Raw genomic sequence first — 144,179 nt, 5'->3', positions numbered from 1 at the left:
CTTCTGTACCAACTTAATAATTACAGTTAGCATGCAATGAGTCTGTTGCTCTAGTGTCCTTTGTTGCTGACTACAACTTTCCCTTTACTAATTCATGCCACCCGAGCCCTAACTAATATTTATTTGGTTCTTGACAAATAGAAAGGCATATAGGATATAAAATATAGGATAGCATATAGGCATACAGAATAGGTATTGACATTGCTTATTTACATCACAAACTAAATATAATACCCATTTTTATACACAGTATTAAATACTTTTAGATATCATTGGTTAATAGCTATTCTATAATTTCAAAAATTTAGTGCTGGGTTTCTAATAATAGCTATCAAAAGTTTATCTTTTTATGCATGCACTTGCATAAAATAGTTGCTCATAAAACAGTAATGAAGAACCAGTACTACAACAATTCATTCAGCTCAAATTTTTCCTGAAATAACAGGTTACCAGGTTTTTTAGTCACAGCTGTGATCCGCATGCTTTTTAGAATAACTGCTGTCTTAGCAGCTGCTCATGCAAGAAACCTTTTGCAAAATATTATTGTCAAGTTCAAAATCGTTTAGTGATAGATGCTCTTTGGTAATAAAAAAAGAAAGAAACAAATAAATGAACAAAAAAACAAAGAAAACATACCCTCTAAGTCTGTTGCTACCAGATTCCTTTGTCAACTCAACATTGTTGGACTGCAAGGCTTTCCCTAAGAGCAACTCAAAGCTGCTGTGATTGTATATTGTAAGTGTTCTATTGACAGATAAGATATAGTATTCTAGAGCTGTAATCAGCTGACTCTGTCAAAGAGCAGAATTCACCCATTGCAACGCAAGCTGACCTCTGACCCCAGTGTCCCACACCTGCATCACATACAAAAATTGGCATACAAACTTGTGTGTAGGCAATTTTTAAAATGTTTCGCACAATTTGTGTTTCACTGGATTTGTTAGCGCAACTTGTATATGTTTAACTTCTCTGACATTACTCAAAACAATAAGATAGTTTTTGCAATAATTTTTTGTATGTCTAATGTAAATAGAAGCGTATTAGTAAAAATCAAAGAGTAACCTTCGGAGCCAAAATATAGTTAGTAGATGTACTAACACAAATAGTAAGTTTGTGGCAAATAACATAAACATAGACATACAGTACAAAAGTATTAATACCCTCCATCATTTTGTGTCATTGATAAGGTATTTGCTTTTTTACTGTCACCATGCCTCCCAGCCCATACATATCAAATTATTCTTCAAAATATATATTTTTTTCGAAGCATTTATTTAAAACAGAAGCCATTACAGCAGTCTCTGGGAGCATGTAAAACTGACCAAGTTTGATTATAGAAAATTATCAGTTATTTGGATATATAATATGGACTGTACATAATTGAATGGTGTACTGTGATGACCCTTGCTAGGCTTTGACACAATAAATCATTTATTTGTGTAAAAACTTTGTGATTGAAGCCTGAAAATCTCTGGAGGTTGCGTAGTGCTAAGAAAGTAGACATCTCAAACTAAATTATCGGTATGCAAATAACACACCAGGATCGGTTATGACGCTTTGAAGATAGCATTGTGTATGGGCTTTACTGTTTCTTACACTATTAGAGAGCTAATTGAGAGTCGGAAGTAACATGAGACTAAATTTTTTGTTTCTTGCTGACTTTGACAGATATCAGGTCTCATCTGCCTTTGCTACCTTCCACAGCATTTTGAAAAAAAGGCAAGCTGTTTTATTCCTGTTGCCATAATCTATAAAACAGTTTAGTATCACCATATATGAATGTGAAAGATTGCTAAAATGTGCAGTAAACCAAATTTGAAAGTATTTATTATTGCTTTTGTTACGCTGCTTGAATATATTGTGAGATAGTATTTGCTTTTGATACTATTGTTCTGCTTCCAAGCTGTGCATTCAGTACATGTACCTGTTTCTATTTGAAATTTTTTCATTATTTGTATATAATTGAGTAAAAAACATACAGATGGAATACTGAGATATAAGACTTTGAATGAACACCATGTATGAGATTGCTAAAGCAAATGTTTATTGAGTAAAAGCAGTAAAAATACATTCATGTCATGTAAGGAGGATGAACAGACATCATATGTAATGAGTTCTTGTCAGGTAAAGAAATTTAGTCATTGGTTATGCTCAATAGTCTTGGCATGAAATCATACTAAAAATAAATGTATGCCATGATAGTGAGTAAAAAAGATTTGGTAAAGTAGTAATAAATATAACAAGTGTATAGTGAAATTAAAGGTGACTTTTACTTAGATGTTTGTGGATGTAATAGTGAGCAGCATTCTACTGTAAAAGGTGTTTACACGAACTGATGTGTTTGGTACCTGCTGCCGCTGTCAACAGCATACACTTTTTAGCATTTAATCAGAATATTTTCGAGATACATGATAATAATTGTTTGTTAGTGGCTGTTGCTAAAATGGAAGACATATCTTATCTTTTGTCAGAAAAAATCAAATCACCATTGTATTAGTTTTATCTTATCTAATAAAACAAAATTGAGCAAAAAGTTAACCCATATCTTTGTTAGTCAATAAAAACAGGCTCAACCATTGTTAACAGATTAGTCACTTTATAGATAGCATTCTAATAACTCATCAGCATACGTAAATATGTAAACACGACTGCCCGCGTACAACCAGCTCTTGAAAAACCAGTTCTTAAATTAAATTTACTCAGCAAGTGCAATGACAGCTATGGTTACAGTATTGATTAAAATATAAATTTGTTCAACTAGTCGGTGGAAGTAACAAAACACGTTTGAAATTCATTCTAAAAAATGACACTTATTTTTTTTCCTTTTTTATTGCTTAGCTTTCATAGTTTAGACACAATTATTTGACATAGGATTAACTGGGTTGTCAGGAAGGGCCTCTAATCTTGCATAGTCATGTGATCCATTGTCAAAACAATGAGTGAGAATTTGTTTCACATGATTCCACATGGTTCACATAAGTTAATAGCAGCAAGTTAAACGCAATGTGGAAGAAGCATCAAAGCAATATGGGAAGACAACTTTTGCAACTCAATTGTGAACACAAACTGAACTTCAGTGTTAAGAAGTGTCATAAAGAGTGTTGTTCAGCATTCTCATTTTTGTCTCCATATTAATCGGTGTATAAAATGCGGAGTTGTCAATCCCATCAGGTGGCCTAAAATAGTCAATTTGAAATGTTAAATGACTCTAAGGACCACTAAGCAGTACATCCATATATTAACTCTGTGAAGGGTAAAGGTCAGACCCCCACCCTGTACATAGAAACTTTCAGCAAGCTTTAATTTTATGCAGCATTTTTCAGGTGTTGTATCACTGCTTTTCTTAGTATTAATACATTTACAAAACCACTTTAGCTTTTGATGAAGGCGAGCTTTGCTCTTGTAGGAAACCTCTTCAAGCTAACTGAGAACAAAAAATGCAGCCTATAAAATGTTGCAAAAAGAACTGAAACAATGACCCAACACAAAACGTGGTGGAAAAGAACAAAAACTCATCAGAACTAACAGTAGAAACAACTGAGATTATAAAAAATAACGAAAAAAAAAACTAAGAGCAAAATAAAAAAGATTACAAAAATACAAGAAAAGGAAGAAATGAGTTACCTTCTCTCGGCTACATCATCATCGTGTTCTGTTAGCTGATTACTTGAACTGTCATCAGCGTATTCAATCATGTGGTAGAAGTTTTCAACTGGATGATCTTCTTCTTCTACAGTAGAAGTGTCATATGAGTTACAATAAAGCTTGCTAATCCATAGGCTACAATAATGATTTGATAACTTCTTCAAGCCATATATAACACTTGGCTGGAGCATTCAATGCGATCTCAATAAACGTGTCACTGCATCATCTCACCATCTGCTGATGTTCTTGGTTCAGTTCTTGACTCAACCATCTCATACATTTGGTTCACATTAGTTTGTATGGTTGGCTCTGCTAGTGTTCTACTAAAATACCAAGACTTTCTCTATAGAGAGTAAAAGATTATTTACTGAGTCTTTATTTAGGAACTCTAATATGCTAATCAATTTATGCTAAAAACAACTCAACGTTGAGAAAACTAGCAGATGTTACCATTACTACATGAACTCATTACTAAATCACTAGACACTTCCAACAGTGTTAGACTAACTCCGTCAGATTTTTTGTTGACCTCAATTTTTGAACTAAACTCTGATTTTGCAAACTAAAGATTTAAAATGCTTTTACAAGTGTATGTGGGATGAAAATATTTATCATGTAATGTGGTAAATGATAACTATTTGCTTAATGCTACATGTTCCCATAAGTTTGGAATTACCTTCTCTATGCAACGTTGAGCAATATGTGACAGACATGGTAGACCCTCCATCAAATACCGCAAATAAATCCAATAAAACTTGTTTGGCTTAGACCTGGTTATAAGGCCAGCATTTAGTTATTATAGCCATTAGAATTAGAGTATTTATGGAGAGCTCAAGCTACAGTATTTGCAGATGTATTGCGTCTTTTTTAAATTTCACCAGATCTTATTCTGCTTGGTTATTGTGTAACTCGATAAACGCAAGAAACTACCATATCTTCCTTGCAATTGTGAGGGGTATACAGATGGAATCTAAACACTTTACATTTACCTTCATTGCATACTTCCTACATGTAAGGAATCTAAAATAAAACTCTTGAAGGGTTCTATAAGCAAATTGCAAAAAAGTGTAGGCCTACAGCGGATTTATAGTATTTGAATTTGAACAGTTACTCTCCACTACAACAACAAACTGAATATAAGACAATCAACCTTCTTTTGAGACTCATTTGGCAGCGGAAGCAGTTAATTTTAAAAAGGTTGTCATAGAAACAAACTAACCATATCATAATTTGTGACTGGTCGGCTGCAGCTGCCTTATTGCCTCTTTATTAATTGTTCCTGATAAAGCGACTATTATCATAATAAATATGTGAAAACTTTATGGAAAACCGAAATAATGCTTACCTGATGCAAATGCACTACACAGAAAGGTTAAGTATTTTCTAAGATGCTAAAGAAACCTCAATGTATAGAACAAGAAAGGACTATCTTGAATTAAAAATATTAAAAGCAACAGTTTTGAACAATGTGTGTCATTCGTGGCAATGTGACAATTTGTATTTGTGACACTCTAAAATTAAAACAGTGTCCAGCATATAGTCAATTTCTTTTCTGCTAGTAATTGCTTCAACCTTGACCAACATTTACAGAAGTGCTGTACCACTCTATTACTAAGGCTACTCATACTATTAAAGAGTAAAAAGAAGTGCTCTTGATTTAATCAAGTTGACTGCAATAACCAACTCGCTGTTGACACTTTCTGATTTGAACTAAACTTCAACTATGCAGCATTTCTACTGTAAGTTATATTGATGATGGTATTGTTAGGATTTTTGCAGGGAGCAAGTTTTATTTACAATCTGTTTCATTAAAGAGCAGCGATGAAAAAATAAAAGATTGCTGACTTGTTTAAGTTGTCTTCCCTTATTTTTCCATAAAACTCTTTTGCTTTTTGTCAAGCATAAATCACATACAAAAAGCAAAAGCCAAAACTTAAAACTGTATGCACCACTATAAATTCTATTATTTTATAAGATATCATACTATATTCTCAATATAAAAATTGTATAGCATGTACAACTATGTGACTGCTGAACTGACAGTACATGCTTTTATTGTATTATTTTTACGCTAGCAACTATGTTAGACATCACACTATGTTAGAGCTCACGGCTGTTTAAATACTTTTAGTTGATTACTTAATTTTTGACGACTATTTTTGGTTTCAGAAAACAACCTCTTTACTTCAGTAAAAAGGTTGTTACTAACTTTAAAAACTAACCTTTAAAACTAACTGAAAGTAAACCATGAAAATTATGAAAAAAAGTAAGAAAGATGTTATATATGCGTGCATTTATGGCATGTTTGATCGCTTTGCAAGAATTTGGGGTTAAAGATGCCAAATTGGCTTTGGGAGGCCACAGCTTTGCCTTTAGGATGCTAGTGCTTACTCATATTGCTTCATCACATATAAACTAGGATGTATGGAGGAACCTTTTTCTATTCAATAGACTTGTGGTAAGTGATTACTCAGCAAAGAAGGTGAAACTCAAAATAACAAAAACTCAGTGAAAACAAACAAATGAGATGAAGTAAAATGAGGAGGAATAAAAATACAAAAATTAGAAAAGAGAGAAGTAGAACAGAGCAATGCAATGAGAAAAAGCAAATCTAAAAATGAGTTCTAAAGGGAGAAGGGAAATAAGATGAAAATGAATGAGTTACCTTCTCTCAGTTGCTCCATTCTCATGTTCTGGTGGTTGAACACTTGGCCTGTCATCTACATCTTCAGCAAGATAATATAAGTTTTCCCTTTGTAGGTCTTCTGCTCCTAAAGTCCATAAGTTACACAGAGGTCTTGCTAAGTCGGAGATGTTATAATAATTTGAGATCAATGAAAAACCAGATTACTCGCGTAGAACTTGACAAGCCAACGAGACTTCTACTTAGCATCACACCAACATACCACCTAAGGCTGTATGTGGGTCTCCTCTTGGCTCATTTATCTCGGACATTTGGCTTACGGTGGCTTGTCCTATTGTGTCTGATGATTTACTGCCAAAAGAAATTGTAGGCAGAAGTCTCTACTGTTGCATGAAATACTAAAGATTTACAAATTTTTCCTACAGAAAGATTAAACAGCTGTGTTAAAAACATCAATAGTTGAATAAAATTTTCTCGATTTTCAAATTCCAGAATTTGAGAGGTATCAGCAAAGTTTATTTTGAAGCAAAGTCATTTCTTAGTAAAACAAAACAACACAAACAGTTCAACTTCTTAACCTTTTCATCAGTTTTTTATGGTATTTTGTAAGCTCTAGTCAACGTCAGCACTTGATGAATATTAGTCTCTAAGAATACTTTGCAAATTCATTTGACAAAAGAATCCTTCTCAATATCTATATCTATATTTCTCCAAGTTTGTCTGTTTGTCTGTATGTGTTTAGTATGTCCAGCTACAGCTATTAAAACCTTATATTAACATGTCACATTGTGCTGATTTCGAACCCACGAAGATTGCAACCACAGGAAGGAAATCTAATTCCACAAGTCTACGAAGGCTCTCTATGATGGCTCTCTACATGGCAATTACGAAGTAATTGTCATGTACACTTTTCTTGATTGCACATGCTAAATGAGGTATTAATTGAAACTCTATTAACTCTATGAAACGCGATGGTTTTTGTGAACTTATATTTTTAGTTTTTCGTAAGGTTCTATTGCTAAATCATGGTCAAGGCCAATTCTTGACAATCGGACAATTGTATATTCTTGAGTAGGAATAGCCTGTACATTCTCTCTCCATTCAGTCAGACAAAGACAGTCAGATATCTTATTTTTACATTTTTACATTTTTAATGAGTCGAGAGGTACCAATATTGTCTTATTCAAAGTTGTGATGGATAGCTTCCGCTGGAACAGTAGTCTTTTTTATATACACACATTTGTATGCAAGAATTGTTGTTATTAATTCAACATATTCAGGATTTTTATTTTGTTTTCTTAGTTTGTATTAATTGTATCAATACCAAATCATCTTTTATTGTAATCATAGCAAAACAGACTTAATTTAGCTATCACTTGCTAATTATTTCACATTTACATATAAACGTTTTTATAGTCATTTTATTTTGCTTCTTGATTTATTTGACCTGCACAAAACATCTTCTTCAAAGAAGAAGTTTGAGAGTTACAGCTATTTGACAAGGTTTGATAACTTGTACAGTTGTTTTTTTCTCTAAATTTATTTAAACTGCACACAACAATTTCTCATGATATGAAGTTTGAAAGTTAGAATAACTTTGTTAATAATAATAACTAATAATAACTACATGTAATAATAAGTTGATAACTGTTATTATATGTTAAATAAAAATAAATATTTTGTGCAGAGACATTTATTACATAGAGCATTTACCTAGTGTTTATATATACACATTTAAATCTCGCTGTTTGTATTTTTTGTCCAGTTATTGAAATTAAAATCTAGAAATGACAAATCCACACTGCACTGGGTTTGATCTCAAGACCTCCAGATCTAGGGGTAACAAATTTAACCATTAAACCACATGGAATACAATGGATACCCTGGGCAAATAGACATTTCATTGGTTGAGATACTCACACTTGAAGCTCTAGCTAGCAATGTTGACCGTTATGCGTAACGATTGTTAAGCTGGCCCAAATCACGGGTATTGTCTCAGTAAAGATTTTAGTAGATTTAACTTTTCAGGTAAGTTATTCAAATTCATCAAGTAATTATTCTATTACCTGTGCAACGCCAAGCATTAGTTAGTTTTTGATAAATTATAAGGCATTAGGTTCTTATAGTTTACTAAGAAAGCAAAAAAATATTGCACGAACCTTTTGAGCAAAAACCGACATGCTGATTTAGAAACAACAAAGCCACCATTAGACCATATCCTCGGTAGATCACAAAGCAGCTACTATTGGCAAGCTTCACAAAGCAGGCACTAGTGGTACGCTATTTTAAGCTATACACTACTTATACTTGTCAATTGAAAACCTACAAGGTAGCTACAACTATGAAGAGCTGTATGAATTCTCTATTCAAGCTAAGCATTATCTATGGTTTGCTCTCAGTATGTACTCTCATAGTTTGTGACCTTACCGAGTTCTCAGTCTAGAACACAGAATGCAAATCAGGACCACAATTAAAATGATGAGAATAAGTCCACCAGCACCTGCTCCTGCACCAATTGCAATAATCACGTTTTTCTGTGCAGTTGAGCTTGTTGTTCCTGAAAAGTAAACATTCAATTTACAAAGCACTACCTACCCCTGAATATTTGCCCTTTAGTTTTTATATCTGTGTTACAGACAGCGAGGTGAGCAGCAAGTACTGAGTATATGATACCAGCTTGTTGCAATACTTATACTTAAAAGGAAAAAATATACCACCAATTTCACCAGAGGAGGTGAACACAGTGAAAAATACACAGGCTTGAAAGTAAAAGCATATTTGAGAAATGCATCATGATATTGTTAGCAATTTTATGAGCATTCAACGCTGCAACAAATGCCTTCGGATATTTTTGAGCACTGATATTTTTACTTGCTGCTGGGTTGTAATTGATTTAACTATCATTATTAGTAAAAATGAATATTGTTTTGCATAAGGAGGAAATAATTCTATTTACAATAAAGACACAGCCTTTTATAATAGCACAATATTGATTAAATTAAAAATAGTTTTAAAATGTTTGCTAAGTTCTCCAGCATTATTTCAAAAACTGTAACTGCAAAATTGTAAAACTGTAATACAGTTACACAGAAATTTTAAGAAGAAACAGTTTTGCATGCATCTCATTTGGTCCTCAGTAAGTTTTAGTTCTATGATAGATATAAACTTAGTTTTAGCGTGAAACAAAAGATGAACAAGATTTAATTCTGTATACTTGAAAACTGTAAAATCATCTTACACCATAAATTTTAAAAGGGATTAGTAATAAACAGATTTGCTATTGATTTTTAGGCTGTTGATGTTGACAGAGTTGAGAGAAATGTTAAGTGCAGGCTTATAACACCCATAAATAAAAACAATGCTAAGTTTTTGTAGACAATCTGTATATATTCACAAAATAAAAAATACTAAGTTGCAGAAATTACTATATAATAAAGACAGCGATTAACTTGATAGTTTTTCCAAAGATTTTTGCTAGCTATTGCAATGCCTAGATTGTTCTAGTATCGTGCAACCCACATAGATTGGTTATTAGAGCATGTTTGAACACTGTTTTTGAGTTTACCACTAGAATGAAGTAGAGTATGAGTAATGTATATGCACATTTATGCAAAGCCAGCAGGTATATGTTATACCAGTTGAAAATAATTTATCACCAGCTGTACCTGGATTAGACTGGGTAGAACTGGAAGAAGAAGAGGCTGTGGTTGCTAGCGGGTCAATTGAAGATGATGCCAGGACAGAGCTGACTATAAACAGACAACTCGTTGTTGATAAAGCAGCATAAAGAGTAAACTAAAGACAAAAATCTTATTGTGGCCTCTGCAACCAACTATGAAATGCTACCTAATAAAGTTTTAACTGTCTTTTTATTTTTGAGTTTCGAATAAAAAACTATTGTTGAATTTATTTTATGAAAATATGTACACCATGTCTGGTCTGAGCTTGTACCTCAGCAAGAATTTTACATCATCATTTTATTTTGCTACTTTTTATTTTCATTGACTGTTCCCCAAGTTATATTCTATGTACATGGATAACAGGCTATATCAAGTGTATCTTATTTTTCAGTATTTACCTTATTTAGCATTTTATGTTTTTTACTATTTTTCTTGTGTAACTGCTATACTTCATTGAATACATTAAAGAGCCCAAAAGCAAAAAATAGATTATAGCACTGACCTAATTCACCTCAAATACCCTAAAAATGCAATTGTTAACAGCAAGATTAAGTGAGGCAAAGCTGTTTTAAATTCCCCAAAGGGAAAAGTTGAGCCACTAATGTTGCTAAATAATTGAAGCAACCTAGCATTTTCATTCAATCAATCTTTCATTCATTCATTTATTTATTCATTTATTTATTTATAACATAAAAAACTAGTCTACAAAATTTGTATAACACAGCATGACACCATAGTGAAGCTATAAAAATCATTGTAAACATTTTTCAATAGAAGGACTGTTTTCTTTAACCAATTTCAATATCACCTAAAAGCTTGGTGGTTTTTATACAATTGCATTCTCACACTTAGAACCAGTAGTTACCTGATGTACCGGAAGAGAGTGATGTCATGCTATTGGGTAAGGTGGGTGTAGATGTCATGGCCATACTAGAGCTAGATTGAGCAGAGCTGGTTGAAGGTAGAGATGTAGTCATTTGGGTGCTAGTTGAAGTCTGGGTAGAGCTGACTGCAGTTGTAGTAGTCGCTGCCGCAGCAGATGAGAAGTATGTTAGAGATAACAAAACCTACTACTAATACTCATATTTTGTGTTTGAAGAAAAATATGCTATAATATGTTAATTTCTTGTTATAATTTATTATTGTTTACCATTTTTATTGTGAGATACCCTTATTTTTTAGCAAATGCATTCAGTATGCAAAGCAATCAACTGGAAATAGCACATTTGATTAGACAGCCAATACCTCAGTCTTCCCAATTTTTAAAGCCTTATAAACATATTTTGTATGCCCAGCAATATAAGCCCAACTGCTACAATTTCTACATAAAGGAAACAAGTCCTAATTTTACGGCTTCCTGAACATTCTTTCGCTACATATTTTAATTAAATTATTCCTAAAGATTTATATACTGTCTTGTGCAAAATTTCTTGCAATTGCAAAAATAAAGACATGTATATAAGTGATTTTGGCTGCTTTTTTCTTTGACCAATATAAGTTAAGTATAGGAAACTATTGCTTATCATTGCAAGCATCAGTGCAAGCCTGTACAATAATTTGCACAAATCTTTAAGATTCCTCTATAACTACTACGGCGAGTTAAAATGAAGAAGTATAAACATGCAGCATTATAGTAAATAATTCTGATGGAACAAGCACCTGGTATGTCAGTAGAAGGTGATGCTTTAACTGTGGTTGTGGAATCAACTGCTTCATTAAAGCTAGTAAAAGCAGAAGTACATAAAGGTGTCTCAGTTGGTAGGAGTGTTCCAGTAGATCCGACTGCAATTGTAAGAGTTATTGTTGATACAAAATCATGTCAAAACAAATAATGATTTTAATGGATGACCAAAATGTTTAAGAGCATTGACAGATGTTTAATGGCCATAATAAATAGCTTTAAAATTATTCTAAATAATGATTTATCGTTTTTCAAATTTATATTGAGTTCTGATCTGTTTCGAAGGTTAAAAGCTTGTATTAGCCAGAAGAATGCAAAAATCTTAAAATTTTTGTAACATTTGATGAAGATAAAATCAATTTTGTGTAAATACTAAATTGTTGCAGGTGCGAATATAATAACTATTTAAATTTGAATGCTAGAAAAAGAAGAAAAAATTAAAATTTTTCATAAACTAAAAATGCTCAGAATATTTTGGAGAAATCTTTCTATCATTAGTACCTGCTGCGATCAAGCCAACTTTTCACAAAACAAAATTCTTTTTTGTTTCTTCACTTTTCAGCTTACATCTCAGACAATGTAAAAACAATAAGGTAAAACACTACAAATTAATATTTTTTTAATGTTAATTGCTTTAAAGGTGAGATTGATTTTATCATTATTGCATCAACATAGCCACATCTGAAATATAAAAAAATTACAGGTGCTGGATATTTTTTAAATACCAAAGGAAATACCCTGTTACACATTTATCAATGCTTTTTAAAGGATTCTCTAACTTTATAATAATCGAATCAATAAAAGTATCTAAAAATTGCTAAAACTTTTAAAAACATTTACAAGTACTTACTCAATAAATATCTTAAGAAAAATCCTCCAAACTGGTCAGCTTCATTTGTCTTGAACTCTATTATTACACTGTTAGTAGAATTCACCATAATAGCTGGTGGGTTACAATCAGGATAAATATATGTTGTGTCTCCACACTCATATATGACACTTCCTGTTTTATCTATCACTCTGACTACATCTCTAGCAGCATCTGCTGTCAGGCAATCATCAGCTATACCAATGTTGAAACTGATAAACTCAAGCATAACACCATGTCCTGAAGGGATGCCGCTCAGAGTAAGTTTATAGTCAATAGAGTATGGGTATGAGTCTTCTGGAAACATCTGATGACTTGTAATGTAAGCACTTGGTCTGCCGGGGAAGTAGACCACATTGTTTGTGGAATTTAAAGATAGCATTGGATATACTGCAACCAACAAGAAAATGCTAACTTATTACTCACACTGTTGAATGATTGTCAAAAGTTTAACATGAGAGAAAAACACCAGATTAGACTCTTAAACTAAAACCTTTCAATTTACATTAAAAAAGTAAATCTAAAAGTTCAATGTAAATTGCTCACTAATCATAGAACAGAGAAACAAAATAAATTGCTTGCATATAAACAATTAATGTGTTTTACTTTATGATTTTTGAAACTAGCTAATATTTAACCTTTGTAAAGTGCTATTAAACTGATCCATGAAACTCACCTGCCAGAGTGATGTTGAATCCTTGACCTCCACCCTGTCTTAGTTGTATTGTTATGCTGACTGGTTCAGTTATCTTATAAAGAACATCAGTAGTAACTTGCACTGTACCATCAGTTTTCTTACAATTTAAATAGCTATAGGGATTTACATCTCCATCAACAGTTGTGAGGTGATAAGGAGAATAGCATTCATTAGCAGTATTCTCTACACGTAGTCCAATGGGTTGGTAGAAGTCAAAGTTAATAGTATCAACACAGTCTTCTGATGTTGAGTAAGGATCAGGATAACCTGGGCTGGTTATATGGATCTTTGAGCCAAACACAGCAAATTGGTAACTCTGCTGTGCCTCAGCACAGAACTGAAGACCGTTTGTCACTGAAATATACATGTACATGAAAATATATTTAGTCCTAACCAACTGTGTAGCTATTACTCAATCAAGAAAATATATTTAAAAAAGTACTTGCTACATACATCTTACTCTTGTGAGTAACAGAAGAAGTTGGCAGTAAACACAGATAGTTATCATGTTGTTGGTGACGGTAATGAAACTCTAGTTATCTAGTTAGTACGCATCCACGAATAGTGTCTGTTTGTACATCCTTTGCACCAAAAAGAAGAACAAATCTTTGATTATACGAAAAAGTAACTGAAATGAATATCCCATTTCAAAACTGCCTAGTTATAAGTAGCCTATAAAGACGTGCTGAGCAGAGCTAGCCTACTGCATATCATATTATGATTTCACTTAAACCCTGTGTTTATTCTTCTATTCACAAACACAAAAGGTAATCATGATCATTATACCTAGCTATAAGTAGTGCTATAGAATAGGCGCAAAAAGTCAACTCACATTCACTATGTAGTCCTTATGCTTTTATTGTTGGGTAGCTACACCATGTCTATTAGTATTTGCTACAATCATAGAGCTAACTTCTCACAGGCTTTAATGGTAAGATAACTCCAAAATGTTCCCAGTTCTAATATTGTACATATTGCAAAACATTTTAATGAACAGTTAAAATTTTTAATCAATTAAAAAGTACAAATGTGTAGGCTTTAGGTTTTTTAATTATTAAAAGCAAGTTCCAAAGCTAAATAAAGAATCAAAACTTTTAGATACTTTCTTTACAGATAAACTTGATATGTTGATGCTATTTAAAAATTTAATATATGCTGTTTAGAAGTATACAAATTCTAGATAGAAGATAGCATGCTTTCTTATTTTAGTTTTTTAGTTACTTAAATATGAAATAACTGCAATAACAACAACAATAATAATATAAAAGTAAAACACTATTTATAGATAAAATATAACTTTAATGCAAGTGAGCACTTATTGGCTTCTAATGCAGCTCATCTGATTTACACCTATACAAAGTATTTTATGTAGACTCTGCCAATAATTATATAACAGTTTTTAATTAAAATGAATGTAGATCATATACTAGGTTGACTGAGAAATTAAATTTTTATTTTCATTTGCATATTTGACTATTGACGATGATGTAACAGCTTTTTTGATGTGTCGCAACTAATTCCATTAGCAGATTTTCTGATCAAAGAAGTATTTATTTCTCATTCACAGTATTAACAATACAACAAATATTTTGTCAGTTAACTTTCTAAAAATAAAACTGGTGCTGATTTATGAGCGATAATCGAGTAGTAATTATGCTACTCTAAAAGCTATAAGTAGTTGAAGGGATTTATATTAATAAATCTCACTTTATCATTTTGGGTGTTAATGTGAGTAAATGCTGTGAAATTCTACATTTTCTGACCAATTTTTTCTCAACCTGTACACACACATGCCCCTTGCCTCCTGCCAGGTTGTCAAACATTTTTAACTGAAAAACTCTATCTGGTTCCTGAGAACCAGCCTCTCAAACACCCACCTGATTAGAAACCCAAGAATTCACCTTTTAAATGCATTAAGGACAATTGTCCTTAATTAACACGTTCCTGAGTTGTTGTCATGAATGTATTGTAGCAATTTGCCTTGAAAAACTTGTTCTGTAGACTATTTGATTAAAATTAAAGAATTTTTGAGCATCGCCGAGCTTGCTGCCAGTCTAATATATTTTTAGACCGTAGCAATAACAAACAATGCCTTGGTAAGTGATATGCTCTAATTCATAGTGTTACTGCTATTAGTATTAGCCGATATATTGACCTTCACTTCTGGTCATTTTATTTGATATTGAGTTAGAATCTTCAGTTGATCTACATATTGACCCTCTATAATGTGTTACCAGTTAAAATTAAAATAAATATTGCTTTCTATTAAATCTCCTCAACTGATGGCTTCAGTAATGAGAATGACTACGTGTTTCACAAATAGCTGCTTGTTTATTGTTGGAGGTTTAGTCTTGATTTTGTTTGATTCATTAATCGGATGAAAGCAATGACAAGTCTGAACCATAAAGAATCATAAAAAATTATATAAATAGGCAGAGATCGATTTTTCCTCAATGTCTCTCTGGTTATACTAGAATTTTATAATTGTGCTTACACTATTTGACTGTCAAAATTTAGGACATTTAAAGTGACAACTGTCTGTAATTACTGGTAATATAAAATATAGGAAACCTCGTATAGAGTATTTAGTAAGTCTATGCAGTGCACCTGCAGTGAAGGGTGAATAGCCAGTGTATATACCAATAGCAGGAGGTTGAAAGAAGATCTATCAGTGTCTGCTGTCTCCTCATACCTTGCCATAACTTACTCAGAGGAAGAAATCAAAATACTTCCTGTACAACTGGTCTTCAACTTAAAGATATTGCTATTTTTTGTATTGCTTTTTTGATGGCTGCTGAGAAGAGAGGCTTCTCTATTAAGCCAAAAAATTGAAGTTTTTAAAATGCTTAAGTTCTTTGTAAAAATTACAAAATTACGGTTTAATTGTGTCTATTAGTGTGAACATTTACCATAAATCCTTGCAGGTATTGTAACGTAGCCGTATCATCATGATGTCATTATATGGAATCCTTGTCATCAGCTACTGAGTGCGTGAAAAAAATTTCTTTTGATCTACACAGGTTAGCTTTAAAAGTATAAGACAAAAAACTTTATATATTAAAGGATAAAACAAAAATACACAATAAGTATAATTTTGAAAAGCCATTTGTAAGGACAATCACGCACATGTGGCCTCTATATATGTTACCTTATGTTCTGCACCATAGCAAGCAGCTATTGCAGCAAAATAGGTAGCATTCGATCAACCTAATCCATTTCAGTAACCACTACATGATAGTAGGTCTAAAGCTGCATTCATATCAGCCGATTAGCAAACTGAGTTTTTGTGGCCCTCTCTGATGTTATGGGAGTTATCGGCCCGTAAAGAAGATGTTAACAAAAGACCATTGTTAGACGACTTTAAAGATAAAATTTGTACCAGGATGAATTTAAACTGAGAGTCGGCGATTTAGCCAGTTTTTATTTGCATGGTCAGATAATTTTAGCTTGCCTATTTTAGTGAGTCAGGCTTTGCATTTTGTTGCCACTTTCCTATAATCTTTCCCATTGACGTTTTTTAGCAAATATAATGATTATTTTTAAGTGCCCAGGTTATCACTAATGATGGATAACTACAGAGAAGACAATCTTTTGCTAACATAATCCATTTAAACTATTATAGCGACGGCATAATAATTTAAATGGATGCTTCAATTATTATGCCGTTTCTATAATAGTTGAACGCAAGCTGTAATAGTTTGCTCGTTTCATCGGATACGGTTCTCGGCCAGTGGGAAAATCAGTCAGAGAATCAGCATAAAATCGGCTGGTGTGAATGCAGCTTTCTACGGAGTGCAACCTTATCACAATACCTTCCTACCAATTAAACTTCATAAACACTTCAAATAATATTTTGAGTGTCAAAGATGTCACAAATAAAGCTGATTTGTGAGTCACTCAAGCGTGTAAATCAAGTCATTTCAAGCGTGTAAATGCAAATATGCTGATAAAAGTTTTTTGGTTTGTTTATGAAAAGAACAAAGACAAACTATTTTAAAGTCTTGAAAAAGAGGAGGAACTTTGTGTGAATATCAGGACATCATAAGTTAGTAGACAGCCCATAAGTACTGTTTTCAGTTGCTGTCCGTCTGTTCTCCTTATTGGCTAGACGATAATATTCAGTGCTGTCGACAGCACAAGAATTACTACAAAAAAGATAGACGTGTTTGATGCAGCAACACAGAGAGCACCCAAAGAAATTTATTATGACAAAAGTTTTTAGAGTAGTCATAAGTGTACTAATTACTAAGAAACAGCACTTGAATAGCAAGTTGAAGTATTGTGTGATTATTTACAAAATTATTTATTTATTTATGAGTTAATAGTTATAGGTCACTAGACAACTTGGGTGGTCTAATGAACAAAAACAACCGAACACAATCCAGCTGACTGGACAAGGAGCAGAGAGGGACAAAAGAAGAAGGGAGATAGGGACAAGGAAGGGAGGGAGAGAAGGACAGAGAGAAGAGAATGAGAGAGGGAAAGAGGAAAAGAGGGAGAGAAAAAGAGAGAGAAAGGGAAAGAGGGAGTGAGAGAAAGAGGGAGTGAGAGAGAGAGAGAAAAAAAGGGAGAGAGGGAAAAGGGGAGAGAAGTAAAGAGGAAGAGAAAGAGGCAGAGAGGGGAAGAAGGAGGAGGGAGAGAAGGAAAAAAGGGGGAAAGAGGGAGAGGGAAAGAGAGAGGGAGAGAGAGAGAGAGAGAGGGAGAGAAAGGAAGAGAGAGGGAGAGAGAAGGAGAGAGAGAGGGAGAGAGGGAGAGAGATGGAAACAAGATCAATATGCTTATGTTATATTAATAACATTTGCTGTTATTGAAAGTGTTGGTGTTTCTGGTGTGGGTAAGAAAAGGGTCACATGAGATCCTTTACATTTACAAAATAAAACTTATCGGTTGGTCTAGGTTTCCTCCATGCTTTAATTGACTTACCAATGACCAACATTAGTAAATAAATTGAAAGGAGATTAGGATAATTAGAAGTACATGAAAATTTGAAAATTTAGAAAGGCATGGATTAAATAAAGGCAACAAGGTTAATGAGATTTGATCAGAAAACAAAATGGAATTACTTGAAGAGAAGGATTAGGGTTACAAAAAATAGTGTAGAGTACAGAGGGAAGAAGTCAGCAAAGAAAGAAGAGATAATAAGTGAAACAAGGGTTACCTTCGCTCTGTTATACTGCCATCAGACTCTCTAAACTGAACACTTATATCATCATAGGTGTTTTTGATAGTAGAGTAGATGTTTTCAACAGAAAGGTCGTCCAAACCTAGAAACAGCAAATTGCAGACAGCAAGTTGCAAATTAGTCAAAAATCAGAGTTGATCAGCATGAGTCAAAACTAGCATTAACTAGCTGAAGGTAATCTGTCTAATGTCTATAGCTGACAATCCCAGTTTCTCTTCTCATTTTTAGAGCTTACAATCCCAACTTACCTTCTAATGTTTAAAGCAGGCAATCACAATTTACCTTTTCATGTTTATAGCACATTATCTTAACTTACTTTCTAATGTTTACAGCAGGTAATTCAAACTTACCTTTTAATGTTTACAGCAGGCAATCACAACTTACCTTCTAATGTTTACAGCAGGCAATCACAACTTACCTTCTGATACTCTTTCAAGAGCTGTTTGTGATTGATCTGTCTCTAATGCCGGATTTATGCTGGATTGTCTTTGTGGTTTTAGTAGTTTTCTATAAAATTTCAGTAGATCTACAGATTGGAAGTTGAAAATTTTTATCAAGTCTCTTTGCATGGATCAGCCTTATTTAGCTAAAATTCTAAGAGGTTAGATTAAATTTTGTATAAATAAAAAATTACCAAAATACTAAAACAATTATAATTGCAAAAAATATAAATCTTATGAGTGTTTTATTATGCTGTAGTTTAACATGGCTTTTTGACCAATAAAAAATAATTATGTCATTGATGAACTGACTTAAGCAAAGATCAAGGTAGTCCAAAGTTCCTTTATTGAAATAAGTCTGCAAATACTGAAAGTGTTCATAAAATGCATAAAAATAAGTTGCCAAATTAAAATGTTAACAAATGCTTACTATGAGCTGAGGTCTGGTGCACCCACATCAATGCTATTCCTCCTTTCTTCAAAAGAGCCCTTTTATTCTGACTTATTTGCAGTAATGTGAATCATTGTTTGCTCTACCCTATACAGCATCGGAAAAATGTAGGTGCTTGATTCAACACATTTTTCTCTTTTTTCCACTGACTCAGCATAAAAGTTTTGCACCTCTGGGCTCTCTAATATTTACCCTTACTGTTTTTTATGGTTCTCAACACTGATTGCTCTAGACTTATCCTTCCTTATTTTATCAAACTTTATCATTTACAAAAACTAGTAAAACTTTTTTCTCTCATGTCTTTTCTTGCTTTTTGTATCGCAATGGTTTACATTTCTAACAACACGAGTCCTTATTTTCAACTACCCCTATGATTTTTTTTGATATGCATTTGTTTGTTAAAAAAAAACTGCAGCTTTTTCAAGCCTTTCATACTAATATAATCCTTCTCACAAATTTATACTCGGTGCCTAATTGCTCGCCCTAATCAGCTTAGATTCTTAACAATCAACTTCCTGGTCTCCACACTATCACTTTACTCTATACCTATGTCGTTTCACTTTCGACATGCCTTTACGATTTCATTTACCACTATGTTTTATAGTTTCATTTTACTCCATGCCTATGTTGTTTCACTTTCTACACGTCTTTACGATTTCATTTGCCAATATGTTATATAGTTTCATTTTACTCTATAGCTATGTAGTTTCACTTTCTACATGTCTTTACGATTTCATTTGCCAATATGTTATATAGTTTCATTTTACTCCATACATGTGTTGTTTCACTTTCTACATGTCTTTACGATTTCATTTGTCAATATGTTTCTATAGTTTCATTTTACTCCATACATGTGTTGTTTCACTTTCTACACGTCTTTACGATTTCATTTGTCAATATGTTATATAGTTTCATTTTACTCCATACATGTGTTGTTTCACTTTCTACATGTCTTTACGATTTCATTTGTCAATATGTTATATAGTTTCATTTTACTCCATACATGTGTTGTTTCACTTTCTACATGTCTTTACAATTTCATTTGTCAATATGTTTCTATAGTTTCATTTTACTCCATACCTATGTTGTTTCACTTTCTACACGTCTTTACGATTTTATTTGCCAATATGTTTCTATAGTTTCATTTTACTCCATACCTATGTTGTTTCACTTTCTACACGTCTTTACGATTTCATTTGCCAATATGTTATATAGTTTCATTTTACTCCATACATGTGTTGTTTCACTTTCTACACGTCTTTACGATTTCATTTGCCAATATGTTATATAGTTTCGATTTACTCCATACATGTGTTGTTTCACTTTCTACACGTCTTTACGATTTCATTTGCCAATATGTTATATAGTTTCATTTTACTCTATACATGTGTTGTTTCACTTTCTACACGTCTTTACGATTTCATTTGTCAAAATGTTATATAGTTTCATTTTACTCCATACATGTGTTGTTTCACTTTCTACATGTCTTTACGATTTCATTTGCCAATATGTTTCTATAGTTTCATTTTACTTCATACATGTGTTGTTTCACTTTCTACACGTCTTTACGATTTCATTTGTCAATATGTTATATAGTTTCATTTTACTCCATACATGTGTTGTTTCACTTTCTACATGTCTTTACGATTTCATTTGTCAATATGTTATATAGTTTCATTTTACTCCATACATGTGTTGTTTCACTTTCTACATGTCTTTACGATTTCATTTGTCAATATGTTTCTATAGTTTCATTTTACTCCATACCTATGTTGTTTCACTTTCTACACGTCTTTACGATTTTATTTGCCAATATGTTTCTATAGTTTCATTTTACTCCATACCTATGTTGTTTCACTTTCTACACGTCTTTACGATTTCATTTGCCAATATGTTATATAGTTTCATTTTACTCTATACATGTGTTGTTTCACTTTCTACACGTCTTTACGTTTTCATTTGTCAAAATGTTATATAGTTTCATTTTACACCATACATGTGTTGTTTCACTTTCTACACGTCTTTACGATTTCATTTGCCAATATGTTATATAGTTTCATTTTACTCCATACCTATGTAGTTTCACTTTCTACATGTCTTTACGATTTCATTTGCCAATATGTTATATAGTTTCATTTTACTCCATACATGTGTTGTTTCACTTTCTACATGTCTTTACGATTTCATTTGCCAATATGTTATATAGTTTCATTTTACTCCATACATGTGTTGTTTCACTTTCTACATGTCTTTACGATTTCATTTGTCAATATGTTTCTATAGTTTCATTTTACTCCATACATGTGTTGTTTCACTTTCTACACGTCTTTACGATTTCATTTGTCAATATGTTATATAGTTTCATTTTACTCCATACATGTGTTGTTTCACTTTCTACATGTCTTTACGATTTCATTTGTCAATATGTTATATAGTTTCATTTTACTCCGAACATGTGTTGTTTCACTTTCTACATGTCTTTACGATTTCATTTGCCAATATGTTATATAGTTTCATTTTACTCCATACATGTGTTGTTTCACTTTCTACATGTCTTTACGATTTCATTTGCCAATATGTTATATAGTTTCATTTTACTCCATACATGTGTTGTTTCACTTTCTACATGTCTTTACGATTTCATTTGTCAATATGTTATATAGTTTTATTTTACTCCATACATGTGTTGTTTCACTTTCTACATGTCTTTATGATTTCATTTGTCAATATGTTTCTATAGTTTCATTTTACTCCATACATGTGTTGTTTCACTTTCTACATGTCTTTACGATTTCATTTGTCAATATGTTTCTATAGTTTCATTTTACTCCATACACGTGTTGTTTCACTTTCTACATGTCTTTACGATTTCATTTGTCAATATGTTTCTATAGTTTCATTTTACTCCATACATGTGTTGTTTCACTTTCTACACGTCTTTACGATTTCATTTGTCAATATGTTATATAGTTTCATCTTACTCCATACCTATGTTGTTTCACTTTCTACACGTCTTTACGATTTCATTTGCCAATATGTTATATAGTTTCATTTTACTCCATACCTATGTAGTTTCACTTTCTACATGTCTTTACGATTTCATTTGCCAATATGTTATATAGTTTCATTTTACACCATACATGTGTTGTTTCACTTTCTACATGTCTTTACGATTTCATTTGCCAATATGTTATATAGTTTCATTTTACTCCATACATGTGTTGTTTCACTTTCTACATGTCTTTACGATTTCATTTGTCAATATGTTATATAGTTTTATTTTACTCCATACATGTGTTGTTTCACTTTCTACATGTCTTTACGATTTCATTTGCCAATATGTTATATAATTTCATTTTACTCCATACATGTGTTGTTTCACTTTCTACACGTCTTTACGATTTCATTTGCCAATATGTTATATAGTTTCATTTTACTCCATACATGTGTTGTTTCACTTTCTACATGTCTTTACGATTTCATTTGCCAATATGTTATATAGTTTCATTTTACTCCATACATGTGTTGTTTCACTTTCTACATGTCTTTACGATTTCATTTGTCAATATGTTATATAGTTTTATTTTACTCCATACATGTGTTGTTTCACTTTCTACATGTCTTTACGATTTCATTTGTCAATATGTTTCTATAGTTTCATTTTACTCCATACATGTGTTGTTTCACTTTCTACATGTCTTTACGATTTCATTTGTCAATATGTTTCTATAGTTTCATTTTACTCCATACATGTGTTGTTTCACTTTCTACATGTCTTTACGATTTCATTTGTCAATATGTTTCTATAGTTTCATTTTACTCCATACATGTGTTGTTTCACTTTCTACACGTCTTTACGATTTCATTTGTCAATATGTTATATAGTTTCATCTTACTCCATACCTATGTTGTTTCACTTTCTACACGTCTTTACGATTTCATTTGCCAATATGTTATATAGTTTCATTTTACTCCATGCCTATGTAGTTTCACTTTCTACATGTCTTTACGATTTCATTTGCCAATATGTTATATAGTTTCATTTTACACCATACATGTGTTGTTTCACTTTCTACATGTCTTTACGATTTCATTTGCCAATATGTTATATAGTTTCATTTTACTCCATACATGTGTTGTTTCACTTTCTACATGTCTTTACGATTTCATTTGTCAATATGTTATATAGTTTTATTTTGCTCCATACATGTGTTGTTTCACTTTCTACATGTCTTTACGATTTCATTTGCCAATATGTTATATAGTTTCATTTTACTCCATACATGTGTTGTTTCACTTTCTACATGTCTTTACGATTTCATTTGCCAATATGTTATATAGTTTCATTTTACTCCATACATGTGTTGTTTCACTTTCTACATGTCTTTACGATTTCATTTGCCAATATGTTTCTATAGTTTCATTTTACTCCATACATGTGTTGTTTCACTTTCTACATGTCTTTACGATTTCATTTGCCAATATGTTATATAGTTTCATTTTACTCCATACCTATGTTGTTTCACTTTCTACATGTCCTCACGATTTCATTTGTCAATATGTTTTATAGTTTCATTTTACTCCATACATGTGTTGTTTCACTCTCTACATGTCATTGTGGTTTTATTTTTTTGCAAGTCTCTATGGTTTCAGTTTGCTACATGTAAATTCGTCTACATGTCTTTTGACAAGTCTGTGGATTAGCTTTCTTACATATGAATGGTAATTTGATAATAATGAATAGTAATTGTGGACAACAATAAACTACATACTGAATTTTGTTTTAGTCTCATTTTCTAAAAAAACATTGATGCGTAAGAACTGAAAATGAAAAAACAAACAAATAGCCTCTTTATTGCCCAGCAACAAATACTAAATATCTAATCCTTTAATTAGAATACTAGCTAGTAGAAAGCTATTATTTTAGAGCTCAATTTTCTAGCTCTGGTTTTACATCAATTTTTTTTACTTTTCCAAAACCCTCTTAAATACGTATTTTATCTTTCATTAAAAATCCAAGAAAAGGGCTTGACTTACTGATTAAAAAAAGTCAAAGGTGCTAGAAACAACATCAAACTGTAGCACTGCTTTTTTGCTCTGCACTGAGTGCCCATTTCTTGTCTCAAACTAGCTAAGCGTGCAGCTGTTTTTACCCTGTACTGTCACAATGACATTCGCTTTTAAAAATAGTCACCTCAGACCTAGCAAAAGCTTATAAGGTTTACTCAGTAACAAAACATTTAGCCTCTAGCAACTGTGAGATTCTATTCCATGATAATCTGGTTTTGCCTTCACACAATATAAACAGTGAAGACATCTAGATTTTCAGATTCTAGATTTTCATGATAGATTGAAACTCTACCTAGTAAACTGATTCGGCTTTAGTGAGCGCTTAATTTCACGTACTTGTAGTCGTATTAATCACCGATCTGTTTGATTGTAGGCTATTTTAGTATTGAATTTGAATTCATACTCATCAATTTACTTTGTGGGGAGCAGCTTGTGATGACCTTCAACTCAATCAAATACAACAATAAATGTTAATTGATAGGAAAACTGAAAAGTAGGAATGGAATAGCCATTCTGAGCAATGGATCCAAAGGAGGGATTCAAAACACCTAAAAACCTTTACTATTGCAAATTAAGATAAAATGAGAGGCCGTGATGCGGACACCTTCAAGGACACCCTTATGCAAAAAGAAAAGTTTAAAATAATAAACTAGTAGAAAATGTACTGAGGTCTTTTTTCTATGCAATAGACACATTTCCTGCTCGAGCTACAAGCTATATAACTATATGAGATGCTAGTATAACATTGTTATACTATTGTTATACCATTGTTACTGATCCTGTATGATTAATCTAATGACAATTGGCCTAAAACCAGCTCATCAGATGGTGTGTTTGGTCGACGAAACCGTTGGTTAAAATATGCAGAATGTCGTATTAGTAATTACTGTGCCAAACTTCTTTACTCCAGCTTCTATTTTTCTTGTTGTGGCCTACGCCAGAAAAAACATCAAAGCATGACATTGACAGTTGGAGATACTAGTAGGCACGTGTTTGACTTTTTAAGCTAGTTTTCAAATCACAAAAGTAAAAAAAAAGTGAATTGTATTTTTGTATGTTTAAAGTTGTTTTGCACATGAAAATTGTCTGAATTTACATTTAATACAATAACACTGTCATTTTTTGAGTTATGTATACTAAAAATGTGTCTCTCATTTATGTTCACTTGTTTACTTGTCTATTAATTCAAATGGTATATTGGACGATTCAGGTTTAGACTAAATGACTTTAAACAAACTGATTATAAAACCGATTGCATTTGCACCAATCGGTATCAGACCAGCCATTGTTAGACCAAAATGTAATACATTGAGTAAAAACATTTATTGAATTTCAGGCATAAAACCTATTGGCGTTTTATACCCCTACCTTAAAGAGTAACAGCAGCTACCAATAACCCTGATCTATACAGTTGTATTGCATGTACTGATTCTCTGAGGTGAGCAAAACCCAAATACAGAAAACATTGAATTTGCTTGGCTAATACTACGTTATAACGTGTAAAATTATCTTTACTCAGAACTGAGGCAGCAATTGGCCTTACCTTAGCTTTGACCTTGAATGGAGAGCCCAAGCTATAGCCATAATCAGTGCTACTATTAGAAGAACATTGATGGCAACACTAGTACCTGCAGCGGCTGTCAACATGCTTTGTGCTCTCGTGTTGCTTTGCTCTAAAATAGTGGTTTATTCAGAATAAACAGAAATCAATATATCGCTTGACAAACACAAATAACAAATCACTTTATCTGGTAGATAATTATTTACCTGCTGTCACCCCAGGTAATGTTTGAACTATGGCTGCTGTCACTGTTGCTATAGTTGTAGGAATGGGTGCTTTGACTGTGCTTGTTGTAGGATGAGAGACTGTAGAATCCGGTCTGTTGTTCTCAAGACCTAATAGAACCAAAGGTTTAAGTTGCTAAAGGTTTAAAACTTCTTTTCATCTCAATTTTTGAAAGCTGCTAGACTTTTCGATGACATAAAAACCTTTTTTTTCATGACAAGATTAGGTGTGTTTTTTGTTTCACCATACGTATAAAAGTTAGCCTTTGTATTAACAAAATAGAATATTAGGGCACTTTTAGTCTTGTAATATATTTTAGCTTTTTCAAACTGCTTTCATGCTATCTTAACACTTTTAACAACAAAAATGGTTAGCATTTATACAACATGAACTATAGGCCAGACAATTGTTTTTCATTTTAAAAACCACTGTTTTTGTATTTGGGAACATCTGGTTTGCTATGAAGTTACCCAAGTCAAATGCTATTAACCATACTCTGTTGTTGACAGGGTTTTAATGATATATTGTCGGTTTGAGCTAGCTAGAACAAGTAATAACAGAACAAGAGCCAAAACAGAATGTTGCGGTTTCGAGGGGACAAAATGCGGCACTGAGGCACTTGGCGCAATAAGTAATGCGGCAGTCAAAGGATTAATATTAAAAGGTTTTGTGTATAGCTGAGTATTGTAACGCACTAGATGCTGATCATGCGTAGTTGAGCTTGTGAATTCTTGTAGATTCTTTTTGGAAGGAAGCAAAACACAAACACACAGTTTGGTAAATAAATTTTTTTGAATTTGTGCCTGGTACAATAACAAGCAACAGCAGCAGCAAACAACAACTCTCATATAAAAGCTTTCATTACAAAAGGCCATGCATCAAGTTGAGCATACTGTGATGCTACTTGCTTAACTTTAAAACTTGTTCAGTTCAGAGCCATCAGACGCTCACTTTCTAGATTTCATCAACCATTTGATCATAGCTCCATTGTATACAGAAACAAAGAGGTATGTTTACACAAATGTTTTCGGGGAAAGATTAATCTGCAAAGCTGTAGGTTTGTGTTCACTGTCATTATGGTTTTATGTAATACTGTTTTTATTTGATTCACATTAGGACTTTTTCATTTTTAGTTTTCAGCAGTATTAAACAAGCTAAAATAAACTTGCACTACTAGTGGAAGTCTGATCCTTGCCACATTTTATATCTCTAAACATACGGCAGCATCTATGACAAAATTTAAAGAAAAATAAAGATTAGAATTTTCAATAGTCGTCCGGTAGCAACTTAACCATTGACAATTTTAGTATGTTTAACATTTATGAAAATAAACTGTCATCTTTGTAAAAAGTCTTCTATGAAGTCTAGCATTACTGATTAAGACTAGATTGTCTTATTTAGGCACTTAAGCTGTAGATAATGTCATCTCAAATTCTGAGAAGTCAAAAAATGTTCATAGCAAATAATACGGAACGAAATTGTTGACCCACTTGTTGCAGCTGATCCAAAGAAATATTTTGCATTGGAAAACGCTAATTAAAATTTTTACATTTTTGCACCTTCAAAAAACATGGGGATGAAAAGAAAATGTGGTTATACTTCCAACTCCTTGTCAATTCATCCCATCTTACTGAATGAGTGGTGCATGGCTTAAGATCCTTAAAAATAGTGAAGTTATCACATTCAATAGATTTATTCATTGTTGAATTAGTACAGTGTTGTTCATGTTGGCTCATTGATATGTTTTAAATATACTACCTGGTTTTAATAGCAAAAAAGAGAGAATTTTTAATTGAAAATTAATAGTTTGATTTTTTCTTGGCTATTAAGCAAATATTTAAATACTCGCAGACTTACGTAATTCTTTTACAATAGTGACTTACTCAGTGAAACTCGAAGCAAGAATCCTCCAAACTGATCCATGCCATCTGTTTTAAACACAATCAAAAGGCTTTCTGTAGAGTTGAGAATAATAATTGGTGGAGTTCGAAAAGGATACACATACGCTGTATTTCCACACTCATAGATAACGTCTCCTGTTTCATCTACTACTCTGACTATATCTCTAGCATCATCTGCTGTCAAACAGTTGTCAGCTGTTCCAATGTTTATGGTGATAAACTCAAGGACAACATAGGGTCTGAAAGAGGTGCCTCTAAGAGTAAATTGATATTTTATGGAGTTCGGGTATGAATCTTCTGGAAACATCTGATGACTTGTAATGTAGACACTTGGTCTTTTAGGGAGATAAACTCCAGGGTCAGCAGAACCCATTGATAACAAAGGTTCAACTACAAAAAATTCATCATGAGACAACTTTTAAGATTATGGCATTCACAGGGAAAAGTCATTATTAGTGACTTCTCAAATTAAATTATTCGTGTATGGTAGTTGCAAATAGAATTTAAAGTTTCGTCTAGTTCACTCACCTGCTACAGTTAAATTGAAGCTGTTGTAACTTCCATTCGCTAACCGTAATATTATGTTCTTTGGAGTATCTATTTTATTGAGAACATCAGTTGTGAAACGAACTGAGTTATGATACGGATGACAATTTGAGTAGCTATGTGATAGAATGTTTCTATCTTCATCCATGATACTATACGGACGATAGCATTTGGTATCGGTATGCTCTATACGGAGTCCGACTGGCTCATAAAAGTCCAAGCTAATGGTGATGAGACAGTCGCCTGATGTTGGGAAACTCGAATCGTCAGGGCTAATTATGTGAATCTTTGAGTTAAACTCTGTAAACTGGTGACTTTGAGCAGCTTCATTACAGAACTGTAGACTGGCTTGCCCTAAAATACTTATAAATATTTATTGAAGAACTAGATTACCTATTGCATTAAAATTATATAAAGAATAACAATGTACAAAGTGTGTAAATGATGCAAATATAACACACCTGTTCTTGCTGCCAATAGCAGAAAGAAGGCAGAAAATCTTATCATTTTTCCTTTGCTGTAGGCTTCAATGTAAATCTTTACAATCGGTCCATCTATTCATGACAGCGGGCAGCATTCATATGTACTGCTATAAAAGTTAACTAACTACAACTAACCGGCCTGCCTATTTGCAAGCCTAGAGTCATGCTCTATGCACAGTATTTAGTTTTTTATTCATGATCACAAGCGGCAAGCATATTTATTACCAATCTAGGCGAGATCTGTGTTTCTATTGATTAGTATGAAAGAGTAAATTGAGAAACCTTTATTCCATTGTGAAATATTTAACACGCCTGCTGAGCTACATCAGCAAGTTTTGCACTGGTTACAATAGCCATGGATTACATATTGTCAATACGTGTTAATGAGCCATTCAAGTATGAAAAGTTGATCACAGCGTTTCTATGCGCTGAATAAGTTTGGAGTTGCTTAGACTCTAAATCATAGAAATGGTAAAATCCGAAAGCATTTGATGCCATTTTGCTTTACTGAATATCTGTGATTGCACTGCTGTGAGAGTACTTTGGCATTGTAGAAATGCTCAATCTTTAATGGATGTGCATTGATAATACTTAGCCTGGGCATGGCTCTCGTGGGGGAATTGGAGAGAGAGCCTGGGACACATAGCAACACGCGGGAAGACAACTCTAAAAGTCGACTTCTGCAGTCGCTAATATCACAATCGTTATTTCCGAAGGAGTATCATGTGACGGTCTTTTTTATGATCTTCGCGAGTATTATGTATTATTTTTAATCTGAATTGGCAGCAAACAAACGCTGGTTGGTAAGTATGAAATGTTGGTTGCATAATAAATCAATCACGGGAGTTATATTATTTCATATGTTTAATTAATTAGGTTTTGATTTAATTGTAATCAAAACTTAAATCAATTGAATAAAATATTTTCACAATAACAATACAAACGAATAGCAATAGAACAACAAAAATGAATCGCACGCTGCTAGTAAAGAAAAGTTTATCTAGTAAAAAGTAATCTCAGTTTTATTTTACTCGCGAGTACTGTGATTACTCGCGACAGTTATTATGAACAACTCGGACCTACCACTGCAAAACGGTGCCATCTGAAAGCAAATACTCTTTCCGAAGCTAGTAGGAAGAACTATAAATTAGTCAAAACCTACGATAATATGTTGTAAAGCTTGAGACCTTTTTGGTCTCAGCGTGACTATGCCTAACTTTGATAGATGATTTTTGAATTGCTCCATTTTTTATCAGTAAATGAAATGAAACCACAAACGTGAAAACGCAAGAGAATAGTAACCTACGATTCTTATCGTTTTATTATCAAACGGGGTATTGCATAACTACCCAGTCCATCAAAAACATAGGGCCTTTCACTAGATCAAGTCACGTTACCGTGACGATAGGCTTTTAAACGCGCCACATCTAATGCATCGTGAGATCGGAATTTATCGACACGCTTTTAGTAGTATCAGTCTGAGCGTCATATGTAACATATGTCGCTCGTTTTGCCGAAGTTATCTTACCTTTTTTTTGCTATGTGTCCCAGGCTCTCTCTCCCAATCCCCACGAGAGCCATGCCCAGGCTAAATAATACTGGTCTAAGCACACTTCAACACACAAACACGAAGGTCTTTGCAACAAAAACTTTTTCTTGCTTGATTTGTGTTTTTACATTAACAATTACGTGTCAATATTGTGTTGCTCATATCATAACCATGAAATAATTACCTTTAATCAGTGCAACTAGTTGACTATGCAAGAATTGAAAGTGACCTTGACCCGAAAGTGAGTCTACTCTAGCAAGTTTTGTTATGACATCAGGAATATTGGAAATATCTGTATAGTGCAACGCTAAACCATTGAAACTGTAGAGTGTGAATTCATCGGCAGCAAGAAAATCCAAAGCCATTAAAAGCACAAAAACTTAGTGATTAGCTAACTACTCTACTGAGAAGAAAACTCTAACTTATATGAGCCTGCATAATTTGACAGACCAGTTGCTTTTTTGAGTGTCAACATTTGCTCTCACTGTGGTTGATATTAAAACCTGAAAGGAAAAGATGGATTGATTCAAAAGAAAGACCAGGTGACAGAGCCTTGATTCCTAGACTTGTTTAATAGCATTATGAGTTTAAGCGTACATATTTTTATTTGTTAGTCGAGAAAAATTGATTTTCCGTTGTCAAAGCTAGTAAACAGACGTGTTACCCTACAATCTGTGATTCATTGTAATGAAACAAAAATATGTAAAAAGGACTTATAGTGAATATTATTTACACTCTTCCTATAGAAACACACATTATTAAAAATATGCTCATCACAGAGTACTGAATTCACATCATTATATAGCTCATTAAGTACAAGTTCTTTTAATTCAGCTCTGTTTCTATTACTGAGATTTGATAAACAAAAATAAAATTTAACTGGTAAATATTTTGATGAGCTACCACAGTCAGACCTCTAAATATTACAGCCACATCTCTACTTATGAACACTAACAAATATAAATTTTTTTCTATACAACATAAAATAGGAAAAAAATATTTGACATTACACTGCAAGTAGTTTTTCATAAAACAACGTATTAAAACACTCCAGTTTTTTAAGCGGAAGAGTAAAAATTAGTAGACAAAGCGTAAACAATACAAAAATTATTAATGTTTTAAATTAGCTTAGTTTAAACTTAACTTTGTTTAAGTTAGAGTAAGTTACTCTGCATATTTCTCTCTTACCACCTCTACATCTATCCCCAACCCTACAGACATACAGTCATGCAGCTCTAGTTGATATAGAAAAAATAATCTTTTCCGATTGGTGACTGTGTTAATTCCTCAGTCGCGTTTGTATATATAAGCTATTTTTAGAATTTAGCTATTCCCATAGTTTTAAATCAGGCATTTGTTTGAATGCTGTAAATTGTTACCTGCTGTATTTAGCAAACAGTTGTACATGTAATAGCTTCTTAGGCTATTAAACAAATTAATCCCATGACCAAACACGAGCATAGCGATTGTTTGGGAAATTTATGATAAATGCATATGTGCACACAACTTCCGAAAAGCTATCCGTTAACGGCGTGACCAAACCCTTGTACCGAAATATCTTCAACAAAATAAACTATTTTTCTGTAAAGTTGTTTAAGTATAATAATGATACAAAACACATATAAACCTATTTAAATACATTACCAAGTTTTTGAAAAGTTACCGCAACATCTTAAAACTAACCTATCTGATCGGATTATACATAAATAGACAGATTTATTCAGCCTTAAATTGAAATAAAAACTTTACAAGCCTATTTTAATCAAAATTAAGACCGCATATGAAACGCTGATAAAGTCGTGCAACAGAGAGTAGAAATATAAAGTCGCCAGCAATTCACGAGAAAAACGTGGGCATTTCACCAGTCTATAGCATTGTTTAATTGCTAAAGGTTTCTGTAATTAACCTAGACTGTTTGAGGCGTAGACCGATTTACAGGTACGAAAATGTGGTACACAGTTTATCAGCCTAAGTTTTTTGTCCAATTACCGAAGGTTTTTTAAATTATCCAAAACATTAACCAGATTTCTTTACATCCTATCTACAAGCTATGGCCGAACTACAATGCCCCTTTGTAACAAGAACACTTCTTTATTTCACTCCAGTTTGCAGAAAACTTCCAGACGCGTGAATGCTAATGCTTGCTTTTTGTTACATATCGCTGTATGTTTGAACAGTTTATCAGCCTACGTTTTTTGTCCAATTACCGAAGGTTTTTTAAATTATCTAGAACATTAGCCAGATTTCTTTACATCTTATCTACAAGCTAGGGCCGAACTACAATGCCCCTTTGTAACAAGAATATTTCTTTATTTCACTCCAGTTTGCAGAAAACTTCCAGACGCGTGAATGCTAATGCTTGCTTTCTGTTACATATCGCTATCAAAACCATTCTACATTCACAACACAATCAACTTTCAAACTGTATACTACACGGCAAGCTTGCCGTTTTACTTTTAATATGTCATTTCAGAGATATAATAAACATATTTCATTAATGCTGTTGTTAGTTAAATCGCATACAGTAGGTTAGGTCTACAGCTTGAATTAATATTTATTTAACTGTTGTAAGACATAAGTTTGAGATAGTAGTAGATTAGGTATGATTTTTATACAATCTTTTGTTTTGCATAGTTGACTTTTTGAATTTCATTTCAAAACAACTTGACAACTTCCATGGACCCACAACCTCCCAGAACACCACGTCGTCGCAGTGGCCATCTACGTGTCTTCCAATCATTACAAAGGAGGAGAAATAGAAGGTCCTCACAGCAACCATTAACATCAAATGGTAATGTTCAACAACATGCTACTCAAAATAATACCAACAACTCATCTGATTCAGAGAATTCTTTAGTAGATGTTGTAGACGAAGCCTACAGCATCTAACTAAAGAATTCTACTCTTGTAGAATTCTACTTTTGTACTTTTACTTTTGTAGACTTCTGATCTGTTGTAACTACTTTTTCAACAACTAGCAAAACCCTTTCTTTTTTCCATTATTACTTTGGTCGTGGGCTGTATGACAGGAGAATTTCTAGTTATATTATAGTGAAAATAATTACCTACATGAGCAATGGTTTAACATGGTCTTGAAACAAATTAACTTTGTCTGCAGAAACACTTCTAAACATGTATCGAAAAAACTCATCATTTGTGTTTCAAGAAACATCCTGAAACTTGTCATGATTCCAAAAATTAAATCCCAGTTGTACTTGAAAAAACTAGCTCTTGTTTTGTGTGCGATTTCATTCTGGAATTGTACTTTTTAACTATAGTAATCTGAATGCCAAGATGCAAAAAGAAAAGCAAAACAACATAGTACTAGATTTCAAATTAAGGCTAATATTAGAATCAATCTACACAAGCTACTGCAGTAGATTCCTGCTGGAACATGCTCTATGGCTAAAATACAAAACATGCTTCTGCATATTTGCAACATCATTTGTTCAAATTGAATTGGAACCAAACAAGATGTGACGCCCTTCCACTGCAACATTGCATGAAATTAAATAAACTCTACCACAATAGTGATCAGTTAATATATTTATCTATCTGTTAAATATAAGCCTGTACTAATACTAACTTTCATAAATATTAGCAGTACCATTGAGTGGGCATTTTTATCATTCCTAAGTATTCCTTGAATTCTAAGTATGTAAGTGCATATTATAAATTCATGTGCGTAGTTAATACAGATGCATGTCACTGAGTAGATATCTTAGACTTTCTGACTCTGGTAAGTAAATGGATCAGGTGCAGAAAGCTGTTGGTCTCACGCTTTTTCACAATGCTTTCAGGATGATTAATGCTTTACCAAAACTGGAACCAATCAGTTTATGTGAAGCCTGGATAACTTAATTGTGGTAACATAAATATTTCTAATATAAAATAGTAATTATATGCCAACAGTATTGCTAGGTCAGGACCGCAACCTGCGAGTCACAATGGTTTGTTAGCATTAAATCTCAGTCTGCCAGTTGTGATGTTCAGGGTTGAGAATTCAACTAGCCGGTAAAAATAGATGTTGAAACGTTGAAAGTTAGTACAATGCTAAGAATCTGTTGTGCTTGATATTATTAGTTGTTGTGTAATCTTTGCTATAGTAAAATAATGTTTGTCTGTTGATCTGTAGCCAAGGTCAAAAAATAAAAATATTATGAATGAGATTCGATTTTGCAAACAAGGTTTTCAAAGTTCAGGTCAGTGGACCAATGTTCGAACCTCTACGCATTTTGCTATTTTGATATAATTGTGTGAATGCTCTACGCTTTATGGGCAGACATTTACCTGACATTCTCTCACAGTAGACTATACTGCCAGGGTACTAATCCATGTTTTTATAATATGTTTCTACATTCATATAATCTGTAAAGCAAGCATTATTATTAATAGCTAATCAATTAAATGGAATGCTTTTTCGAATGAATCTTAAATGATGCATAAAAAATTTTATTTAAATTTTTGAGTTACTGCCTTGAAAACCTGTTTTATAAAAGGACTTTATGTATGTTCCACTTTTTATAGACGCAGTTAGTTTTACTGAGTCCTGCTGAAAGTTTTCCCAATTGGCAGAAGTAAAAGTATAAAGGATCATTTATGTGAAGTTTTACTAAATTAAAATTTATTTGAGTAATGCAAAGCACCAATAAAAAACTAGCCTAAATTTCAAGCTTCTGATGTATTAGTTTGGAAGCCTGTTTTTCATGATTTATCAAAGGCAATAAATTTTTAAAATCTGTTTGTTATAATCGTATTTTGTTTTACTAAGTACTGCTATAAGCTGCTGATAATTGACACTACCAAAAGAAAAACTATAAAAAGTTCTAAAAAAATGTTCAACTAATTAAAATTTGTTTTAGGTAGAAGCATTAAAAACTAAATAATCAAATTACAGGAGCAAATTTAGCTTACAAAAGCTAACTTAGTTTAGATGGCAGTCTTTTGCGTTCCGTAATTGGTTGTTTTTCTTTCTTATAGAAAGTGTAAATATATATATATTCAATTTTTAGTTAGGAAAGGTTGATTCCAATTTTTAAAAGCTAGTAAACAGGAATGTTCTGCTGCATTCCTAGCCTGTGGTTAATCATTATAGATTAAATAGATGTACATTGGACTTACAATGCATATTATTTACATACAGCATATCTTACATTTACCCAAAAAACTTTGTTCCATACTTTTCGTTGCTTATCACAGGTATGCCTAAAATTAAATCCCTTTTATCCAAAGTCTTTAGACCTTTATATCTGTTAATAAAACCATTTATTATGGTTGTTTGTGTGGCTAGAACATCATTAATAAAATGAATTGATTTTTGAATGTCTAAAGTTTCAAATTTTTATAAAAAATGTTGGAGAATTTTGATCTTGAAATGTAATCGCCATGTTGGTGTCCACGCCAATATCAGCACATCTCTACCAATAATATGTAACTATTATTCATGTAAACAATGATTTTCAAATCACCAATTTAAAGACTACCATGTCAGTTCACTAACATTTTTGTTGATTACAATGTTAGTTGACTAGGATGTCAATTGGCTAACATGTCAGCTGACTAGCATGCCACTTGGCTAATATGTCACTTGACTACCATTTTAGTTGACTAACATGTCAGATAACTAACCTGTCAGTTGACTAACATGTCAGTCGACTAACATATCAGTCGACTATCATATCAGTCAACTAACATATCAGTCGACTAACATATCAGTTGACTAACATATCAATCAACTAACATATCAATCGACTAACATGTCAGTTGACTAACATGTCAGTTGATTAACATGTTGTGTTAGTTACTATGCTGTTGAATACTTGTTAAGTTACCATCAACTAAGAACAACTAAATTACCATCATAAGTACCATACCATATAGGCCAGTTTTTTGCTTCAGCTATAGCCACCGGTTATGGAAGAAGAAATACCTAACAGGTAACAAAGCTAATGTGCCAACTCAAACCAAAAATTATTCTTTGTAGCAAGGTGAAACTCATAAATTTTTTAAATCTTGCCACAGCTGTCATTCATTTCAGCTAGTAACGCCAGTCTTTTAAGAATAGACCAGTGAAGATGGTCTTACATCCCCATAATCACCTCATCCTAAAATCTTTGGATCAAACATTCTAACCTGCTCTTACTGCTAACTTTCTGTGCTTAAAAAAATCTTTAATAAAATTTTAAAACTAAACATACAATACTTTTGAATCTGTCTTTGAAAGCTAGGTTTTTCTGAAGCAGTTTTCAAGTAAAATAAAAGTACGAGCGCAGGTAACATTTTAAGAGTTTGGGTAGCTGTGGGCAAAGGTCAGAAAGCTAATTGTGCACCATAAACTTACAGAACACCTAATGCACTGGCTGTTGTGACAATATAAAATAAAAAAAAATAACAGAAAACTTTAAAAATTTATTTTTCAAAAACATGAGAACTTTGCAAACTTATACTTGTAAAAAGTATTCATATTCTGATTTATGTGTTGAAACCACTTATGAACTGGTTTTCCTTTATGGGCTCTTTAGCACATGGTGAGTTTACATGATGGCGATAAAATGTATGCATTCTTACTGCTGCATAACCAGTTCTTCATATAAGTATACTAGCTGTGCTACCCGGTGTTGCCCGAGTATTAAAAATCAGCTTATAACAATGAGAGGTAATAAAAGTTGCCTGCCACTTGCTATTAGCCTGGCAGATTGCCAATTGAAAATTTTAGTGAGTGAACCAATGACAATCACTTACTTACTCAATCACCCTGCGTGGTATGCAAAGCCGTTGGGTATATGCTCCTACATAGCGACTTATATGGGCATGATAATGGTTCATTCTCTGTAGCCTATTGGGTAGGGCAAAGGACTGGTGAATGGTATGGTCCAAAATCAAACATTTTTCGGTACGGAGTCTTTATTCTAAGATTTTAATAGCTATAGCAGGAATGACACCCAGACCCACATACACACATACTTTGAAAAAAAATATATATATATATGCCATTTTCTTTGCTATATATATATATATATATATATATATATATATATATATATATATATATATATATACATCGATCAATAAATACATATACATTGATATATACATATATCGATGCTATATATATATATATATATATAGCAAACAAAATGGCCGATTGCATTTTTTTAATGTGGTTGAAAAAGGAGATTTTCATGTGATGCTTTGCAATATTTAAACAACTGCAATTAAAACAAAGAAAATGTTTGAGTAATATTAAACTATTTCACATAGCATATTAATATTCTATAATAATTACAAAACACTACGCCTTTCCATATTATTGTTCGATGTCATCCAAACTTTGCACACATATGTTCTAGGTCGCCTTATGCCAATTTGCCAAATTTAGTTGGTTTGAGAACTCCGCCTGGTTCCTAAAGACCATCTTTTTAAAAGCTTGTCTGAATACAAACTTAAAAAGGTACCTTTACATGCATAATGGGCAATCACTCTCAAGGAACACATTCATGGATTGTTGTTGTGAAAACCGTCTAGGAATTTGCACTAATAATCTCCACCAATGATACTGACTAAATAGCTAAAAATAAAAAAACCCTAAGCAAAGCCCGGCTTGCTACTAGTTGTATACTATTACTTTATTACTTAGATTGAGAGGCAGCAACATGCAAATTAGGAGTCATCCAAAGATATTTATTTTGCAATGAATCGGGTGCTATACTAAGCAATACTCTACAATTTTTAAAAGAAAGAACATGATATTATAATAATACATAACATATAAGATTAGGTTTTTTAACTTACCCAATAACTAGTCAGCTATGCAGCTATAACGATGAAGAAAGTTTTTTATGGATCAGCACTACTGCTCAAGCACAAATCTACCAAATGATTGATATTGCACTATGGGAAGATAACTCCTCAAGGTTAAACCCATATTGCATAGGCTTACATGTGTTTTTTCAATAGTCAGTAATTGTTATTCAGATATTCTCTTTTGCTAGAGCTTCAATTGCTTCACTTAGTATTTGTCAAAAGGAAACTGAAGACATGCCAGTATCTGTAAACGTGCCAACATCGTCTACGCTGACATAAATAACATGTAACGAAACAGCATTAATTACAAACCATTTAGTTTTACCATTCTCTTCGCTGTATTATTATTATTATCAGCATTATAAAGCGCTTTCTTTAAAATACAATCCATATTGCGACTACCTGTATATATAGAATTTAGTAAAAATATTTTTTCCTAATTATAGATAACTAGCATTCCACAAAACTTTTTATAAGCAAAAGGAGCAATCCGCACACCATAACACCGTTATAATTTGTAAACAATTGTAGAAACAGACCTTCCACATAAAGATATCAAGCATAACATATTTTAATAATAGGTAATATAAAAATACATCATTTCATAACCTCCACGCACTATACCACCTTGTACTCCTTGTTTAATTGGTGTAGCTAAGACTGCTATGACCAAATTCAAACTTTGATCTGCTGCCTGCAAGTCAAGAAGGGTAGCCATTAAACCATCATTAAATACTACAGATTGTTAAATGCTCTCAGAAAAAATTCTCTCAGAAACTGTACCTGCTAAATATATGCCAATTATTTAACCTAAAATCCTATTGCATTCAATAAAGAGATGCAATCTATAGATAAAAGTCAGACATACTAATAACTCTAAAGAGCTAGTGAACAAAATAAAGATTTATTTAATTTGCTGCTTTTTGAAACCCTCTCTCAAAAAGAATTGGAGTTATGTTCTCAATGTGAAAGAATGGCGCATTCCTGGCCTATATGTCTGTTGAACCGTACAGGTCATTTTCGACCATTTTTACTGTTTTTCCTTTCTTCACGATTGACGCATATATAACTTCTTTTTCTCTACAATCATACATACAATTGCTACAGTCGTATAGTTGCATAACAAAATAATTATATAGGCCTAATAGCTGAGTTCGAGCTGGTAATGTGAACTCAAAAATGTTCAGCCGAACTGTATTCACCATGGCTACAGTAAACAGATAAGATTTGTTGGCCGAGTGAGCAATTCAAGGTGGTATACTCATCTAGTTGCCACTAGCGACCATTTTTTTGAAAATTTGCTCACAATTTTTCCAACTTTCACCAAATGCAATAATAAGTTATAAATTTACAAACTAATGTTTTACTAAAACTATTTGAAGCATAAAGTTGATTTTGATATTTAACATTTTTTAAGCTCTATAATATTAAAAAATTGAAACTGGAAAAAAAAATATAAATCTTTCCCACCTTTGCTTTACATTAATTCCAATATTTAGATGCCAAGTTTAGCATCAAAATATTATAGCGTTGTCATCCAGGTGACTGTAATTCAAATCGGATAAAATAGTGAGTTACCTTCGAATATTATAAAAACTACACCACAATCAACCTCGCGATGCTTGATTTTATAAATATTATTATTAGGCCAAGCTTTAGAACATACTAGTATGTGCTAGAACAGCCAAGTTCTAGAACATACTATTATGTTCTAGAACAGCTCAGATTTTGTTTCAATATAAAAAAAAAACTCGTAGATGCACAGCTCACTAACAAAATCTGCCAGTCACAAAGTTTTGTGATGCCAAAAATGCATGAATTTCACACAACATTTTTATTTTAAAAAGAACTCGCTACACTGTTAAATTTATAAGCCGGCTCTGTTCTTGGATAAATGACAGTTTGTCACCTCATAGATCTGGTTAGAGTAATCAGTGTCAACCACAAAGGTTACTGACAAATCAAAAACTTAGCTGGCAGCTTTGAGTGTCTGAGGTGTGTGGCTAAATGATTTTTAACCCAAGGGTCAGTGAAAAACAGTGCATTGCTGTTGCTAACAATTGAGTAAAAATTAGCCTCAAAACATTTGAGTATAAAGAAAAAAGTTTAACTAAATAAACGCATATAATTTGAAGCATCTAGCATACAGAAAAATGCATAGTTGTCTAATAACAAAAATAAATTTCATCGCAGCTTATAAAACTGTCAAATGGCAAACATGACAAATTTATAAGAAAAAACAAAATTTTCATGGTAAATTAGCAAAAATCTACAAGTGCAGATATTATTCAAAAGTGTTTTAAAAGAAGCCTGCTGCAAATGTTTGTCATTTGCTTACCCGGCACCCGTTGAGTCCTGCCTTACTGTGTCCCGAGCACCTGTTGGGTCCTGCCTTACTTTGTCCCGAGCACCTGCTGGGTCCTGCCTCACTGTGTACCGAGCGCCTGTTGGGTCCTGCCTTCCTGCGTACCGGGCATATGTTGAGTCCTGCCTTACTGTGTCTGTTGTCTGCCTAATGACTTCATGAGGCCGAAAAGAACTGGGCCTGATACTTTGTACGTTAGAATATATCTCTATTCCATTTGGTTCTACTTCAGTGTAAAGATCGCTTTCATAATGACCAGGCCCTGCGACACATCAATAAGTGCTTTGTTTGCATGCTCTTGTCCAAACTCACTGACAATTGACAGTAGCTACACGTATACTATACTCAGCTACTATTTGGTTAGTTTGCGCTAATGCTTTTTGACAATTGTATTATAATAATTATGCTTCAAGAAATAAATCAGCGCTTAGATATTTTGAAAAGATTATTTGAGTCATAAAATTTTAATAAACCGTTCTTAAAATTTCAAAAGTGAAACAATTTTGTTTAACTTGTATAATAAACAGTGAAATACTAATAAACAAATATTTTGAACCCCAAACAAACAGTTTTCGATTCAATTAAGGATTTTTGATTTAGTCTTCCTATGCAGGTGGATATAACGTTTCTAAAAGCAGTCCTATATAAAATGTCTAAGAATGCTTGACAGGTTAACATCTATGATGTGCGTGTTTATATCATTTTATACCATATTGTATAGTATCATATTATAGTATGTAATATTGTATTATAATGTAATCAATTGTATAATACAACATCATTTTCTACTATATTACAGAGTTTAATTTAGTATAATATATTTTATCTACTATACATTGTATACATTTCTCAAAGTTTGTGTGTGTGTATTTGTGTATTCGTCCATCGTAGTGATTGTCCAGCTATAGTTATTATTTTAGCATTGCGCCCACGCATGACTATCTCCTGTTAAGAAATGATTTTGGAACTTGAGTATATGCAACACGATACTTCTTTGTCTTTGTTTCATTAGGGCTAATTTTTTCCGCCCAAGGATATCAACAATTATTTATCTCGAACTTTACTTTTGGGGATTTATGTACTGATTATATACGTTATTAAAAGATACACCTCGTTTTCCCGTATACCTGGTATCCGTTTTAATAAAAACAATTTGCAAACGGATAAATGATAAAATCTTTGTTACAAGTTTGATATTATTTTTAATGATAATGATTTGCGATGATTTGATAATGAGGTGAGTGCATTAGACAATGACTATGTGTTTCTATACCGCGCTATGTATGTCTAAATAGCCTACGATATTTTTACATGCCAACACTGAAACGAACTGAAATCATATAATTGTATACCAAATAATCTTTTATTGTAATCGCAGCGAAATAGACTGTATTTAGCTATTACTCTCTAATGATTTCACATTTACATTTAAATACTATACATTTTTATTTTTCCTTCTAATTTATTTCAACGAAACACTTTTTTCAAGCTATGAAATTTTAAACTTACAGTTGTTTGAAAACCTTTACAGTTGTTTTATTTATTGTTAATTTAGCTGTCCTTTTCTTTTCTTCATGATATGAAGTTTGAAAGTTAGAGTTGTTTGACAAAATTTGAAAAGCTTTATAGTTGTTTTTATTTTCTCTTTTAAGTTATTTCAACTACACAAAACATTTTTCTCATCATATGTAGTTTGAAAGTTAGACTGGGAAATGATGTTATATGTTGATTACAGATAAATTTTCGGTCAAAAGATTTTTGTTACCACAACAACGCCGAGTAGCATAACTAGTTACCTTATAAAGTTATAAATTTTATAACTTTTAATTTTATAAACTATAAAATTTTTTATAATTTCAAATTTATAAATATAGTTCATAGTTGTAAATAAAAAGTACATTGATAATTATAAACTATATAATTATAGAATTATAAACCTTCTTTAGTGTAAGTTATAGTTCAAGATTATAAGAAAGCCTATTGCAATTGTCAACACAATGTTAAAGATTATTTATTTTTCATCAGCTGGTTATCTCCTAGTAATTATTACACAGGTTGCTCAACTGGTAATTCTGTGATGTTGTGCTTTCAATTCATTGCTCCTATATATATATATATATATATATATATATATATATATATATATATATATATATATATATATATATATATATACATATATATATACAGTCAAACATGGATAACTCGTCCACGGATAGCTCGAACACATGGTTAATTCGAACATTTCCTTTGGTCCGTTCCCACGTAATGATAAATTGCTATAGATAGCTCGAACTCAACACTGTTAATTCGAACTGTTTTTTTGCCCAACGGCTACCGAAACGGTTGTTATCGCTTTAGAAAATCACTTTATTCAAAGCCATAGTGGTAAACTTCATCTTTTCGTAATTCATAAGCATCGTTATTACCACCATCGGCAAAATATTTTTGTCAACGACTTTTCTAAAAGTTTGGTGAAATTTGATTTATACTGCTATACGATGAGTAGCACGGGCTAGCCGGGTCACGCGCGCAAGGATTTTCGCCACGCACATACAAAACAAAAATCGCATGTTGTTTTTGTTTTGTATGTGCGTGGCGAAAATCCTTGAGTGCGTGACCCGGCTAGCCCGTGATGAATAGTTTTCCGACGTTGATTCCCTGTTGAATCAATGTCGGAATGTTGAATGTTTAAAACGTCTTAAAATTTGTTGTAATTAAACTTTAACGTTGTCTGAGCTACAAAAAACTATTCATCGTTTGACCTAAACACAGAATACGTGTGTACATTCAATAAGTATCTATTAAAAAAACGTGAGTGATATAGAATGTACGTAAAACCTCGTAAAACTTCTAATTGAACTGCCTCGGAGTGTTGCTCTTAACGAATCCCAGGTAAAGTAAGATAATCTTTGCATAAACTTCAAGAAAAAACGGCAAAATTGATCGTGTGTAAAACCCCAAAAGAAAAAAATGTCTTTTCTTTTGAGCATTTCAACAACGATCAAGTTTTGCCAATGTCAATCTGAAAAACGTCCTGGCAATAACATCACCTCAAACAACAAACCAATCTCAAGTGATAGAAAAATCTCTATACTTTTTCATAAAAACGTTTTAAACTTTACATTAGAAGCATTTAATTTGAAACAAGCCATTTGTGCTTTTGATTTATATTATAGTTTGTATATGTACATGTATCTACTAATAAATAAGTAAATATATGGACTTGTGACAGTGCTCTGATAACTTGAACGCTCTGATAATTCGAACATTTTTGCTCGGTCCCTTGAAGTTCGAGTTATCCATGTTTGACTGTATATATATATATATATATATATATATATATATATATATATATATATATATATATATACAGAATATATGAATATACATGAATACATGAATATATATATATATATATATATATATATATATATATATATATATATATATATATATATATATATATATATATATATATATATATTCATTGCTCCCATATATATATATATATATATATATGGGAGCAATGAATTATATATTTTATCTATATTTATACTTCTCAAAGTTTGTGTGTGTATTTGTGTATTCGTTATTCCATATATATATATATTCAACTCTCATGAATAGGAAGTCAACTCTCATGGGTAATGGGATTTGTGTCCCTTGCCTAAGCTCTGAGCTGCACTGATGAGGCTTCAATAGCCGAAACAGTACTGTCTGTAGCATGAGTATATATATATATATATATATATATATATATATATATATATATATATATATATATATATATATATATATATATATATATATATATATATATATATATATATATATTTATATATATATTTATATATATAACTGCCAGGATGTTTCATAATTATTATATATATATATTCTGGCACAAAAGTCCTCAGCTGGTAGCTCAGACAAAATAGCGTTGCCAGCCATTTCAACTTGCTGTGAAACTTTTACCTAGCTGCCATTTTACCATCAGTCGATGCTCTACAATTATTCCTAGTCACACTTACTGCCTGTTTCAGAGATGACACCAGCATTATCATATAAATGTAGGTTGTTGCTATCAGCTTCCAATGCTATGGTTCTCTTCGCAAGCTCTTCCTTCCTGAAACATAAGAATTCTAGTGCATTCTAAAGCAACTTTGTTTCTGAAACATAAGGGCTGTGATGGCGTCGATGATATCTTTTTATCTATTACATAAGGGTTGCTATCTAGACTATGGCATCATTTATTGAAAGCTACAGAGCTGCAAAAATACAGCCTAAAAAGAAGAGAATTGGAGTAGAAATTAGAGTGAAGTCATTCAATGCCTACGCAGCAAATATATTTCTGTGTAACAGCAAAACTTGGACCATCACCAAAACTACTGCCGAAGCAATAAAGAGCTTTTACAGGAGACGATTGAGAAAAGCCATCAAGGTAAGATATTCAGTGAAAACCAGTAACAACAACCTATACAATCTTACAAGGAAGACCATAGAGTGAGGCTATTAGAGACCGAAACCTCAAGGGGCATATACTAAGACTGCCAGAAAAAACTCCCATCAGAAAAGCCCTTTTAGTTCTGACAGGAAAAGATTTTGAGGCGTATCTATCTAAGTTCAACTGGAATAAGAATATCAAAAATTGCCTGAAATCTATAAGAATAAAATTTGAGTTGGCATAAGAAATGAGCAAGGATATAAAGGAATAGCATGATAGGATACAGTGTAGGTGAGTCTACCTGGGCTGGAGTGACAGCACAAGGGATCAAATCACTACACTGCAGGTGGTGATGAAGGGCTACGATATAGACTATGGTATTGTGCATTTCAAAGAGCTGTGATATGCTCGATAATAATTTCATTGTTATCTGTCTATGGTCTATACTCTTGAAATAATATATACATACATACTCATATATGTGTGTGTAAATATAAATTTATTTTATAAATCATATCAGGCCTACAAATAAAGGTGATTTATATATTTTTTTGTTTATTATTTAAAATAAAGAATTAACTAACTAACAATAACAATTTCTTTATAGCAGCAAAAGTTCTGTTGTAGAAAGAGTTGCCATCTTTAGTGCAATCAAGTCAATTGCATCGTATTTACTATGGCAAATTGCGTTAGTATTTTTCTTGCGTGTCGTGTCATATGTCTCAGACTATATAAATTTCAAGAGCTACTAGAATCGTGCTTGCTAATAATTAAAATTTTGTTTAGACAATTACAAGCGTTTCGTCCACGACTTTGGTGTGCATGCACAGCTCTGACAATTCTGTGAATTTCGGCCGAATAATTCTGTGTTTGTTGTTCATTTCGTGGTTTCGGTCAGTGTCAACAAAAAATTGGCACGTTTGGCCGTACTTTAACGGTACGGCCTCATGTGCCAAGTTAGCATTTGCACAAAAACTTTAGTTGATCACGACACACTAGCAGCATGTTCTTTTAATACCATGTCGTGACCAGCCTAATCACTCTAACAGAGCCGAAACTTTTAACCTTTTTGCACAGCTCTTTTTATATTGCTAATTAATATAGCAGGAGACAACAACTCTTAGATGAGTTTTGAATGGATTGCTATCCATGCAGAAAGTAAGACAAACCAAGGCGTTTAGGAGGCAGCAACCATAGCTTTCATCATTACACTTACTTTAGGTGTGAATGTAAACACTGTACACAGTGATTTGTGATTGCTGAAGTCATCCGACTACAAGTAATTCTTTCTTATATTGTAAGCTTGTTTTGTTAGTTAGCTATTCATACTATTGATATCTTTCTTTTTTATACTTATCAGTTGTGTAACATAGTTGCTGTAAATACCTAAAACAATAAATAATGCTATATAAATATAGAATGAATAACCACTCATACTAATTATATAACTAACAACTTATACTTTGAAAGACATCCAACCGGCTGGCATGAGTCAGCAATGAGTACATTGTACCAGTACATTGTTGAAATTCATATCAGTCTGTTGTTATATAGATAATAGATAAAACTCTTACTTGGAAACCAGAAGTTTTCTGAGGAAGCACGAGAGGACGACTATGATTATTATAAGTACAAGCATACCTCCAGCAGTGCACACAGCAGCAATATAAGCCGGGTTGTCAAAGAATTGGCCATCTGTACAAGGTAGAAACAATATTTAATTACTCTGTGAGACATGAGCAGTGAAGTTGGTGGATATATGATGAGACGCTCACAACAATATTAATAATAAATTTCAACCAAAATAAAACTGAATGATTGCGATGAAGCAGGTACTAATTGATTCTACTAGTAATGTTTCCTGTGTATACATGTACAGTGTCCAACACTTAGGCTATATAAAGAATCTACTTTTGCAAGTGATCCATTGCTAAAATAATAATCAAATATGCGCTTTAGAAATTTAATATGTAATGTAATTGCAGACTATATTTATGGTACGTTGATGAACCAGAACAATTAATTATTAATTCATAATATTAATTATTTTTACTGGTTAATTACCAGCAGCAATGATCTGCAGAAAAAGTATCAAGAAATATAAAAACTCCCAGCTAATCAAATTGCAGCGTTTGACATTTACACCTTAGCATAGTCTGTATACTCATTCATATCGCCTGTTAGTAAATAGACACATACATGTACAAATAGACACGTACATGTGCACTTTAACTAAGTATTGCTTACGCGCAGATATCTGTGTTGAACTAGTGCATGCAATTGATTTCTGTTAAATAGATCAATCCTCAAACAAAGTCATCAAGCTACATTAATTGCTAGGAACAGAAGGAAGCTATATCAAAGAGTGAGATATTCAAAGTAGGAGTCATCCGCTTAGAGGTAAACATAGTCCTCCGTCTGAGCAGATTTATAGAGAGCTTTGTAGTCTCTAGCGTACCAAGTACGTTACTATATCTGAGAGACAGATGAATGCTAGCGAACTTACGTGGCAGCCAATAGGCAGCTCAAAAGTGATTTTGTTTAAACTAATGGACTATTAAATGAGTAAGAGGCCATTACGGGTGTTTGCTTAAAGTCCGTATCTATCGTATGTAATTTGGAACTCAGATGAGCAAAAATCAAGTTGATAAATTGATAATGACATTTTTAAGTAGAGCATAGCAAACTGAAATAACTTCAACTACCATGTAAGCCCTTTTTTTATGCAGGTAGTAGTTATTTTAATATTGAGTCATTGTCCATGCGCATTATTATTACTGGCATATTCCCATATACTTGTACTATTGATCATAGTTTAAACTCGATGTAATCTCATCAAATTTTGGTAGATGTTACCAAAAGTATAGATTATATTATTCGAGATTCTGTTTGTTGTTTTTGGTGATTTGACTGCCAGAATATTTCAAGATAGAAATTGACTAAACTTGGTTGCGATTAAAAGGCACATAAGAAAAAGACGTGCCCAAACATCTCAAAAAAGGCGTAAATAGCTATACTTCTATATAAACTTTCTGATAAAATCTACTGAAATTTGATGTACCTTTAAACTTTAAAATGATTGCTGTTGGTGCTCTAGCTGTTGGCAGTACTTTAGATTAGTGGTATTTTAGCAAACTGCAAGGATTACATGTATGTCACAATTTCTATTTCCATAAAATTTCCACAATTAATTTCTATGTTATTTCCATTAGTGGTATTTTAGCAAACTCTCAAGTATCACAGTGTTTTGCACAATATTGTTTGAAAGCATCACATTACGGGGGTCAGAAAGTGTTAATTTTTCCTTATGCTTTTTTAATCCCTATAACAAAAGAACCAAACAAAGATAATAGTAATTTTCCAGTGTTCCTCACAAGCTATTGCAATACATACCAGTGGTGATTATCAAGTGCTGATCCCAAAAGCTAGCAAGGAACAATGTTACTCAATATTTTTCTGATGATGACACCATCAACTAAATATTTGCTTCAAAGTTGCTCCCTGTCTCAAATTACCTTTCTACATAAGCCTTTGAGAGGTTATATACCGTATGCATATCTATGCATATCCATGCTGTATGCATATCCATATTGCATACAGCCATATGGAGACTTTTTAACTTTAAGAGAAATTATAAGTTTAACAAGAAATTCTCATAAGTTAAGTAGTGATGTAGACTCATTAGAATCAACAAGTTTATAAAACAGAACAGAACAGAACAGTTTGCAAAACAGACAGCTAATTGAACATTATGGCTATACCCAGATATGGAAAATGAAAATGGAGAGAATTTGCCTTAGATATTTGTTGACTTACATATGTATAGGTATACTGGGCGAATGCTCGGGATTACACAGGTAATACAAAAGTCTTTGCGCAAAAAATTTGCTTTTAATCAACATACACCACATTTACCATTCTAACCTTTAAATGAAAACGTTTTTTATTTTTGTGCACTGTGTTTATTTCTATGTAATTCATAGTGCACCAGCTGCAGTGCCTACTTCAGATCTATACTGACTGCAATAGTCTTGCTGCCTATGTGAGTTTAAGCATCTTTTTTCTGGTCAACAATTCTATGATATGCTAGCTGAAATGTTTAGCGTAAAACCATGAAAGAGTGGCATGTGTACTGAGTACGTGTACAATTTATTCCAAAGTATGGCCAGTTGGAGAGTGAGGTAGATCAGATAAATACCTGTGTGCAGAACTTGAGGTTGCTAGTTCAAAACCAATGCACAGCAAATTTTTCATTCTTACAACTTCCTTGCTATAACTGGAAGAACAGACAGACAAACAAAAGACACAGAAAAGATTTTAATATTTACAGACTAGTTTGTCAGTTGCATTTCTTTACTGCTAGTATTTTGCCGACAGACTCCTTCCATAATTAGTTGAGTTTTGGCCTACTTTTTCAATAATGTTTGTCAAATTCTGCTTGCTGAACGCAAGAACAAATCTATTCTCAGTAAGTAAACAGTGATAAGAAATAGTAAAGTGCTAGTTACTTTGACTAGCATTAAATCATTTAACCACACCTAAGAACCTTTGGCGCAAATTGTACATTAATTTCAGGCAATGCTCTTCTAATACAGTAGCTTACTGCTTCAGTATCTTATGTTGGCCTCAAATATGGCTGCCAAGCGCAAAAACCGCTATTACAAAATTGCTTCACCAGCTTTTTTTGGCTTGTGCAGTGTTCGCACATGTCTGGGTAATTAAAAGAGTAACTTTACACCTATTCTTTTCTATTCAGCCCCTCCTTTTTTCTACGAACAAAAACTATGAAAACAACTAAAACAATTATTAGTATAAAACCTATGAAAATAGCTAAAAACTTCTGAAAAAGGCGTGAACACAGAATAGCTAGTGACTTCAAGGTGAAAATCAAAAATTACCAAAATTTGGTTATAAGATTTTTAGTTAACTTTCTTTTAATTGTATAATAATATTAGTTTTAAAAGCAGCTGAACTTAAGCTTGCAAAGTGAAAAATAAATTTTTATTTAAACTCTGAACCATTGAACATAGTCATTCAGATATGGTAAAAACTTACCAGAAAGCTAGCTAGATAGTATTAAATTTTTTTTATTATAGTATAATAGTCTGGTTGTATTTGCCAAAAAAAGAGCGGCAGTGAATGAGGTCTACTAAAATGAGCTTCACTGGAATTTTAATCATCACAGTTATGCAAAATATTTGGTATGCCAATATTCCATGCCCTATCTCTAGTCCTTATCTTGCATCATGGCGACTTGTTTTATCTAAGGCCGAGCCATGAATTAAAATGGTTTTGACAGTGTGTGCTGTGACATGAAGGATCTGTTGATAAAGTACCTGCAGTAGCTGCCAGCAATGCAGCAGACAAGCCAAGATCTTTTGTGAATTATACAAGGTTTAAGCGGTAAACCTTGTATAATTTACAAGGTTTAAATCATTGTTGGTGCAAGCAGAGCTGATGGCACTGCATCTAATTACATTTTTTCAATGTTAAACTTAAAATAAACTTTTATGCCAATATATAGAAAAAATAAAACAATTAGTTTTATGCATAGTGCAGTAAAATATTGTTAGAAGTTCTTTCAAAAGGGCTACTTTTAATGTTGCGCCTGTGACAGTATTTTAAATAAAATAATGCATTAATCTGCAAGCTGTAAATAAGTTGGCAGGAATACTTTGTTTAGAAGCCAACTTGTCTAAAGTTTTGGATATTTTTTGAATTAAAAGAAACAAAGGATACAAGGATAGCTGCAACTTTTGTGTGTACAACAACATTTCAGTCAACAAATTATGTTTATTGGATAAATAAAGATACTTTGTGTGATTAATAATATTTGAAGGTTAGTTTTGACTCTACGCTGATTGGCTCAACACTAATTGACTCTATGCTGATTGGCTCTACACTAATTGACTCTATACTGATTGGCTCAACACTAATTGGCTCTATGCTGATTGGCTCAACGCTGATTGGTTCAACACTGATTGGCTCTACACTGAGTGGGTCTACAGTGTGTTAGTATCAAAACCATTATATGGTATATCTTTGCAATACTTAGTGTAAAGTGTTGTCTATTAGTTAATATAATTTGTCCTGTTATTCTGTTAAATAATTTTGTTAACATTGCAAAAAGTGAATGCAAAATTATTTGTTTTGCTAATGTGATCTGTGTAGATTATTGGAGTAAAACACACGTGGTATGCATTAACATCTTGGGAGTGTTTAACTGCTTTGAATTCATATACACATGTAATCATAGAATTAATCAGTAGACATGCACTATACAGTAGATGCAGGAGATACTATTTATGGAACGTACTTTCGTAAAATAAATTTTATTACAGAAAATTAAAATTCCTGATGCATTACTGTTACGCGCATACTGATACAACTCTAAAAAGCTGTTTCAATCTACTTCTGGATGCCTTATAGTAGCACTGCAAATTGACCTGCTGTCTTAAAATAAAACTTGTTTGCTATTCAACAAATACGCTAGTGTCACAAAAGGTCTAGTTTTGAGATCTGATAAGATAACAATTAGTGGCATTCCGTATCTTGCATGAGTGGGATTTTTGAATTATCATCCAACTACATAAGTTCTGTAAATTCTGCTATAATTGCAGTTTTTCTAGCCAAATTTTAAAGTAAAAACTAAATATCCTCCCTAAACAATTAGAACTAATGGTTGCCGGTATGCAAACAATGTTATTGTGTCAATACTAGGGCCACAGGCTAACTACCAGAGCTAACTTTTTTGTTATTTCAGCATGTCTTTTGGGGAAACTAATAGGATTTACTATAACCAATGAGTGTCATTCTGCAAATGACACAATTAATACTGTTGTTGTAATATTTATTGTATAAAAACTTCACTTTTTTCAGTAGTTATGAGGCTAAATATATGTTTGCTTATAAAGACTGCATTTCAGAAACAATAGCAGCGTACCGTGTGCAGTTCTAACAAGAATTCATTTCGAGCTATTACACTTTCTCGAGTTTTCACGCACAATTTACTATTATATCAGAACATTTCTTTTACTATTTTGCTCAATTCCTTTTGCAAAAGTACTTAAAAACAGGACTGAGAGTGGAGCAAACAATCAAAAACTAATGCTCAACAAGTACACCAAGTGGAAGGATCAATGAATTTTACTATGGTAACAGGAATACCAAGTAGATAGCTCTATGAATTGTGCTATGATAAACAGTATTACCTAGTAGATAGCTCTATATGAATTGTGCTCCGATAAACACTAATACCAAGTAGATAGCTCTATGGATTGTACTATGACAAGCAGTAATACTAAGTAGATAGCCCTATGATTGTGCTATGATAAACAGTAATACCAAGCAGATAGCTCTATGAATTGAACTATTGTAAACAAAAAACCAAGTTGATAGCTCTATGGATTGTACTACGATAAACAGTAATACTAAGTATATCGCTCTATAGATTGTACTATGGTAAACAAGGACACCAAGCTGATAGCTCTATGGATTGTACTATGATAAATAAGAACACTAAGTAGATAGCTCTATAGATTGTGCTATGATAAACAGCAATACCAAGTAGATAGCTCTATAGATTGTGCTATGATAAACAGTAATACTAAATAGATAGCTCTATAGATTGTGCTATGATAAACAGTAATACTATGTAGATATTGTTATGGGTTGTTCTATGATATACAGTAATACTAAATAGATAGCTCTATGAATTGTGCTATGATAATAATACTAATAAACAATAGTACTAATAAACAGAAATACTAAGTAGATAGCTCTATGGATTGTGCTATAATAAACAAAAATACTAAATACATGTATATAGCTCTATGGATTGTGCTATGATAAGCAGTAATACTAAGTAGCTAGCTCCATGGATTGTGCTATTGAAAACAGGTACTTCAGTTTGCAAGCGTGCAGAAGCTTAATCTATACAAAAAATCGTCGAGACGCCCTTTCATCTAATGATTCAGTCTTTGGCTATACATGTACACTTACTGATATTTACTTTTGTGACTTATCACATCTGTAAGTTGACTGACACGTTGTAAAACAGGAACTACTTAAGGTTTGCTAGAATGTAGGCTCTGCTATCATAATACCTGCAGTTAGTACTTTGTAGTGTGACAGGTGGTCTCCCTTACTTCATGACACAGGGTACAAAATAGTTACTGGTGACATAAAGAACGGGACTGTTTAATGCAGAAGAATGTACCCGAAATTGCAGGTTATGCTATATCTCTAAAAGCAAAGCATTCTGTAGATGGGCAGCTATATTTTGATGATCCTCCATGTTTATTCTGAAGTTACCATATTTTTTACATATATATTTCTCAATGTTAGTGTCTGTGCTTGTTCAGCTATAGCTATTAAAATCTTAAAATAAAAACTCTGTACAACAGAAGATTTGATCTCAGACCTCCGCTTCACCAGTCTAACTGCATTACTAATTCAGCCACACGAGCTCAAAGGATTCATTAGTCGATATATGTCTCTTTATGGGAGCAAATGCGCTACCTCTCTGTGTTACGACGCAGCGTGACAGCGTAACACCATGGGGAAAAGTAGCTCTTATTAGTAAGCTTACTCAAATTATCCATTGGCAATGTGCCAGGCTTATAGCAAGTGGCAAGCAACTACATGCATTACCTCTCGTTGTGTATAAATTGATTTTTAATACCCAGGCAACGCCGGGTAGCACAGCTAGTACTTTATGCTGCTAAAATTATTTGCTTGCTGCTTTATGAGCTGTGTTTTCTTATTTCTTGCTTTCTTTTAAGATTAGATACTCACTAAATAACTATTATTATTATTATTCTAAAAAAGTGTTTACTGTCGTTTGACTGATTTAATAGTGAGTCCAGAACCTGTCCAAGGACCTAAGGCTTGTCACTTAGTTAAATACTAGTGGAGAACTTTTCTGAGAATTTTCGCCATCCCTGGAAGTTCCGATTCCTCTATCATTCTAAAAGACATAATTATTACCCCTTATCTTAGTGAGGTAGGAGGTCAGTCTGTGGCCTATGGTTTTTAAGGTTCCAATGACTATCTGCATCGCTTTTGGTTGTACACCCCTTATCATACTATTATAGTAGGGAGCGACAACAATTCATCGTTTATTTTGACGTCATCACCCTGTTTGCACATGCGCTCGTTCACGAAAGAGCCCCCATATTTGTAGAAAACGATCGTTATTTTCTTAATTATTAGTATTTTTTGGTCTTTTTTGATACTAAAATAAAAAATTTGCTAACAAAAGCATTGTTTGCAATAATTTCTTGCAAAAGCTTTATGTTTTTAACGATAAAAGTTGTCTATAAAGATGGCAGACAATGATAGAATGGCGTCACGAAAAAACGAAGGATAGTGTAAGAGATTGTTTTAAGCTCGAGCCACAACTGCTCACACAAGGTATTGATTTGCTATTCTGAAGGATGAGAAAGCATTTTTTAATCATCAAAACTTTTGCTATTTATTTTTGAAAAAGCCTTAAAAAGTTATAATTAATAAAGATTCATAACGGCTAGCAGTGTAACGGATCAAGAAGGATGCGACACTTTATATGATGATCTGCAGACGCAATGCTAAACGTAGCTTTTGTTAACTGCTGATTTAGAAGTAACACTAAACTTAACTGCTGTAAAATTATATCTATAATATAAGGCTTTACATTTTATAACGTGAATGAGTAAATAAGATATTTAAGGTTATGAAAACAGTTTTGAACTGCACCAAAAGTTTAATTTGTTTGAAATGTACGGGTAAAGTCCTGGTGCTTGGAGTCTAGCAGTCTGTGCATGAGGTGAATTTTAATGAAGGGGGCATCAGATATTTTAGCAAATGTGAAAGGATTGTAGTGAAACACAACGGGAAGCAACGTTATTCCCTCGGTAAGCAAGCCTAGAGACAAAGTAAATGTTAACAAGTATAGTTGTTAATTTGAAAGAGTTAAATGAGACTAACAATATGAGAGCTCACGAGAACAGATGTTAACTGTTAACAAAAAAATTCTTTTAATGCTGTGCAAACAAAGTTCATTATTAGCTGATAAACAATGTTTTTTATGATTCCCACCTACTAATGAGGTGTTTTTTTGCAGTTTTCTCTTACTTATGAGAGACGTCAGCATGAATCACACTTCAATGCAGTGCTGAATCAAACCTTAGCCTATAAAATGCATTTTTTGTCTGATCTTATCATCGATAGCAAAGATGAGTGTGGGAAAAATAAATTACAGTCAGCATCTAACCACCTAAGTTAAAAACAAAAACATACCAACAAAAGATAACGTAAAAATGATTAAATATAAATGATAATAATATAAATGGTAATTGATAACTTATTATGAGCCCTTTTAAAATTCTTTTCAAACTTCGATTCTTTCATATGTTTATTTGTGACTTGTCTAAGAATTTATTAACCCACCTGCTCTAGCTGTCAGAATTAGTAATGTTGCCAGCTGAATTCTTCGTGACATGTTGTAGTCAGTGCATAACTATTACTCAAGGCGCTGTAAATGCCAGTCCAGGCTTCTCCGTTTACTGAGTATCAACTAGTTGCGATTATCTAAAGCAGCACTGCTTGCTTTTCCTATCTTAGACGGCTGTGCAAATATTGAGGAAAAACTTCCTCCTTAACGCGCCACCAGCCTAGCGTGTCATATTTACTTGTTTGCTCTCTGTTGTGTGCCCATACAACATTCACAATGAGATATGGTTTAAATACAATGCTGAGGTTAATTATAAATTATGAGGTTCATCTTGAGTTTGTTACCTTATTCTTACCACTTCGTTTGCTCTATGATTTGCTATTAAAAAGACTAACATTTCAATATTTATTAGATAATCTGTTGACAAGAAATAAGTTTTCTATAGTAGAAAAACTGGCTTGGCACTTTCACACTTTTGTGTACTACTCGCTACTATAAATTTTACATAAAATTACATACAAATATTAAAAGCATAATTGCACTTTTTAGAAAACAAGATATGAAATTATCTAAATACGAATTGTGTAGACAAGTGTTTTTGTCTACAGAATGTCTACAAATGTCTACACGTTTTTTGTCATAATAAATGAACAAAAAATAGTATTTGCTGCTTGAGCTGCATGCTGATCAGCTTTCACGACTGATTTTATCGCTTCTGCTTATCAGTGCTACATTCTCTTTAGTTTATTGTTTCTACTAGACCATTTCATTGCTAGACCGTTTCATTACTAGACCATTTCATTACTTGACCATTTCATTACTAGACCATTTCATTACTAGACCATTTCATTACTAGACCATTTCATTACTAGACTATTTTATTACTAGACCATTTCATTACTAGACCATTTCATTACTAAACCATTTCATTACTAGACCATTTCATTACTAGACCATTTCATTGTGTAGAAATTTTTAGCTTCTCAAAATTTTTGTATTACAAACATGCCAGTTTTTTTGCCAAACATGTGAGTGGATTGACAAAAAACGAAAAAATCTTTACTGTAATAAAAGCTGTGCTAGCCTGTCTGAAACAAAATTCAAAAATTATGAAAAAATATTGCTTTTATCAGGATTCGAACTCACAACATTCGGCTTAGAAGACTAACTACTGCCACCGCATGAGTACTGTGTTGCATTTTGAAATAACTTTGTTTTTAGTTATTAGACTTGACGATCTCTCACAGAACGCTGGACTGCCAGGGTCCTAGTCTTTAATGTAATAAAAGCTGTATCTGTCTGTCCGAAGTTATGCTAAAAGCATTTAAAAGATTGCCTCGTTTATGAGTCGAACTCAGATACTCCACTTTACTGACCGGTGTGCTAACCGCTGCACCACTCAACCACCTTGCCATTCCATGGGATAATTGTGCACATACTGATTACTCATGATGATCTCTCACTGCGCTAGGAGTTGTCTGGGTAATAATTTCATAAGAAAAGTTGTTTACAAGAATGCATAGACATGTGGAGACACTATATTGTTATTTGTATAAAAACAGATGAATTGATTTTTCAGCTGATGATGTTTAACTCCGGTGTTTAGTAATCTCTGCACTTGTCAGGCAAAATCATGCTCAGGATTTTCTTGGGGTGTAAAATAAAATCTGATTGGGGTAAAAATATTGTATGCAAATCAACTAGTTTTATGACATCACAAATTTTAACAAAGAGAAATGACCTGTTTATAAAAATGCAAAAATAATGTTATTATGAAATACGATCTCTTTACAGCAAGAATAAACAGTTATATAGTATTAAAACTCTAAACATGAAAGTAGTTTTTAGTTTAAAAAAGAGAAGAAAAATTTGCACTGAAATACCATTGGTAGTTTAACTCAGAATCATTGCAAACAAAATACATGCAGTTAAAGAATAACCTTATAAAATATACCTACAATTAAATAGGCTAGTATGGTATTATTTACCACAAACAAGCTAGCCTTAGCGTCAGCACGATGTACATAATTATATGAAGAAGGCATCACATAAGGCTATGAATGAAGTGTATAAGTGTTATGAAGATTTTCAACTTAATCGCTGTAAGTGTTAAGATTTCATACAAAGTTCAGACTCGCTATCTAAAATAATGTGTAATTGGTTTATTAAATGACAGCATGCAGCAAATATTTTCTCTATAGGTCAGCAAACAGAGCTTGAATTGAACATTGTGCAATTTTACTAATTCCTAAGTTAAATAAATATTATTTTGTTTTAAAACCGCAAGAAAGTTCTAGAAAAGAGATAACTCCTTATTACGACTAGTTCCTACCAGTGAAGTCAGCCTCTTACACAGCCACGTCATTGGCAATAAAATTAACGTTTTTTTGTTGAAAAAGTTCAGCTGCCCACATTAAAAATTGAACTCAACTTAGGTAGATCAGTGGAGATGTAATTTTTGAAAACAGCAAAAGTGTGATATAGCATGTAATATAAGTAACTATTATTATATAAAAATGTTGGTTGAATTTAGCTTGACGTAACAGATGGCACTCTTGTAGCTAGAAGGGTATCCAATATCTCCTTATTATTGTTACCTGTAACAATAGCCATGAAACTATAGTTACACGTGTCATCAGTATAGAACAAATTCTAAAGCTAAGGCTAAGTTTGTCAAAAAATTTACTAGTTTACCTAATGAAATTAAACCATTTAACGACATGAAACACACATTATAAGGTAATATAGAAAATGCAATGGAGTAAAAATGCATGCCTGACTTCAAGTTGTGAGTTCCGTACAGAGTTATTGTTGCACAATTCCACTAGCTTAAGCCAGCTTTCACCAGATATACAGTTTTATGGTAAGTTTAGAAGAGTGAGTATTTATAACATTTTTACTACCTTAAATTCACCTGCTGCCAAAAACTTGCTAAATAGTATGCTGTGAGCTACAAAAGCTGCACAATCAAGAATCGACAGCTAACAATAGAAAGTGGGACTTTAGGTATTACACACTTCTTATTGGTATCAGCGATATGTTTAACACAGTAGTGTGAAAAGTGTCTCGGTGAAACTTATCGCGGAACAAGTTTTGCTTACATGGAGCCAAAGATTTGATTTAGCCTGAGATTCTATGAGCCTATTTGGCTTTTGCAGCACATGCGAGCACTAATAAAGAATGAGATGGCTTTATCGGTATGGCAGTGAGTTATGGCTTGAAAATTTGGTTCTGTACTTAATATTGACCTCTTGTCTAGCCCTGCTGCAGTGTTTTACTAAAGAATATCACAGCTGATAAAAAGTGCTGCTGCTGCAGCTTTCGACAGCGCTATTTGTTCTGATAACTTATTAACATAGAAGCTTTGCTTTTTAATATTTGATTTCACCACAAACGGTAATTGAAAAATTAAAATTTAGTTTGTTTGTTTCTTTTATTTTAAATTAAATCATAAAATAATAACATGATAAAAAAGCAAGGTGTAATGAGGCCTATATGCACAGTAGCATGGCTATTTGAAACACAGAGCCAGAGTTAGCAAATCAGATTGTTTATGAAAAAAACATGAATTATAGTCTAATTAAATAAATAATTAAATTTTATGCTATATTAAATACTCAATAAAACGCAGAATTAAGCCAAAACATGTATTGAAAAGTATGAAACACATTTAGTCATAATATGCTAAACTGTACCAATGACCTTGACCCTGGCTTGCTTAAAAGTACATCTATTGAATTTTTACAACAGAATAGAAAAGTTATAATTTTTATGAATTGTAAATAAAAATTATATTTGCACTGATCAGGTGCTCAGAGTCATATAATAGATATTATAATACGTCAAAACTGTCAGGCACTATTTGCAATACTTCATTACCTAAAGTAAATATAATTTTAGTTCACAGGCTGTACTATGGGCTGTACTATGAGATTTATATTTACCAAAGAGAAAAAAAATTGAAATTTGAATACACGGATGTAAAGGTAGTGTATGTAAAGTGGATGCTATCTGCTCCACTCAATCACCTTTCCACCTGTAAGAATAATTGTGCTCAAAGTTATTACACACAATGCGGCTGTCAGGTAAGGACAGGGCAGCGATATCCCCTTACCCGGTGCTATACAAATCATTGTCTATCATCTCTACATCTGGAGTGTGGCATGGAGCAGTTATGGCGGTATCTAGCTCTTCAGCTGAACTGAAACAATATAAAATTTTCCATCATTCTTAATTCTACACAAACTGAACTTCTTACCCAATTCTACAGACTCTTCAACAATCATTAAAAGTCTTTTGCCAACATTTTAGACCCTATATCTGCTTCTGATAGTTCAAATGGCGCAAACATTTATAAATTTGCTAGAAGTTGTACATATTTTGTTAAGGCAGCACTTAAATTCTTTATAGCTATCACAAGTATGTACACAGCATACCATATTTTGACGGGACGTACTCATTATCGAGTGTGTAGTTTTAATGTGTAACAACAAATCTGTAACAATAGACATATTTATTCCTTATGTAACACTTTTATTGATAGGCAGTAGATGCTGTTTTCAAAGAAATACCCACAGGCTAATCTACTAAAACATATTCAGTATAGAGCAAAAGTTGTGTTACAAAGCAATATGCTAGATGCCGTAACTTACATATACGTATCAATAAATATTACCTTGTCATTGCGTGGGCCCATACATGCCTGTAGGTGCATATCAGCCTGCATAAACACTATGCGTTTTAACATTTTTTGGTTGATTTTGCAAGTAGAAATGACTGTAGTGTTTAACAACATCTTTTGTGCTATTATTAGAATATTATTAAAGCTTTATTAGGATATTTGTTTTACTTCTTATAAATATCAAGTAACTTTGACACACTAATGAGGTGTCTAGAGGAACTTAACCACTTTGATGTATAAATACTGCAAATTATGGAACTCCTCGCAATATGCAGGCGTTTTGCTAATATTTGAATTTTTTTACAAAAATCAAATTAGTTAAAATTTGGAAATATGAATGCAAAGCTAGTGTGAGGAAAGGCAGATAAAAAAGCCAAGTGCAATTCACTTACCCAGTGCCATACAAATCATTGTCTACCATAGCAACATGCGGAGTGTGGTTTGTTTTGGTGGGATCTACACGTAGATCTTGGGCTGCACTGCAACGAGACACAAGTCAATTTCAACGCTGCTCAAACTGAAATTTTAATTTAAAGCTGTTACTGCAGCAACTTGGCAATTTTTTATAAACTTTGTTTTTGTTTGTAAAACAACTAAAGTTTGTAGACACTTTGCTAAGGGTGTGTTTGGTCTCTCTGTGAGTATCTGACTTGGGTACGTATGAAACCTGTCTCAGGCTGTAAAAAATATGCTTCAACAAACACTGCGTCATCTCTTGTGTCCCACTTCCACTGATAATTACCAAATGCAGTTTTTGTGCTGAGGGGAAAAGAATGACTCGCTGACAAATCTATTAATCAAATTTTTAATATGTTGCAGTTTGTTACAGGGCAGCAGTTCTAGAAGAACCTGAAGGACGATCATTGATAAAAATTAATTATATTGATTATTAACATTAATAGAAAAAACTTATTTTTAATTAGGAACTACCAACAAATAAAAGGATGATGGGCCAAGAAAATGTCTACAAATAGATATGTATAGTCAAAGACTTGCTTGGCAAAACTTGAGCGTCGAGTACCACAGTATCAGAACTTTACCTGAATGTGCTCTCTTTTTTCCCGACCTTGACAATTCTAGTATAGATGTCTTTAACTCCTGAACTTTGTTGTTGTTTTCTGCAACAGAAACTAACAGAGATCCAGCTATGACAAATTGTGCACAATTTATCTTCTATAATTTTTAAGCATTTTTAAGATGTAGGGCTAGATTTGCACCTGCAACACATATTAATAGTTTTGTTAAGAATTAATCTAGTCTACGACAAGAGAAAACAAAGAAGCTGTACAACAGCTTTATAAAAACGGAATTATAGGCTTTCTTACCCATTTTTATTTTTTGTAGAATTTGTTATTTGCGATGAGTCAGCACCTGTCAAATGACTGACAAACTTTACAGGTGTCCGCTCAGCTGCTAAGTCAATGTTACTGTGCTCACTGCAAGCATTTTCTTGATGCTCTGTCATACCTTGATAATCATTAAAAGACAAAGTCAAATGACCTCCCACAAATGAAATAAATGGGATAAATGTTAGCCTGTCTTGACAAGCTGTTGTTTTTGCGTAGTTGTCCCCCCGTCGAGCGGCGAGCAACAACAGCTTGTCACAAGACGTACTGCACCTGATGCATCAGCTGCACTTATAGGGAGTTGTTCTCTTCCGTCTACGCGGTTTGGCCGCGATGTTATGTCGGTCGCTCCATTGCTAATCATAACGGATTTCACGCAGAAATTTATGTAGAAAAAAACAAGATTACGTTTAACCAAAAACCGGTTTTTGTGATTAACTTTGGTAGAACTTAAGAATAAAATAAACTTAAAATAAAATCCATTAGAACAAATAAAACTGACTGATACAAAAATAGAAATAAAACTGACTGAGCGCACAAATAACGACATGCTTAGTCGCTGTTGTTACCTAAGTTCTTAAGTTCTACTAAAGTTTACCGCAGAGACTGATCGCTGGTTAAACGTTATAATCTTATTTTTTCTACATAAACTTTTGCGCAAAATTCGTTGTGATTACCAATGGAGCGACCGACATAACATCGCAACCAAGCCGCATAGACGGAAGAGAACAACTCCCTATAAGTGCAGCTGATGCATCAGGTGCAGTACGTCTTGTGACAAGCTGTTGTTGCTCGCCGCTCGATGGGGGGACAACTACGCAAAAACAACAGCTTGTCAAGACAGGCTAGATAAATGTATAAAATGCGAAATGTCAAAAATAATAATGCCATTGTATTAGCAGTTACAGAAATTATACTAGTCATAATTATAAAAAAGGAGTAAATAAATGGAAAAAATAAAACAATAAATTGGAAGAAAATCATAGAGGGATTGAAAAGAATTTGAAAGTTCAAGTTAAATTTAAAATTCTTTTTGTGTGGAAAGAAGGGATGTTCTATTTACAAATATTTGTAGAGCATTAATGACCAAAGAGACAAAATAAGTATTAAAACAAATGCCACAGATGGATAAAAGATACAGGATGTTATCATTGCAGAAGACATAACAAGACTTATATCAGCCTGATCAATGGATGTCATACAGAAAAACAATAGATGTAGGCTGTGGGAGACATTTGAAGAAACAGAAAAATACTGAAACTGCATCTTGAAACAATTTGCCAGACTAAACTATCAGAAGTCATACAGGAAGCAGAAAAACAAGGTTTCGCTAACTGTGAGCAAAATGACCTCAACGGAGTAGTCGACTGACAAAATGTGATAAGAGCACATACTTAAGAATTTTGAGATACTGGCACAACAAGTAAGATAAGAAAATACATGACTACACTATTTTAGTTGCCTCATAAAAATCTATTTGATTCAGAGGTTCAAAAAAAGCAAAAATAATATATTCATAGTTAACTAGTTTAGAAGCACGAGCAGACATGCTGAAACCTAAGTTCCTTGCTAAAGTTTACATACAAACAAAATAATTACATATTATAACATAAAACTAATAATATTAACAATAGTCTATCTGGTTTGGCAGACTTAGTCTGATTTCAGCTCATGTTCAGTTTTCAGCTAATGCCTACATTAACAACAATAATAATACCAATAATAATAAAAATACTAATAATACTAATAATAATACTAATAGTACTAATAATATTACTGATAATAATTATACTAATAATACTACTAATAATAATGATAATAATACTAATAATACTAACTATACCAATAATAATTCTAACAATACTAATAATAATAATAATGATAACACTAATAATACTAATAATAGTACTAATAATAATGCCAATAATAACAATGCGTTAGCAGTTCTACTACATTCCAGCAGATTTGAAACATAAATGCAAATGCTAACGTTGACAATGACACAGACAACGATACTTTTCACATTTAAAAGCCTTTTGTTCAGCTTGACCAATGAGAAAGTTCACAGTGCTAGATATAGGTTCTGTTGAAAATTCACTAAATTGAAATTATTTTTACATTTTTGAAATGTCTCAGGCTAAACAGTATAAAACTGTAAAAACATCTTTGCAGATATTCTCACAAAGCAGAGGCAGCTATGTAATTTTATGGATTCTATATGGTGTCTAGAGCGAGCCAAATTTTAAAACAAAAACTTTACCATATATTATGGTTGCACGCCATCTAAATAAAGAATGTGGATAGGTTCTATCAACTCACATTTCCTTGGTAAGGTAGTTGAGTCACTCATATCCATGACTTCCTTGTTGTCCCCCCTTGCATTGCTCCTATAAAATTTAATCTTGATACAAGACATGAGCTTTAAACTTGTTGCATTTTGGGTAATTTACTTCTAATATTGTTTGAATGGAGTGCGTTCAGCAGAGGCATCTAGAATTGATATCTCTAAATCCAGTAGAAGACCATTGAAGTATTAACTTTCTAGAACTTTTTTAAAAGGTTACAAATGTATCAGCTACAAATTGTAGAAGTCCAAATTCTAAGTTTAATGAAACGTGTGATTTTGTTTATGGCAAACAAGCTGCAATCTCAAGCCACTACCTTTGATATTTGGATCACCTTTTGAAACGCAAAAGAGTTATATGAGACTATTAAGATTAAATTACAAGTCAGTGCTTTATATATTGTCATATAATACCACTTTTTTAGTTTATAAACTTGGTAAGGACTACATTAGTTCTTACATACCTTTGTCTAGATTTGATTAAAAAGAAGGAAGCTAGTATGACAATGACAAGAATAATCCCAGCTCCTCCTACTCCTGCTCCTATAGCCACTTTTTGCTCATCTTTTAGAATGGAACCTGATCTGCTTTTAGTTGCTAAAAAGTATAAACACTAGCCAGCTCCTGTAACAAACTAGCAATAAAAGAGTGAACAAACATCAATTTGGAAAATTTGTGCCTTGTTAATGGGTTTTTTGTCTGAGATAGTAAAAAGATTTTTCTAAATATTCAGCTTCAACAGCCTAAAATGAGCATACTTTTAATCAATTAGAATATACTTTGTTGTAAATATACTTTATACGCTAAAATATGTAACAATGTATACAGAATTAGTCTCCAAATTAAAATAAATAGATAGTTTCTAGCTATGGCAATAGTGACAATCTTGGAAATGACCTTGACCTGTTTAACTATATGTTCAACTGAAGTATTTTATAAATAAAAGTCTGCTTTAAAATAGGTTTGATGATGATTTGGAAGTTCCGCTGCTCTGAAGCCAGCTACATAAAGGCTACTATTTTAGAGTACTTTCTGCTTGTTTCTAAACATATTACATTTGTATTTGTTCGGTTATGTGCTGACAGGAGGAACTTGAGAGGAAAAGCATCAAATGTCTCTTCAGACCTAAATTAGAGAAAATATGACACCGTGTCTAAACTTTATTAAAAACGTTTAAAAAAATAGGTGAAACATAAATTAATCTAAAATATTTTTTGTAGCTTTGAAAAGGTTTTTGAATAAAACTCACATACAAAAGTTCCCTAGTTGTTTTATTTGGTCACAAACAACTTGTGATGACAACAGTTTAGCTGCTTGTAGAAAAATGCAAAGAAATTTGCATTAATTTAAAAAACTTGATGATTCCCGAACATTTAAAAAACCAAAAAATTCAGATCGGATAGTTGTACACCTCTGGTAAATGTAAAATATATATCATAACCTTCAATTTTGAAAGATAAAAAAACAACATGTCAATAAGCAAAAATGCTTATTCTTTTATTATTTAGTGGTGCAAAATACATATTAATACATAATGCTTCAAACTTCGCTATAACTTCTCAGTTGAGCTGCATTATAATGCTTCAAAAAATAACAAACTTTAAAACAATCAATTTACTCCATTTTCAGCTTATCCACTTGTTATTTTAAAAAGAACTTTTAACTATGAGAAATTGCACAAACAAGTTTTGATGTGAAATATCATAGCTAAATAAATTGTTATAGTAAAAAATACTTACTAAAATTCACATTGTCACCAGCTCCAGTAAAATCATCTAGAGCGCTTGAAGTAGTTAGATTGGTTGGATCAGTTGAATTGGTCGTAGCGGTTGTAGTGGTTGTAATGGTTGTAGTAGCTGGACCAGCAAAAATAGTTTGAAATGTTGGAGCGGCTGGAAGAGTTTGAGTGATTGGAGAGGATGGTGGAACAAGTGATTGGGATAATTGTGGCGTTACTAAAATAATAACCACTATTTTTTGCTGATTAAGACAACGACTTAGGAATTTATCCTGATGCTGCTAACCAACAAATAATGTCACATGATCTTTACTATAATAAGAGCTGTGTCTGTTCCTTTGTCCGTCTGTCTGTCTGTAATTTAGAAGCCACAGTAATAGCGTTACGAGAAAAAAGAGTGCCTCCCCTGGAAATGAGTCTGGCAATACTTAGACTTTGGGACACTGCGCTCCTCAACCACTTTTTCAATTATGAGAATAATTGTGCACATATTTATTACGCATGACGAGCTCTCACAGCGCAGGAGACTGCCAGTGTAGTAGTAATAGTTGTATGTGCAGACATGCATGCACCCACTCTAAACACAGCACATAGAGACCATGTCAGACACAATGCCTGCAATCATGGGACTTAAAACAACACACTAAGAAATATCCTTTTAACAACTTGCAAGGAGCAGCCTTGCTTGGTTGGGTATCAATTAAAGATTTTCTATATAAGAGCTTTTGAGTTCAGTTTTTCATCATGACAACAAGCAAAAGACTATCAAACCATTTTTGCTCATGTACTAATCTCTAAAGTTACTTGTTATAAATTGATGACTAAAGCTCATGTTGAATGGCAACTGCCAGCTAATTTCTAGGAGCACTTTTTATGCTTATCATGCATCCTCAACTTTCTTTGTTTCAAGTATAAGCATAAATTCATTTGCATCCTTTCCTATTGTCTACCTATATCTAATGCAGGTTTCAATAGCAAAAATTTGGATACCATGTAACTTAAATATTTCAAAACAGCTAAAAGTGTCATCTTCTGCAATGGTTATATGTTGTATATTCAAATTTATTTTTTTATTCAATTTATTCAAAATTTACATAAATAAATAAATTAAGTGTAGCTGTCACCGCCTCTAAACAGTATGCAGTAATATAACTGCTAATCAGTGAAAGCTCACAAACACTCGCGCCTGTTTCTATACATAGTACTGAACAGTATAAAGAAAAAAATTAGGTTATTACGCAGCTCTGAAACCACCCTGTTTATATAAGCAAACAAAACTTCATTCATTAATGCGAAACCTTTTTCTTCTTTGATAGGTAAGTAAAATGAAAAACTTTTGCCGGCCTCATGTACTCGTTAGTGTGCACATGGCGAACCTTGTAATTCAGTATAGAGATACATGTTGTATTCTATTGAAATATCCTGTAGATCTCCTGCAGGATATCCTGCATCTCACAAGACTGCAGTACTAGAAGGAAGTAGCACACAATAGTAGTAGGCAGGACTGAAGTCTTGTCCAATTGTACTGCGTGCTACAGTATGGTCAATTGTTGATGCCTGTTGTACTGTGTCTACACATACGTAGCTTAGATCCACTGCTGCTCAATTCAAGTGTAAACCTACAACCACTTGTAAAACTGCAACTACTAGAATAGCCTGAACTTTATACTATAACGCTGGAGTAACTTTCGATAGTGATAAAGTTATCCCTAAAAGGTTTTTTGGCACTTTTATCTCCAGCCACAAAGTAAGGTTAACAATATAAAATATTTGATTAAATAACTAAAAAAGCTGTTTATATGCTCAGTCAGTATTAAATTTTATACTGTTTTGTTATAACTACAGAACTTGAAAATTGTAGTCATTGCTACATGTAATAACAACACTTTCAACCATGAATCGCCTGTTTTCTACAGATTTACTTTTTGTCATTGCCAAATGACTGTTTAAGCCTGAACTTTTCTTTAAGGTCAAGGTCGACCTCTATGTATCTTTGTCGGTTATCGTGAAAAGATAGTTATAAAGTATCAAAGAGTTAATAAACTAGTTTCTTAATCAAATCAAATCATGTGAGGTAGAGAGAGTTTGATGGTTAACAAAACATAGCGCGACCAGAGAATTGAACCTATATTCTACTGCTTCTGCTTCAAAGTCCTATGCTGAACAAAAGTATGTAATGTTTTAAATACCCACAATGTTTCTGAGTTAGCCTTGTCACTCATTTCTTACATCTTCAATGTAGGCCACAAAGGCATTATGTAATATTTTTTTAAACCCCCATTTTAATACCTATGTTTGGTAGCCATGTAATCAAATATTACTTAAAACACCCAAAGACCGACAGCACAAATTGCAAGCTAGTAATTAGTAAGCTTTAGCAGGTTGTTTAAGGAAAAAGTAGTTTTTGCTTTTTCATTAATCAACTCTTATTAAATTTATATGTATCGTTGCGCTATTGTCTGTATTTTACATTTTATTACTTTCTGAGTAAGCAAAATTTATTTATGCATATCAATTTACATGTTTTATTGTTTATATTTTTTAATCTTATAACTGTTTTTTTCTACAGGTTTACCATTAATACATTCTACTACTAAATATACTAGAAATTCCACTGTCATACAGCCCATGACCAAAGTGATATTGGGAAAAAGAAAAAGAAAGGGTACTGATGGTTGATAAAGGCAATATTAGCAATCAAATGGCTCTGCGCTGCAATAGGATAACTGCAATGGTAGCTGTAATGTACTGGGTGTGGGTGTTATTATATACAGTACAACAAACAGCAATAATGAAAGGAAAAGATTGCATGTTTATATCTCTCCCCCTGCAATAGGAGAAATGCAATATTGGCCAATATTAGAAGTAAAATGCACTGATATTATTAGAATAACCAATATTAACATAGTAATAATAGAAAACCAATGCACAATTTTGTTTACATTTCAAAACGTCATAGCTAACAATATCAAAAAGTTGTGATATTTATATAGATTTTTAGAAAATCTATTTAACAAAACTATTTAGAAAAAATAATAACAGTAACATATTGCCCATCATCAATGTTGTTAGTGTGACTATAACACTTTAATAGTCATCCAAACTAATAATTAAATATTGTAATAATCTCATAAGAAGCATAAGAAAAAAATTTCATCGTCATTTCCTTTACTTACATGCTTTGGACATCAGTTAGAATACCAAAGTACTCAAAAGTTTCTAAAATGTCAGTTACTTTGAAATCAACAAAAAAACGATTTTAGTACTTCTACATTAATTACAGAAACCGTCGGCAATTCGACAATGCTATAGACTGGTGAAATGTGCATGCTATTATTTCGTGAATTGCGCACGACTCAATGGTTCTATTCTCTGTCGCTTGGAGGTTCATTTGCCGGTCTTAAGTTTGATAAAAGCAAGGCTTGACAAATTTTAATAACGATTTTCGGCCAAATTAATCTGTCTATTTGTGTATAATCCGATCAGATTGGTAAGTTTTAAGAATATGCCGACACTTTTCAAAGACTTGGTAACATATTTAAATATGTTTTTATGTGTTTTGTATTGTTATTATACTTAAACGACTCTACACAAAAATGGTTAAATTTTTTGATGAGATTTCGGTACAAGGGTTTACGACGTTGTTGATGAATAATTTTCGTGAGTTGTGTGCACATGAATTTATCATAAAACTCTCAAACATTCGCTCCGCTCGTTTGGTCATGGGATGATCTAATAAAAATGAACTAAAAAGTAGTCAAAACTATTTCAAAATCGTTTCATACAACAACCAACACATACATAAAAACATAAAACTCTATAATACAAAATTTCTGTCTCATGCAGCACAATACTGGAGTTAAAACTTATTTTTGTAAAGTAAGTTATAGCATAAGCTTTTATGGGTCTTTTCATGTTCTCTCTAAAGAAACATCTATTATCGAAATATCTATTATTGCCTTGAGGTACATGATGAGCAATTATCAATGCCCATGTACACTCATAAACATGGAATTGTCCTCTAAATGTCACTATGGGCTATTAAAATTTTATAGGAAGATACGCTGAAGATTCCAATAGTCACTTAGGACTGAGTGAATATGTATGTTGTACAACAAGGGGCAAGTTAGTATAGCCTGCAAACGTTAAATATTAACAAAGATCTCAGGCTATGTTTTCTAAAGATGATATGAGGAGATATTTATTTCCGCTTAATGCCCCTACGGCTTGCACACTAACCTTAGCAACATTGTGAGGACTATACAGTAACCTGGAGCTTGGGCTATACAGTTGGAGTCTTAACATAAGATATATTCATTACACTTATTCCTTACACATAGCCAATCAGAGAGCACCCAAGATTCTTACAGCCTACAGGTAGCAAGTTTAGAAACAGTTAAACTTGTGCTAGAAACTGTTCAGGCATATCCTATAGATTTCAATATTAGAATTTGCTATAGAATTACAAGAATAATTCACTATTAGAATATCTCAAAATCTACTAAATAATCTGTTTTTCATTTAATAATTTTTTCGTCCAAATAAAAATTTGATAAAATTGTGTATATAATCTATCTAATGAAATAAATAAGCAATAAACATAACAGTGGCAGCAGGTAGCTCGTTGTCAGCAATGCATTGGCAGGGTCTGCAACTACATAATTAAAATCGCAAAAAGTTGATATAGTGCACAATGCGTTGATATGAATTATAAATATCTAATGCAGTTTGTAAGAAGGAAACTAGACTCTAATAAAGTTCCAATTTTCTGACATAAGCTAAGGCTATCAAATACACTACATCAAGTATTTTTCAATCAGCCAGAAATTCGTTATTTGCATTATACGAGCACTGTTTTCACATGTACAGCACAAATATTTACTTTATAATAGCATTACTGACCATATCATATATAGTCAAGTTGATAAATAGTTGCTACTAGCAGTTAGATTGCCTGAAATTTTTTAGTTTTCAACCAGATAATTTGCAGACTGGTGTTTAAAAGTCTGGTTCTCCAGCACCAGACAAAGTTTTGAAACTACATATTTTTGGTGAGCTGACAGAAGGCTTTTAGCATGTGAGTGTAAAGTTTGATTGGACTCGTATATAAAACACTAGCTGTGCCACCTGGCGTTGCCCGTGTAATAGAAGAGTCTCTGGACAGAAAATTGATTTGTATTTAACGTATAACAACATTTGCCATTCTTACTTTCAAATTACATATTATGAGATAAGTGTGTCGTGTAGTTGAAATAAATTAAGAGAAAAATAAAAACAACTGTAAAGGTTTTAAAACTTTGTCAAACAACTGTACCTTTCAAGCTAGTAGCCTGGCATATTGCCAATGGAAAATTTCACTAAGCTAGTTAATAAAGTTAGGCTTCCAATGACGGTAAGCCATGACTTTGAGTCTGTATTGTTGTCCAGCTCAGCTGTTCTAATAATAGCTATAGCCGGATTTCCAACAGACGGATTTCCAACAGACGGATTTCCAACAGACGGACTTTGAGAAATATATATATATAAAGATTTACGCAGACTAACACACACACACGCACACACACCCGCACACGCACGCACACACACGCACACACACACACATGCGCGCGCGCACACACACACATTGACAAAAGGATATTTATTAATATTTCCTTTCTGACATCATTTGTTTGTATTGTGCTATTTATGCCTATTACATCTGTCAAATTTAGGAAGCCATGATTTTTAATTAAGCCCAGTAAGCAAATTTCTTTGTTATTGTTTAACAAATGAAAAAGTATTCACTGATCAGTCCACTAGGTAAAAAATAGTATGTAATTAATAGCCTGTGGTGAGTCACTCGTGTGGTAGGCTATGGTAGATGCTACCCTTAAAGAGTTTTAGTACTAAGTCTGTATCGTAGCAAGTTACATGTATGTGCATGTTATAGGCGGCTTAGATGGTTCCAGCCTAGCTTCAGTCTAGCAATCAAAGCGTGGGTTATAAACTGGTTCACACTATGTCGACGCTGTTTTCTTGACAATTATATGTCGATTATTTGCACCGTAAACGGAAAGCATCACCGAGGCAACGCGGATACTTTGGGAAAGCTTGGATCTGCTAAACTCCCTCAATAATTCGCTTAGCACTCTACACAGTCTGTGCAATGTGCACCACTTTGATGATGATGATTGGCTGTTGCGGACTGCTACATCTATATTTTCTTTCAGGACAGTTTCTAGTATCGAACTAGTATTTCATTGTTTCCGCAACTGCATTGTTTAATAAAAACACCATGCTGCGGACTATTTTCTGATGTAAACATGAATGGGTTTGTGATACTATGAACACTGTTATCACAATTACCAAAGTATTGTTTGATTAACCCCTACCTACGGTAATATATTGTGAGCTAGGTTTTAGCAGTCTCAGTTTGATGTGTACCACACTGCTGATTAAAGTCATTTTCAGATTTGCTAAGTATATTGACTATACATCTGGAATATGCGGAAGGCATATGTATATGCATAGGGGGTTGCATACACATGCATACACATATGCCTTCCGCATATTCCAGATGTATAGTCAATATACTTAGCAAATCTGAAAATGACTTTAATCAGCAGTGTGGTACACATCAAACTGAGACTGCTAAAACCTAGCTCACAATATATTACCGTAGGTAGGGGTTAATCAAACAATACTTTGGTAATTGTGATAACATTGTTCATAGTATCACAAACCCATTCATGTCTATATATTTGGTCTATACATAGACCCTATGTATACATGTACTCCTGCATACACCTGATGCATAGCCAAAATGCATAGAATGTGTGAGTACAACTATGTGCATGAGGCATGTATATGCAACATACATGTGTATATATGTATATTTGTATACATACATGTATACATTCTCATAACTTTAGAAAAGGAACAATAATTTTTCCGACTTTTTTGACACGCAATGATGTCCTAGCATAGTTTTAGAAAGTCTCAGTGACAACTGTGGCCTGAGATTTTTATTAACATTCTACAATTAGAAGACTAAAAAAACTAGCTTCTTGTGGAGTGAAAAGTATTTTTGACAGATACTATAACATTTATTAAATATTTTAATCTCCAGGCAATTGGAAATTTTTTTTATGTGTTTACAAAAGGAATAAATACGTAGAGTATAGGCGCACACTGACTCAGTCGGTGACCAACCATGATAAAGGAAAATTGAAAACCTGAACTCAATTAAACTCTTGAACTTAGTTAACTCTGGGGAGACTACTATAATCTGGATCCACTCATGACTCTGGGGAGACTACTATAATCTGGATCCACTCATGACTCTGGGGAGACTACTATAATCTGGATCCACTCATGACTCTGGGGAGACTACTATAATCTGGATCCACTCATGACTCTGGGAAGACTACTATAATCTGGATCCACTCATGACTCTGGGGAGACTACTATAATCTGGATCCACTCATGACTCTGGGGAGACTACTATAATCTGGATCCACTCATGACTCTGGGGAGACTACTATAATCTGGATCCACTCATGACTCTGGGAAGACTACTATAATCTGGATCCACTCATGACTCTGGGGAGACTACTATAATCTGGATCCACTCATGACTCTGGGGAGACTACTATAATCTGGATCCACTCATGACTCTGGGGAGACTACTATAATCTGGATCCACTCATGACTCTGGGGAGACTACTATAATCTGGATCCACTCATTAGTACAAAGTGGAACCACAAAAGGAAGAGAAGGCAAGCGCTGTAGAGATCGCAATGATGAACATTTGAAGAAATTACTGTAGTAACAGCTCGATACCCTTTAGGTCCATCGCGCATGCTATCCCATGCTAGTTCCTCTCATTCACTAGCAGTAAATGAATCAATCGTCAGATTTCCTACTAATTAGCATAAAATTTGAAGTTTGAATAACTTATGGTAATATGTGAATCAAAGCTTAGATTTATTCAGACACTTAGATTTAAAACATTATCCTGATAAACCTTAAGCATTTCAAAGCTTGTCTGTTAGAGCATCTATTTAAAACATTATCCTGATAAACCTTAAGCATTTCAAAGCTTGTCTGTTAGAGCATCTATTTAAAACATTATCCTGATAAACCTTAAGCATTTCAAAGCTTGTCTGTTAGAGCATCTATTTAAAACATTATCCTGATAAACCTTAAGCATTTCAAAGCTTGTCTGTTAGAGCATCTATTTAAAACATTATCGTGATAAACCTTAAGCATTTCAAAGCTTGTCTGTTAGAGCATCTTAGGCAATCATATATTAATGTAAACCAGGACTATCTGTGGTTCCTATCATATGGTGAAAGCTTACCTGAATATAGCGTACAGATATAAAGGAGCACTGTAAACATCCACATACTGGCTGCTGCTTGCTATCACTGCTAGACAGGTTTATATCCTAGCAAAGGTATGATGAAGCATATTTGCTAAGCGTATACCACTTTTTCCATTGATACTAATGCAAACTTCCTTCTTCGAAGTACCTAACCTATATACAAAGCTAACCTTTCATTGCCTTGTAAATAAAAGACAATAGTGATTTGCTGAGTCTTTCAATGCACCATTTTGATAAAATCTTTTCTTTGATGTCGATAGAATGTAGTTTCGGCAAGCCGCTGAAGTGGTCAGCAATGCCGGAGATATCAATGTCAAACTTGCCAGGTTATTGAAGTATGGTTGGTATTTGTAGTGACCAAGTACACATTTAGCTACAGCTCTATATCCAGTACATTTTAGAGAAGAAATCAACACAGGGACTGCCACATAGAAAACTAATAACGGAGCCATTCTAATAACGGAGATAATGATCTGCTAAACTCTAAAAACTTAAAGAGTTAATCTTCAGTAACTGTTGTGATAACCCTGCCATCTACAATCTAGTCATGAACAACTTGACTATTGAGCAGGTGTTAGAATTCACCCCTTTTGGCACAATTCTGAACCAGAAACTAGACTTTAAAGCCATTACTGAAAAGTGTGTATCCAAAGCTCACAAAAGGCTATATATTATAAGTAAACTGCGGCATCTGGGTATCAACGCTAGTCTCATCAAAACATGCTATAAATCTTTTATCGAAAGTGTTCTGACTTACCATCTGGTAGTTGTCTTCTCCCATCTCACCAATGACAGAAGTTATTACAAAGGGTTGTAAAATCAGCTATGAAGCTTAATGGTGTTTCAGAGTTGTAGTCTTTCCAGCAACTATATGACTACCACCTAGCCACTAAAAGCTTAAGGTTAATAACTTCAGAAGCCACACCAATCTTAGTTTTGACAAAACTACCTTCAAAGCGTATGTCTACAATAAAATTTAGAGTGAACCTACGCAAACACTGTTTTAGATCCAAGTGTATATCGAATATTAATCACATTTTCATCAAGTAATTTGATTTTTATGGTTTTACATTTTCATTTTATTTATGTATTTTTCAGTCAGCATCAGTTTTTTTATGAGCAAATATACAAACATTTTTGTTTCTCTTACTGAGACACACACACACGCATGCACACGCATGCACACGCATGCACACACACGCACACACACGCACACACGCACACACACACACATGCATGCGCACACACACGCACGCACACACACACTTTAACGTAACTCCAATAAGGGGACAAATAATGTTTGGACTTCAAGTTTAAACCTTTTGTTTAAACAAGTTTCTATGTCCCTGTCAACTACATGGCAGCTTACTGGGATTATGTCGCATGCATTCCAAGTAATATTCAAGTCATCAGTTTATAAAATAACTTTCGGTTCATTTATTAGTCTCAAGCTTATTTTTGCTGCAAAAAAGCTTTTTCATCAGTTACTATGCGTATGGAAACACAGTGAGTGATATAATGCTTCTTATCACTGATGAAAACTGCTTCTAATTGCGATTAAATTGCTTCTACAAAATTTATGGTGTATTTTTAACTGTGATAACACGTTTTTGGATAACTGAAATGATCTGTTAAGCAGTTGACGTCAATTTATTCCAAAACAATGATTATATGAGGAATTTTCAAACTATTACTTAATGCTTGGTACATCCAAGTGGTATGTTCGTCATACCCAACCACTTATGGAAGATTACTGGTATACCTTTGATTGTCAATAAAACAAGCTAATAACCTTACTACAATAAGAGCCCCGTATATTCATCTGTTACAAAAAAATGTAACACCCAAGATTTGAACTCAAGTATCCAAATTCGCAGCCAAGCCACCAGCAACTGCACCACTGGACCACCTTCTGCTGTATTATGGAATAATTGTGCTCATACTGATTACATATAACAATGATCTCTTATACCCCATGAGACTGCCATTGTACTAGTAATATATAGCACTGCATAGTAACAATATATTATACTATTACTATTGCATTATTTGCACTTTTGTTAGTAAAAAAATCATGCAGCTATGATGCAAATATTTAAATTTGTGCTGAGAAATTGGTGCAAAAAAGAGCTGATTTTAGGGCAGAGTTACATGTTTGAGAAAATTGAGAGGAGGGGGTGGGGTGGTAGCAGATTTCTTAAACATGGACAGCAGAGAGTAAGATATGTCGAAAAGAAACAAAAAAAAAGCATTTCACTCGAAATGATTTGTCAAGCTTTAGCAACAAAACTGCAAAATCTTAAAATATTGTGCAATAACTCCGAGAAGATGTTTCATTATACTGTAGTTGTCTAGCAAATATTTTGTGGTAATTTCTTGAGTGCACACACAAGATGCCTAGCTTTTGTCAAATTAGTGTCTTCAAACTAATTTTAAAATAGGCTACATGAAAGCGTAGCGAAAACCTGCAGAACACTAGCACCTACAGTATTCAGTACCTGTATTCAGTACAGGTACACAGTACCTGTAGTATTCAGGCTAAAGGTGCAAATACACTAAGCGATTTTATCGCGTGCATCATGAGGAGAGCGAAGATATCGCTGGAGTGTGCCTAAACACACATGAGCGATTCACCAGCAAACGATAATGTGGGCACGCTCACAAACTGTCACAATAAAATTCCATATCATTAGTTTCTTCAGAGTTGTTGATACACTTAAGTCAATATGACGCCTTGTAGACAATGATGTAAACAACTTCCGCTTTTGTTATTAGGCCTACTCACGGATTGTACACTACAAGAAAATGTAAGAAAAAATGATTCTTGTATTTTTAACAGTAATATTTTACAGTTTTTGTATATAGTTTACTTTATAGTATAGTTGTTTATTTTAAATAAATAAATAAATACTTATAAATAAATTAATATAACAATAAATAACAACAATAAATAAACAATAATTATAACAATAAATAAACAGCAATAAACAATAAATATTTACCATTTTCAAATTGGTCAACCTGCACAGTGATCGACTCTCGAATGTTGGTTTTCCACTGGGTCTCTTTGTAATTTTGTGTGCTGTTTCGTACAGAACTGGGTGTGTTCTTATTAAATCTATGAGTTATTCAGTGTTCTTTTTGATAATGTTTCAATCGTAGCTCACTAAAAAATGTTGTTGCTGTACGTACGTTGGTGAACATCAATATGAAAAAATTACCAGCCATTGAAGTGCATTCTGGAAAAAACCAACTAATCAAAACGCATCTTGCTAGCGATAAAGTTGTGATAGAGAATGTCTAGGGTTATCCCTTTGCATAAGCTCGTTGAGCGAGTTCTATCCCAGATTAGCGCCAGGCAGCACCGATATCACACTAAATATCGCCTAGTGTGTTTTCACCCTAAGAGGTCACTAACTAGCTGCATACACTATTAGTCAAGCTATCGATAGAGACTATCCAGTCGATTGAGTACAATGACAGGGGTGGTCACACAAGAGCCAAAACGAACTAAACGACGCAAAACGATGTCGCTGTCAGTTGTAAACCGTTCGGCCAAAAACATTTCTGGTCGAAACGAACCATTTCGGTCCTGCTTGAAATTTCGCGGCCGAACCCTTGCTCTTATTGGCTGGTTAAAATTCTAGCAAGCACGCGTCACATTTCTCCTTACGTGTGTGTGAGCAAAGTTAAAAAAGAAATGGGACGATCTTTCTATTTTGTTAAATAACCAACATGAAGCAATTTACGACAAGGCTACAATTGTTGCAAAACTGTAAGATGTTGCACTTAAGTTTTGCATAAATGTAAGACAATGGTTGTGGTTTTCTTTCGTGTAGAATAGAAGTAATGTGTCATACTCATCCTGATGAAGAAACCGTGCCTGTTTTATTTATGTAAAACCACAGTACTATGATAAAGACGGTTTTTGTTGGTTATGTACTCAGCATAGAAAAACATTCATACAGTCAAACATGGATAACTCGCCCACGGATAGCTCAAACACATGGTTAACTCGAACGGTTTCTTTGGTCCGTTCCCACGTAATGATAAATTGATATAGATAACTCGAACTCAACACTGTTAACTCGAACTGTTTTTTTGCCCAACGGCTACCGAAACTGATATGTTATTGCTTTAAAAAATCACTTTATTCCAAGCCATAGAGGTAAACCTCAACTTTTCGTAATTCATAAGCGTCGTTATTACCACCATCGGCAAAATATTTTTGTCAAAGACTTTTCTAAAGGTTTGGTGAAATTTGATTTATACCAAATATCCACTTAGCGATCGCCCTTCAGAAGCAAGGTAAAGTGAGGTAATCTTTGCATAAACTTCAAGAAAAATCGGCAAAGTTGATCATGGGTAAAACGCTCAAAAGAAAAAGATGTCTTTTTTTTAGCATTTCAACAACGATCAAGTTTTGCCAATGTCAATCTAAAAAATGTCCTGGCAATTGGTGTGTAATCGTATTTTGAGGTCTTATGTAGCCTAACGATGTCTAAGGCAATGGTGAGACAAGTCGAGGTAAGTGATGCTTTTACCATGGTATTAATGCTATCAGATTAACAGCTTTATCGGCTTCTCGGTGCTACGACATATAATCTATACGGCAACTCACGGATCGGCTCATTCTACAGTGTCAAATCAAGGTATGCACCTGCACGTTATTTAACAGCAATAACATCACCTCAAACAACAAACCAATCTCAAGTGATAGAAAAATCTCTAAACTTTTTGATAAAAACGTTTTAAACTTTACATTAGAAGCATTTAATTTGAAACAAGCAATTTGTGCTTTTGATTTATATTATAGTTTGTATATGTACATGTATCTACTAATAAATAAGTAAATACATGGACTTGTGACAGTGCTCTGATAACTTGAACGCTTTGATAATTCAAACACTTTCGCTCGGTCCCGTGAAGTTCGAGTTATCCATGTTTGACTGTATGTTAAAAAAAATATAATTTTGTTGAAGGGAAGGGTTGGCAAAATCTTTGTATCGAGTAATTTATTTTGAGCAGCTGAACGATCTTCTGATAAATCTGCTGCGTAATTATAATTAATAATTGTTTGTCAAAGTTTTTTGTTTACAATAGATATTTTTAGCTCAAATACATAAAAACTACCAATGAAACAGTGTCCTGGCTTTATACGTATGGTATCGAGGAAGCGAAGTAGCTTTGGATGCTGTGTGACATGTTGCTTAGCCGAACCGAAGTAAAACAACCTCCAAACCAAACCTGTCGGTTCGGCCATCGTGTGACCATGGCTTAACACGGCTATAGCCAGATCGGCCAACAAGATCGGAGCCAGCACAGCTGAGACCATCTCGGCTGTTAAGGACCAAGTCGGCTCTGATAACGAGGCTATAACCAGGCTCGGCTAAAGCCAGACACATTATTGCATATAATACTAAAACCAGTCATGACGCCCGGCCAGGCAAGCTTGAAGAGACAGAAATTATTCAGCCAGAAGCATTACATATATAAGAAGCCCAGATGAGCGAAAAAAAGTGGAATGCTTGGAAGTTTCACACTGCGTAATTTGCTGTATGTTCATTGCATTTTGAACTGTAGTCTAATATTAATGTTTACTGCAAAATACATATTTAATGCCTTGAACTGGAATGATGCAAGGCATTATTGGCTTTATTGGCTTTGCTAAAATAGGGTTTTATGATGATAATAACAGTAATGATCTTGCTATTTAAAAGTAATAGTATATTCATCATCAGAAGAGTAGCAACTATGAAGGTAAATATACAACAAAAGGTTCTAAAGGTTCTGTATGAGCCTGCAGGGTTTCTTCTAATTTAAACATTTAAATGTGACAGTTTGCATTTATGTACAACTTAGCTATAATCACGTTTCTTGAAATTTAAATAATACCTAAAATTTAAGAGCAGTCGCAAAAAGTTGGAGCAGTCCTTTGCTAACAAACAAATTTTTAGACATTTTCAAACAAAGCCATGAGACATGGTTTGAGCTCAAACAAATCTATGGGACGCTTCAAGCTCCTGATGTCCTTATATAGTTTCTATCTCTTGGAGACTCTACCAAGGAACCATTGATTAAATAAATCAAGAAATACCACCAATTGTGACCCCTGAATAGGGTCACAATTGGTTTGACCAAAGGATGGCTTGTCATATTCTCTGACCGTACCCTTCCTTTGAATCCTTCACCACTTACATTTATTTTAACAAATTGAAAAATACACAAATTGTAGATCAACAATATTTGGCGTGCTAATAAAAGTTTATAGTAGGAACTTGTTACAACTTTTGAGAATTTATTCGAATAATTTTTCTGATAATAATACTAGAAATTCCCCTGTCATACAGCCCACGACCAAAGTAATATTGGGAAAAAGAACGGGTACTGCTGGTTGAGAAATGCAATATTAGCAGTCAAATGGCACTACAGTGCAATAGGATAACTAGAAATTCCCCTGTCATACAGCCCACGACCTGATAATGGAATAAATGGTAATGGAAAAAAAGGGTAGTACTGGTTGTTGAAAAAGCAGTTGTCAGCAGGAATTGACAGAGTATAGTGTAAATGAGTTGTTCGAGATAATATGAAATAAATTTGAGGGAGCATCATCATCATCATCTGGAAACAAAGGGGCTGCCAAGTCCATATCATTTACATCGCCTACAACATCTACTAAATAGTTCTCTGAATCAGATGAGTTGTTGTTATTAATTTGAGTAGCGTGTTGTTGAACATTAGCATTTGGTGTTGATGGTTGCCGTGAGGACCTTCTATTTATCCTCCTATTGAGCTGTAATAATTGAGAGACACGTGGACTGCCACTGCAATGACGTGGTGTTCTGGAAAGTTGTATGTCCATGGTAGTTGTCAAGTTGTTTTGAAATTAAATTCAAAAAGTCAATTATTCAAAACAAAAGATTGTATAAAAATCACACCTAATCTACTATTTTCTCAAACCTATGTTTTACAACAATAAAATAAATATTAATTAAAGCTGTAGGCCTAACCTACTGTACTGTATGTAATTTAACAACATCAATAATGAAATATGTTTATTATATCTCTGAAATGCAATATTAGAAGTAAAATGGCAAGCTGTTGTGTAATATACACAGTTAGAAAGTTGGTTGTGTTGAATGTAGAATGGTTTTGATAGCGATCTGTAACAGAAAGCTAGCATCAGAATTCACGCGCCTAGAAGTTTTCTGCAAACTGGAGCAAAATAAAAAAATGTTCTTGTCGTAAAGGGGCATTGTAGTTTGGCCCTAGCTTGTACATAAGATGTAAAGAATTTTGGCTAACGTTCTAAATAATTTAATGAAACCTTCGGTAATTGGACAAAAAACATAGGCTGATAAACTATGTACCACAATTTTGTACCTGTAAATCGGACTACGCCTCAAACGGTCTACATATATTACAGAAACCTTCGGATAAATAAATTCAAATAATTATTCTTATAATTAAATATTTTTGCAAGATATTAAAAACGGAAAGATATTAGAAACCTTCGGCAAATGAACAAGGCCATAGGCTTGTGAAATGTGTAGGCTTTTCTCGTAAAATACGCATGACTCAATGGTTCTAATCTCGGTTGCATGGCTTTATCGGCGTTTCGTTGGCCGGTCTTAATTTTGATTTAAAAAGGCTTGTCAGGTTTTAATATCGATTTTAGGCCAAATTAATCTGTCTAGTTATGTATTATCCAATTGGATGAGTAAGGTTTACAATATCGTCTACAAATTTCAAAGAGTCGGTAACATATTTAAATAGGTTTATATGTGTTATGTATCATTATTATACTTAAACGACTCCATTGAAAAATGGTTAAATTTGTTGATGAGATTTTGGTACAAGGGTTTACGACGGTTTTGATGAATAATTTTCATGAGTTGTGTGCACATATGCATTTATCATAAAGCCCTCAAACAATCACTTCGCTCGTGTTTGGTCATGGGATTTTATATAATATGTATGCTTCGGAAGAAAACCTATATAATAAAATTTTATTGTACAAGTAAAACACAATTAAAAATTGAACAAAATGGTTTGTGATGAGGTGCAAGGTGGTTTGTTGAAAACTATAGATAGAAATCATTTCCCTGATGTGAAAGTCTGCCCTAGTGTCTTAAAGCAAAAAATGAATTCAAAAATAATAAAAGTGATTAACATTAGTTTAAAGTTATTTCTAGTTAAAAATGTAAAACAATTGATAAATAAACAACACTAAAATAGTTGGTATCAATTGAAAAAGCACACTTGCTATCTACAGCAAAAATTAACAGGCATACTACCATTATAATCACAGCAAACAATATGAAGAATAAAAGAGAAAATTATGAATAAATGTTACTGAATCACATTGGCAAAAGTTAAATTTTAAATTGTTATGCAATCAAATGCTTATAATTAAAGAATTATGCAGCAAAATATACTTATACATAAATCTGATAATATTATATAATTGCTAGCCTTAGCTCTAGGGCTCAATGTACCTAATGGTACAAAGAGGGTATCACCTAAGGCTACAAATGCAGTGTATAAGCATTAGGGAGGTTTTCCATTGAATTGACATGAACATTAAGATTTCACACAAAATGTCTCAGTTTTGTTAAGTTAAACTGGTCATATAATAGTTTTACATGTAGCTCAGCTACATGCATGTTTAAAAATTCAACCAAATTCAATCTATGCCATTGGTGGTACGCATTTTTGACAATATAATTAATAGTTAAACATTTTTAAAGCAAACTTCTAGTCAACAGGCATGATAAGGGTATTAATTAAAAAGCATGATAACTACATAAACTGGAAAATGTTTGTTAAGTTCAACTTGAGGTCTATCCACTTTTGTTGCTGGGCGAGTATTAAATGCCCCTACCTTCCTTCTCACATTTACCTGCAACAGAAACCATGAAAGAAACCAAAATCATTACTGTGGCAAAGCTTATAAAGCTAAGGGTAAGTTTGAATTTACTAAATATAATTAAAAAAATTAAATTGATGGAGTATATTAAAAATATTGAAAGAACAAACTCAAAGAAATAGTATCATTCAGAGAGGAAGAATTGAAATCAAATTGACATTGTAAGCGCATATGGTATTTTGACATAGCTTCCAAAAGATGTAGTAACAGCGAATATCAACCGACCGAATAAGTAAATGTTTTTTTTGCTAGAACATAAAATTGGCGTGGAAAAAGTTTTAGTGACCTAAAGCACGCATTACAAGGTTATGTAAGAAACACAATAGAGTACAAATGCTTGCTTGACTTTAAGTTGTGAGCTCCGTACAAAGCTATTATTACACAATTCCACTAGCTTAAACCAGCTTTCACTAGTTACACAGCTTTAAAGTGCGTTTATAACAGCAAATACTTTTGAATTTTCTACTATCTTAAACGCTTCTATTGAAAAAAACTAACTAATTGGTATGCTGTGTGTTCCAACAGCTGCTCAACTAAAATCCACTACAAATCGACAGCAACCAATAGCAAGTAGGATTGACTTTTAGGTATTCCAATTTTCTTATTTATTGTATCAATTGTATATATTACACAATAACTAAAAAGGTGTCTCAGTGAACTCCTGCTCAGAAGTAGTTTTGTTCAGCAAAAGGTTTTATTTAGCCTGAGGTTCTACAAACCTCTTTGAATGTGGGGCATAGGCAGTATTTAATAAACTATGTAATTGTATTATCGGTGCTGGAACAAGTTGATGAAAATTTGGATTTTGTACTTAATATTGACCTCTTGTATAGCTCTGTTGAAGTGCGCTACTGAAGAATATCACCGCTTACAAAAACTGAGCAGTTTTTGGCAGCGCTATATGTGCTAATGAAGTATTAGCAAGAAAGCTTTACTTCTTACCATTTCACCGGAAGCAGTTATGGAATTAGACTAAACTGCTTATTGAAAATTATAAAAACTCTGAGTCATAAATACTCCAAACTGTACCAATGATCTTGGCATTGATTTGCCTGAAAGCATGAATGTTCACAGCAGCATGCCAAAGTTATAATTTTAAACATTATAAATGGAATTTGTGCTGGCACTGATCATCTGGCCACAAAGCTGACCCCAGAGATTTTAAAGTGTATCCCGATGTGTAAACACTGTTCGTCAGGACACACATCAGGTCATGCTGAATTACATACCTGAAGTTAATATGGTTTTTTTCAAGAGGTTGTTTTCTAAGATTCACCAGTTAGCAAAGGGAAAATAAATTAGGGAAAATAAATTAAAATGTGAAAACACTGATGTAAAGGCAGTATATGTGAAAAGGCAGTTGAAAGAATCCAATTGCTATTTCCTTACCCGGTGCTATACAAATCATTGTCTATCATCTCTACATCTGGAGTGTGGCATGGAGCAGTTGTGGTGGTATCTAGCTCTTCAGCTGAACTGAAACAATATAAAATTTTCCATCATTCTTAATTCTACACAAACTGAACTTTCTACCCTGTTCTACAGACTCTTCAATAATCTTTAAGTCTTTTGCCAACATTTTTGACTCCATATCTGCTTCTGATAATTCAAATGGCGCAGCATAACAGAGATTTGCTAGAATGTGTACATATTTTGCTAAGGCAGTGTTTAGATTCTCTATAACTATCACATGTAGGTATGTATACGGCATATCATATGTTGAATGAACCTATCCATTAGCCAGCGTGGCTTTAACAACAGACATAGAGTTAATACTTATGTAACACTTTTACTGATATGGAGCAGGAGCTGTTCTTAAACAAACAATCCCAGACAAATCTGTTAGCAACATTTTTAATGCTTAGCAAGAAATTGTTTTACAAAGCACTATGCTCGGCACAGTAACTTACATATCTGTAATAATAACTACTACTTTGTCATTGTGTGTGCACATACATGTATGAGCGTTGGTATATGTTAGCCTGAATAAACACAGTGCGGTTTTTGCTGATTTGGTCAAAAACCTAACACGCATATGTTCAGTGCATTCCATCAGGTCGTCAAAAAAATTTGGTTTTTAAACACTCTATGGGACTTTATGGGACTCTATGGTTAAACAATTTATGGGACTTTATGGGAATTTATGGGAATTTATGGGACTCAATGGTTAAACTCTCTATGGGACTTAAACAATTTCCTGCTACATGCACTTTATACAGACGGTGTTAAAAACTTTCCATGACGGTGGACTAGAAAATATCCTTTTCTTTCTTGCTCTCAAATAACTGTACTGGGGTTTGAGTGAGATGAAGTTTGCATCCGATGGGCTGATGTGTGCGATCTGAACACCTCTGCCAGCCAAACTTTTAATCCATGCATCACAGAGTAACGCTGATTTCGTTGAACTCGAGTCGGTGTGAAAACTACTGATAAAAGCTAGGTAGTAAACCTTTTCATGATGGACTAATTTTGACCTTTTGACCTTGGGAGTGTGTTTTGGGAAAAATAAAGGAAAATCTATAAGACTACCAGAGCTCGATGCAATACCTATGGCTTAGTTAGCATGAAAAAACTAGGCTCACTCCAAGTAATATCTTAAAAATTCCATTTTTTATTTTAAAGGGGCTTGATCTATTTGATTCAAAACACAAAACTGCGTCTCTGCATAAATTAAAAGCCATTAAAAATTAAATAAATTATATTAAAAAACTCGGCCCTCAGTGGCCGAGTTTATAGACTGTTGTCATAAAAGCAGTGTAGCAACTTGTGTTGAAAATCTACTCATGTGCTACAGTCGCTGTCTATCTTAATGAAAATGAACAAGATTTCAGACAACGCAGGCCTCAGTGCTAGTAATTAACTAGTACTTTATTTAAAGAGGTTGATTGGTCACATGGACTTCCTGAGGAGACATCCCAGAATAGTGATACGACTTTTTCCGTTTTATTTTACTTGTTAAAATTCACTGATGATCAGACAACTACTCAATATGCAACTGATGTTTCCCTAACTTACTCTGTACCTATAGTCACAGTTTAAAATGCAGTTCTTGCAATCGTTACTAAAATAAACTCTCTTTACAAACACTTCTACAGCTAGTAGTCTCTCTCAATCCCAAATACACTTCTACAGCTAGAAGTCTCTCTCAATCCCAAATACACTTCAACAGCTAGTAGTCTCTCTCAATCCCAAATACACTTCTACAGCTAGTAGTCTCTCTCAATCCCAAATACTCTTCTACAGCTAGTAGTCTCTCTCAATCCCAAAACGCTGATCACTCTAGTCTAAGCATGGCTGTATATGCATAAATTCAGGTCATCAAAAAGCTCTAAATATACTTCACAACTATTAGAATTACTTTGGATTCTTTATGCATACCTTAAAAAGGTAAAAGCAACAAAATATTGAAAAAATGTCTATCTTCGACTGGGATGCGTGAAACGTTTTGTTTGGCCCTATCCTGAGTTATCCTCTATATGCCACTTTTATAGATGTGCAACTGACACTGTGGCTGCTCTATTGGTGCAGTAATCTCAAAACAAGTATAGAGTGATGCAACATCAAGTATAGAGTGATGCAACATCAAGTATAGAGTGATGCAACATCAAGTATAGAGTGATGCAACATCAAGTATAGAGTGATGCAACATCAAGTATAGAGTGATGCAACATCAAGTATAGAGTGATGCAACATCAAGTATAGAGTGATGCAACATCAAGTATAGAGTGATGCAACATCGAGTATAGAGTGATGCAACATCGAGTATAGAGTGATGCAAAATCGAGTATAGAGTGATGCAACGTCGAGTATAGAGTGATGCAACGTCGAGTATAGAGTGATGCAACGTCGAGTATAGAGTGATGCAACGTCGAGTATAGAGTGATGCAACGTCGAGTATAGAGTGATGCAACGTCGAGTATAGAGTGATGCAACGTCAAGTATAGAGTGATGCAACATTTAAGTTTTATTCATAGTTTAATTTTACTGTTCATCTTAAATATGAACTCGCACAAAATTTTAGTAGATTTTATTAGAAAGTATTAGTATTTTTTATCATTTATGGTTGCTCTTGATGTTTGAGGTGGTCTGACTGCTAGGATGTCTCAAAATTAAAATTGACAATTTTTATCAAGATTAAAATGCTCAGTTAAATGCTGGGTCTATCTGAAGCCAAACTAAGAGCGTTAGAAAAAATACTTTCACACACGAGAATCAAACATAGATTTTCGGACTCCCAGCAAAGCTCTTCCACCTGCACCTCTCCGATACCTTTGTGTATCGCATAATAATTATGCATATCATAGTTATTACATATGAGAATCTGTCGCAGCGCTTGGGGTTGCCTGCATACTAGCTGATATTATAATAAGAGCGGAGTCTATTTGCTTGAAGCCACATTTGAAAGTAAAGAAAAAGATTTTATGCTACAGGATTTGAATCCCTAATTTTCAGCTTAGCATACCGATACTCTAATAACTGCACCAGCCAACCCCGTATTGTGCGAATAATTGTATAAATATTTATTACAATCTATTAAATCTATTACAATTATATTTATTACGTTCATTCTGACGATTTCTCACGTTGTGTGAGGCTGCCAGGGTAGTAGTTGTTTTTGTACAACAAATGCGAAGGCCTATGTAACAATGACAACAATATCAAAACTTCACCTGAAGGTGCTGCCCACTGTACTTTGCATATTTCTACTCTTATTAGGTTTGTTGACAACAGCATAGAGTTCCTGAGAATCTGACATCTGAGTTTCGCCTCTGCAACAAATATCAACACATCTACTGCAATAGTTGAATTTACACACAACATACTTACACTAGCTGTCTAACGTTTCAACATATTATTAAACTGACCAGAGAAGGTGCAGTGCAGGTTGCCATGGGAATCACCTACTCATGTAATTTTTGAGACAAAGCCATTTATTTCCATCAGGCTTAAAGTATAATATAATAAATAATACAATAAATATAATATGCATCCATGAATGATAATAAAAAAGTTAATACTTGAAATAAATTTTTTTGTTTAAAATTCATGGCTGTTTATAAATGGGACTGCCTGTGTTTTGGACTGTGTTGTAGGACCTTAAGCTACAAATACCTGTCTAAGGGAGGCAACTCTGTAAAAAGCACGAGCCTGTAGTAAGCAGGTTAAATACAATAATAAATGCCCTTTTATATATAGATGTAGTTGTAAAATACAGAAAGACAAGTTTAATAATTATTGAAAAAACGTGAGAGCCTAACAATGAGTTATGCAAATAAGTAAATAATTATACGAATAAATGATATTTATATGATTCTTATAAATAGTGATATGAATTATTGGAAATATCATAAGCAAGAGATAGAAGCCAGAACAAGGGCTTTTCTTTGTGTGGTGACTGGTGATCACTGATAGCTAGGCCCGAAGCAAAGAAAGGCTATCACAACTGGCCGATCATGCCGATGCTAAGAAGGCGACTTGGCTTCTTCGAGCAGCTAGGAACTCGAATAAGTTACGCCAGACCGAGGCAAGGAGAGACCAAGTCGCCTCTTGACCCGGTCAGCAGTATAGCTAGTTGTTGGCCGCTAAGGTCAGCGGGGGCCAACCTATAAGCCAGCAGCAACAGAGCCAGCAGATGAAAGACCGACCTACCACCGAGTCAGCCTTCTCGGCAAAGAGGTGGAGCCTGCCAATGCAAACAATATATAATGAGCCCATACCAAGCAGAGGCTGACAGAGCACAGGAAGCTTCGTTATAAGATTCCTTATAATCTTCGTTATAAGAAATCTTCTTACTTGTTGCGCACACATTGACTGTATTCTATTATATATGAATACAAATATATGTATTGCCTTTTGTATTTTAAGTGGTTTAGCTCATTGTGGAGCAGTAAAGGGTCACAGTAAATCCTTTACATTCGCTTACCTAACTGTACTAGAGGTATGTCTAGTTGCTCTCGGTGAGTAGTCATTTTCTGAGGGGCTGACAACTTTTGCAGGTGCTCCTTCTATCGGCATGTTGATATCACTGTAGTCGCTATTGGAATTCCTTTGAGAAGCTGCTGTACCTTTGGTGGTATGAATACAAAGCATAGGTTATAAATTTACCCATGTAATAGCGTGTATCTGGTGTTTTTATGACAGTAGCATGAGCTCCTATATAGCATAATACTAATATTGTTTACCATTTTTGTCATACGCAGCGGAGAAATTTTCATATACTGGACACCATTCCTCCGATGAGCATCTGTAGGGTGTAATCTCTGGACCACTTTCATACACAACCTCTTCCCCTTCTGTGGTAACTGGTTCGCTTCAACAAGAAAAAAATGACTTTGAAAAATAAACAGACAGCAGGGCTAGCAAGTGCCTTTGGTTTAAAAAGTTCCTTTCCATGATTTTGCAAACGACAGAATGATTGAAAATACTTCAACAAGATTTTGTATTGAACATGTCTATTTTCAAAAAGCTACTAAAATTTGCGTTAATAAAGATCTCTTTGTCATTGTGGGTGCACGGGTTCCCCCTTTTATGACCAATTTCATCCAAACTTCCCCCGCATATGCTTTGGACCTTTTGCCCAGTCACCAAAAATATTTGATTTCCAAACTCTATCTGGTTCCTGATAACCAGCCTATTAAACACCCATCTGATTAGAAACTCATAAATGTGCCTTCATATACATTAATGACAATTTCCCTCAATAAACTCTTTCTTGAATCTTCTAGATGTCCCTTTTACCATTATTGACAGACACGGCAATTACACTATAGATGCAAGGTCTGAACACGGTTCAATATGAAATCAACTGCAAGCAATTTTAGTGGAAGGATAACATATTGCAACATAAAAGTTTTCCTTGGAGTTATATAATGAAATTTGATGGTTCATTTCAAAGTTATTTTGTTGTTCTTGTTAGTAATCTTGTTAAAATTGAGTGTTACATTTCTGATCTTGGGCATGTCTAAACTTAGTGACAAGGAAACCTTAACAATCAGAGACACGACCATTTGCAGTGAACAGCTGTTGATATTTTATTTAGAAGTTATCCGCTCTTGAAGTTTCCTCACATATTTGTTACATTTGTATAAAGAGTTAAAGTAACAATGGCCCTTCTAAGAATTGAGGACTAACCTGTTGTTACCAGGTCTATCACACCAGACCACTAGGCTGCCTGACATGCAAACAGCCCTAAAAAACTTGAAACAACCAAAAGACCTCAATAGCAATTCGGCGTTAATCTTAAACCTTTACTATAATAAGAGCCATGACTGTCTGTCTGTCCGAAGCCACGCTAAGAGCGTTAGGAAAAAATATTGCCTCCCACATGAATAAAACTTAGATATTCGGATTCCCAGCCAAGTACTATCAACTGCGCCAATCGATTGCCTCATTGTATCACAGAATGCCTATGCATATAGTTAATGCACACGATGATCTCTCACTGATCACGAGGCTGACAGCGTACTAAATTTTATTATAATAAAAAGATGTTCATTCATCTGGAACCACGGTTAAAGATTGGGAAACAAATTGTTTGATACAAGATTCAAGTCGCTAACTTTCAGCATGGTAGACTGACACTATGATAATGGCACCAGCCGACCACCCATTGGCTTTTCAAAATAATCGTATGAATAGTTATTACATCTGATGATCTTTCACATCACTTGAGGCTGCCAGGGTAGTAGTAGTTATTATACAACAAACACAAAGACTTAGGTAACAATGACAACAATATTAGAACTTCACCTGAACATGCTGCCTGTGGTACTTTGCATATTTCCACTCTTATTAGGTTTGTTGACAACAGCATAAAGTTCCTGAGAATCTGACATCTGCGTTTCATTTCTGCAACAAATATCAACACATATTTACCACAATAGTTGTATCTACAAAAGCATACTTCTACTAGCTGTCTAATGTTTCGGCATACTTTTAAACTCACTAAAGAAGGCGCAGTGTGGGTTGCCATGTGAATCAGTTATTTTTGTGAGTTTTGGTGACTATAATAAGTAGTTTATTTTTATTCAAATTTAAAATATAATATGTATCTGTTAATACAAAGTTAATAGTTGAAATAACTTTTTTGTTTAAAACTCATAGCTTTTTATAATTGGGGCTGCCTGTGTTTCGAACTGTGTTGTAGGACCTTAAGCCACAAACATCTGTCTAAGGGAGGTAACTCTGTAAATGCACAAGCCTGCAGTTAGCAGGTTAAATACAATGATGGTGCCTCACTTTATATATAGTTGTACAATACCAAAAGTCAATTCTTCCAATTGTCTAACAAATTTGAAAGCGTAGAGTTATGCATACATAGTTTAGGAATCAATTATAACCGTATAATTATTATAATAATATAGTTATAATTATTATTACTATTATTTTGCAAGATTCCTAAATTATTATAAATAATTATAGGAATCGTGTGAAATAATATAAAAGACAAATAAGAATCAGAGTAGTAGACCTTTTTTGCTTACCCAGCGGTACTGGCTGTATGTCTAGTTGGGCTTAGAGAATAGCTCTTTGCTGAGAGACTGACATCTTCTGCAGGTGCTCCTTGAATTGGCACACTGATATCACTGTAGCCGCTATAGGAATTTCTTTGAGAGGTTGTTGCCCCTATGGTGGTATGCAAACAATTTATCAATGTAATAACATGTACCCAGTGTTTGTATGGCAATATTACAACCTAGCATAAACATAGCATTATACTAGGACTATTTACCATTACTGTGACGAGCATTGGAGAGATGCTCAGATACTGGATACAATTCCTCTGATGAATATCTGTAGGGTGTAATCTCTGGACCACTTTCATACACAACCTCTTCCTCTTCTGCGTTCACCGGTTTGCTTCAACAAGAAAAATCAGATTTGATGAATAAAGTTACAGCTGTGCTAGCAATTGCATTTGCTAATTTTGCTTTAGAAAGTGTCTTTACTGCATGATTTTTCAAGAACAGAATGATTGAGAATACTTCAAAAATAGTTTGTAAGAAGCAAGTCTGTTTCTAACAAGTTACTGACGTCTTCATGTTTATTAACAAAGCCCTTTTTATCATGGTGTATGTGTGCATGCGCACATGTGGGGCGTGTGTATGTTAGCTGGCATAAATATTATGCGTTTCCAGATATTTAGGCCAATTTTATTTAAACTTCACATGCATATGCTCTGTACCTTCTGCCAGGTGGCTAAAATATTTGGTTGTAAATCTCCGTCTGGTTTCTGAGAACCAGCCTGAGAGACACCTGATGAGAAACTCTAGAGTGCGCCTTCGCGTGCATCATTAAAAATAATTACCCATAATCAATTACCCTAAGCACAATCGTGGATTGTTGTTGTCAACACAGTGTAATTATTTGCATTTAAACACCCGTACTGGTGGCTATCTGATTGAAATGGAAAGAGCCCCGAGCATAAAAAACATTCTACTAGTTGTATATATCTGCTAGCTGAAATTCATATAATTTCTAGATTACTATAAACTGTTTTAATAAAAGGTGACATTTTATGTAATCTTATATAATATCATTCTACATATATTACTGTAATGTATTAAATTATATTAAATAACATATTTATATTATGCGGTTTTGCATGATATAATCAAAATTATGTTAATAATGAAATTATCTGAATTATAAAATCTGCTAGAGATAGATTGCTTCAAGTATCTTTTTTTGTAATTAAATTACCGCTAAAAATAGTTTATCAAACCCCTGATAACAGGTTCTAATAGTGTCGGAGTTGTCTCCTTGTGATAAGGTAATGGAAGATAGCTCTTAATTATTTGCTTCGCTGAATTGTTTGGATATTTTTTAAGCTATGTTGAGAAGGGATAGTAAGCACAACTTGCCTGAAGCTATGTAACCTTCAACATGATAAAATAAGATAACCAGATAAGGCTGTACTGGTCATTAAAATATTTAAATTAATTAATTAATTAAAATTAATTGTAAATACATTATTGTTTTAGACATGACTAACAAATAAACACGTTGAGAAACAGTAATGCCAGATAATAAAGTTCTCCAGAGTAGAATAATTACAGAACTATAAACCACATTCCAGAAATTGAGTATAACAATATCAAAATATTACCTGGGTACTCTTTCTTTCTTGTACACTTTATTAACTTCAGTATAAATTTCTTGAGCACCTGTTACTTGCTGTCGACTTCTGCAATTGTATAAATCATATCTATTTTACCTATTATATGCATTTTAAGCTTCAAGGTCAGGCTTATACCAGCTACATGTGTTCATGGTTTTTTTTAAATATCTTGTTTAAAAAAACAGAGTATTATTAAAAAATTTGGCATCATTAAAAGGAGGAACTAAAGGCTAAATAATAATTTAAATATAGCTCTTTTCTTATTACCCAGATTGATCTTCCGTAGAGTCTGTCACAGTTGGTGAGTGAGCAGCTGCTGGATGTTTGTCAGCCTTTGTATGTGCCTGATCAACTAGCAGGTTGACATCACCATATTCACTGAAGGCAGGTCCTTGACTTCTCGGCACACCTTTATCAGTATAAATAGACAGTGTCAAAAATCTTTTATAAAATGACAAATAATTATACTAATAGTGCTTGGATTAAATGACTTCTATGACAACTAGATATAAAATAGGTTTTGCTCAAAATGTAATGCAATTGGAAATATCTGAAACTAGAATAGAGCCAAATAAATTTATTTAATGCTGTTAATCATTTTGTTGCATTAGCATCTTTACCAAGGCTTGTCAACTACTGAAGCCACAGCTTAAAGCATTTTGCAGCGATCAAGCTTCTACGAGTGACGAGAAGGCCAACAAGTTTTTAAAAAATTTACTAACAAAGGAAATTAAGATTCGAAAACAGCCAATATGCAGAAATGTTAGTATTGCCATATTTCCGAGAACTAATTGCTGGATTGTTTATAACCCAAATTTGAAAAACAAATCATTCGAAGATATTTAGTTTTTGTAGCATACTAAAGTTACCATCGCTAAAATAGGCCTTAGTAGTAGCGAAGTGCTGCATGCCATATGACTTCCAACAAGTCCAGCCTTCATTTATGCTCATAGATTTATAACTCTAAAGGCCATTCAAACAAGTGAAATGGAAAGATAATTTTTTCCCTTTTTTTGGAAGTCATTGAACTAGCGAAGTTAACAACAAAGTGTTTACCATTAGCTCTGGATGAGTCACTTTCTGGTTCAGGGTTGAGTTGAAACTCTACCGACTCAATTTTGGAAAATATGCCATCTAAATTGTCGACCTTGATATCTGTATCCTTTGTTCGATCGCTTCCAGTTCTATAACATTTAAAATTCATTGCAACCCACAAACTTAAGCTTCTTAAGGCAGATTTAGTTCTATTTTAAACTACAAAAAGCAGATCATAACAGTTTTGATGTCAAACTCGAGTAACAATTAAATGCTTAAAATACTTCCTAAAAAACACATTTTTTACCTGAAGAAAAAAGGTTGAACAATTTCAAGCAAAATAAAAACTATTAAAGATTGATTTATTGAATTAGTCTTTATAAAGTTATTAGATTCTTAAACATTATAGTACGAATATTTAAGCAAAATAACAATGATAAGCTGAAATTAATGTACATATATTTTATTAATAACGAACTGCCAATCTTTAGAACTTTTGTGTGAGAAAAAGCCTGTCCCCGTGTAGTAATACTCTTTGATACCAGTATAGCTACATTGTTGAAACATTAGTTTTTTACAGTCATAATATTAGCAAGACATGAAAAATATTGCAGAAACAAAACTAAAGTGAAAAACAGGAGCATGCTACAAGTTTAATCAGTCACTGATCATCACATTATATTCTTTTATTTTGTCGTAATTAAGAATATATAGATACACATGCTTCTTTATTAAAATTTAAATCAGAACACCTTCCAGATCAAGCAAACCTTGATAAACTAGTTGTTCTAAACTTTATATTACAAGTTAAAAGTTTTTGAAAAATGCAGTGACATAACAAAAGTAAAGTACAGTAGATTATTTATTTTGATTGCACGATATTCTAGTCAGTGGCGATACTTTTACAAAAGCATTGCGTTAAAAGCCTCATATTTGAAGTCTAAAAAGAAATTTGTGCACAATTTTTTAACTTTTGCAAAAATATATACTGTATATGTAGTTAATTGATGATTTATATGGCACAGTTCTAAAGCTATAAATTTTATTGCTCTGTTTGCATCAGTAATAAAAGTAATTCAATCAGCTGAACTTAAACCTAGGGGTATTGACATTAGTACTATTCAATACCGACCTTCGTCTAGACTTGGCTCCTAGAAAACAAGCTAGTATGATAATAATAACAATCAATACGGCCCCTCCTACTCCTGCCCCCATAGCCAGCTTGTGCTCCGACTTGAGCTGAAAAACCTTTGAGCTTCCAGACACTACAGAAAAATATGTAATGAACATTTTGAATCAAAAACAATATAAAGACAGTTGCATAAAAGTGCTAATATTACAAAACTGTTTTATTAAACTTCGTAGCAATTTTAAGCAACTATGATTTAGCACAAAAAATCATAACTGACTTGAGTGTATGACTAATGTATGTTGTTATTGTTTGATTTTTGAAATGCTAACTACCTAATATTTACTTAGGTTTAAAAGATGGCGCATACATCAAAACTGCAAAAGCTAGAGTACATCTGGTACTTGATCGTTTTATGAGACACATTTTAGATTTGTATTTTTCGAAAACATAAATGACTCTATGAAAACTTCAAACTGCAAATTATAAACAATGAGTTGCAAAGTGCTTGCTTAATTTTTATACAAGTTGCTTGAACATAACTTGTTTATTGTACAACCGTACAACATAGCATCAAATGTAGAATCTATTTTTTATAAACCAGCAATTTGAATGGTATAAAGTTTTTCAGTTATTTTTATTTTTAGTATTAAATATTTTCATTTGGACCAACTCAGTTATATATTTGTATAATGTTGAAAATTATGTTACTGAACAAAGTGCTAAACAAACAAGCTCAAATCTTGACAAGAATAAAAAACGGTGAGAAAATTATAGTTACAAATGATTGAAAAAATTGCAAACCTGCTGTTGTAATACGACTTGTTGCAGATATTTCAGCAGCTGTTAAAAGAGTTGGCACACTTGCATCTGTTGAAATAGTTAGATTGGTTGAAGTGGTTGGAGTGGTTGAAGCGGTTTTCATGACTGGAGTGGTTGTAGTGGTTGTAGTGGTTGGAGTGGTTGTAGTGGTTGTAGTGGTTGTAGTGGTTGTAGTGGTTGGAGTGATTGTAGTGGTTGTAGTGGTTGGAATGGTTGGAGTGGTTAAAGTGGTTGGAGTGGTTGTAGGGGTTGAAGTGGTTGTAGTGGTTGTAGTGGTTGTACTGTTTAGAGAGGTTGGAGAGGTTGGAATAGTCGTAGTGGTTGGAGTGGTTGGAGTAGTTGGAATGGTTAGAGTGGTTGTAGTGGTTGGAGTGGTTGTAGTGGTTGGAGTGGTTGAAGTAGTTGAAATGGTTAGAGTGGTTGTAGTGGTTGGAGTGGTTGTAGTGGTTGGAGTGGTTGAAGTGGTTAAAATGGTTAGAGTGGTTGTAGTGGTTGGAGTGGTTGTAGTGGTTGGAGTGGTTGTAGTGGTTGGAGTGGTTGAAGTGGTTGGAGTGGTTGAAGCGGTTTTCATGACTGGAGTGGTTGTAGTGGTTGCAGTGGTTAAAGTCAATGAAGTGGTTGTAGTGGTTGGAGTGGTTGAAGTGGTTGAAGTGGTTGAAGTGGTTGTAGTGGTTGTAGTGGTTGTAGTGGTTGGAGTGGTTGTAGTGGTTGGAGTGGTTGAAGTGGTTGAAGTGGTTGGAGTGGTTGTAGTGGTTGGAGTGGTTGTAGTGGTTAGAGTGGTTGGATTGGTTGAATTGGTTGGAGTGGTTGTAGTGGTTGGAGTGGTTGTAGTGGTTGGAGTGGTTGAAGTAGTTGAAATGGTTAGAGTGGTTGTAGTGGTTGGAGTGGTTGTAGTGGTTGGAGTGGTTGTAGTGGTTGGAGTGGTTGAAGTGGTTGAAGTGGTTGGAGTAGCTGGAGCGGTTGATTTGGCTCTAAATGTTGGAGTCGTTGTATTGGTTGATGTGGTAGTAGTGCTTAGAATGGCTAAAATCAAAGTAGTTGGAATGACTGCATTAGTTGTGAAAGCACTATTAAAAATGTACAAAACTAATTGGTCCAGCATCTGGTCAGAATAAACTTTGATTAAATGAATGCGCAACAAACAAGATACTCATAAGCATATAAACGTGTATAAATAGGTATAGGTATTGCATTTGTATTGCCTTACAATACAAATGTGCGGACACACACCTATGTTACAGATATAAATGTAGTATGTGCATATACACCTAGGCAAAGCACTACCAGGACATAACTACTCATGATCATAATTACTGAACAAAGGCATCTTAACAAATATGCACTCACATTCACATTTACGTTCACTTCAAAAACACTCGCTCACATACCTGTACATGCAAAGTTAATGCAAAGCAAACCTACTCACTAAAAGAATGTATACAGCATGTTACATTTATTAACATTGAACATTTCTTTATGAATTTATTCTCCAGTTTCAAAACTACTAGAAATTATATTAAATACAAACATGAGCTGCAATAAGTTTGATTAGATTTAGACTTAGTGCAGCGTTAGTTACCAAAGTAAATGAATAATCAACATCAATGTTACGCTTTTACATTTTCTCTTTATCACATAAACAGCTGTTTATGTCAGACACCATTTTATAGCCTATTTTCAACCCATTGGAAACTACTAAGAAAAGCCTGGCTAAAATCAGCAAAGACTAAAATGATTGCTGTTTACTGAAGTCAAATAGTGAAAGTTTATGACACTTTCCAACCACTTTTAAAACAGGTTTGTAAAACAATAGTTTTACACACCTACTTTGCATTATGGCAAGTTAGAGCAAAGTTTTTTACAGCTGGCCTCAAATACTGGTTGGTGACGCGAAATAATAATGATGATGCAACATTAAAAGATTATGTTATGTTTCATAACTGCTTGAGCAATGTAACCAAGCCAATGGCCAATGCTACTCTGACAACATTGATCAGACCAAAAATTGCTAGAAAAATAGATACAGAGTTGTTAAACTTAAAAAAACATCTGAACAATAGATATTATCAAAGAACAAATGCCAAAGCCAATAGATATGCAAGGATGGGATCACATACATGTAGACTATGTTAATATACGTTACCTGATACAAGAAGGTGAAAAGCAGGTCCTGTTCCATTAGGAAGGAATAGAACTGGATGCGGTTCACCTGTAGTCATTACTTTATATATACTGTAAGTCTTGTTGATTGATGTAGAGTTACATATTATGACCTGATTAGATGGTGTACTTAAGTTCTGCCCACTCAGTACAGTGTATGGTACTGTACAATCCTCAGTTGATGCCTGTTGTACTAGTACTATGCATGGTCTATAAAGAGTGCTGCTTAACTCAAGTGTCATGTGACAGTCATGCTCAATGTTGTAATCACTTGGATATTCAGGACTTTGTACTATATATTCCAAGTCAGCCTCAAATATAATGAAATTGTCTGTACAGAGCTCTTTTGTATTTGTTGCTCCACCTAAAAAGCAAAAAGGTAAAGTTCCGGTGTAATAGTGTTAAACCATAACTGCCACGTACAACTTTTATCGTATCTTTTAGGTAAATCCGACACACTGATTCCAATTTTGTACTCAAAATAAAGATTGATTCACTAACTTTCAAAGTAGTAAAGGCTTTTTTACAGCGCTTTAATATTGGTCTTGAAAACAACACAATCGGCACAACAAGCTTCGCCCATAAATATGTGACGTACTCTAGCTTTTTAGGAACAGAAGTTAGAGATGTTTAGTCCGCTTTAGAATAATAGAGATGGGTGTCTTAAAACCCATTATTATCTAAATTCAGCCTTCAAAATAATCTCAGTTTTTTATGAAAAGTAGATAAACTATTTAAAACTGCTCGTAGCTTATTACAGGATGTTTAATATGCTGAACGCCAAGAAATATGAGCTCAAAAGTGCGATTTTATCACAAGATAGCGTTGTCATCGCGTTTTTTTGAGCTCATTTTTAAAATGAAATGTTAAACAGCTTATCTATCTTTTAGAAAAAACTGAGATTATTTTGAAGGCTGAATTTAGATAATAATTGGTTTAAAGACACCCATCTCTATCATTCTGAAGCGGAGTAAACATCTCTAACTTCTGTTCCTAAAAGCTAGAGTACAGCACATATTTATGGGTGGAGCTTGTTGTGCCGATCGTGTTGTTTTTGAGACGGATATTGAAACGCTGTAAAAAAGCCTTCATGACTTTGAAAGTTAGTGGACCAATCTTTATTTTGACTGCAAAATCGAAATCAGCGTGTCTGATTTACCTAGCAAATAAAATGAAAGTTGTTCGCGGCAGTTATGGTTTAAAGAGTGTTAATAAATCTACTACAGTGGGCCACCACCATATGACATTAATTTATTCTTGTGCTTGGATTGGGAAGCAAAAATGTTGTATAAAGGAGTATAGAAACCAATAGTATTTATCTAATGCAAACACCATCTGATAAAAAACATCAAATTTTTATATACATTCTGTAATTAATAAAAAATAGTAACAAAATACTATTTTAGCCTCAGTAACTACTGGTATAGCTGCCTACTTGGTGGCTATGATCTGCAGTAAAATGTAACATGACTACGCACAATATCAGCTGTAAGGAGTTCTTACTTTTGAGACAGATGTGCAACACAAGCTTTGATATTAACTTAAATGAATTTAGCTTACTAGCCACAAAAAGTTTTAGTGTGTATTTTACTAATCGATATCGGTTCACTTGTGCAAGATTACCCCTTTTCAAAACAAGAAAAAGGCTGAGCTGAGAGAGGGCACTATATCTCTATTATGCATTGTGGAGAGATTTCGGCAACTAGCATATTGTCATCTTTGTGACTTCGGCGTATGCAGCTCATCGACTGCCAAATTTGAATTTCGAGAGACACTTTTGTTAAAGTCATATGGCGAGGAAAATGCTGCAACGAGGGGCCAGAAAAACTTTGTGCTCCATATTGTAAGCAAAAAACCATATGACAGAGACGCTATAGCGCAAGGTCCGCTGTATTACTCAATAATATCGGTCACTTTAATTTAGTATTTTGCTGAATCAAATTAACTTTAAAACTCACAATTATTTATATGTATTTAGTAGGTGATAAACTGATAACTATTAATAACTGACTACATTGAGTATGAAGCTGACTGCCTTTCAACCAGTGCAAATGTGGCCGACTTATACCACATGCAAAGCCGCAGAAACTGTACTTGTTTATACCTTGAATGACTCTTTGTACAACACCACACTAATACCAGCATTTACAACATCCTTTGGTAAAGTGAATGAACATTTGTTATTTGTTCGTAGTATTCAAAGCACTGATGGGAAAACTTGAAATTAAAAATTTATGACATTGATTCCGATCCTGACAAGTCTTAATAAATTTTAATGAGTTATTACGGTTGACATTCAGAAGTTTTAGTTTTATAGAACTTTGTGAGCTAAATACATGTTCTGAGGACACTGTTGACTTGAAATAGCTGCTTTTGTGAATTCATTGTATTAGGAATAGAATAACAAGCATAGAGCTCAGCAAACTCTGGCTGGCAAACTCTGTTTGAGTTTGTTCCAGAGTACATAAATATTTTTCTAAACAGCTAAGCATCACTAATGAAAAACGACAAAAAAATTCCCCTTTGAAGGTTGAAATTTTCTATCAAATTAATTACATTTAGGTTTGAGAGCATTTATAATTTGATCTGTTAATGAACAACACAGGTATGTGTGATGTTGCCTAACACATATGTTAGATCATAAATATGATCATGATCATAATAGGACATGATGTACAACATACGGATGTGAATTATAGACAACTGAAGCAAGGCAAAATAAATAGTCAACTAACTGCATATTATATCATATCCAATTACTAAAACTCAAGTAAAGCGTTATGAGTTCATTAATGAAATGCACGACACAAAATCTTTTCCCTAAAGCAAAGAGATTCTTTGTTTACGTTGACTATCAGTGCTTCTTTTGCATGGCATCAGTAAGATATTCAAGCAACCTCAAAACCATTAGTAATGATCAGTATATATAAGTGCCTTATGCCAACTTCCTCCTTCTGTTGTCTATTGAAGGGCATAAGCATTCATCTTGCATTCTTTCCATTGAAAGGTATACTAATACACTATCGCCTGATAGCCTGTATTTATTTACTGAAAGAGTGGTGGCTCCTCTTAAAAAACTTAGGAGCTGAGCTTAAAAGCCAAAAATGTCATATACTTACTTGTTACGGAACAAACTTTAAAACCTGCTCCCATGTTATGTACAGTTTGTTGATACTAGTAATGTGGCTAGTAAGTTATCTTAATGCTTAGGATCAGAATGGCAAGTACCAAGCTGACAACTCTAGCAAGGTGCTAGACGTGCTAGCAAGCGCAAGGTGCGCAGTTCATATCGAGTCACTAAAGTGCCAGTTTAGCAATCCTAGCCTAATTCAAAAAGGTTATATGACAGATTTTTTTAAATGGGTTTTCACATGTATATGGATTATTCATAAAATGTATGCATATGCATCATGCATATAAGGAGTGCATATATGATATGCATATGATGAGTGCATATGTGGCATGCATATGATTATCACAAATGTGGCATACATATGAGTAGTACATATGTAGCATACATATAAGGAGTACATATATGGCATGCATATGAGGTGTGCCCATGTGGCATGTATATAAGGGATGCTTATACATTCAGAATATGTATGCTACTACAAAAGCGTGAAAAAATAGCAGTTAGTTTCAGGACATTTTATGTCATTGATGACTACTTAGCGCCTACTTGTAAGATAACTTATTGACAACTTCTTCCAGCAGCCTTTATTAATGTTCAATATCTATAGACTAAGCATATGTTGCATACAACAGCTTGTTGTTTACAAGACAATTTTTGTAATTGCTAAAAAAATTTGTCAATAAATTCTTCCACTCGATATTAAAACGCGCGACAAAAGGACAACCCACCCAAAGTTTATGTACACAGGGAGGTTTCAGTGGTCATAGCATATCTTCAGACAGTGAATGGGACTTCCTCTGCACTGTCAGAGTATTACATGTGGGTAATCATGTAACACCACCGCTCACTGGCTGATCAACCATGATGCAAATCAGGTGCATTGAACTTTTTCAAAACCGTAAAACACCCCTTATCAACTATGAGACAATGACTATAGTATGAACCACTAAATGTAATATCTATTTAGGGTTGGAAACTCAATTTCACTTTTACAGACTTGATTTACACTATGACAGCTTACCACTACTTATAAAGTTTCAATTGTTTCAATGAGTCAGAATGATGACTCATGCTCAGAAAATTGACCATGAACATCTTTTGAGGGTTTGTGTACCTTTAGAGCTGTACAGTAGAATAGAAATGCTTTAATAACTACAGTGTAAAAATAAGAAATAAGTTCAATCTTGTATACTTTATCATTTTTGCTTTGCACTTTATAAGAAAATAGAAATTTTCTGTTTGTAGCCGCCAAAAATTACTACTCATTCAATCAGTCAAATAATGGCATCGACAGATTCTTATACAAAAGTTGAAATTAAAAACATTAACTGCCATATGCCAAGACAGGGAACCACAGTTTTGAAATATCCAACGACCCAGATGTAAACCAAGTTAGCCTCCTAAGTTATAGTCATATAACACTTAAATGTAAGTAAACCAGGACTATCTGTGGTTCCTAACTATCATATCGTAAAAGCTTACCTGAGTATAGCATACAGATATAGAGGAGTACTATAAACATCCACATACTGGCTGCTGTTTCCTAGCGCGGCTAGACAGGAATATGCCCTATCGAAGGTATGCAAGAGAATGTTTGCTAATACCATACCACTTTGTTCTTCGATACAAAAGAGAAAGTCACACTAAACAGGTTTGACAATAGACCTGGTGAAGTCAACATGCTATATATACTACTATGTCAACTTCCTCCTTGACGAACCTAACCCATGTACAAAGATAACTTCCCACCGCCTTTTAACTAGAACACTGTAATGAATTCGTAAATATATTAATGCACCTGCTTGGTACAATCTGTTCTTTGGTGTAAAAATAGTTTAGTTTAGATAAGCAACTGTTTGCTAGAGATCAACTGCTGTGTGTGCTAGAAAGATCAATTGCTGTGCTTGCTAGAGAGATCAATTGCTGTGTTTGCTAGAGAGATCAATTGCTGTGTTTGCTAGAGAGATCAATTGCTGTGTTTGCTAGAGAGATCAATTGCTGTGTTTGCTAGAGAGATCAATTGCTGTGTATGCTAGAGAGATCAACTGCTGTGTATGCTAGAGAGATCAATTGCTGTGTTTGCTAGAAAGATCAACTGCTGTGTATGCTAGAGAGATCAACTGCTGTGTATGCTAGAGAGATCAATTGCTGTGTATGCTAGAGTGATCAACTGCTGTGTATGCTAGAGAGATCAATTGCTGTGTATGCTAGAGAGATCAACTGCTGTGTATGCTAGAGAGATCAATTGCTGTGTTTGCTAGAAAGATCAACTGCTGTGTATGCTAGAGAGATCAATTGCTGTGTATGCTAGAGTGATCAACTGCTGTGTATGCTAGAGAGATCAATTGCTGTGTTTGCTAGAGAGATCGATTGCTGTGTTTGCTAGAGAGATCAATTGCTGTGTTTGCTAGAGAGGTCAATTGCTGTGTTTGCTAGAAAGATCACTTGCTGTGTTTGCTAGTGAGGTCAATTGCTGTGTTTGCTAGAGAGATCAACTGCTGTGTTTGCTAGAGAGGTCAATTGCTGTGTTTGCTAGAGAGATCAATTGCTGTGTTTGCTAGAGAGATCAACTGCTGTGTTTGCAAGAGAGATCAATTGCTGTGTTTGCTAGAGAGATCAATTGCTGTGTTTGCTAGAGAGATCAATTGCTGTGTTTGCTAGGGAGATCAACTGCTGTGTTTGCTAAAGAGATCAATTGCTGTGTTTGCTAGAGAGATCAATTGCTTTGTTCGCTAGAGAGATCAACTGCTATGTTTGCTAGAGAAATCAATTGCTGTGCTTGCTAAAGAGATCAATTGCTGTGTTTGGTAGAGAGATCAATTGCTGTGTTTTCTAGAGAGATCAACTGCTGTGTTTGCTAAAGAGATCAATTGCTGTGTTTGCTAAAGAGATCAATTTGGAACTTGCATAGACATTGAAGTATACGTTATTGGTCCTTGCATTGACCAAACGTTTCTTTTTCCAAAAATCTTTCAGAATCAGAAAAAATGTAGATTCAATATATTGAGAGAGAGAGATCTAGTACAGGAGCTACCCCAAAAACAGCCAGTGATTGACATAAAAAACCCTAAAAGGGGAAACAACTCCAGTAGTAAATACTTACTGTTTGTATATCGATATTTAAATATTTGCTTGAAAGATCAAAATAATATTGAGTTCTGAACAGAAATTAGCCTATGTTCCTAAACATTTTAACCATCAACATTAGAAATTAACTTTTAGGGCATTTGTTAGTTGAAAGGCTAGCCTTACAGTAAAAAAATCCTTTCCATCACTGACAAACTGTGTGAGCTTTGAAAAAAGTGCACTGCGAGCATATCTATGGTACATGCGTACAGGCTTGCTTGAACCTTTTGTATAAGATAAAAATGCATGTAAATTACACTTGCATGTACGTGTGTTTATAGTATGTACACATGCACACTGTAAACAAGATATTTGTTTTAAAATGAATGTTTGTACAAAGGCACATATGTGAGCAACCACATGCACATGTGCTGCCTATAAAGTCATGTGAACACATGTACGTACGCATGTATACTAGTGAACATCCTCTAATATAGGAACTAAAAACGTGTTAGAAACTTTTGTTAGTAGTTTTTTTATAGCTGAAACAACATTGCACCACAAATTTGTTGTAAATTTTTGGTTTTGTGAATTTCTAACTTATGCCAATTAACTTTTGTTCAATCTTCACGCACATATGCTCTGTGCTTTTTGTGTACAAATATTTCCAAAAAATATATGGTTTCAAGCCTCCTAAACATCTATCTGATTACAAACTCAAGAATGACCGTTCATATGGATTAAGGAGAATGCGCTCAATGAACACGTTCATGGATTGTTGTCACCCAAGCAGTGTAGTAATTTACATTAAAAATCTATACATATGCTGCAGGATATCTGATTGAAAATGGAAGGCTTCATACTAGTATAAAAGGAATGCAGCTGAAAACATTTTTGCAATGTTACGCAACAACTAAAACTCCTAATTTACATAAAAAGCATAGTTTTCTAACAGCCAATGTGCTAAACGTGTTATCTTATTGCAATGCATAAAGAAACATTTAATACCTATTATAAGATTACCATAAGTTAAACCTTTGGGTTGCTGGAGTTTCAAGGTGAACAAGTAACAAAAAGAAGCTGCCTCCTTGACCTTAGATATCTGTAATAACTTATAGCAAATTTTACTGATCATCAACGTTTTTATATAAAAACTAAAATAAACTCAACTTACAACAGAATACTACAAAATAATTTGATGTAACACAATGCTATAATTATGAGCAAACTGTGAGAGAAAAACGAAACTGCGTAAGAGCTATTACAAGTTTTGCTATAAATTTAGTCAGTTTACATTCCAGACAAGCCGGATCTAAAGCTAGTCTAAAATTAAAATTTTAACAAAGATAATTATCCCAAGTATTTATTATTACCAATGGTTATTTCAAATTTTAGCTACTGCTCTTTCCATCCAAAAGCCTTCTTAATATCTGAATGAAAAACAATTCTTGTATACTTGAATATTTCTTACTACTGGTCATTTTAAATTATAGCAACTACTTTGTTTGTTTATAAGCCTTTGTAATTGACAAGTGGAAATGAGTGATGTACATTTAATTTGTTTAAATGAGTTGCCTTGATTGAACAGACTACAATTTTTATTGAAATTTTCTCTATATAAAATCAGCTTTGTTTAAAAGTCGTTAAAAAGGACTCACAAGTCTCACAGGTAATTTTTGAATAAGTGTTAAATCGTCAGTAATAATAAAGAGTAGCATGAATGTAAAAGCATTTCATTTTTGTGTTACAATGGCAGCTACATGTATGTTAAACCATCACAACATTGTGCACACACAATTAATAAGGCAACTACAATATTGGCCAATGCTTTATATTTTATGTTGGCTAACACTTGCTCAGACACCTCCCAATACTTCAGAATAATTGGGTCAAACAAAGAAAAAAGATTGCTTCATATGGGGTTTGAACCTATGACATTGGCTTTAATAAGCTGACACTCTTACACACTGGGCCAATCAGCCAGCATCTATCCTTAAAGCTGTCAAATAGTTTATTATTTTTTAAATTATATTTAATTTATATATTTATTTCTGAAAACAGGCATACAGGTGGATAACAGGCAGTAATAATAATAATAATAATAATAATACAGAAGTACAAATGAGCGCACAACTCCTAATACAAAGAGGTATGCTCAAATGAAGTAGTAGTCCTGATCATCTGGTTGTCCAGACTGCCCACTAAACCAAAACTGCCTTCAGAAGAGCGAGGTGTACAAAGCACAAGTGACAAGACTAGACAACAATACTTCTGAGATCTATATGGAACTTTGTGAAACCGATTTTAAAACCAGTTTTAATCATAAAACCAGTATAAATATAGCTAAAAAAGAAATGCTACAGAACTGAGCAAACATATATGGGCACTAAAAGGCAGAGACATTGACTTTAAACTAGGCTCCACTATGCTTAAACATGCTAAATCCTCCAGTAACTTAAGCAAAAAGTGCAATTTGTGTTTTACAGAAAAATATTACATTATTAAAAACCCTGACATGTCGACCCTTAACAAAAGAACAGAAATTGTCTCATCTTGTCCTCATTCTAAGAGCTATCTTTTTTATAATTTCAGTAATAAGCCATATAGAACACGACGGAATCCACCAATCACGTGAAAGAGTGGGACATTAAGTAAAGCCACCATCTTGTTTCAGTAGAGATTTTAAGGATTTTAAGCCTTATGAATGCTTTAGCAAGAAACTGACAGTAGCAAGCTAAACCTTTACGCATTGCATTTGTGCTAAATGCAATGCGTAAAAGTTTTCCTCTGCCCAAAAATTGTTTGGACGCTAATATCAACTAGTTCAGCAATCAGAAGAAGAGTTGAGGTCAAAAGATATTGTGGAAGGTATTCAACAGCCAGAAGATGTTCGTTCCATTGAAAGCGACAATCATAATTCAGCTATCCGATCAAACGATGGAAATATTTTTGTTTTAAAAACGTTAATTTTTGTTTCTGCATATAATATAAGTATGGTTCATTTGCGTCACTTGTTTATGAATATGCTGTATATTTGTAGCATTTGATAGATTATCATTATATAACTTATGAATTTCCAGATTTATAGCATTTTATATTTGATAGCACCCTTGTGATAATATGATCTTACAATTGATCGACGCTCGGAACTCCTTTTCTATTGCAAATATAAAGCTAGTTTTGGCCACAAACGGTAGCAAATGTATCAATGTGTATCATGAGCTTTTATGCAACTTTATGGTAAATAGAAATATTAAATAAAAATATGTCAAAAAGTGTAGAACGAAATAAAAATTGAAAGCTTCAACGAATTGCTATAATATCATCGCAGATTAATTGCAAGCAATATATATTAACATGTAGACATACTTTTTGGTTTCTCAATGCATATTTATTAATAGACCTTTGACAAGTGGGAGGTAAGTTAGCAGATTTGTTGCATCCAAAAGGTTTATTACTGCTCCACTGGAAGAAGAGGGCAAAATATAGGTGACACTCGCTTCGCCTAAAATAGGGCTAAATTTGACTTCCCAAAATCCTGACAAGCCAGTTGAAAATTAAAACATAAGCCTCTATTTGAATGCAATCTTTAATTGACCACCACTTTAAAAAAAGGGTTGAAAAATAGAGCGCTGTGGCATTCAATAAGAGGTTTTACGGTATCAGGAAACATTTACCTACATGTAGCTTTGTTACTTAGCTTTGTTGCACTAAATTAACTCATATAAATACAACTTTTATCATGCTCGTAATATGACATTATTGCATTGCTTGTACTGTTCAATAAATCAAAAGTTGACTTACTTCATTATTAATTCATTTAATAGCTGCATTTATTAATCACTGAGCTAACATTTCTGGCTAGGTGGAGTAGACAACTCCAATTGCAGTTTTCTTTCAGCACAGTGAATAAAGACAGTTAATTGATAGTAGCGTTAAAATTGGGAAAAAATTATATATGTAATTATGTACATGTAGTAAAGTGATTCCATCATACAAAACTACATATCTGGAGTTGTGGCTATCATATTTTGCAAAGAGTAGACAACTACGAAAAGATTGAAATACAATTTTTGATAATTGAATTTATGTGTTCATTAGAGGCTTCAGTTTAGCCTAAAAAATTTGAACAACATTTACTAGGTATATATGTGTTTTAGTAATTAATAAAACCCAGCAGCCTTTAGAGTGGCTGCTCCTATGTTGGTCTTACTCTCCTCTTACCCTGTCATGATTCAAATAGTAAATTGCATAAGTGCGCCATGATTCTGCAGCATTTTGGCATTATAACAAAACTATCATGTTATGAATTTATGATGCAGCAATTTTTTTGCCATAATGCAATACTGTGCGAATAATGCTAGAACTAAAGTACAATACAACAAAGAAGGCAGAAGAGTTACTGAAGGTCTACAGAAAGAAACAAGTGCCTTTTATTTGATGTAAACCTTCACACCATAGCAATAAAACTGGAAACTATTGAGAAATTGTGGCCAAAATACCAAATCCTTTAAATGTAATATTATGTTTTTAATATAATTTAACGGAGGAGTATTTTATATATACTTATATACCTGACACTTGCTTTGGTTTAGCAAATCTTTATAACTACAGTCCTTTACTTTGTCAGATCTTTAGTGTTTTAATTGGTCTTAATATTTATTAATTAAGTTTTAGTAACTGCTATGATTCATATTTTGGAATCTCTACTATTTGCTGAATCAGCTGTGTTGGCCGACATCCGCTATTTTTATAATGTGTAAGGAAGCCCTAATTTTAGAAGAGGAAAGTTGGTAGTAAGGCAGTCAGAGATTCCGATCAATTTATTTAATTATGTGGTTATACATCTCCGTTTGAAAACTATTTTATTTTATACCATCAACAAATTTACTTGTGCAAGTACACAGCTAAATAGAAAAAGTCAGGCAGTGCCATCTTTAATATAAATATAAATAAGTTCCAATACCCTTTCGCTAGAATGATAAGAATGCTGCCGTACGATCATATCCCCCTATTGCCTTAGTAGGCTGACATAGATATGTTATCTACATTTTACTTGATTTTTATTACAGAGGTGAGAAGATTGGTATAAAGTTGACTCTAATCACTTTGATATGTAGTTGTTTAGAATAATTCATTATTTTGGTTCCTCCATGAACCAAAAAGTATAGCCTCAGCTGTAACAGGCAATAATCAGGCGGCAGTTCGCTATGTTCTTCTGCCATGTTCTTGACACTGTATTTTAGCCTATACATTTACTATACCTAAAAAGCTGGTGGATCTCATTATTGGTTTTAGTATAAGGACCAGAAGGCCCTCTAAAAAATCCCACAAACTGAACCTACGTATACTGGAAGGCATTGTTGGCTTGCTGCCACCTTTTGCAGCGACCCTAACTATGATTAAAATGAATAGAGGTGGAGTCAGAGGAATAGTAGTTGCATGAATAAATTATATCACGCTAGTTTTAGTTTGTAGGTGATAATTTTTACCTGCGTTATGAATCAAGCTTTATAGATGTGTACAACCATCATCAGGAGTTGTCAGCTCAATCTTCTACTAATTCATGTATTGTTGTTGGAAGGTTATTATCTTGTAACCTCTGATCAAGGACAGGGTGTGTACAGTGTTAGTGTTGGCTGTAATGTTTCACACCAGTTGAGCATGATGCAAACTTTGGGTCTCCACAGTTTTGCCATAAAGGATAATAAATTTAAGATTATGTACTAACTTTGGAGGCATATAAATCTTGGCACGAATATTGGTAGCCTTGGGTCTGTTGTGGTGACCTGAAGCCATTTACCATGGAACTTTACTAGTTTATTGTGCCCAATCGTTATAACATAACTGTTAACTTTTTGATTAACCAAATAACCGTCAAGACTGAAAAAAACACATGCAAAATATAAAAATAAAAACACAAAGATAACCTTAATTGAGGATACTTCAAATTACCATATGTTTTGTGTGCACGTACATTTAGTTAAATTGTAAAAGAATAGTTAGAGATAATGTTATTAAGAAAGAAACTCTACCTACCTCTACCTATGCTTTTCAAAAGAATCCAATTCACTAATATCCAATGTTTGTGATGTTATCAATCTTTATAATTATTCCTTATGACTGCTTCCTTAAACTTGGTTCCCATATACGCTGCAGAGCACCGGTGACAGCACCTCAGGCTATCAGTGTTGTAAATATGTGAACCTACACACCGAGTACCGCCGAGTACCACCGGTAGTTGCCGGCGGTCTACGCAAGAGTTTAACGCTGTTCAAATTTCGCGAAGAGCCGTTGGAAAAAAATTCCCCAAAATGCACTGTACAGGTGAAGGTCACCATTATCGAAACGGCATGGCAGGCGAACATTTTTTATGTGGTTATTAGTGATGCAGCTTTATGTGAACAAAGCCGCCGAGCCTAGCGTCACAAGCGTATAGCTGCGCAAGATTACCGCCGGGTGTCGCAATCGATATGGCAACCAGGCTTTAGCTAGCAATGAAAAGCGTAAAAGCTGTGGTGTTCGCTCAGCCGAAAGAACATTGTGTTCAATTCATTTGTGTTCTATGTATGGTCGGCACTGGCAATTTGCCAGCACACTCCCCCAATGGCATTTCCCATTGGGCGTGGTCACTCGTACCTTAGTTTGCACTACTTCTATTGAGATGGTTCATACAGATTAGAGATGTCAGATCTGTTGATAGATGATGATTAATAATCTGCAAGCGTACTTAATACGTTGGTTAGCATAAAATAGGGCATAGCGGTATGATGCTATGACGCTAAAATAGGGCATAGCGGTATAATGATGCCGTGGTTACTGAGACATTAGTTTGATGTGCGGGGCAAACTAAAGGACAGGATGAACATCAAGTGGCAGGACATAATCATAAACATAGAAATCTTAAAATGGGCAGGCTTTTCAATAGCTGACATCATTTATTGAAAAGAGTCTGAGATAGTTGGGCCATGTACACAAAATGAAACAAGACCTGCTTCCACATCAACTACAGTAGATAATCAACTCACCAGCTTGGCTAGTAACACCAAACAACTTCTACAATTGCTTGTAATATGGCTTTCTAGTAGTCTGGTCGGTGCTATAACAACTTCTTTGACTTGGTGGATTATTTTCATGTGCCTTTGGCTAATCACAGTGTGCTCGATAATCCGGTCTTTATGTTTAACTGTACGCTCCACTAACAGCTCTGGAACTAATAAAACGTTATCCATAGAATATGGAAATCATTTAGTTGTTATTATGATAGGTGGTGGAAGCTATTATTCTGACATTGTTGGTTTAAGTTATCAAGGCTCCGTGGCGCAATGGATAGCGCGTCGGACTTCTAATGGTTAGATGTGATTCGGAGGTTGTGGGTTCGAGTCCCACCGGAGTCGATATCTTTTAACCATAGTTTTCTCACCATTCAAGGTGAAATAGCTATTGCAGTATTCACATGAATGGCCCGTTTGATTGTTAAAGCCAGATTTGAGCCTTTTTCCTACAATAATAAGCAATGCAAGTTCAACACCTTTAGAGTTGCCTTGTTTTTCAGTTTGTTCGTAAGTCAACCATCAGTAAGGAATATAAAAATGAACTAATAAGTCGTGTCCTACAATTACAAGGTAGGCATGAAGTGCTACCAATACATGGAATAGTTAGCATGCCACTCACTGGTTCTGTTTTATTTGTGTTGCAAACTTGACTACATACATTATCAGAACTAATCCAATATTTAAATAAGTATAGCAAGGGACGCAGTTACAAACAGAATTTGGAAGACTATTGAGCTATAATAAAACCCCTTAGCATGCACGCAAGTAGTTACGTGTATGCTAAAAAGGCTAAAATTGATTACAATCAGTAAACCTATTATTGATTCATCTATTAATTCAACTGTTAATTTTATCTATTAATTCATGAGACTATCAAACTCAGGCTATTAATGAGCCGTTGTTGACTTATTTAGTTTGCATCACTTTAGAATAATATAAAGATTAAGTTGACAGGTGTCACCAGGTTTGCTCACTAACTGATGCTCCTGTTGACCAGTTCTGTTTTTCTGAGTCTTTAAAGACTACAAGAAAGATTCTTGAAAAAAAAACTCAAAACAGACCCGCTACTATAAATCACTAGTTGCTTAAGTCATAAGTTCATAACATATCATAATACAATGGACCCTCGATATACGACATTAATTTGTTTTGGTTTTGGAATCGTACGGCAAAATGTCATGCGGAGAAGCAAAGGAACCTATAATAATTATCTATTGCAAACCTCCAGTAAAACATCAATATTTTCTATTTATATTAAAAATCAGTAACAAAATAGTATGTTAACCTTATTAACTATAGTTACTTACAGTAACTTTAGTGTGTTTAATGGTTATGATTTGCAATAAAATGCAACATTACTATGTACATCACTGTAAAAAGCTCTTACTTTTAAGACAGGCGTATGCTAACAGTGGGGTGAGAGACTTTGCAGCAATGCGTTTGGTAAACTAAACTTTTGTGACAATACGTAACAGAAACTTTGAATTTAACTTTAATTTTGAAGTTAAATTTAAAAGTTTATATATAACTTTTATTAAAGTTAAAGATAAAATAACTTTAACTTTAATGCATGAATTTAGCTAACTAATTTATTTTACTAAACTTAATTAAATTTTGTCACCTACTTTTTATTATCTTTTTCCAGTCTGACACTTTTTTGCCTCGCGCTCACTTCAATTTCTATGCGACCTTGTTAAAACATTTTTAACTAATCTAAAAAGAAAGACCAAATGATGCTGCTCAAATTTAAACTCTCGAAAGACACGTTGATGTCATATAGGGAGAAAAGTGCCGTAACGAGTGGCGAAAAAGCTTAGTTTTTCATTATGTAATTTGAAAAAACAGTAAGACAGAGATGCCATAATCCAGTGGTCTACCATATATTTTTGTGTGTAAAATGCTTAAATCATATGCATTGTGAAACATTTCTCTGATAACTTCTAGATAAAGATATAAGCTCTTGATTAATACTTGCATAATCTGTGATGACAGACTGTAGTACAAATTAGAATAAACTCGTAATAAACATTATATCTTTTGTTTCCTTTAATATGCTCGTTGTGAGGAAATTGCATGCATAGCTGCGTACTAACGTTAATTTAATTTAAAACTAATTTGCTGTTTAACTTGGCAATTTTAAAATTTGTAATAATCACTAGTGTTGTTGTCTCAATCAGCGATGTTAGCAGAACAACAGGTGTTGACTGTACAGTTACACAACTGTTTTATCACAAAAAACATTTTACTAAAGGATGGGATACAAGGCCTGAGCCTCTTTGTCTCATGGTCTGATTTGCTCTAAATGGCAGAGCAATAACCGGGATGAATAAAATTAATACCTACCTAGCCATCTATCTGTCTGCAGCAAACTCACTAATTTATTGTGGAGGACCGGGACATGCCTGTGTACTATTTACTGCACTCATATATATATATCCGCACTATCATTTAACCGAACTTCTCGAACTTCCCTTATTGCATACTTGAACTGCCTTTTTCTTATTATATAACTGTATTACTGAACTGCCCTTGTATTACTGAACTGCCTTTTTATTATATAACTGTATCACTGAACTGCCTTTTTGTTACATAACCATCCTGTTATATCTGGCATATCCTTTGTGATATAAATAGATCAGTAGGCGGAGTTAAACGATAGGCGCTGGCTATATAAGCCAGCGCGGTAGACAGGCAGGGTGTGCTTGATTTCACTCATACTTGTGCATACTTGTATTGAAGATATCGATAATAAACTGCTATATACTCATACGAACTGCTTCTATTTACGCCTGCCTGGTTGGCTCACCGATTGTACAAGAAGGCTCAGTGCAACCAACAGACGGAACTGCCAGGGTGACTCTAAGAAGGCTAGGAAGCGATCCACGGCCTTGTCTAGACTCGATCGGGTGTGCCATGGCACTAGAGATCCAGTTTTAAGACCAGCCATTAGTGGATCCAGACTAGCCTGGGATAGAGATCCAGAGGCAGGCCGGGGGTTTGGTTCCGGAGCAAGCCTGACTACTAGATTCTTGTCTTGGACTGACTTGACCGCCACAGGCAGGTCAATCAGGCCCCGGACAAGGTCAGCCAGTAGCCCAGGTTGCGACTCCCTTGTTAGGAAGTAAAGCTGACTCAGCTACCGGAGTCAGATCCTTTACATTATTACTTGTTTGAGGCATCTTTCTTGAGAAACGAGGAATATGGCATGACTGCTATTAGCGACATATGGCTATTATAGGAGTTGTGGTTCCTTTTAGCCTCCTTCTATAGCTTGTTTTTGTAAGACATCTATGAATTAGTACATTGACAGAGTCAAACGCCATCTTGTATGTACTTTAAGCTAGCTTTTGTTTTCCTGCTAGAGATAAAAGCAGCACTAAGTACAAAATTTGTTAAAAATGCATTAACATGCATTGAAAGCTTTTCACTCTTTGAGTTGCGCTGCCAGAAGGGTTTTTACATCAAATAACGATGAGCCCATATATAGCACATACCGCAAAAAAATGCATAAAATATATTTTAAGAAGTTGTCTGCTCTTTTTTCAGCATGACTAAAATAAAAAAGAACGCGATTCCTAATTTGTTGCTGTGTATTGAGTATCATACCAGTTTTTGATGTGTCCGTTATTCCACCACAAAAAAAGTTATTGAAAGTACATTCACAGTGCAGTAAGGAGCAAGTCACAAACTTATGTAATAACTGTAGTTCTTGACCTCACACAATACTATCTACTTGCAGCTGCAGTAAGAGCTTCGAAGCGATCATCTCAATTAAAAAGGTAAAATAGTTATTTGCTTCAAACACAGAAGAAAACAAAAGGATAGTTGAGTGCAACATGCTCTATCATTACAAGTGAAGTTTAGGTTGCCATCCTAGGTTGGCCTGCTGTTAAGCAAGCTATCAGAAGTTTGAATTAGAATAGTTGGAACTCTGAGATAATTTACTATACAAAACTTACTGAAAGCCAAAAATGTTAATAAGGCTTTAAAAATGACTCGATTTAATTACGCTTTTATCAAGAAATTAGCAGTTCAACTCCCATTTCTTTTGCATTGTATGTTGTGTAAGAATCGATTCAATTCACAATTTCTTGCAAAACACCACAGTTATATTTTCAATTCTTCAGCTATCATAACTTTAATGATTCAATTCAATTCAATTCTCCCAAATAAACAAAATCAATTTTCCGTCAGTCCTTTCCAAAAAATTGCCTTCTGGTATCATATCAAATATACAATTACAATTATAACCCACAATTGCTAATTAACCTACACGCATTAGCTCAGTCCCTTGACTGTTTGTATAGCAAATAATTGAGAGCTCAAAAAACATTTTATTGTCAAACCAAGTTTATGTTACATTGAGGATAGTGTACATTAAAGAGTGAAATAATAATACAAGATTATTTAACATGTGACAATAAAAACTTTTAAAAACTTTAATTCTTTCACATGACTTATTTTGAAATACATCAACTCTAAAAGTTTTTTTTCAGTAAGCCTTGCAATAACTTGAACAATTAGGGTTGGTACTGCTCATGACTGAAACCTTCTTGCTTCTGTTTCACTTTCTTTAGTTTATTCTATTCAAATTTACTATAACTTCTGCGTGCAGCTGTCTGTTCATGGTTATTACACAGATGCTTGGCTGTCATTGTTACTATGATATTGATAATAATATTGTTCAAATGATATTCAAATGCCTTTGTTTTATATGTAGTTGGCCAAGTAACCTTTTTTCAAGCAGCCATAGCACTACCGATCTTACAATGTAACCATATGCAACTATCTGTGACACATTTTTTTAATAATATGTAGTATAACCTTTTGACTCCATTCATTGCAAAGAGACTAAAACTTCACTAAAAAAATTTAAGGTTTCATATTTCAAAGCTGTAGCACTTGTTAGCTAGCTGATGTTATACCATAATCTGTTGTATCAATATATTCAATGTCAATAAACTTGGTCGATATTGCTATCTATGCAATCTAAAATAATATATCTTTTTAAATGTGTTCTAATTTGCTTATGAAGAGCTTTATTTTTACTGATGTGAAATCTGATTACTTTATTTTTTCTCTAAAAAATTAAAACTAGCAAGTAGCAAGTATGGTGCATGACGGAGCTTTATAAAAAATAGATCTACCATTCGTAAATTGTCCAATCCAACTTGAGGATCAGTTCTACACTTTACTGCTTGTGAGACAGTTTAGTTACAGTGGGACTTACTGAGAATATGTTATATAATATGAAATTGCAATGCATGCACTATAAAATCTAGAGAGATTGCTTAGAAAGTTTATATTGTCGTAACCATGAATTTACAAGAGACTATAATAGCTTGTATCCTGTTTAGATCATGTTCCCACTCATACTCAAACCGTAACAAGAGTTTCTTTTTGTATGTGTACTAAAATAAAATTATTTAAATATGTAGACTTCTCAAATATAAAACTCATTATTATTTCTGGGATAAAAATTTATAAGTAGTTTGATCATTTGAAATATTTTTGTATTGGTTGAACTAACAAATAAAGTGTTCATAGTTTATTATCTAGTTAGTTAAAATACAATTGACACAATCACATGGCAGCCTCTTAAATCTTCTGAAGAGATTTTTTTAACAAATCTTTCAAACTTTGACAGCGGTGCATTCTATAGTTGTAGAGTGATAAATAAGATAGACAGATAAAAGCTACAAATTAAAATACAAGGCTACAAATTACAATGAGATTTTATTGCCAAATTACTTTGTTTTTAGGAACAAATAATTGATGCAAAGTATTTAAAAGCAATTGCATGGGTTTTAAGACAAGTCTGTCCGACCTCATAAATCAATGTTGTAACAGCAATGTGTTCAAAGATGATAGAGTATAATTTTCACTTCTAGGATACCAAGATTTTGATTTAATTTTATTTTATTTCATTGGCCAATGCTGACAAAGAAAAATTAATTTGTGTGGTAAAAAGCAGAAATTTAATAGTATTTAAAAATAAACTCTTATGTGTTATGATTTTTCCACATATAAGACAGGAAAAATGCTTGTCTGGTTTACTCAGTAGTTTTTGTTTCGAAATCATCACTCTAACACAACATATTTCCATCCTTTCTAGCTTTTCTCAATCTTTCAGGCCATTGTACAGAGAAAGTGGAGCAGAAGAACCAAAATACTAGCAGGCTTATATGGGGGATTCAACCATGCACTTGTAAACTGTATAATACATAAAAAAGCAAAAGCACTAGAATAAAAATTTTATAGAGTCAATCACATACTGCCTGCTCCCAGCATTTTGTTTGTCATGCGCAAATTAACTGATTTCTTAAATATTTCAATATTAGGAATCTCAATAATAATAATACTTCAAGTACAAATTTTCACTTTTTAATAACTTGTTAAAACTAATTATTAAATAAATGATCTAGTAAATAAATATCAGTTGTTAATCTGATATAGATAAAAAAATCATTGCATAAAAATTTTAAAACTTGAGCCATCAAGAAACTGACCTTCAATGTTCTCCTGTTAACGGCTAGTTGATGACAAACTTACTTATTGTAATCTGATAATGTAGCTGCTTACTTGACAAGTACCTGGACTCTCTTGTCATAATAACAAGACGATGGCTAGTCTTTAAAATGTACAAGCTCCGCAAAAACATTACTCTTTAGATACTAAGGCTAAGATAGTCACCTAAAAGTTAGCTGGTTATCTAGCAAAGTGAATCGGTAACACTAGCATCCAAGGTGCATTGGGTCAATTGGACAGGGATAGGATACTTCTGCAAGAAAGTAGATAAAATAATCTGACATGACACAAAATTTAAACAAAAGTTTGACATATTTGAAGTGAGTGTTTGGGACTTTTAGAAATCAGTTTTGGTTTCATCAAACTAATTTGTGACCATACTAAATGATTTTATCCTGTATTGAAGGTGTCTAAATAAACACACTTATGTTAGCAACTTTTGGTGACCAGGCAGCATTTACTGAACTAGTAAAAAATCTAGAATTACTCATGCGATACTAGCGAGAGGAAATGTTAACAGGTACATATGCGTTTACATTAAAACCGTCCAACCAGTTTTTAATTTGAATTGGGGAAGAACTAGCTGCTTATATTAAGCCTTCAAAGCTGTAATATAAACATTTATGTATAATAATTATTCTAAAAGTCAAATTATAAATACACACGTGTAACTTAATTATTTTCTATTTAGCTTGATTTTTTTTGATGGTTCGATGGTTTTTGATGTCAGAGGTTGTTCATCAAAATTTATTTGGCATCTAAATAATTTTAAAGCTTCTACAGTTAATTTATTTGCTATTAGATATTTTTTAATGTTTACACAATTATGGAGAGCCCTTTGAAACTGGTGATGTCAATAAAAACTTTCATTAAAAATTATAATTTTGTATTAAAAAAACTAATGAAGAATTTTTTTTGGAAGTTCTCATGCTTCAAAAGTTTTAATTAAAGGTAGATTCTTGTTTACCATTACGTGATTTCAGATGTATGACAACTGATCTCTATATTATGCCAATTACTTAATTGCAAAGTCTTCTGATTGTGAGCTAGTATACATGGTTTGAGGCTATAGTAAAATTACTCATCATGTGCCTAGCTATACCCATATCTCTCTGTAACTATTGATAGTTTTGGCTGCTGTTTATAGCCTGTGATCACCATAAGAGTTTTGTCTTTAAAATGTCTTTAAGCCTGCACAACCTTAATCAAGGTTACTTTTGAACTGACTCGGCAACTTTTAGAAAGTGACTGCTATGCAGCCATTTTACTGACAAACCCATTTATATAGTATAATTGGTTTATACCAGAGCCACATATTTACCAATTATAACAATGAAGAGTGTGAAGAAAATTTGATTTGAGTTTATCAACTTATAAAATAGCTTGCATAAAACAAAGTCATATATAAACTATTGCTGTTACCTGATTTAGACTTTGGCCATTGATGATTTCTTGCAATTAAAAAAGAATGATAACATTCCAAATTTCTAAAACTACTTACAATACAAAGCTAGATAATACCTAGTTTTTTGATTTTTTCCTTTTAATACGAGTTGCACTAGATATCAACAGATGTATACTTATAAAAACAAGAACATGTTGTCAGCAGGTTATGACTTTCTCTCTATAGGAAACCAGCAGAAGGCAATGTTTTAAACTTTCTTGCTTTTTCTGGATTTACTTAAGGACTAACTGTAGGTGCTGTTTGCGCTCTCCATTGCTGGCACTTTTAGCCTATGCAAAAAATGGAGTTGTCAAATCACTTGCAGTTATTAGTGGTAGTTGTCTACTCAGCTCTTAAGATATATTGACAAAAGTAGGTAACTCAAAAGTATATTATTACAGTTGAGATTTTGTGGCAACCTATTAAACAAGATTCTTACTTGTATCTATTGTATTTAAAGGTTTACAGAGCTGATAATAATAATGGTGACCAGGCATTCTGATGAAGGACAAAGGAATTGGCTGCGCATGAATTATAGTTATCACACTTCCTGGTGACAATAGAGCAGAAGAATAAGAAAAAGAAAAAGTAAAAGTAAAGAAATATCCAAAACTTGCAAGAGAAAAATAATGCTTTGAAAAACACTTGCAAAGGTTTTTCTGCCTGTGGTGAGAAAAAACTGAGATCTGTAGCTAAACTGGAAGACATCTTTGGCACAATGACCGTCAAGGAGATGGACAAAGTGCATTTATCTGCTTTATTAGGATTGGTGACTATTTTGAGAAAAGTGTCAGATATCTTGGGTTAAGGGTTTAAACCGGATGCCAGCTAAAATAGGCTGAGAAACTGATAAAATAAAAAAAACAAATATGACAATGATAAAAAACGTCTACAAGAAACATGGAACCTTACATCAGGTATTACTGTATTTTATAATATTTATTATTATGTCAGCGATTTGTTATAAGTGTAGCATGTGACAGAAACATCAATAAATTTGTTGAGTTAAATAATGCATATTTTTATAGTGAAAGACAAATTGAAGTACACTGAAGTCACTGAGACGTGATGTGAAAGGAAAGAGTTAGTGCCTCAATCAAGATTGTTCATAATAAACATTCTGCCTGTTCCTCTCATGCATATTTGTAAGGTATAATCTCCGGTCCACTCTCATATGCTGTTTCTTCCTCAGTTTCTCTAAAAAACTAATAAAGATGAGAGCATTTCAACACTTGACTGAATCAGACTACTGTAAAGCCCTTTTATAAAAGATCTTTGCCTGAAATAGTGGGTAAAAGAAGCAAATAGAACTATCTGTAGAATAAAGCAATGAGTGATAATACACAGTTTGTATTGCAAAAAATCAAGAGCACAGAGCAACCAGCTCAACTTAACCTATTGAAAAACAAACACTAATTACATTGTACTTTATGCTGTGCTTTACATAATGCATAGCGCAAAGCTTGACCCTGTATAATGGGAAAGCATGGAGCAACAGGCACATATAGCCTACAATTAGGAAAAGCTTTCATATGTTCAATATGGGCATGTTCATGAATAATGATGGAGCATTTAGAGTTGTTTGATGCCAACTACACATGGAGGTTTGCTCCCATTATAAAAACTTTTCAATTAATTGACGCAGTATTTCTTTGGCTTTCAAATAATATAAAATTTACGGCTTTCAAAATAATAGTTTCAGAGCTATGAAGTGCAACATGCATCAATGATGGGACATCTTGTAATGTCCAGTCATTATTTATGAACACGCCCATATAAAATATTCCCTACTATCAATGCTAAAATTTTAAAAGTAAGCTTTCTGTTTGTGAATGGTTTTTATTTACGGCTGCTATGTGCGCTAGCAAAGCATGGTAGAGTGTTTATGTTAAATTTTCATGTACATTTAATATGATTTAATTGTAAAACTGTACTTTATCATACTACACTAATAGCAATATTTTATATTTCATTTTTATAGAGAATGTTTGATAGACCTACATGTAAGTTATGCTATATGATGATATATATTGATAAATCACATCATATTACCTGAGTCTATACTACACCAACTTGCAGAAAACTAAACTACTTAAGGATGCATTAAACTGCACTACATTAGATCACACTACAATGTTTTGCACTTCATTAAATCACTCTACAATGAACTGCACTACATTAGATCCCGCTACATTGTATTACACTACATTAGATAACACTACAACAAATTGCACTACATTAGATCACACCACAATAAATTGCACAACATTAGATCACACTACATTGTATAGCACTACATTAGATCACACTACATTGTATTGCACTACATCAAATCACACTACTTTGTATTGCACTACATTAGATCACACCACAATATATTGCACAACATTAGATCACACTACATTGTATTGCACAACATTAGAACACACTACATAGTATTGTACTACATTAGAACATCCTCCATTGTATTGCACTGCATTTGAACCCACTACATTGTATTGCAATGCATTAACTCATTATGCACTAAATTAATATATCTTATGTTATGCTGCATAATAACTTATATCAGTCACATTATTTTATTGTATTATTACTAAACTTTTCGTGTTATTATATTGTACGATAAAATATGATTTACTACTTACTCTACATGCATTTTGTAATGTAACAAATTATAAATAATTTGCCTTACAATGTGTGGCATTAAATTTCATTGGGTTATATTACATTGTAATAATTACATCACAGTATATGACAATTAATACATTGCATTATATTTAAATATATTAATTATGGATTTTTGATATTTCAACATTAAAAATACTTTCAAATTATGTTATAGAAGCCTGTACTAGTTTACAGCATATTATGTAAGCAAATAGTTATATGACAACACGCTATGCTCTATTAAAATATCATGCACAGTATAATTATTCTTTGCTAAAATCTAAAAAGACAATCCAGCAAAAACTGCTAGCTACAAAGCTCTAGCATGCTTAAAAGGTTTTTTTGAATGCGTTGTCTACTCTTATTGTGCTTAGAACGTCTGATATTAGGAGTTACCTTTCTGCATTTCTTTGCTCGGAAAATTGTAAAGCCTTATTTTACAAAACACCAAATATCTCTAGTAATCAATCACAAACATCATTTTGTGTTTTTTGTCACTGGACAATTTATAGACTTGTTAAATAATGTTAACCATGGTAAACAATAGTTCTCTAGATGAACTGTAAGCTATTCTGTCCATTTTGATAGTATTCACAATTTGTAGCAGAAATGACAAACTACCAAATGTAAAAATTAATGTAAAATAAAAATTATTGTTGCAAAAGCATGACTGTTTTCAAACAATTAAAGGTAATGAATATGAATAGTAATAAGGATAAAATAAAAATAATGATAAAATAATAATGATAATAATACTAATAATAATACTAATAACAATAATACTAATAATACTAATAACAATACTAATAATACTAATAATAATACTAATAATAATATTAATAATACTAATAATAATAATAATAATACTAATAATACTAATAATAATACTAATAACAATACTAATAATACTAATAATAATACTAATAATAATACTAATAATACTAATAATAATAATAATAATAATACTGATAATAATACTAATAATAATACTAATAATAATAATAATAATAATACTAATAATAATAATAATACTAATAATAATACTAATAATAATAATAATACTAATAATAATACTAATAATACTAATAATAATACTAATAATAATACTAATAATAATAATAATACTAATAATAATACTAATAATACTAATAATAATACTAATAATACTAATAATAATACTAATAATAATACTAATAATAATAATACTAATAATAATACTAATAATACTAATAATAATAATAATAATACTAATAATACTAATAATAATACTAATAATACTAATAATAATACTAATAATACTAATAATAATACTAATAATACTAATAATAATACTAATAATAATACTAATAATAATAATAATACTAATAATAATACTAATAATAATAATAATAATACTAATAATACTAATAATAATACTAATAATACTAATAATAATACTAATAATAATAATAATAATAATACTAATAATAATAATAATAATACTAATAATACTAATAATAATACTAATAATAATACTAATAATACTAATAATAATACTAATAATACTAATAATAATAATACTAACAATAATACTAATAATAATAATAACAATACTAATAATACTAATAATAATAATAATAATACTAATAATAATACTAATAATACTAATAATAATACTAATAATACTAATAATAATACTAATAATAATACTAATAATAATAATAATAATACTAATAATAATACTAATAATACTAATAATAATACTAATAATAATAATAATAATAATACTAATAATAATACTAATAATACTAATAATAATACTAATAATACTAATAATAATACTAATAATAATACTAATAATAATAATAATACTAATAATAATACTAATAATACTAATAATAATACTAATAATACTAATAATAATACTAATAATAATACTAATAATAATAATAACAATACTAATAATACTAACAATAATAATAATAATACTAATAATAATACTAATAATACTAATAATACTAATAATAATACTAATAATAATACTAATAATAATACTAATAATAATAATAACAATACTAAAAATACTAATACTAATAATAATAATAATAATACTAATAATAATACTAATAATAATAATAAGTAATAGTATTAATAAGAGCTGTCGATTTCTTTACAAAGTGAAAAAATGTTTAGAATAATACCAGTGCTCTGACAGCCCAGCTCACTGTGATCGGCTGTCAGGTGTAATAATCGATGACACAGTTATTAGGCTTAGGGCAGGTGGTAGCAGGTGGTAGAGAAGCAGAAGCTGCAGGTTTAAACCCTGCATAATGCCGGGTTTATTCTCAACCTCCAACTGTTGCTTTTGACTAATGGATAGACAGAGCTTTTATTATAGTAAAGAATATAGTAAAGATTTGTGCTTTACCTAGTTGTGTCTACCATCGTGCTTGAGACATCACTGTGTTGGCTGGGCTTGTAGGCTACAGCATAATCACACTGTGCAACTGGCATCTTGAGTTTGCTCCTACGAATAGTGTTTATAAATTCATACATAAATAATTGGTATTGCTTTACTGAAGAACTTTAAAATGAAGGAAAATCACAAAAACGTACCAGTACACACGAGCTATTAAATTTGGATATGTATGTAAAGTGGCTAAAAAATTCAATTTAATAAAAAATTGATTTTTTAAAAGCTTGATTACTGTTAATAAATTTATCACTCACCTAGCAGTATTGTCACTATGTTGCGCATCAACAGATGAGTGCTTGATTGCTGGTTGACTGGCAGCTTCTGCAGGTGTTTCTTGAATTGACAAGTCAACATCACTGTATCTATCAGAGGTATTTCCTCGGCGCGTTGTTGTACCTAGGTTAGAGAAGATAATATAAGCAATGGATCTTTACTTATGCTTTAACAATTAATAAAAACAGACAGATGTTTTATGAGTAGGTCAGCCGAGGCCATTAAAATGCAACAGATATATTAATATTTGCGAATATTTATGAAATGAAAAACATGGCAAAAAAACTATCAAATCTTATGCAGATATCGGAAGTTACGAGCTTTTTCTTATAGAGAATATAAATAAAAGTCTGATGCTGTAATATGATGCTGAACAAATAGTTCACTGTCGAGTAAAAAAGTTGCCATCTACTGCAGCAAGTGGAAACAGCTGAACCACCTATAGAACTTGCCGTCTCTCACTATTGTTTGAGTATGATGCAGAACCTAAATCTTTAAAATGGAGAGTGATAGACTACTCAGTAAGTCTAGACACCAGGACAGCCTACACACCTACATGTACATGCCTAAATGCTTGCACACCTACATTCTCAGTAAGCCTACAAGTCAACATGTATGTTGATTATGCAAAATGACTTGAATTCTGTCATAGTGCTACAGTAAAGCCGATAGTGCAAGGAAGCTGTTACTGTTGGTATCTGTCTGCAACAGTGTAGTATAGAGATTCACTTGATAATGCATAAATATACATGTATGCCTTCATGGACGAGTATAGTAGATATTATTTCTTGAAGACCCTGTAGTATACACCATTAAGACAAGATTTATAGTTATCTATAATTATAAACTATAGCGGTCTATAGTTATCTATAGTAAATAATAAACTCGGTAGTTAACTGCCAACTAATAATTTATGAACTGAATTTAAGGTGAGAAAAACCTGAGAGAAAAAGGGATGGAAGTGCTGCTGGTAGCTGCTCAAATATGGGGCACAACAAAACATGTTAAACCATCTCTATTCTCATTCTACAATGTTGTATGACATCATTTAATGCCTAGTTTTATAATAACTGTAGATGAAGTCACATAATTGTCCGTAGTTAGTGTTATGCAAAAAATTCTTAATTTTTGCATTGAATAAAGTTATAGATAAAACACCAACATTTAAATGTAAGGTGAGATGTGTGTTAAAATTGCAGAAGCCTTCAGACCTGATACTTAGTTTTTATGTAAGGTTCTAGCTTATACAATGTATTGGATATGATGGCTCTAGATAGTAACAGACAATGTGATAAGAATTCAAAAAAGATAAACCAAAAGGCAAAAACAGATATTCCTCAACGAGATGGTAATAGTGTGATGAATGCCTGTCAACCCTTGACTCTTATTAACACCAAAATGCTAGCTGGCGGGCAGGCATCTCTCACGAAATAGCCAGTAGCCAGACCGTGAGGAAAATTTGAGTCAAATTGACCTGGCCAAAAGCTAGCTAGAAAAGAAATGACCAGCTAGCCCCAAAACCAAAAGAACAGGCCTCGCAGTATACAAGAAAGTGCAAGAGCCCACCAGATGCACATAACCATCAGGACTCAAATGGTATTGTTCTTGCTGTAATACACCTTACTTGTACCTTGCTATTCTTGATTAAATAAACTTATACTCTCAACACGAAGTGGCACACTTAATTTCGCTTAAGTGTAAAAAGGGAAATGATCACAGCGGATCCTTTACAATAATAAACACAGCAAAGAGTATACATGCCATATAAAATTATTGGTATGATGTCATTGATGTTGAAAATTATGACATTATCGAAATGCTTATATATGCATACATGCAATTTCAATCATGCTTGAACAAAGATTTTTTTAATAATTCAACTGGAGGCCTTTTAATACTTTGTACACCGGGTCTAGACTAAGTTTTAAAGCCTTTTTGTGCCTTTGTTAAGTGCGCTACTGTCATCGCTTACAAACCATTTCATAGTAAAACAATGAAAACTCCAATGAAGTTGACAACAGAGTTGTGCTGCTAAATGCTAGGTACTTGTTTTAGAAACCTCCTAAAATGGCATCGACGAATCGAGTGAAAGACAGCGAATACTCTTTCACAAAGACTGGGAGGCAGCGGAATGCAAACTGCTGCACCATACGCAGATAGCTTGTGGCCACATGGGCTAAGGTTAAGCAAGTCTACATTATATTGTTAGAGCTTTTGAGAAAACTTGCTTCAATGTGGAAAGACAACTGGTTGGTGAAATGGCTCAGCTGTTTAATTCAAATACGAATGATTAAAACATCGACAGTTTTAAGAAAAGAAAAACAAATTTTATAGCATTCAGCAGACCAAGCTAACTGTTTTGCTTTTGTGGCTGCTGGTTGTGTATGTTCTAAATTGCATCTTATAATATGGTGGACTTTATGTATTAGATAGGAACAGAAATAAATCATGGAATTAAGTCGGAGTCCTATGATACAGTGCTCAATATGATACAGTGTTCCTTATGATACAGTGCTCCCTATGATACAGTACTCCCTATGACACAGTGCTCTGTATAATACAATGCTCCCTATGATACACTGCTCTCTATGTTACAGTACTCCCTATGATACAGTGCTCAATATGATACAGTGCTTCCTATAATACAGTGTTCCCTATGATACAGTGCTCTCTATGATACAGTGCTCCCGATGATACAGTACTCCATATGATACAGTGCTCCCTATGATACAGTGCTCCCGATGATACAGTACTCCATATGATACAGTGCTCCCTATGATACAGTACTCCCTATAATAAAGTGCTCCCTATGATACAGTACTCCTTATGATACAGTGCTCCCTATGATACAGTACTCCTTATGATACAGTGCTCCCGATGATACAGTTCTCTCTATTTTACAGTGTTCCCTATGATACGGTGCTCTCTAAGATACAGCGCTCCTTACGATACAGTGTTCCCTATAATACAGTGCTCTCTATGATACAGTGTTCCCTATGTTACAGTGCTCCCTATGATACAGTACTCCCTATGATAAAGTGCTCCCTATGATACAGTACTCCTTATGATACAGTGCTCAATATGATACAGTGCTTCCTATAATACAGTGTTCCCTATGATACAGTGCTCTCTATGTTACAGTACTCCCTATGATACAGTGCTCCCTATGATACAGTACTCCCTATGATAAAGTGCTCCCTATGATACAGTACTCCTTATGATACAGTGCTCAATATGATACAGTGCTTCCTATAATACAGTGTTCCCTATGATACACTGCTCTCTATGTTACAGTACTCCCTATGATACAGTGCTCAATATGATACAGTGCTTCCTATAATACAGTGTTCCCTATGATACAGTGCTCTCTATGATACAGTGCTCCCGATGATACAGTACTCCATATGATACAGTGCTCCCTATGATACAGTGCTCCCGATGATACAGTACTCCATATGATACAGTGCTCCCTATGATACAGTACTCCCTATGATAAAGTGCTCCCTATGATACAGTACTCCTTATGATACAGTGCTCCCTATGATACAGTACTCCTTATGATACAGTGCTCCCGATGATACAGTTCTCTCTATTTTACAGTGTTCCCTATGATACGGTGCTCTCTAAGATACAGCGCTCCTTACGATACAGTGCTCCCTATAATACAGTGCACTCTATGATACAGTGCTTCACATTGTGTCAACGATACAATACTTATAAATAGTTTTATGAAAGCAGAATATACATCGCAGTCTATTGAATTTGCAAATTATTACCTGCAGTACAAGTAGATGTTTTGTCAGCTCCAGCACTTAATTCATGTTCAAATTTATTGCCGTTAAAGTTAATATTTTTTGAACCCATCCACTTCTTCAGCTCGTTGATTTCTTTATTTTTGGCATTCCTAAAAAATAGCTGTATTTAAAGTGCTATAAACCTATTAAGAAGTAACACTTTTTTGTGTTTCAGCAGCTTTTATTATGCGAGTTTTTTTACTTTTTGATGCATCAGTTTTTGTTCTCTTTTGTCAACAGCTGTGGTTTTAGAAATACCAGGCAACTCAGAAACAGAAGTTGAAGTTTCTAACTAATAAAATTTGGTTGGTCAGTTCTGCTGATTTGACCCAATTTATAAGCAACAAATCAATTTAAAAATGTTTAACTGTTACTAGTGATAATTTAACATTAGAAATGTTTTTACGTAACACTGGTATAATTTCAAATAGCAATTAATTTATATAAATTTAAAATGAATTAAAACTATTTCAATAAAAGTTTTCTAAATTTTCATTAGAATGGTATCTTTATAAGTTTTTGCCAGGAATCAAAAACTGAATAAAGTGAAAATCTAAACGAAAGCCTGGCTTTTGGACAAAAACTGGTGTTTTTTCAAACAGCAGAATAAAATTTGCAGCAATTTAGTAAATACTAGTTGCTCAGAAACACAAATAATGACATGTAAAAATTATCAGCCGATTGAAATTAATAAACAGACCACCTGGAATTCTTGCACTACCGAGTGAAAACTTTGTTAAAATTTTATTTCAATTATTCACCATAATAAAATGTATGATTGAGAGAGTAATAAATGAAAAGTGATAAAATAGATACAGAAAGAAAAAAAAGATAATCAAAGAGATAAATAGAGAAAACAAAATAGATGAGAAGAGAAAGGAGAGAGTAAGAGAAAAGAGAGAAGGTGAGAGGTTGAGAGAGAGAAAGAAAAGAGAGGAAAGAAGAGAAAGGTCGAGAAAGAAAGAAGGTGAGAACGAAAGAGAGAAAGAAAAGAAGTGAGTGAGGGAAAGAAAAGAGGGAAGGTGAAAGAGAGAGAGAAAAAGAGAGATAGAGAAAGAGGGAGAGAAAGATAAAGAGAGAGAGAAAGAGAGAGAGGGAGAGAGAGAGAAGAGGAGAGAGAAGGAGAGAGAGAGAGAGAGAAAGAGAGAGAGAGGAAGAGAGAAAGAAAGAATGAGAGAGAGAGAGAGAATGGGGGAGAGAGAGAAAGAGAGAGAGAGAAAGAGAGATTGAGAGAGAGAGAGAGAGAGAGAGAGCGAGAGAGAGAAAGAGAGAGGAAGAGAGAGAGAAAGAGAGAGAGAGAATGAGAGAGAGAGAGAATGAGAAAGAGAGAGAGAGATAGCGAGAGAGATAGAGAGAGAAAGAGAGAATGAGAAAGAGAGAATGAGAGAGAGAATGAGAGAGAGAGCAAGAGAGAGAGAAAAAGAGAGAAAAATAGAAAGAAGGAGAGAGAGAGAGAGAAAGAGAGAGAGAAAGAGAGAGAAATATAGAAAGAAGGAAAGAGAGAGAGATAAAGAGAAAAAGAGATAAAGAGAAAAAGAAAGAAAGAGAGAAAGAGAAAAAGAGAGTTATATAGAAATAAAAGAGGAGATCAAGCTTTACTACACATATATAGAATCATTTACCTAGTCATTAAGCTTAAAAACAATAAAAAATAAGTTACATAATACTTTTGTGCTAATTCATTCTTACAGACCTCTTCTTGACCTTGACTAAGACACAAGCCAGTATAACAATTAGGATAATCAGGGCAAAACCACCTGTTCCAGCACCTATGGCTATCTGGTTCTCTACAGCACTGAGATGTTCTTTGATTGGCTTCTTGCTACTAGTTTCTACAATAAGAAAAAAGATAGTTTAAAATCATTATAGAAGCTTTAAACAAAACATCTCTGCATCTGATAGGCTCTCTGATACTATTAAGCCAGTGCTTAACTTTCAAACCTTTTAAAATTGTTCCCATAAAATACAGGAAAAATGTTTTGCTAATAAGAGCTTATTTATGAAAAGCTAATCAATAGAGAGCTGACCATGAAAATTAATGTAGAATGTGATAAAAATTATAAAATAAATATATAGAAATTTAGTTAATTTAACAAACTAATGTTACAGCTGAATTTATACTGAAAAAGTGGATCCTTTAAAAAACTACAAAATATTCATGCTGCTTTAAACTATCCAGTTTTGCATGCCTGTCTTATACATCTCAAACATAATGAGTTACCATAATAACTAAGAAGTTTCTGTTGTAGAGCTTTAAATGATTGTGTGCATTAAACATTTTTATAAACTTGTACCATTGCAAATATAATGTTTATGCAATAACTTTTTAAAGAAAATAAAGCTATTTTCGGATCAGAACTAAGCTCAGAAAGCTATATTAATCTATACATGTATACTTATAATAACCTATTGAAATCAACTAAACTGTTGATATCACTGAATAACTCACACGTATACCCCAAATACTGTAGTAATATACTAATCACCTACATATGTGTACTTGTACTTATATATATTTTTATATCTTTTTGGGGCTTCCATTTCAATTATGACCTTCTAGGCGTTTTGCTAACCCTTAGACGAGTTTCCAATACCACCCTCCGCACATCATTACCTCATCAGGAAACTTTTTAAATCTTTCTTTTATACCCTTACTAAAATTATTTTAGCTCTCTATTTCACTAAACTGTAAGTCTAAATAAGGAGGCCTGCTGTTATATTAAGGTCAGCTTTTATTTTACAATTTGAGGTAAATCTTTTCAACACAGTTTTCTGAAAGTCAAATATTCGAAGCTAATTTCTCGAAAAATAATTACTCGAGCTCTTATTTCCTCAAAAGCTAATGTTCCAATTAGCGCAGGTAAATATCGCAGGTAAATAGATTGTCGGTTTACTAGATTGAGTGTCACAAGTTTGAGTCCCACACAAAACGTTATTTTAAGAATCACTTTACTGCCCTCATTATTTATTCATGTTCATACAGGATTACAAGACGTTTTGAGTTAATTTGTAACCAATGTTGACGTCTGTTTGACAATCAGAGATTGACAAGCACATTCTTAAAACATAAATGGAGGAATGAAAACATATGCAAAGGTTATAATTTTATTGCATGTATAAAATATAAAAAACTTAGAATACCAACAGAAGATTAAAATTTTATCAATCCAAACAAAGTTTTGTGCGCTAAAATTCTTAGATATTCTTGAGCAGGTTTACCTTCGCCTTAATCTGTTGCTACTTTTATATATTATTACTGATAGTCAAAGCATGAGCAGAGCATTTAAATATCTTGCACAGTTTCCTCTCTAATAAATTTTTTTATATACTCCTTTGTTTTTGATTGATAAATAACCATCTAAAAACAATTTTGTTCTTCCTTTTTACTCTTGATGTATGTTGCTTCCATTTTGACTTGACTCGTTGAGATAACCCGAAAAAAATAAATTACAAAAAAACTGCATTCAGAGTTTTATAAAATAATTTTGTAAAACAAAACACAAAAACAAAATATAGTTTATGAAATAATTTTGATTGTGTTCAAGAAATGTAGCTGTTAGTTTTAGAGTAATAAACCTTTGAGAAAATAGTAAACCAAAAAGCTGTTTTTCAGTCAATTGAATTTGAGCGATTTGCCTGTTGCCTTATTTTATATACCACAGGTGTGACTTCTTTAGTTTTGGTTCTATAGAATTTATGAAAATGGAACTTCCCATTTAAAAATAAAATGCAAACAACTAAGTCAATCCTTGGCAGTTTGAACAGCTGATAACCGCTACTAAAACAGAACACACAAAAATATTCACTGAATAGTTTGATATATTCAGCATGACCAGAGTCATTTCTTAGTTTGAAATTACAAGTTTGTTTAGAAACCAGAGGTGGGTATATCTTTACTACTGCTAGCATTGTGAAACTCGTATAATACAGACAAACGGTACAATACATTTTAAAATACCAAACAACTGGTTTGGCTCAACTACTCCATAGACACGTAAAAGTACACAGGCTTGACACATTATAATTTGGTAGATGTTTCTGTTATGGATATTAAAAAGAAAACAAGACTGCTGTAATTAAGAAATAGCTAACTTTGCTTCATGATAGCTTCAATAAAAAAAGTTTGCGGTTTTACCTGTTTTTGTGTTTAAGCTATCTGTAGAGCTTGTAGTTGCTGGAGAAGTTGGCGTAGGTGAGGTTGCTGAAGTGGTTGAAAAGATTAGAGTAGTTGTGGAGATTGTAGGGGTTGTAGTGCTTAGAGGGGTTGTAAAGGTTGTAGTGGTTGTTACTGGAATTACTAAAACAGAAGCAATGCTGTCGCATATACATTCTTTATGCACAAAATCACAATCTATTTTGTATAGAATACTAAATATGACAAAACCTTCAAACAGCAACAAACACTTTCAAATTCACAAAAAATATTTCTTCAAATACAGGCAAAGAACATGCATAGGAGGTGGTATGCAAGACACACAACTAATTTCTGCAAAATATTTTTACCATTTAGTGTCTATAACAATAATTCAGCACAATTTATTTAACACTTTACTCTCTCAAAGCATATTTCTACTTCAACTAACCTTTTACCGGATGACTTGATAAACTTTAAAATGTTCAAACTTAATACAGGTTAAAGTACATATCGATTCCTTTGTTCTTACCAGTCAAAATCAGTGAGAACCATTCACATGTACTAACTACTTGTAACAGTGGTTAGTACTAGTTATTATTAGAATGACTTGATTTCATAGATTCTTTTTATTAGTTAACACTGTGTATGCTAATAGAGTGGTTATACTCTAGAAAAAACTTTCTTCATAGAAAAAGAATAGGCTTTTAAGTATTAGAAAGTTTTATGCTGAAATACCTTGCTGGCTCGCAGATCTCCTAGAGCTACACAACTAACAGCCAAAAGATACTAAGATTTAACCTGGATTTGATACTAGTTCTACACTGATACTATTACCGGAATATCCTGCACAAAAGCCTCTGCTAGCTTGTACAGTTAGTTCAGACTTATCGATGTATTGAAGCAGATTGCTATCTTATACTGTATAACTAGACTACTTGCTCCATGATTGCCAACAGATGCTTTAGTCTAACTATCAAGCAATCTTGCTTTAGGAAATGGTCTTGCTTCCTAATCAGTAATAATAAACCTTTATACACTGTGGGTTCCTTCGAAATTATTGATGCATTCGGTTCCAGTATGCATACCACGAGTCCTGTCATCAAAAGAAATTGACTAATTATTTGAAATTTTAAAACTGCTAGCTATTTAAGTCTATATAGCAATTCTATCATCTTGTTAAAAGTCAAATATTTCAAAGAGATTGTTTGCAATAGCCAGGAAATGCATGGCGTAATTAAAGCAAAATTGAAGGTAGTCTGAAACTTCATTTGAAGATATAAATGTATCTGATTGAAGAGTAGAGAAATTTGTTGACAGCATTTTTTTCTTGTCTTTTTGTAGCAGCGGGTAAATTCGGAATGACCACAGTGATAAATTTGAGTTGCCGCAACTCTCGCTTGTCTACCATTTTTAAGGCGGTTAATTTATGTGTAAGCTGATAAATTATGCCTTTATTTTTATCAACAACTATTTTTAAAAGATTATTTTCAGTACACATATTGAGTATTAAAGTGCCTTCAACTACATTTTTGCAATGACATGAAACTATTCTAGTTTACTAATAGATTTACTAATCTACGTTATATCAAGTCATTGTATAAACCAGCGCAAGAGTCATGATGTTTATATATTGTGCACCTAGTGGTTGCTCATTGCGACTGCATATGCAAGTAACATGGACATGTTCACGATATTACCAATTCTGCAAACTACTCAGTTGTAGTCTTTGCATGATCATTATTGATAGAAGTTGACAATTTGCGTAGATGTTTATTGCTGAGCTTTCATGCTTCATATGAATTTGGAGTTGACCTCTCCCAATGATTTTGTACCTTACTGTTCTAACAATTCGGTATGCGCTTTATCAATTTTTCCAAGACTATTGATGTACTCCTAAAAGCAGAACTTGTTGAAATAGACTCGCTTTTGGGTCACTTTTCAATTAGCGCTTTGTTCACCTGTTGTCCTAATTCATCCATAATTCTTGATCAGAATTTTTTTGTTATTAATAATAACAAATTACTAATAAATTAATTCCTCTACATGTATATTAAAAAACAGCAACATAGTTTACTACTTGCTATACAACTATTTTCCCATGAAGGACAATTGTCTTAAGTTAAAAATTTTTTTCTAAGTTAGAAGAGTTAACCCTAGAAAAAGGTTGGCATAAATTCAGTGGAAATCTGTACAAGCAGTAGGTTCAGTTATTTAATGAATAAGGTAATAAAATAAATAAAAATGTAATTATATCATCATTGTGGTACGAGCACCCTATTGTTGGCAGTAGTAGTTAGAATGTACCATATGACGTGAGATAAAATGCCCTGAATCTTTTACCTGTACAGCAGAGGTAAAAAATTCAGTGCATTTCATCACACTCGATTTGAATCCCTCGACAAGGAGTGTTTCTGTGACGTCGAATAGTAGTCCCACAGTGAATGCCTTCACACAAATTTTGCAAAGCGAAATGGCATCTACTTAATTCCGTTGGCTTTTACCTTTTCTGTGATTCTGAGTAAAAAAATACCAAACCCATTTGAAGAAGGTAAACCCAGTACATGTTCAACACCATGAACTTTTCAATAATCTCCTTAGTAGCTACTTGATGATGTAGAAAAATATTTTCAGCACACTTTTACGAAATCTATGTACAATAGCTTTGCATAACTCTTCTTGGTCATCATTTGTTGACATACATTTTTTGTTGATTTTCTTGATTTGAGCTTAACTAGTCAATTTTTTATTTTTTGTGAGCTCCTGAACATTTTTCAAGCTATCAGAACATATATTCATTAACTTACTGTTGTACGTATAGCAATATCGCTATTTTTTGCCGCTATTTCTTAAGTAGGTCACCATTTACAGTTCTGAATAACTGAAAACAAGTCGGAGCTCAAAATTCTTTTTGCTTTAGTCTTAGTAGGCCAAAAGAAGTGCTAACTGAATATTTTTTTGTTATTTCCTACAAATTTATTAACAAAAATTAAATTGTCAAAATCATTGTTATTTAACGTATGCTTCAATTTTGTTTTAAACCCTGTTGCGCCATTGTAATGCACTCACTGTTACACAGAACCCTGCTGCCCCATTGTAATGCACTCACTGTTACACAGAACCCTGCTGCCCCATTGTAATGCACTCACTGTTACACCGAACCCTGCTGCGCCATTGTAATGCACTCACTGTTACACAGAATCCTGCTGCCCCATTGTAATGTACTCACTGTTACACAGAACCCTGCTGCCCCATTGTAATGCACTCACTGTTACACAGAACCCTGCTGCCCCATTGTAACGCACTCACTGTTACACAGAACTCCGCTGCCCCATTGTAATGCCCTCACTGTTACACAGAACCCTGCTGCCCCATTGTAATGCCCTCACTGTTACACAGAACCCTGCTGCCCCATTGTAATGCTCTCACTGTTACACAGAACCCTGCTGCCCCATTGTAATGCACTCACTGTTACACAGAACCCTGCTGCCCCATTGTAATGCCCTCACTGTTACACAGACCCCTGCTGCCCCATTGTAATGCCCTCACTGTTACACAGAACCCTGCTGCCCCATTGTAATGCACTCACTGTTACACAGAACCCTGCTGCGCCATTGTAATGCACTCAGTGTTACACAGAACCCTGCTGCCCCATTGTAATGCACTCACTGTTACACAGAACCCTGCTGCCCCATTGTAATGCACTCACTGTTACACAGAACCCTGCTGCCCCATTGTAATGCCCTCACTGTTACACAGAACCCTGCTGCCCCATTGTAATGCCCTCACTGTTACACAGAACCCTGCTGCCCCATTGTAATGCACTCACTGTTACACAGAACCCTGCTGCCCCATTGTAATGCACTCACTGTTACACAGAACCCTGCTGCCCCATTGTAATGCCCTCACTGTTACACAGACCCCTGCTGCCCCATTGTAATGCCCTCACTGTTACACAGAACCCTGCTGCCCCATTGTAATGCACTCACTGTTACACAGAACCCTGATGCGCCATTGTAATGCACTCACTGTTACACAGAACCCTGCTACCCCATTGTAATGCACTCACTGTTACACAGAACCCTGCTGCCCCATTGTAATGCACTCACTGTTACACAGAACCCTGCTGCCCCATTGTAATGCACTCACTGTTACACAGAACCCTGCTGCCCCATTGTAATGCACTCACTGTTACACAGAAAAAAACTTAAATAATATGTGAATGTTAAAATTAAAAGCAAATTTACCAAAACAACCAAAACTTGCAGCAATCTTGTTATCGGGAAATCTGAGCATTTAAAAAAAGCTTTCAGTAGTCGGTCATTAGTAGATCTCTGCCTTTTAGTAGCCAGCCATTAGTGGATCTCTGCCTTTTAGTAGCCAGCCATTAGTAGATCTATGCCTTTTAGTAGCCGGCTATTAGTAGATCTCTGCCTTTTTGTAGCCAGCCATTAGTAGATCTCTGCCTTTTGGTAGCCAGCCATTAGTAGATCTCTGCCTTTTAGTAGCCAGTCATTAGTGAATCTCTGCCTTTTAGTAGCCAGCCATTAGGCCCTACTAGTTTTCTGCCTTTTAGTAGCCAGCCATTAGTAGTTCTCTGCCTTTTAGTAGCCAGCCATTAGTAGATCTCTGTCTTTTAGTAGCCAGCCATTAGTAGTTCTCTGCCTTTTAATAGCCAGCCATTAGTAGTTCTCTGCCTTTTAGTAGCCAGCCATTAGTAGTTCTCTGCCTTTTAGTAGCCAGCCATTAGTAGATCTCTGTCTTTTAGTAGCCAGCCATTAGTAGTTCTCTGCTTTTTAGTAGCCAGCCATTAGCAGGTCTCTGCCTTTTAGTAGCCAGTCATTAGTGGATCTCTGCTTTTTAGTAGCCAGCCATTAGTAGTTCTCTGCCTCAAAACACTCCAGAACCAATGCTCGTTAGATATAAACAATGACTGACACAGTAAAGAAGTGGACCTTCAACATTTACATTAATCTAAACTATGTAACTAGTATCAGAAGCTACAGGAACACGACTGATCAGTTGAACTTTGCACAAAGCTATTGAAACATGCTTGACAAAGATTAGTGCACAGAAAACATGTGAAGTAAAATAAACCCATGAATATGCTGTACTTGAAACTTGAAGGAGATATGCTGATCCGGTTCAAATTGGTAGTTCTAAAAGCCAATTGCTTCATTTCTGCTGTAACCGTAGACCCATGTATTAAGACTTTATAATATTCTTTATTTTAACGTGATCAGTTTTATCTATTTTTTCATATTTATCACTATTTGAATGAACAGTAACTTTTGTTGTGATATATTTTCAATGATATTATACAAGCCAGGTTGGTAAATCTTAAGGTTGTTATGTAGAAGTTAGAATCTACTGTCTAAATGACACTTTTAATAGTTGCCTTAATAATCACTGACTCTCAACGTTTTGTGAAAAAACTCTCAAACCTAATAGGTTTTTGTTGAAATACCGACCTCACAATACTCTGGAGAAACTTTTAGATAGAAGTGTCAGAAAATTTGCTGTAGTTGAGATAACAAAAATAAAACTGTTGAAGATGCGACAAAAAAGAGATGGATAAAATTTAATTATTTTTTTATGTGTCTATTCAATTTTTGAAGGTAAGCAATTATTAAGAATAAGCACCATAAGGTAATAACAATGCTGTACCTGACACCCGAAGGAGGAATGCTGATCCTGTTCCAATTGGTAGACGTAGAATTAACCATTCATCAACATTATTTAGCCTTGTGTAGATCATGTGAGCCTTTTCAATAGTTTTAGAATCACAGATGATATTCTGATCAGATGGAGTCGTATAGTTAAAAATCAGTACAGCATAAGGTACTGTACAATCACTAGTAGAAGCTTGCTTTACTTGTACTAAACACGGTTTAGGTACAGTAATATTAGCTAGAAGTGCCATTCTACATTTATTAGATATAGTGTAATTGTTAGGATAGTCGGGACTCTGAACTGTAACTGCTGAGTAATCATTAAATATGATAGTTTTGTCTTTACATAGTTCCATAGAATCAGCTTCTTCAGCTACAAAAAAGGTTAAAATTAATCTTCAACAACATGGCCTGATTTGCAAATGTTTATAAAAATTGCTAGCTGTTACTTTTATCACACTTTTGTAATGAAAAGCTTTTCTATTGTTTAAAAGCTCTATATTTCAAAATGTTCACTCATTTATCTGTTCATTTTATGCAAGACACCAGATAGCATTAGAGACTAAAAGCATGTTTGTAAATTCCTACATTGCTTTTAACTAAAGAGCAGACCAGTATCATATATTTATACTAGTTCAGAGAGCATTCTACTTGACTATGATAATAAAAACAGTTTTTTGTAAGAGAAGTATGTTTTTAGACCGCATTTGATTAGCATTGATATCAAAATGTTTAGAAACTTACTACAGGAGACCATTAAGCAACTTCTTAGTGACTGAAAATGATCGCTAGTAATTGGAACTTTAAAAAAACTTAGACACTGTGAAATATCTATAGTTCTGATATTTATTATGCACTGAAGCACATAAAAACAATAAAATTAATTGAGCTGTTGATGCTTTAAAATCTTTCTATAAATTTATAGTCTTTAAAGCATAAACAAATTTAAATTTAAACTTCACACAATATTGTGGAGGACTGGACAAACGCTAACCATGCTCTTAGCTTTAGACACCGATATTCTTTGTTATGACTTTAGGTGTGCTTCCTTTCTATCTTATTATGTAATAACCTTGTGTGTGCTTCTTTTATACCCTATTATATAATACTGTGTTTCTGGGCCTGCCTCACAGACCTGCCGCCATACCATTATATGTTATTATCTAGGCCTGCCTCACAGGCATTCCACAACGCATTTGGTGTTACATAATCATTATGTAAGTGGCCGGAGTGAAACCGTATATAAGGAGAAGGCACAGGCCAACTCATTGGGATTTTTACTTGTGAACTCGATGCTGTTTAACGCTGCAGTATTGCATATGTGCTGATTATATATATATTAAATAGACTACATTTATTCTTACGAACTGATCACGTTTATGCCTGTCTGGTTGGCTTAGTTAGGATCATTCTGCCAGAACTGATCTGGCTTCAAGTATGAACTGCTTGGGAGATACCTAAGGAAGGCTAGGGGTTGGCTACGCTACAACCGGACCTGATCAGAAATGGAATAGCATTAGAGATCAGGCCCTACAGTAAGCTAGCCGGGACCTAGACTAGCCAAGATAGGGTCTCAGAGAGGAGGCCGTGTTAGTATTCCAAGTGAGCCTGAACTGAGGGCAACCAGCCGCGGCCTGATCAGACCACTAGGTATGTCAGGCAGGCCGACGAGGGGAAGGCCCAGTGTTCAGACTGCACCGGCTTGTTAGGAAAGTAAGGCTGGCTCAGCTACCGAGGCCAAACCTTTACAATATTATATACATCTAATTTAGTAGGTTCCATTTATAGGTAAAAAGCATTTGGCATTGCAGAAGGTGCTCTAAGTAAGGATACTAAACCAAGCTACAAACTACCTGCAGTAATACTAAAACATTTTAGGATTTTTACACAAAAATTCTAAAATCAAAAAATTCAATTGCAGTATGAGAGTGCTTCAAGCTTTTTTATGTTTCATACGAAAAATGACAACAGCCCTCAAATATAAAAGCACATGTAAGGAGCTGCTTGTACATACAAGATCGGTAAATAAAACTGAAATAATTCAGATTTTTGTAATTTGCTTACATATTTTTTATATTTGAAAATCATTTAAAAATAGTAAAGCAACAGAAAGTAGTTTTAACGTTGAAAGTTTATCTATGATGGACTAATTTGTTGGCCAACTGCATGGCGCATAGTATCCACCTCCAGTATCAGTGCGAATAATAATGAGTTTAGTTATACTTAAGAAGTGAGGTGCACGTAAACGATGTACAGCCTAGAAATGAAGTCAATGAAAATGAAGTCAGACTAGAGTTACAGTGCAGGACTGTTATTCTTTTGTAGTTTACTAACAAATAAATAATAATAATTAATAAAATGGGTTCAGCATTTATAATAATTTATGTCAAAGCATTAAATAAGTCAGCATAGAAATCCCATGGAGAAATTGTTGAAGAAACGCTTTTTTGAAATAAAACTTAGTCTGAAGAATAAGAAGAGAAAAAGGAGATTTCCTATTTAATATGGTTTTCATAGAATAGACATATATATTGATCAAAAAAGACTGTCAAGCTACAACAAATTAAATGTTGTGAGTCGTAAAATCAGTCAGTCTTGCCTGGGCTACATACAAAAGATAAATATTATACTAAAGCGGCATTGATCTGAATAATCTAGTCTTATTTTTGGTGTAGTTTGTATAAATAAACAACCGTAGACTAACAACACTAGCTTGGCTTGTGTAATAATAATACTGTTGTTAAAATGTATTATCAGTAAAGTGTCTGTCTCTGTATGCATCTAGATTCTAAACTAGATTCTTATGTACAGAACTAAATTAGTAATTTTTCCAGACGTTTTGAACTTTGACAGAATTGAAAAAACCATACAACAGAATTATAATTTTTTACAATAGTTTCTTTTTTTTCAAACCAATTTAAACTTTGATTAGATACACAAACATTTAATAACTGTTATACCTAAATTGTAAAAAAAGTGATAACTTAATATTATAAAAAATAATTGGATTAAGACTTTTTTAGAAACTTTTTTAATGAAATTAAAGCAAGGAGAATAGTAAAATAGAGGTAAAACTGGTAAAAACTCTTTAACCTAGTGTGGTGGCCAAGCGCCAGAGCCAGAGCTGAGAGAGAGAGAAAAGAGAAGACAACAAAGTGACCGATGCGAGGACTGGGCCGGCCCTCGACTTGGCCAACAACATGGCACTCGCTAGATCTTCCTGTCAGCCGGGAGTAAGTACCAAGTCGGTCATGTGACCGAGGAGCAGGGCTTAACAGCACATGAAGAATATAAAAAGAGCCCTAAAATAGAAGAGTGCATCGAAGTCTCACACTGTGCAGCTACTTATATGTCTATTAAATATTTAACTGTACCCATATATTGTATATATAGTTGAAAAACAAATACTATTATTGCGTCATACTGAAGTGGTTAGATTCTTGGGAGCAAGTAGAGAAACTTGGTTTGCTTCTTTACACTTGCATCTTGAATAATCTTTACGACTAATTAAAATTTGAATTAATCTTTGTTAAAATAGTAGAGGTTTCCTTCCATCTGCCAATTCAAAGCTATGATTAAAGGTTAGTATAAAATATTGCTTTATATGAGACTCGAACTCATGACATTCGACATAGTAGACCAAAACTCTAACACCTGGGCTTATATATCAAACACCTGCAGACATGTTAAAATAATAAAACATTTTAATCTCTATGTTTCATGACAGCAAAAAACAGCAAAATCGAAGATAAAAAAATATAGAAGTTTGAAGAAAACAATTCATTAAAGATTTTCCAAACACACCTGAGAATCTCTCATTGCATACTAGACTGCTTGGGTACTAGTATAGTTTTCAAGGTACCATGTTATAGCAGTCAGTGGAGGAAAAACATTCTATGACTCAATATTGGACAGTCACCATATTTCATAGACCTTAGAAGTACTTCCAATATGGTTGGGAACACCATTGAAAAAGTTTAACAAAATATCTTAATGAACGATAGGCTAGTTTAATAAGGGAGCCTCTAATACTGGGGCATGCAGCCTTAAACTCAATTGCTGAGCTATCCTAGCTGTACATTTAATTTTATCCTATAAGGACATATGATAATATTATGTTTAATAAATTTTTTAAATGCAGTTTATCAGTTTAAAAATTTCAGCTGTAAAAAAAACCATTTTAGTTAACTAAAATAATATAACATGGTCAAAAAGCTAATTGAGAAGCTGCCAATGAAACTGATAGTTTAGAACTCATAAAGCCACAGGTATTCACATGTACTCTTCTAAAGCAGTATTTTGGTGATTCTTCGATTGATCCTATCAGTACATTACATCATCTCACATGCTGGGTTGTGCTAAATTATTTTTAAAACTAATTCAACCAGGTAAGCTTCTTATAAATGATGCAGTAAGCATGCAATAGAAGCTTTATTCAAAGCAGTTGTTAAGCTGTCATTGCCAAAGCTGCTATATCAAAGAGACTTTAGTTGATAACGGAGATAAATGTTTTATATACGGTTTTATAATGTTTTATATATGGTTGTAATCACGCAAGTGCTAAATTGTGTGTAAGAGTTAAGAGAATGTTGCGCAAAGAGCTAGTATAGATGCAGCTTAGTACATCTCTATGTGCTAGTATAAAGCAGACTCACCTGTACATATCAAGCAGCTACATGTAAGTATTAGTGAGAGCCACATACTCATGTAAACATTACCAGTTTCCATCATAGCTCAACTGCTGCCTACACTAGCGCTGGCAACTTACTAAGTGAGTGTGAAGAATGCTCATAGCTATTGAAAGAATTGAAATATGAACTATATTAAACAAAGTAAACACACACAAAAGAGAGGCTCTGATCAATTGCCATATATCAACTTCCTCCTTAAACTCACTTCTATCAAACACTAACATTACTCATACAGTGTCTCTAATAGTTGGAGACTATAAACAGCTTGACCCAGGCTATAAAAGTGTACAAAACATTTGAGTGATACACGTTTGCACAACTAGAAGTTAGAAACACAAATTCATATATTTTATGATTATTCTAAAATTTGTGTTAAGACTCTTTCACATTATTGTGCACGATCGGCCTGCTTGATGTAACTGTATTGAAAATAAACCTATTTTTATGCTTGAGCTACTCTACTGCTCTAAATTCAGCAAAGTACTAATTCTGCGACCAAATACGAGCAAAGCGATTGTTTGGGAGCTTTATGATAAATGCATATGTGCACACATCTCCCGAAAATTATTCATCAATGGCCGTACCCAAATCTTTTTACCGAAATCCTATCAAAAAGTTTAACCAATTTGGTGTAGTGTTGTTTAACTATAATAACGATACAAAACCCATATAAACCTATTTAAATATGTTCCCAAGTCTTTGAAAAGTGTAGACAATATCCTAAACATTACCCATCTGATCGGATTATACATAAATATAAAGGTTAGTTTGACCTACAATTGCCAGTAAAACCTGACAAGCCTTTTTAATCAAAATTAAGACTGGCCAACAAAATGCCCATAAACCTGTGCGAAAGCTGGTAGAACCATAAAGTCATGAGCATTTCACAAAAAAAACATGCATATTCCACCAGTCTATGGCATTGTCCAATTG

General features: G+C 33.4%; 1 protein-coding gene and 1 non-coding gene across 2 annotated transcripts; one reads left to right on the top strand and one right to left on the bottom strand.

Annotated features, from left to right (window-relative positions):
- Nucleotides 1-40,759: 40,759 nt before the first annotated feature.
- Nucleotides 40,760-98,395, bottom strand: LOC137388475 (uncharacterized). Its single transcript, XM_068074961.1, has 26 exons — nucleotides 98,320-98,395; nucleotides 96,159-97,199; nucleotides 95,358-95,490; nucleotides 94,247-94,374; nucleotides 93,458-93,599; nucleotides 91,802-91,929; nucleotides 91,554-91,695; nucleotides 90,820-90,918; nucleotides 90,202-90,258; nucleotides 89,253-89,380; nucleotides 88,994-89,135; nucleotides 88,584-88,673; nucleotides 87,741-87,839; nucleotides 84,460-84,546; nucleotides 84,100-84,122; nucleotides 83,026-83,043; nucleotides 79,384-79,530; nucleotides 65,777-65,992; nucleotides 64,502-64,634; nucleotides 64,013-64,080; nucleotides 61,673-61,814; nucleotides 61,388-61,465; nucleotides 60,740-60,826; nucleotides 59,781-59,867; nucleotides 44,822-44,916; nucleotides 40,760-41,052 (listed from the first exon to the last, which is right to left on the bottom strand). Exons 1-26 carry the CDS (start codon nucleotides 98,393-98,395, stop codon nucleotides 40,760-40,762), a joined length of 3,879 nt encoding a protein of 1,292 aa, XP_067931062.1.
- A 13,451-nt stretch (nucleotides 98,396-111,846) lies between these two features.
- On the top strand, nucleotides 111,847-111,932 carry Trnar-ucu (transfer RNA arginine (anticodon UCU)). Its single transcript is given in 2 exon segments — nucleotides 111,847-111,883; nucleotides 111,897-111,932. It is a non-coding gene; the product is annotated as a tRNA-Arg (tRNA).
- The last annotated feature ends 32,247 nt before the right edge of the window (nucleotides 111,933-144,179 follow it).

This window comes from Watersipora subatra, chromosome 2, assembly GCF_963576615.1.
Source record: "Watersipora subatra chromosome 2, tzWatSuba1.1, whole genome shotgun sequence".
Classification (NCBI taxonomy): Eukaryota; Metazoa; Bryozoa; class Gymnolaemata; order Cheilostomatida; family Watersiporidae; genus Watersipora; species Watersipora subatra.
The sequence above is the reverse complement of the archived record's forward strand: the minus strand, read 5'-3'. Positions and strand labels throughout refer to the sequence as shown.

Bases quoted from the DNA above. Each gene is read 5' to 3' on its own strand.
- LOC137388475 (XM_068074961.1), bottom strand. From the start codon at position 98,395: ATGACTACAGGTGAACCGCATCCAGTTCTATTCCTTCCTAATGGAACA. The intron at 60,827-61,387 runs GTAAAGTTCTGA...GTCTCGTTGCAG, and splicing joins AAAAAAGAGAGCACATTCAG to TGCAGCCCAAGATCTACGTG. The intron at 41,053-44,821 runs GTAAGTGTGACT...GATGTGTCGCAG, and splicing joins TGTCATCTCTGAAACAGGCA to GGCCTGGTCATTATGAAAGC.